This window comes from Epinephelus fuscoguttatus, linkage group LG3 (assembly GCF_011397635.1).
Source record: "Epinephelus fuscoguttatus linkage group LG3, E.fuscoguttatus.final_Chr_v1".
NCBI lineage: Eukaryota > Metazoa > Chordata > Actinopteri > Perciformes > Serranidae > Epinephelus > Epinephelus fuscoguttatus.
This window is the reverse complement of record NC_064754.1, coordinates 20414845-20553942: the sequence shown is the minus strand read 5'-3', so window position 1 is coordinate 20553942 and position 139098 is coordinate 20414845. Positions and strand designations below refer to the sequence as shown.

Genomic DNA, 139098 nt, shown 5'->3' with positions numbered 1-139098 from the left:
ACCTTTTTATGTCCTAAAGTAAAGTGACACATAATGAGTAGTCTTTCATTACTTCATCATCATCTTTACAATTAGTTCCTTAACAAAAAAAAATCAGACAGGATTCTTGAGAAGGGTTTATTCATTATTTTCAGACCACATACACATTAAAATGATCATCCATGTTATTCTGTACGATGATGCCTTAGAAATAAATATGATAGTGTGTCACATTATAGGTAGGCTAAGCTTAAAGAATTTATCATGGGGGCTGCGTACTGTATACTGATCACACCGTTGTTCACAGCCCCCTACAGTTGTTTGAAGTGCACAAAATTTAAAGTAGTTACTATGAAACAAATTTGGAATGAATGAGGAACTAACTATTAGTTAGTGGGCAGTTCTTCAGTAACTCCTGATCAAATTTCAGAGTAGGAGTAGGAACTAATGAGGAACTAACTATTACTTAATCATTACCTACCCTTTTTGTGTACCCTAAAGTAAAGTGAGACATCAAAATGAGTAGGTAATGATTACTGAATCATCACCTACTCATTAGTTACTCTTTTTGTATACCCTACAGTAAAGTGAGACATCAAAATGAGTAGGTAATGAGTACTGAATCATTACCTACTCATTTTGATGTCTCACTTTACTTTAGGGTATACAAAAAAGATAGGTAATGATTAAGTAATAGTTAGTTCCTCATTAGTTCCTCAGTAACTACTCCTCTGAAATTTGATTAGGACTTACTGAAGAACTGGCCATTAACTAATAGTTCATCGTTCATTCCAAATTTTCGGCCGATTTAGCATGTTGAATCGGCAGCGGAGCTTGTCGGTGAGAGAGATCCCTCTGACTGGCTGTTCAGGTGTTATATCCTCTTCCCTGTAGCGAGTGAATCTGCCTGTAGTGAAACCGGGGCTAACCGGTGCTTCCTCTTCAGGTTCCACTTCACTCAGCTGCCCTACAAATCGGCTGCTTCTTCCCACTTTAACCTGAATAACAAACCGAAGCTAACTGGGAGCATGACCGGCGGGAAGCACAGCCAGTTAGCCTCCGCTAGCTTCCCAGCTAACGTTAGCCCCGGCTCTCGGTTTGGATCCAACCGGAGCACCGAGCCCTGGTTTATTATTCAGGTTAAAGTGGGAAGAAGCAGCGGGTTTGTCGGACAGCTGAGTGAAGCTGAGTGAAGGTGAGTGAAGTTGAGTGAAGTGTAGCCTGCGGAGGAAACACCGGGACCGTCTGGATGTGATAGTCCATGGAGGTGCTGTGGTGCTCGGCTGCACAGATAGGAAACCCCTCGCCTGACAAGATGTATCACTCTGTCACTCCGCGCTACTTTGTTGATCTCATGCATAGACATATATACATAGACGCCGCATTGACTGCCGCTGCCTATTGGAGCCGACGTCCTCGCCGGCCGCCATCTTGGATGGGTCTCCCTTCGCCTCCACAGTGCATTCACTTCTACTGAGGAAGGAGCTGTATGCACAAGTAAAATAGAATAACTCGCTGAATTTTCAACTGATTTTCACGCGGTTTGGTTTGTTACAAACGGCACACATGTAGTTATGATACAGGATGCTTTCGTACATTAAAAATGCGGGATTTCATGCTTTAATACTTTCTGCAGATAGCAACAGCATGTTATTTAGGTCACAACACAGTGCTTTTATTCACCTCAACCCCAGAGTGGGATATATATATATATATATATATATATATATATATATATATATATATATATATATATATGTAGCATATTATGTATAGCATAATATGTAGATCTGAGGTTTGCTCAAACTGTCAGCTCCTTTAAATCAGGGTTAAAAACACTATTGTTTACTGAAGCGTACTCTTAGATTAAATACTTACCTGCTGTATTCTACTGCCCGTACTTTTTAACTACACACTGCTGATTTATGCCCTTTATTATTCTACTTCTTTTCTTATCCTGACGGTTCAATGTATTGAGCCTGTTTTTATTTTATGTTACTGTATTTTATTATTATCACTATCATTCTCAATTTCTATTTCCCTTTTCAATCGACTGTTTTTATTGTTTTAAATAGTGTCTTGTTGCTTTTAATGTCTCTGTAAAGCACTTTGAACTACCTTGTGTTGAATTGTGCTATACAAATAAACTTGCCTTGCCTAGCACACCTTTGTGCACATATTCACTTTTCCACCAGCTGTGCTGCAAATATCCCCTGCTGCTCATCCTTCTGTATCTTTTTTCAAATTATCTTGACCACAGTCCCATTTTCATAGTAATAGTATAGTACATAATACCAATACCAAAATTAATTTCAGTGTTTATGTAAATACTGAAAATGTTTTTTACTACTTTTGAGGGATCACAGCAGTCAGTGTAATAAGAATAACTTTACTAATCCCCGAAAAGAAAATTTCAAAGAAGTCTGTAAGATCATCTATTTAACAAAGAATTATTAAGTCTGATGGCTGTGGGTATAAAAGAGAGTGGGTGTGTGTGAGAAATAAACTCAATCAACAATAGAGCTTTTTCTTTATTAAAATATATTAATAAATTTATTAATATGCTATACTGTTTTGTATTGTGTATATTGTGTTTATACAGTGTATATATATATGTGTGTGTATATCTATCTATCTATCTATCTATCTATTCAGCGAGTTATTCTATTTTACTTGTGCATACAGCTCCTTCCTCAATAGAAGTGAATGCACTGTGGAGGCGAAGCGAGACCCATCCAAGATGGCGGCCGGCGAGGACGCGCTCAGGCAGTCGATGCGGTGTCTATGTATATATGTCTATGATCTCATGCATGCAACGGACTTCCGGTTTCGCTTTTTGCGTTATTTCCTTTCACGCAGGCGCAGAACGTACGTGCTACTTGGCCATCGGATGTACTGTAGTCTTTTTTTTTTCACAACTTTATTTAAGACAGGAAGTTTACAGAATGCAGATCTTCAACATTACACATATATGTCATATATCACATATGCCAGGGGGGATATGAGTTTACAAGAAAATATTAAAATGATCACAAATATTAATGGTTTTGATTACCTTTTGATTAAGGGGAAATTTAATGGAATTGATGTAACGAAAGCAACAAAAGAAGGTTTTCTATGTGTAAACTTACATTTGTGAATGTGAAATCTTGCCAAAAGTAAGATGAGATTAATAATAAATCTTTCATTGGGTTTTGCCGTATTTCTGTTAAAGTCAAAAAGTCCAAACAGTACATCCCTCCAAAACAGCTTAAATTCTTTTTCAGTATTGTTCGCAATAAAATTACAAATATCACTCCAGAGTCTTTTGACAATGGGGCAGTGCCAAAATGAATGAGTAACAGTTTCAAGCGTCGGGTGTAGTCTTTGTAGTGTGTTCAACTGCAACTGACACAGGGTGACGTGAGGCGACGTAGACGACGCAACTGTTGGCTTTCGTTGCCGCTAGTTCTTTGATGTCGGTTTGGTGTGTCTCTTCTCAAGAATCCTGCTGTCTGATTATTTTTGTTAAGGAACTAATTGTAAAGATGATGATGAAGTAATGAAAGACTACTCATTATGTGTCACTTTACTTTAGGACATAAAAAGGTTAACTAATGGACAGGTTATTGAGTAATGATTCTGTACTGATGAAGTAACAAATTTACTAATTATTAAGTCTTGATTAACCCCTCTATGAAATTTGATCATGAGTTAATGAAGAACTGACCATTAACTAATAGTTAGTTCATCATTAGTTCCTCAGTAACTACTCTAATTTTATGTACCTTAGTTTCTCAGTAATTACTTGTTCGTTCCCAGTGCTTAATTTGTAAAATTAGAAGTAGGGGAACACTCTGGGCCTCTGAGAGAGCAGTGTTCCCCCACTCCCAAAAGTGGGGGAACACTTTTTTAAGCGGCACCGAGCCGCCTCACTGTGCAACTCCGAATGGAATGGTTGTGACATCTAGTGTCGTCACCGTACCAAAATTGGGACCCACGGTATGATACCAGTGAAAGTATCACGGTTCTGAGTAGTATCACAATACCATGGCAAAAATGAGGCAGATGTGCCTTTTGTCATTTATAAAAAGATAAATCACTTTTCTATAATACATCAGTGATATTTCAATGGAATAAATTACTTATTGACTTATTCATACTTCAAAAACAGCATCAATCAGTGATTAACATGGGGGGGGATCAAAATAAAATGAATAAATAAAATAAAAATCAACCAGCCACCCTCCTCCCCTGACAAGTAAAGAACAGTCCCTTCATAAGCAAAAAACAGTCCCTAAAGTGCGGTGAGGTTTGTGGGCCGTTACCTGCCACAAAGAGAGAAATGTGAACGGCGCATTTCTCCTCTGACATGCCACATACCTGTGTACCGCCAATGCTCAGCTGTCCAGGTACTACTGGGCAGTCATGACACCAAGAAGAGGAAATTACTGGACCTGGAGTCGGACTCGCCGGTAAGCCGTTATGTTGCGGCGCGGAGCACTATGAGCCTCCGCCGTATTTGACCGCCGTATCCTGTCTGTGACCCCCATTCAACCCACAACCGGCAGGATTTGATTTTCCTTTCTGCTGCTGGTTGAAATCTGTACTCACACAGCGAGCTGAATGATTTATTTTGCTGGCAGAAAACTATTTTTAGTCACAAATGCGAGTAAAATGCTCGCACATAGAGCTCTGTGGAAAACAAATCACTGCCGACAAGTAAAAATAAATAAATAATAACTTTCACTGCTCAAAGATACTCACATGTCTGGAAAACAAACCACTACAGCAGCATATTGAGTGCCAGTTGGCCAGCGCGCGCCGGGACGGTGCATGGACACTCACCGTCTTGCGATTGGACTTTGAACTATCATACATAGGCTACTGTGGAGTTTTAGTACCGCGGTCTACCATTACCAGTATACCCTGCAACACTAGTGACATCAGCCAATACTGTATGTAGTTTTTAGATGTGAAAAGTTCTAGACCCATGCAAATTAGTTCCGGGACACACCAGGGCCTTTTCTGAAAAGATCCTGTGTTCCAGTACGTTCCGGCTCAAATTAAGCACTGTTCGTTCTTTGTTAGTTCTTCATTAGTTCCTCATTAGTTTCTCATTAGTTCCCCAGTAACTACTCTAATTTTGTGTAGCTTAGTTCCTCAGTAGGCCCGTTTCCACTGAAGAAGTTCCTGGTACTATTTGGGGAGCAGGAACTACTACAGGAACGTCCTCTCGTTCGGCCCTCTCAACCGCCGTGTCTCCACTGAGTGGAGTACGAGGAAGGTTCCTGTAAAGTTACGGGCTGCCTCTGGATGTGACATAATCGTTGCGCAACCATTTTGACCGGGGCGACGTAGGGACACCGTTAGCCGATAGCGGTGTCTGTTATAACTAACTAAATGGCCTGTGAAAAAAATATTTTTTCCAGCGGATGTCTTAGTTACAACATGATTGAGCTAACTGGAGTAGTTTCATGTCGTATCCGACAACGGGAGGCTTTTAACAGATGACGTCCTGATGTTAGCTTTGCTGCTGCTGTTAGCTGATGCTTTCTAGACATTGTGATTTCCCATAACTGAATAAATACTACACATATCAACACAAAACTGCTTTGCTAGCTCAATCATGTTGTAACTAAGATATCTACTGGAAAGAATAATTTTTTCACGGGCCATTTAGTGAGTTTTTTTTTACATGGCGGCGGAAGCTATATGAACGAGCTAACCCTCGTCTTCTGAGTTTTAAAAATGCCGGCTATTTTGTTGCTTCTGTTGTCGTCACATCCCTCCTTGAGTATATCCAATCAGCACCAAGTAAACCCCAAGCCCCAGCCAGGAGTCTTTCGGGGCCGTTCTGAGTACCTACCCCCGAGGCAGGGACTTGTTTAGCCCCTGTAAAAGTTCCGGAACTCTGTCCTTCGGGGGTGGTTCCTGCGGTGGAGACACGCACCAACGGCCCCGGCCCCATAAAATTACCCTGAAGTTCCTGCGGTGGAAACGGGCCTAGGAACTACTCATTCGTTCCTCATTAGTTCCTCATTAGTTCATCAATAACTACTCTAATTTTGTGTACCTTATCGTAAAGTGTTACCATCATCATGTATGTTTTAGTGACATGTACAGTACAGGCCAAAAGTTTGGACACACCTTCTCATTCAATGCGTTTTCTTTATTTTCATGACTATTTACATTGTAGATTCTCACTGAAGGCATCAAAACTATGAATGAACACATGTGGAGTTATGTACTTAACAAAAAAGGTGAAATAACTGAAAACATGTTTTATATTCTAGTTTCTTCAAAATAGCCACCCTTTGCTCTGATTACTGCTTTGCACACTCTTGGCATTCTCTCCATGAGCTTCAAGAGGTAGTCACCTGAAATGGTTTCCACTTCACAGGTGTGCCTTATCAGGGTTAATTAGTGGAATTTCTTGCTTTATCAATGGGGTTGGGACCATCAGTTGTGTTGTGCAGAAGTCAGGTTAATACACAGCCGACAGCCCTATTGGACAACTGTTAAAATTCATATTATGGCAAGAACCAATCAGCTAACTAAAGAAAAACGAGTGGCCATCATTACTTTAAGAAATGAAGGTCAGTCAGTCCGGAAAATTGCAAAAACTTTAAATGTGTCCCCAAGTGGAGTCGCAAAAACCATCAAGCGCTACAACGAAACTGGCACACATGAGGACCGACCCAGGAAAGGAAGACCAAGAGTCACCTCTGCTTCTGAGGAGTTCAGAAGTTCATCCGAGTCACCAGCCTCAGAAATGGCAAGTTAACAGCAGCTCAGATCAGAGACCAGATGAATGCCACACAGAGTTCTAGCAGCAGACCCATCTCTAGAACAACTGTTAAGAGGAGACTGCGCGAATCAGGCCTTCATGGTCAAATAGCTGCTAGGAAACCACTGCTAAGGAGAGGCAACAAGCAGAAGAGATTTGTTTGGGCCAAGAAACACAAGGAATGGACATTAGACCAGTGGAAATCTGTGCTTTGGTCTGATGAGTCCAAATTTGAGATCTTTGGTTCCAACTGCCGTGTCTTTGTGAGACGCAGAAAAGGTGAACGGATGGATTCCACATGCCTGGTTCCCACTGTGAAGCATGGAGGAGGAGGTGTGATGGTGTGGGGGTGTTTTGCTGGTGACACTGTTGGGGATTTATTCAAAATTGAAGGCACACTGAACCAGCATGGCTACCACAGCATCCTGCAGCGACATGCCATCCCATCCGGTTTGCGTTTAGTTGGACGATCATTTATTTTTCAACAGGACAATGACCCCAAACACACCTCCAGGCTGTGTAAGGGCTATTTGACCAAGAAGGAGAGTGATGGAGTGCTGCGGCAGATGATCTGGCCTCCACAGTCACCGGACCTGAACCCAGTCGAGATGGTTTGGGGTGAGCTGGACCGCAGAGTGAAGGCAAAGGGGCCAACAAGTGCTAAACACCTCTGGGAACTCCTTCAAGACTGTTGGAAAACCATTTCAGGTGACTACCTCTTGAAGCTCATGGAGAGAATGCCAAGAGTGTGCAAAGCAGTAATCGGAGCAAAGGGTGGCTATTTTGAAGAAACTAGAATATAAAACATGTTTTCAGTTATTTCACCTTTTTTTGTTAAGTACATAACTCCACATGTGTTCATTCATAGTTTTGATGCCTTCAGTGAGAATCTACAATGTAAATAGTCATAAAAATAAAGAAAACGCATTGAATGAGAAGGTGTGTCCAAACTTTTGGCCTGTACTGTAGCTGTCATGCTAAACACTGTAAAGACCTACACCATATCAGGGTTAGTTAGAATGCAGTTGGCCTGAAGTACACCAAGGTGGAAAATGACCATCATTTGCACAGTGTGTGTCTCAGATTAGAGTTAGGGTTAGATTTCAGTACAGGATTTGCTTTGAGGGAAAAAAGTCATGAAACACAATTAATGTAGCTGTTTGCTAGAAACCAAGCACCCAACTGAATCACATACAACTAATGATACTAATGAGGACAGGGCAGATCAGCTGGCCAGCACAGAGGCATCAGATCTGTGTTAATGAGAATGCTCCAGCAGGGAGAGGAAGTCTTTACCAAGAAAGCACCCTGAGAATACAAATGTAGGATTAGAGATTTCATTTTATTTAGTTTGTCCCCAAATTGTGCTTCGTGCTCTTGTAAATAATGCCTTGCTGCTGGGCCATCCTATAGAGAGAGCCTAGACTGATTTTGCAACTACTGATCAGGAGATGACTTAAGGCAAGGCAAGGCAAGTTTATTTGTAGAGCACAATTCGTACACAAAGCAATTCAAAGTGCTTTACAGAACAAGAAAATGCATTAAAATCACAATACAAAATAAAAACATAAATAATCATTATAAAATGAACTTTAAAAGAGAAGAGTGCAGATAAGATCCTTTCAGTCATATGCACAGTGAAATAGAGCTGTTTTGAGCCTAGATTTGAACATTGTCAGAGTAGAGGCCTGTCTCACATCTTCAGAAAGACTGTTCCAGATTTTAGCTGCATAAAACTGGAATCCTGATTCCCCATGTTTAGTCCTGACTCTGGGCACCAGCAGGAGGCCGGTCCCTGAGGTCCTCAGAGTCCGAGATGGTTCATATGGCACTAACATGTCAGAGATGTACTTTGGTGCTAGGCCGTGGATAGACTTGTACACAAGCAGAGCTGCTTTAAAGTCTATTCTCTGAGCCACAGGAAGCCAGTGTAGAGACCTGAGCACAGGACTAATGTGCTCATTCCTGGTTCTGGTCAGGACCCGAGCAGCAGCATTCTGGATGTACTGCAGCTGTCTTACGGCCCGTTTGGAGAGGCCAGTGAGCAGGCCGTTACAGTAGTCTAACCTACTAGAGACAAATGCATGGATAAGTCTCTCCAGTCAGGCTTAGACACTATACCTTTGATTTTGGCAATGTTTTTTAGATGGTAAAAAGCTGCTGATGTTATTGATTTGATGTGGCTGTTAAAGTTCAATTCTGAGTCCATTATTACCCCGAGATTTCTAACCTGATTTGTAGGTTTTAGAGAGAGAGACTGGAGGTGACTGCTGACACTTTCTCTTTGTTTCTGTGGACCAAATACGATGACTTAAGTCTTGTCTGAATTTAGCTGGAGAAAGTTGTTTTGCATCTACACACTGACCTGTTGGATGCAGTGACAGAGTGAATCCACTGGTCCATATTCACCTGCTGTCAGTGAGACATAGATCTGAGTGTCGTCTGCATAATTGTGGTAGGACACATTATTACTTTGTATTAACTGGCTTAAAGGCAGCATGTAGAGATTGAACAGAAGGGGTCCCAGGATTGACCCTTGGGGCACCCCACAGGTCAATCCTCAGCCTCAGTCACTTACAGCTGACTGAGGCTGTTTTTTCCAGTATACTGGAAATGCACGTCAAACAATTTACTGTACAGAGCGGCAGTTAGAATTAGGGACACAATACATATTGTTTATGCAAAGACAATTTGCTGTTTGAACAAGTGATCTTACACAACATGGTTTCCAAATATCCTGATATACTTATCCTCCCTAGAGCCCTATGAGCTAGCTTTTGTTCTTACAATTACTAAAGTTTAGAGGTGCTAGTAGGCATCGATTAGAACTCTGAAGCCAGCCAGGCTAATCACTTCCCTCCACTTGCAGTCTTTATACTAAGCTAAGCTAATTGCCACCCAGCTGTAGCTTTATATTTAATGCAGAAATATGAGAGGTGTATCGATCTTATCTAACTCTCAACAAACGTTGTCATATATTGCACCAAATTCTTAAAAAGAACAGAACTGATCATACTAAAGAGATGGACATTAAATAGCCTCACAAAAGAGTTATACTTTACTACTGCAGTATGTATGAAAAAATGCATAAATCAACCACAAATGTATTTTACATTGGTACTTATCCACATATCTCAAAGGTATGTGCAGGGAGTGCTCAGCTTCTACTACAAGAATAATGATGCGGTCAAGGAAGACGACGACCTGCAGAAGTGGATTGGGGACATTTTTGAACATGGATTCCTTTCCCAAGAAGGCACAGGTGGGCTTAAAAGAAAAGCTCAATATTAATGATGAGAGATGTGCACATTTATATTTAATATAACATGTTCATATTGCAAAGATAACTCAAACTTAAATCATCTAGGCAACTTTAATTCATGCAGTTTATTTCGTCTAATTCTCAGGAATTCCACAGAGCTTTACCACCGTGAAAGAGTTGGTCAAGTTTGTCACCATGGTGATCTTCACTTGCTCAGCACAACACTCTGCTGTGAACGCTGGACAGGTGAAACCTTTTAATTTACTGGGATGATCAATTATAATGTTGCCATTATTGTAGAATGGGTTCATGACGTCTGCAGGTTTTTTTCTGGACTGGAAACAGATGGATGACATAAACAAAAGTCGATGCAGCCATGCTAGCAGGTCTGTGAGTCTGCACGTAGGCAGTGGCATCGGCAGGATTATATTTCATAGAAAACACAAGAACTACCCCCTTGTAGGTTCCTGTGGGTGCACAAATGCAATCTACCTGGTGAGCAAGTAAGAGAGAAAAAGAATGATTCTACCGCAATCACTATTGCAGCTCTCTTACAGTAGCTCATAAAAGAGTCATGCCACAGACAGACAGACACAGACACAGACACACACACACATTCCCACATTCCAACACAGTCATAACTGTGGTGGTAGTGTAGTTTGGACTCTGTGATTCATTGATTCACAGTTCTGTATACACATTCACATTGTAATGTTCCACTACAACTTAGAGACAAAAGTCAAGTTCTTGCATTAACTGGGTTATTAAACAATTTAAAACAGTGCTAAGAAAACTTACAGATGTGTCGCAATGTCTCAAAGGAAAGAGCCGCTCACTTAACAGCCCAGTGTTATGTCCAGGCTAGGGGTGTCTGAGACACAACACGAAAGGCCCCATCTTCCCCAAGTCCCAAGTAGCCACAATGAAAAAGACATGTGGAACGATCAATAGTGCGAATTTATTTACAATATTTAAATAACAGAATTAACTGAAATAATGACTTCAGGGTGGACACAGGCCAAAATAACAAACAAAAACAATCCTGCCCAGGGAGTAAGTAAATAGCCTAACCTGTCATGAACGTGGCTCGGAAAGGACACAAAGGCTCGATTCTTTTCCGGTTAGACAAGAACGAGGTTTATTCAAAAAGACAGGCAGGGTTCGGTACACAGAATATCAATCAGGACTGGCAAAGGTATCCAAATCGTGAGGCAAAGACTAGATCAAAAGACAAAACTGTTATTACCGGCAAGACGAGACAAGATAGAGTGCTGGAACAAGGACTGTGAAGTACGACGAACTGGCAACAAGACAGGGGAAGACATGAGGGTTAAATACATGAGGTAATAGGGGTTGATGAGACACAGCTGGGGAGGAACAATCAGGGAGCAGGTGTGACAGCGCCAGACAGGTAGTAAAACGTACGGAGACAAGGAGAGGCAGGTGAACACTTCAAAATAAAACAGGAAGTACAAGACAAGACACAAAACATGAACATGAAATGGGTAACTAAACTTAACAGAAAAACAGGATCATGACATAACCAAATAATAAAAAAACAAATGACAAAAGCTTAGCTCCCTAACGAAATAAAAAGGAGAAAAATGGTTAGTAACAAAACTGGCAGTCCACCCCTATAATTTAACAGTCTTTAACACAATAACGATTTACTACAACAACACAACAATATGTGGCCGTTTGGGAGAAGAGGAAGGTGAGGTGTGCCTGCTAGCTTGAAGCAACTGCCATCTTGGTCCTTTAAAAACCCGAACGCCCTTGGCGGAGGAGCGAGTGCAGATCAAAGTCACCAATCCTCACCGGGCTATGGCACACACCTATTTGCATACAGAAAACACAGAGAACACGCACAGAGAACACATGCAGCAAAACGTACACAAACAAAAGAAATTACGACAACAGTCGTAACACCAGCTATCAACAACAGAGATTACAGTGGGCCAGACCTGCCTCCCCTTCCTCTGTTCCACCAACCTACACTGACCACTGTATGCAGGCACAGTGATGCTTTGAGCTACATCATCAAAGCAACAAACTAGTAGTGGACAGTTCTGTCTGTACATATAATCCACACCGTAACAGCCTAGATCCACCTATTTAAGAAAAAAAATCCCTGAAGGTCCCACCTGCTGTTCCTGTTATAATTTCTGAGAGGTGGCAACATAAACAGAGGTATTTCTAAAGCTAATTTTGATCAACTCATCTCCCCATCACTCAGTCATACTACCTCATACCCAAGGCCCAACTGACATGCTCTTAATTTTACTTTCTTGAAAGTCCATTCCTTGATCAGTTAGTCATGACCCTGACCAATATTGTCAGACACTTATTCAGTGTAATGACTTTGATGTAGTTTTTAACATTATAACATTGCTTAATACAAATTTTTGATACAAAGAAGGTCAGTACAGTACTCATTACAAGAACAGCAGCCACCTGCTGCAGTTTGATAAAGCTGGAAAGATATTCACAGATTCAAACTTCCCGGGTCAATCATTTGGAAGCAGAACGTTGTTAAAACATGAACAACACCTTGTTCCAACCCTAGTTAAGTAGACAACGAGCTACAACCGTTCTTTTTTTCATCAAGAAAAAAACATCATCTGAGCTGGACAAATAATGTTACTCTCTATGTGCAGCTGAAACAAGTGCGCAGAGACTGCCTACAAAGTGCAACACTGAAAAGAGATACTATAAAAATGTTCAATAACTTCTATAAAGAGTAGTATTTCCGAAATCACTTCACGTAACAGTCTCCTGTTGGTTATAATACAATGCCTAGTTTGGAATAAAGGCTTTTGTATAATTTCGGTCAATTCTTATTGGGAAATGTATTCAATAACTTCACTCATACAATCTAGTTTCCATCTCCAAAAGTAGTCTAGTCTCCAAAATCACCTCAAACACCAATCCTGTTGGTTATACTACAAATCTTAGTTTGGAAAAATGTCTTTTTGCCTGACTTAGGGAAATTTTCATTGGAAAAAATATTATAGTAGTAACTGTATTACTTTATGTGGCCAGTGTTCGGAAAATTCAAAGACAAAGATCCGTAAACTGTTCAACCACTAGCAATAGCATGGCTAAAACATGCAGCTTTTAAAGCACATTTTGAACAATAATTGTATCACCATGATACCAGTGCTATGCTGTGAGCTGCCAATCATTCAATCATTGCAGTATGACTATGGAGGCTGGATGCCCAACACTCCCATCTCCCTGCAACTTCCTCCACCAAAAACAAAGGGGACAACAAGCGAGGCCACGATGCTGCAGACATTACCTGACATGGGCACAACGGCTAATGGAATGGCCGTCATGTGGTTACTCAGCAAACCATCCTCTGACTTTGTAAGTGAACAAAACCTCATGAGATTTGAATGATATAAATGCTATTTATGTTCAAGTTTTGTATCGCAGGTTGATACGTCATCAGAGCAAAACACCCTCTTCCAGTCAATGAAAGAAACAGTCCTGCTCACTACTTACAGCTGTGCATTATAGTACCAATACTATATGTTTGTGGAACATTTTAATATTATTGATAAAATGCATTTTTATTCTATTATTTATTTCATCAGGTCGTTCTTGGCAAGTCTCTGGAGTACCATCACAGTGAGGAGATTCCCTCCCACTACATAAAGGCTTTTCAAGGAGAGCTTCAAACGTTAAGCGCACGCATCAAAATCAGAAACATTGGTCTGGAGGTGCCATACACATACCTGGATCCAGCTGTGATAGAAAACAGTGTGGCCATTTGAATATCAGAAGGTGTGACCCTCTCAGCTGTTTCAGCCAAATTCAGCTTCATATTAACAAAAATGAGAGAGGGAAAATCTGCATGCTCTGTTTTAACTGGTACTATGGTGGAAGGAAGCTACTGCATGTGATCATTTTATATTGATCTGTGATTTTTATATAACCTAATTTATTTAACTGTGGGGAAAATCTGGTTTAAATCATAATCTACATCTTAAATCTTCTTAGTATGTCGGTGAATATACAGGGTCTCTTATCAAACTCAGCTACTGTAGGGAAAAATATTATTTTGCATTAAGATTGTAACACTTTAGAAGTAAACTGCGCCTTATGATTCACTGTCATAATAAAGTATAAATAAATGTAGGTACCTATGTTTTGCTTGATTTACTGCATGCTCTGTATCTGTATGTTAGAAAAATAGGCGAGTACTAGAGGACAAAACTTTAAAGTGAACTGTGTCTCTTTCATCTCGTGTGAAAAACAAGTACTTGTCACTCAGAACAAAGTCTGCTCGGTTTCATGGAGGACATGAAGTTCCTGTAACCACAGAAAGAGACAGTGCTTCACTGATCCTGTGTTCCATGAGGGAGGTGCTTCTTTCTGTCCTTGTTTTACACTTTTTTTATTAAAAAAAAAAAAAAAAAAAAAAAACAGAAAAAGAAAAAAAAATAAAAAGAAACATTAAATACAATATGTGAAGCTGCTGTACTGAGAAATTAAACAAATGTATCTTCCACAAATGATACACACAAATGTAACAATTTGCACTGTCTGCATTAACTTCATGTGCTATAGAAGAGTAAACAAACACATATCAATGTAAAAGTAATTTGGCTGATTTGTCATCGGATGTCACTAAGGTCAACTGTACACTGTGACTAAACTTCCTCAACAAAATAAAGTACTGGTTAAGTCTACACATGATGTGTCTGAGTGATCATCATTATCATCATTATCTTCCTACAACATCTTTTAATTAAGTGTTTAAGTGAACAAAATAATCATAGAGATTACCAACAACAAAAGGACACAACTTGAAAATAACTGACAAATAAATGCATAGGTAATTTTACTGTTGTGAATATAACATGATGGATCATCGAATGCCATTTTGTATATACCTCCAAGATATAATGAATATATGAGCTAAACAGTAAAAGATCAGGGTGCAATGTTATAAAGAAGTATGTCACAATCGTACTGCAACCAACAGTATGCACTTTGTACTTTGTAAGGGCAGCTCAAGTAAAAGTAAAAAGGATGAGACTCAGAACACAATGACATGATCTTATGATCTAATAATCTTATCAGGCACGCTAAATAATATGGTAGAATGGCTACTGAAATGCACAGCATTATATTTTCAATGAGTGTGGCAGCATGAGTTGTGTGAGTAAAATCATGTGATACTTTATTCTTGTGGTGTACAAATGAGTTTCATTCAGTAGGTGGCAGCGTCACACATTTTATTTATGGTGCTTGTGGTGAGATGATGTGTCAGGGCATCAGCTTTGGCAGAAATAGCCAATGAAAGAACAGGTGAACCCTCAAAACTAACTTTGAAACACAGAATGTTAAGTAGCAGGAAAGATGGACCCGAGAGAAGACTGATTTAAAATTTCCAAGAAAAGAGGTTGAAATGTTCTGACGAGATAATTATATCTAAGTTGGCTTCACAATAATACATACATACATACATACATACATATATATATATTTACATGCAGATGGAAACGTAGAAGACAATATATACAAAATGACAACTTGACAAACAGATTTGCATTTAAATCGAAATGATGAAACTGAATATCTACATTGCAGAAAGTTTCAGAGACACTGGATTATTTATTACCATAAAACAAACAAGAAATTATACCAATGGTCTACCATAGACCAGATAAAGAATGAACACATCATGGCTAAGTAACAGGCTACAATGGATCTATAAACAGAACAGTGTGTTCTGTCTTATACATCAAGACTGTTTGAGTTAAGCTGAGAATATTTACTCCTCAAATACACATTTTGCTTGACTGTACTCTCTCTCTGTTGTGTTGTTTAATCAATCATATAGTCTGACTGTGTGCTGTTCATTTGGTGTTAGCAGACCTTTAACTGTTTTACTGATGGATGTAATGAATTATCTTTACAAATACAAACAGTCACCCAACTCAAAGCATTTCAGCATAAAAAAATGTCTTTAACACAGGTTTTTGGTCTTTTGTTCATTTAGTTTTTGTGGCGTAACAATGTATTCCTTAAACACCTGAATGCATCGTGTCCAGGAAGCTTACAAAGTCTTTTGTCAGCCCCATCTGCTGTGTGCAGCAGCAGCTGAAGCTCAGTTCTGTTTTAGATTACACACAGCGGCTGTCCAGTGAGATGGATGTGTGTTCACCATTAGGGCTGAGAAACTGCAGACGGAGCCTCCTGCTGTCTTACCAGAGAGAGGGCAGCAATAGACAAGCGTGGAACACAAACATACAGCATATGCATCAGTGCAGTATCAGCCACACCACTTAGACTTTTACTTTAAATGTTTTTGGGAAGACAAGACATAATGAAGAACAAGAGAAATGCTCTGTTTGGTACTATCCCTCTGCATGTCACATGTTGTCAGATGTAACTTCCCATAAACCTTTATTTTCTGTTGCAGCAATCTTCACTGTTAGTCTTGTAGCACTTCACAAACAAACGTTTCACCAAGTAACGCATGGAGAAAAAAAGGGTAAATTCTGAATGAACTGTATGCCTGTAGTTCTACGTGTCTACAGTAACAGTGAGTATTGTGCCACCTGAACTCTGTGCTGGCACAAATTGAAGAATTTTGCAATACAGCACATGTAAAAAGTTAGTCTTTTTATTTTACTTTTTCCTCTTGGAAATTCTTCATCGTAGAACTCTTGTTCTTTTAAAAATCAAGGCTTAAAACTGTTCTGTTTGCCACTCCTTTTTATTAGAATAAATGTGAAAGCATTTCATAATATCTGGCTCTTCACTGTAGCTGCACTATAACATTATGCTACATGTTTTTCTGTTTCATTAAACATTAAAATCATCCTCTTGTCCATGATTGGCAGTGGCTCAGGAGGTGGAGTGGGTCATCCACTAACCAGAAGGGCGGTAGTTCAATTCCTGGCTCATATTGTTGGGCAAGATACTGAACCCAAATTGCTCCTCAGTGTGCAACTGTGTGTGAATGTTTGAAAAACTGAGTAGCAGGTGGAACCTAGCCTGAGTGTCAGACTGAAGCTTCCAGAACCTTCAGCCTGACACTGCCTCCATTGAAGGCGATTTACAAGGGGGAGGGAATTTGATTTTTCCCTAACCAATCAGTAGAGATCAACGACTCACCCAGAATCTGACGTCATTAGTATCCATGCCTTGGGGGTGCCGAAACAAGCGAGCATTGCCCGTTTAAAATGTCTCCGTCGTTGTGCACGCCCAGCTGCATCGCCATTAAATCCAGTTTAGCAGCTTCCTTAATTTGGTCCTCCATTAACGCGAGTAGTGGCGAAATACCTTGATAGCATCGTTAATGTGGTCTGTAGGATCTGTAGCGGTCGCCATTGTTGCTATTCTCACCAGTTACCCACCGGCGGACAGCTTGACATCAGCGTGGTGCTGATTGGTTAATCGCTAGACCCGCCCCCACCCCCGGCGTTCATTGGTCCTTCCAATGAACGCCGGTAAATCGCAAATCCATTGCAGTATGCCAGACCAGAGATGCAAGCCTACTCAGTTGAGTGGGCAGGGTCTACGGTCTGGAACCAGGCTAGGTGGAACCTAGACTTGGCCACCAACGTGTGAATGGGTAATTGTCAAAAGTAGTGTGAAAGCACTCTGAGCGGTTCAGTGACTAGTTAAGCACTACACAAGAACAAAACCATTCACCATTTGCCCTAAGGTGACCTATTTTTAAAGAAATGCCTGTGTAAGTAACAAGGGACATGACCACAGTCCTTGTTCTGTGCAAAAACATATCACAAATTTAAGCTAAAGCCAAAAAATGGCTTCAGCTGTCTGAGTCTGTCAAATTAAGCCAAGCTCTCGTAGTCATCCTTAGTGCAATATTTTCTCTGCGTGGTTCTAATCATCCACATGTCCCATGTCAGATGTGACCTCCCATAAACCTTTATTTTCTGTTGCAACAATCTTCACAGTTACTTTTGTCGCACTTCACACACTTAATAAATCTCACCAGGCTTTAACTGAGAAAGTCCCGCATGGAAAAAACAATCATCAGCAGGTCAAAAAATAATCCGTGTGATGACGTAATGTGCAAAGCAATTTCTAGATGTGGAAAGATCAGTTTTCAAGTCAAACATTCAGCCTGTGTGTGTGTGTGTGTGTGTGTGTGTGTGTGTGTGTGTGTGTGTGTGTGTGTCTGTCTGTCTGTCTGTCTGTCTGTCTGTCAGTGGCGATTGCTCTAAGACTGCAAGGGAAGCTCAGCTTCCCCTAAAATGTAAAAAAATAAGTGGTCAAATATGTACTGTTGTGTTTACATTTCATTGACTAAATATGTGCTTTTGTTCAGAATCAGCTACTTATCACAGGTCACTGACGCGACTTTGTTCTCATTCATTCCCGTAGCGTCACAGTACATTAAACAGTGTTGAAGCTCAGCGTCCAAAGACTTCAATGGGGAAGCATAGAGTGGGTTGTTCCACTGCAGTGAAACTAGACAGTCATTGGATAAATGCTCGGTTTTGTCCCGCCCATCGGACGCTCAGCGTCTCTGGGGGTCTATGGGGCAGTGGGCTGGCCTCGGCTGGCCTGGACGCTGGGCTTCTGCATGATGAGTGGATGATCTGTCTGAGGCTGAATCCTTTTTGATTGACAGCGAAATGAGCGAATCAGCGATCTTGAAATATAAACCACCACCGGAGAATTTTTCAAGTTTCATTCCATTGTTCCGAGTTGATCTGGAGACTTTTCCAATCCTCTTAGTGACTTTTTCTTTGTTAAAAACGACTAGCGACAAATCTAGCATCTTTTTCTGGTGTTATTGGAGACTGTACTCGTGTTTGGAGACTCTGACTTCTGTCGCTCTGCAGTTACTGTCCCCAACGAGCAGCGGGTGGTGTGAGCCCCTCCACTGTCCCAAAGCACTCACAGACGGTCACACTAGCCTCGCACAGCAGCCCCAGAGGGTAGAATTTACGTATAAATAAACGGACACATTTTATGATGTAGACTGAAAATGAGCTTCCCCTCCTTGAAAGACCAGCAGCCGCCACTGGTGTCTGTGTCTGTGTGATATTCTCAGTCTCTACTCCCACCTGGTGATAACAAATTTTTTGCACCATTCCAGCTCTAGTGGAAGTGGTGGTCCAAACAGAGGATTCAGAGAACATGGTTCTCACAAGAACATAATGATGTGTGTGTGTGTGTGTGTGTGTGTGTATGTGTGTGTGTGTGTGTGTGTGTGTGTGGTCAGACTAGCGATGATGAGCATGACAATTCAACAGGGTACACTACTGTCTGAATGTTTTCTGAGTAGCGATGGGCAAATGACTGAACAAATATTTTTGTGTGACTCTTTTTGGTGTCCAGTGTGTACTGGGTCTTTTTGGTGTCCAGTGTGTACTGGGTCGGCCTGCTGCACATCTAAGTTCTTATGAATTCCTAATGTGTTGTAGCATAGGGCAACAACAGCACTAAATGAATGAGCGGGGAACAATTAAATCAGACTCAAGACGAGACCTCTGTCAGCCAAGGTGAATGGTGCTCTTTAAATCTCTTTCCAGTTTCCTATTCTGTCACTGTGTATAGAAGATGCAGCAGAGTGACACTGCAACTTCAGAGATATTCATAAAAATGATTCCTTTATAGAACTGAGACAGATTTTTAATACAATCACAGCTGAAATCAGATACTTATCGGAATAATCAGGCTCTAAAGCAGAGGCAGAAATCCAATTGTCTGAGGAAATATGACAGAGTAAATTTTATAGCTTTACATCACTCCAGTCACAGCCTACGGTCAAAGTTTACAAGGAAATAACGGATTATGACCACACTGAGAATTAGGCCTCAGTAAAACCCTGCAGTCAGAGTGTGTAAGACTGACAGAATGAATCAGACTGACACCAGTATATGATAACTTATTTTGTATTTAAATTAATTTTACGATTTAACTGCAGGGACCAGGGATCAGTCCCCTGCAGCTGTATCTCTATCTTGATGCTTTAATGAACCAATTTAGCAGCGCATGTTAAAACTGGTAATGGACCATGTTCTGGTCACTGCTGCTGGTTGTCTGTGGTGCTTTCTGAGCTGTTATATACTGTTTTTATAGTTTTATGGTATTACATAACCATATTCCCGAGTTAGTGTGACAAACTATTAAAAAGGACACTGTCAAATATTTCATTAATAGAGTGAAGAGTTAACACAGAAGGTAATCAGGCCCGCACTACAATTTTCTGTGTCTTCATCTGACCTCCTGTGACTTCCTTTCATGCCATCTCAGGATCCTCCGGTGCTGTGTGACCTTAAAGCAGAAGTCTCCCCAAGAATCTCTGCGGAGGACTTCATCAACCTCTCAATCAATTTCAATCAATTTTATTTATACAGCCCAATATCACAAATCACAATTTGCCTCACAGAGCTTTACAGCATACGACATCCCTCTGTCCTTTGGACCCTCGCAGCGGATAAGGAAAAACTCCCCAAAAAAAACCCTTTAACGGGGAAAAAAAATGGTAGAAACCTCAGGAAGAGCAACTGAGGAGGGATCCCTCTTCCAGGACGGACAGACATGCAACAGATGTCGTACAGAACAGATCAGCATAATAAATTAACAGTAATCCGTATGACACAATGAGACAGAGAGAGAGAGAGAGAGAGAGAGAGAGAGAGAGAGATGCAGGTAATGACAGTAGCTTACAACAACATTATTGAAAGTAATAATATTATAGTTCTGGCTACTGTGGTACAATATGTTGAAAGTATGTATTAATATCTGGCAGTATACATGTGTGACAATAGTCGTGTATAATAAAAGTAGAAGTATGACTAATGACTAATGATGGCAGCAGCAGCAGGAGGCATCTGGCAGGACCACGGCAGCAGCACAACCACACACGTCACACTATCCAGGCACCGCTGCGATATGAGTTAATCTGAGAGACAGTGGAGCACAAAGGCTCCGGAGAAGAAGCCGAGTTAGTGACATCCAGAATGGCCGAGTTAGCAAGATGCAGTAATAGAATACCAGAGAGAGAGAGAGAGAGAGAAGAAGAAGAAGAGAAGGTGCCCGGTGTATTATAGGGGGGTCCTCCGGCAGACTAGGCCTAAGTCAGCCTAACTAGGGGCTGGTACAGGGCAAGCCTGAGCCAGCCCTAACTATAAGCTTTATCAAAGAGGAAAGTCTTAAGTCTAGTCTTAAATGTGGAGACGGTGTCTGCCTCCCGGACCGTAACAGGAAGATGATTCCACAGGAGAGGAGCCTGATAGCTAAAGGCTCTGGCTCCTGATCTACTTTTGGAGACTTTAGGGACCACGAGTAACTCTAAGATATGACGGAGCTTGACCATTTAGAGCTTTATAAGTTAACAGTAGGATTTTAAATTCAATTCTGGATTTTACAGGGAGCCAGTGCAGAGAAGCTAAAACACGAGAAATATGATCTCGTTTCTTAGTTCCTGCTAGTACACGTGCTGCTGCATTCTGAATTAGCTGGAGAGTTTTTAAGGACTTACTAGAGCTACCTGATAATAGAGAGTTACAGTAATCCAGCCTTGAGGTAACAAAAGCGTGGACCAATTTTTCTGCATCTTTTCGGGTCAGGATAGGCCTAATTTTCGCAATATTACGCAGACGAAAAAATGCAGTCCGTGAGGTTTGTTTTAAATGAGAATTAAAAGACAAATCTTGATCAAATATTACTCCGAGGTTTCTTACGGTAGTGCTAGAGGCCAGAGCAATGCCATCAAGAGAAACTATGTCATCAGATAAAGAGTCTCTGAGTTGTTTAGGGCCAAGAACAATAACTTCAGTTTTGTCTGAATTTAACATCAGGAAATTGGTGCTCATCCAAATTTTTACATCCTTAAGGCAATTATGGAGTTTAGTTAATTGGTTACTTTCTTCTGGCTTCATCGATAAATACAACTGAGTATCATCCGCATAACAATGGAAATTTATAGAGTGATTTCTAATGATGTTACCTAAAGGAAGCATATATAGAGTAAATAGGATTGGTCCGAGCACAGAACCTTGCGGAACTCCAAAACAAACTTTGGTACGTAAGGACGATTCATTATGAACGTGAACAAACTGAAAACAATCAGATAAATAAGATTTAAACCAGCTTAGTGCAGAACCTTTTAGGCCAATTAAGTGATCCAGTCTCTGCAGTAGAATTTGATGGTCAATTGTGTCAAACGCCGCACTAAGATCTAATAAAACAAGTACAGAGACAAGTCCTTTGTCCGAAGCAATGAGAAGGTCATTTGTAATTTTAACTAGTGCTGTCTCAGTGCTATGATGCACTCTAAATCCTGACTGAAATTCCTCAAATAAATTATTATCATGGAGAAAATCACACAGCTGGTCTGCAACTACTTTCTCAAGGATCTTTGACATAAAGGGAAGATTAGATATTGGTCTATAGTTGGCTAACACCTCTGGATCCAGGGTGGGCTTTTTTAGGAGAGGTTTAATTACAGCTACCTTAAAAGACTGTGGTACATAGCCTGTTAATAAGGATATATTGATCATATCTAATATATGAGTGTTAACTAAAGGAAAGACCTCCATAAGTAGCCTAGTTGGGATGGGGTCTAAGAGACACGTTGATGATTTGGATGAAGAAATCACTACAGTCAATTCTTGAAGAGAAATTGGGGAGAAGCAATCTAAATATATATTAGGTTTTACAGCTGTGCTTGAGGTTAGATAGGTACTATCTGAGGACAGGAGGTCATGAATTTTGCCTCTAATAGTTAGAATTTTGTCATTAAAAAAGCTCATAAAATCATTACTGCTAAGGGCTAAAGGAATACAAGGCTCAATAGAGCTTTGACTCTCAGTCAGCCTGGCTACAGTGCTGAAAAGAAACCTGGGGTTGTTCTTATTGTCTTCTATTAATGCTGAGTAATAGTTTGCTCTGGCATTGCGGAGGCCACTCTTATAAGATTAGAGAATGTCTGTCCAGATTAAACGAGATTCTTCCAGTTTGGTTAATCGCCAATTCATTTCAAACATTCTCGATATATGTTTTAACTTACGGGTTTGAGAGTTATACCAAGGAGCGAACTTTCTTTGCTTTTTTAACTTCTTTTTAAGAGGAGCTACAGAGTCAAGTGTTGTTCGCAGCGAGCCTACGGCGCTATCGACAAAATGATCAAAGTCGATGCAGGAAACCTCTGTTACTGAGGACTCGGTATTGAATTTAATGACGGAGTAATCTTTTCCTTAAATTTTGCGACAGCACTATCTGATAAACATCTAGTATAGTAACTGTTGCTGAGTGGCGTGTGATCGAGTAAAAAGAAATCAAAAGTAATCAGATAATGATCCGATAGCGAGGGATTCTGTGGAAAGACTTTTAGGTTATCAATTTCAATTCCATACGTCAGAACTAGATCGAGGGTATGGTTAAAACAATGAGTGGGTTCATGTACACCCTGACTGAAGCCAATGGAGTCTAATAATGAGATAAACGCGGTAGCCAGGGAGTCATTATCAACGTCGACATGAATGTTAAAATCGCCTACAATAATAACTTTATCTGATTTAAGAACTAAACTGGATAAAAACTCTGAGAATTCAGATACAAATTCAGAATACGGGCCAGGAGCACGGTACACTATAACAAATAAAGGCTGCGAGGTTTTCCAGGTCGGATGTAAAAGACTAAGAACAAGGCTTTCAAATGAATTATAATCTAGTTTAGGTTTAGGGCTGATTAACAGACTAGAGTTAAAAATGGCTGCAACTCCCCCTCCTTGGCCGCTGCCTCGAGGAATGTGGGTATTACTATGACTGGGAGGAGTGGATTCATTTAGACTGACATATTCATCTTGACACAGCCAGGTTTCAGTGAGACTGAGTAAATCAATATGATTATCTTATATTAATTCGTTTACTAACACTGCTTTAGACGATAGAGACCTGATATTTAACAGTCCGCATTTAATTCTCCTGTTTTGTCTTTCTGTCACAGAAGAGGTTTTAATCTTTATGAGGTTGTTATGCACAACTCCTCTTTGTTTAATTTTAGATTTAAATAATTTAGGTAGTCGGGGGACAGACACCGTTTGTATAAAACTATGAAAACTATGGCTGGGTAACTGAACTAGAAGCTCAGAGAAGCGTGTAGGACTGCATCTCCGAGTCCTGGTCTCAACTCTGGGTTGTCAGGGATTTAAATTACTAATAAAGTTTGCCAGGTTTCTAGAAATGAGAGCAGCTCCATCCAAGGTGGGATGAATGCCGTCTCTCCTAATAAGACCAGGTTTTCCCCAGAAAGTTTGCCAATTATTAACAAAACCCACATCATTTGCTGGACACCACCTGGACAGCCAGCGATTAAATGATGACATGCGGCTAAACATGTCATCACTGGTCAGATTTGGGAGGGGTCCAGAGAAAACTACGGAGTCCAACATCGTTTTTGCATATTCACACACCGAGGCAATATTAATTTTAGTGACCTCCGATTGGCGTAACCGGGTGTCATTGCCGCCGACGTGAATAACAATCTTACTGAATCTACGTTTAGCTTTAGCCAGCAGTTTTAAATCTGATTCAATGTCACCCACTCTGGCCCCAGGGATACATTTGACTATGGTCGCTGGTGTTGCTAACTTCACGTTCCTCAGAATAGAGCTGCCAATAACCAGAGTTTTGTCCTCAGCGGGTGTGTCGCTGAGTGGGGAAAAGCGGTTGGAAACGTGAACAGGCTGGTGGTGAGGCGTGGGCTTCGGCTTGGAGCTGTGCTTCTGGCGAACTGTAACCGGAGGACAGTTAGCAGAGGCTAAGGCTATGCTATGTGGCTCCGCACCGGCTACAGGGGGCTGGCTAACTACCGCAGCTACTGAATGGTTTTCCATGGTGCGGAGCCGCGCTTCTAATTCACTAAGCCTCGCCTCCAACGCAGCAAATAAGCTACACTTATTACAATTACCACTGTCGCTAAAGGAGGCAGAGGTGTACTGAACATTTGGCACACCGAGCAAGAGAGAGCAGAGGGAGAAGCCATCGCTAACTGTAAAGCTAATGTAGCTACCAAGGCTGGTAACGTGCAAACAACAGCTAAGAGATTAGCGAGAAAGTCGTAGGAAGGAGGAGAGCTATAACGTTAAGTGCTTAAACAGAACGAGTGTGGGTTAAGACTTGAAGTAGACGTTAAAGCAACGTTAAAGCAACTGAAGTGAGAAAGCAGGCTAGTAGAATCCACCAGAGCAGTACAGAGACGCTGTCACAGAAACACCGGAAATGACACAACTCGCTTACCGCAATACGTCAGCACGTACAGCCATTCAACCTCAACCTCTGTAAGCTGTCATTAGCTAGGCCCACCAGGACCAGAGCCAGCAAGCCCAAATTCATTGCTTTAACCATCAACAGGGTGGAGGAGGATCCTTGCCATTTCTGTGTAGCTATAAATTTTAATGAGGCCCTCAACTGTCAACATTTGTCACAAACTCTTACATAACTGAGATATGTAGTATTGGTAATTACAGTTTATTAGGCAATTATATTTAACAACAGGTAGAGAGTGTAAAACTGGGGATTTTGTTCATCTTCTTCTTCACATTTTATTTTTAAAAAGATTTCAGACCAGGGTTGTATGGGGTTGTATGTATAAAGATGTATGTATTTTCCACATTACTGAAAAAGTTTACTTTCATGTTACAGCTGTTAACTTATAAAGCTCTAAATGGTCAAGCTCCGTCATATCTTAGAGAGTTCATAATGCCATATTATCCCACCAGAACACTGCACTCTGAGAATGCAGGGTTACTCGTGGTCCCTAAATTCTCCAAAAGTAGATCTCTCTCTCTCTCTCTCATGTCCTGTTACTACATTTTGCTAACTCGGCCATACTGCATGCCACTAACTCGGCTTCTTCTCCAGAGCCTTTGTGCTCCACTGTCTCGCAGGTTAACTCATATCACAGCGGTGCCTGGACAGTGTGACGTGTGTGGTTGTGCTGCTGCCGTGGTCCTGCCAGATGCCTCCTGCTGCTGCTGTTATCATTAGTCATACTCCTACTGTTATTATACACATATGATTATTGTCACACATGTATACTATCAGATATTAATATTTACTTTCAACATATTGTACCACAATAGCCTGAATTATGATTATAATATTATTACTTTCATTAATGTTGTTGTAAGCTACTGTCATTACCGTCCGTCCTGCATCTCTCTGTCTCTCTCTCTGTCTCTCTTTCTGTCTCATTGTGTCATACAGATTACTGTTATTATTATGCTGATCCGTTCTGTACGACATCTATTGCACGTCTGTCCGTCCTGGAAGAGGGATCCCTCCTCAGTCGCTCTTCCTGAGGTTTCTACCATTTTTTTCCCCCTTTAAACGGTGTTTTTGGGGAGCTTTTTCTTATCCGCTGCGAGGGTCCAAAGGACAGAGGGATGTTGTATGCTGTAAAGCCCTGTGAGGCAAATTGTGATTTGTGATATTGGGCTTTATAGATAAAATTGATTGAAATTGAAATCGATTTCCTGTGACATTCATGAATTCAGTGTAGGTGTGCAAATCTACTCACATATTTACTAATATTTCATGAATGAGACCCAATGTTTTGAAGGTATTTGGTCAAAAAACAAAGAACTGATTTAATGATGCTGCTGGATGAAAAGTCAGATGATCACCAAAGTTATCACAGTTCATCATGTGGTCAACATTAAAGTCTGAAGTAAATTTACTGGCAATCCAGCAGGAAGTTGTCAAGACATTTGCCTCAAAAACACAAATGTTAACCTCATGGTGGCGTTGGGAAAAGTTAGGGGATCACCAAAGTCATTAGGATTCATCCTCTCAGGACCATGGGTGTCTGTACAAATTTTAATTCCAATCCAAATTTCATAGCAAGGTATTCAGGAGCTGTTGAAATACTTCAGAGTAGACCAACATGGTGGACAGACTGAAGAACAGATTGATAAGGCTCTTGCAATGGAGCCACACCACTAGCATGGCTAAAGCTTGCAACTTTGCACTGAAGTACAGTACAGGCCAAAAGTTTGGACACACCTTCTCATTCAATGCGTTTTCTTTATTTTCATGACTATTTACATTGTAGATTCTCACTGAAGGCATCAAAACTATGAATGAACACGTGGAGTTATGTACTTAACAAAAAAAGGTGAAATAACTGAAAACATGTTTTATATTCTAGTTTCTTCAAAATAGCCACCCTTTGCTCTGATTACTGCTTTGCACACTCTTGGCATTCTCTCCATGAGCTTCAAGAGGTAGTCACCTGAAATGGTTTTCCAACAGTCTTGGAGGAGTTCCCAGAGGTGTTTAGCACTTGTTGGCCCCTTTGCCTTCACTCTGCGGTCCAGCTCACCCCAAACCATCTCGATTGGGTTCAGGTCCGGTGACTGTGGAGGCCAGGTCATCTGCCGCAGCACTCCATCACTCTCCTTCTTGGTCAAATAGCCCTTACACAGCCTGGAGGTGTGTTTGGGGTCATTGTCCTGTTGAAAAATAAATGATCATCCAACTAAACGCAAACCGGATGGGATGGCATGTCGCTGCAGGATGCTGTGGTAGCCATGCTGGTTCAGTGTGCCTTCAATTTTGAATAAATCCCAACAGTGTCACCAGCAAAACACCCCCACACCATCACACCTCCTCCTCCATGCTTCACAGTGGGAACCAGGCATGTGGAATCCATCCGTTCACCTTTTCTGCGTCTCACAAAGACACGGTGGTTGGAACCAAAGATCTCAAATTTGGACTCATCAGACCAAAGCACAGATTTCCACTGGTCTAATGTCCATTCCTTGTGTTTCTTGGCCCAAACAAATCTCTTCTGCTTGTTGCCTCTCCTTAGCAGTGGTTTCCTAGCAGCTATTTGACCATGAAGGCCTGATTCGCGCAGTCTCCTCTTAACAGTTGTTCTAGAGATGGGTCTGCTGCTAGAACTCTGTGTGGCATTCATCTGGTCTCTGATCTGAGCTGCTGTTAACTTGCCATTTCTGAGGCTGGTGACTCGGATGAACTTATCCTCAGAAGCAGAGGTGACTCTTGGTCTTCCTTTCCTGGGTCGGTCCTCATGTGTGCCAGTTTCGTTGTAGCGCTTGATGGTTGTTGCGACTCCACTTGGGGACACATTTAAAGTTTTTGCAATTTTCCGGACTGACTGACCTTCATTTCTTAAAGTAATGATGGCCACTCGTTTTTCTTTAGTTAGCTGATTGGTTCTTGCCATAATATGAATTTTAACAGTTGTCCAATAGGGCTGTCGGCTGTGTATTAACCTGACTTCTGCACAACACAACTGATGGTCCCAACCCCATTGATAAAGCAAGAAATTCCACTAATTAACCCTGATAAGGCACACCTGTGAAGTGGAAACCATTTCAGGTGACTACCTCTTGAAGCTCATGGAGAGAATGCCAAGAGTGTGCAAAGCAGTAATCAGAGCAAAGGGTGGCTATTTTGAAGAAACTAGAATATAAAACATGTTTTCAGTTATTTCACCTTTTTTTGTAAAGTACATAACTCCACATGTGTTCATTCATAGTTTTGATGCCTTCAGTGAGAATCTACAATGTAAACAGTCATGAAAATAAAGAAAACGCATTGAATGAGAAGGTGTGTCCAAACTTTTGGCCTGTACTGTACATTTGAACAATAATTGTATCACCATGATAACAGTGCTATGCTGTGAGTGAGTCTTAATCAGTTATCTGCCAATCACTCATTCATTCATCCACTGCAGTATGACTATGGAGGCTGGATGCCCAACTTTCCCAGCAGCCTGCAGCTTCCTCCACCAACCAAAAAGGGAACGACAAGTGAGGCCGCGATGCTGCAGACATTACCTGACATGGGCACGACAGCCAGCGGAATGGCTGCCTTGTGGTTACTCAGCAAACCATCCTATGACTGTGTAAGTGAAGAAACCTCATGAAATTTAAATGATATAATAATATTTATGTTCAAGTTTTGTATCATAGGTTAATATGTCTATCATTTAATCTTTCGTTTATTTCATCAGGTCGGTCTTGGCGAGTCCCTGGAGGGCCATCACAGTGATGAGATCCCTCCAGCGATGTAACAGCTTTTCAAGGAGAGCTTCAAGCGTTAAGTGCACACATCAAAATCAGAAACATGAGTCTGGAGGTGCCATACACATACATGGATCCAGCTGTGATAGAAAATAGTGTGGCCATTTGAATATCAGAAGGCGTGACCTCCTCAGCTGTTGGCCAAGTTCAGCTTCATATTAACAAAAATGAGAAAGGTAAAATCTGCATGCTCTGTTTTAACTGGTACTATGGTGGAAGGAATCTACTGTATGTGATCATTTTATATTGATCTGTGATTTTTATATAACCTAATTGATTTAACTGTGGGGAAAATGTGGTTTAAATCATAATTTATATCTTAAATCTTCTTAGTATGTTGGTGAATATATAGGGTGTCTTATCAAAATCAGATACTGTGGGGAAAAACAGTAAAACAGTAAACTGTGCCTTATGACTCATTGTCATAATGAAGTATAAATAAATGTAGGTACCTATGTTTTGCTTGATTTACTGCATGCTCTGTATCTGTATGTTAGAAAAATAGGCAAGTACTAGAAGACAAAACTTTTAAGTGAACTGTCTCTTTCATCTGTGAAAAACAAGTACTTGTTACTCAGAACAAAGTATGCTCAGTTTCAGAGAACAGGAAGTTCCTGTAACCTCAGAAAGAGGCGTTGCTTCAATGATCCTGTGTTCCATGAGGGAGGTGCTTCTTTCTGTCCTTGTCCTTGTTTTACACTTTATATAAAAAGAATTTCCCTCAGTTACAAAAGTGAAATTCAATATGTGAAGCTTGTGTACTGAGAAATTAAACACATGTATTTTTGTAATTGTCACATGTAATTTGCACTTGTCTACATTACCATCATGTGCTATAGAAGAGTAAACAAACACGTAACAATTTAAAAGTAATTTGGCTGATGTTACTGGATGTCACTAAGGTCAACTGTACACTGTGACCAAACTTCACCACCAAAATAAAGTACTGGTTAAGTCTACACATGGGGTGTCTGAGTGATCATTATTCAATCAATCAATCAATCAATTTTATTTATAAAGCCCAATATCACAAATCACAATTTGCCTCACAGAGCTTTACAGCATACGACATCCCTCTGTCCTTTGGACCCTCGCAGCGGATAAGGAAAAACTCCCCAAAAAAACCCTTTAATGGGGGGAAAAATGGTAGAAACCTCAGGAAGAGCAACTGAGGAGAGATCCCTCTTCCAGGACGGACAGACGTGCAATAGATGTCGTACAGAACAGATCAACATAATAAATTAACAGTAATCCGTATGACACGAGACAGAGCGAGAGAGAGAGAGAGAGAGAGAGAGAGATATGCAGGTAATGACAGTAGCTTACAACAACATTAATGAAAGTAATAATATAATAATTATAGTTCTGGCTATTGTGGTACAATATGTTGCAAGTATATATTAATATCTGAGAGTAGACATATGTGACAATAATCATATGTGTATAATAACAGTAAAAGTATGACTAATGATAACAGCAGCAGCAGGAGGCATCTGGCAGGACGACAGCAGCAGCACAACCACACGTCACGCTATCCAGGCACCGCTGCAATGTAAGTTAACCTGCCAGACAGTGGAGCACAAAGGCTCCGGAGAAGAAGCCGAATTAGTGACATGCAGTACGGCCAAGTTAGCAAGATGTAGTAAGAGAGAGAGAGAGAGAGAGAGAGAGAGAGAGAGAGAGAAGGTGCCTGGTGTATTATAGAAGGTCCCCCGGCAGACTAGGCCTAAGTCAGCCAGGCTAGGCCTAAGTCAGCCTAACTAGGGGCTGGTACAGGGCAAGCCTGAGCCAGCCCTAACTATAAGCTTTATCAAAGAGGAAAGTCTTAAGTCTAGTCTTAAATGTGGAGATGGTGTCTGCCTCCTGGACCGCAACAGGAAGATGATTCCACAGGAGAGGAACCTGATAGCTAAAGGCTCTGGCTCCTGATCTACTTTTGGAGACTTTAGGGACCACGAGTAACCCTGCATTCTCAGTGCGCAGTGTTCTGGTGGGATAATAAGGCACTATGAGCTCTCTAAGATATGACGGAGCTTGACCATTTAGAGCTTTATAAGTTAACAATAGGATTTTAAATTCAAATCTGGATTTTACAGGGAGCCAGTGCAGAGAAGCTAAAACATTAATTTTCGCAATATTACGCAGATGAAAAAATGTAGTCTGTGAGGTTTATTTTAGCCGTCACCCTGTGGGCCCACCAGCCGTAGGGGCAGGATTCAGGGTTAGGTACATTGTGTGCTGGGTGGCAGGCAGGGGCAGAGCACCGGGTGTGATGATCCCTGGTGTTGTAGACCTGAATAATAATAATACTAATAATAATAATTATGAGAAGAAGAAGAAGAAGAAGAAGAATAAACAGCTTTATTTATATAGCACCTTTCAAACACACAGTTACAAAGTGCTGTACAATAAAACTAAACACATCATAACACAAGGAGAAAGAAACAAACCAAAATGTCACCAGAGAAAATCAAGATAATAAATGGGAGTTAAAATCAATAAGAAAAAATGCATTGTGCTCCGAAACTCCCAAACACTGTCTGCGCCTGTGTGCTGTGTGTCCACATGATTGCTAAAACCTTTCTTATTCAGCTGAAGCCGTATGAAAAATGTGTGGATGGAGGCATTCATCCATGGCTGTATCTATCTGCACCACCTCTTCCTCAGAAATCATGATGGCCACAATGATTCTCTTCACAAATTCCTTAAAGCTGATACCTTGATGATAGTAATAGTGATAACAGTTTAGCAAAATGTAGGCCTGGCGCCAGTTTCTCTGTGACACACCATTATAGTACAGCACATTCGCCAGCACATACAGCTTGCACTACAAAACCTCACTTTAATGCATTACCAGTCATTATATATGTGTTTACATTAATAAAGACGAAAAATTCAATAAATGCATTGATTCAGCATCCCACTTGTACGTAGGTAGGCTACGTAAACTAAGCTCTGCTTGTGCTCTCTCATTTTGCTTAATTCAGTTTAGGACTAGATGTTACAATCCCTTGATGCACGTACTTGAGACTGAGTGGGAGTGACAGCGCAATCTGTATGAATCAACTTGCCACCAGTATATGATTTTACTCATTTTATGCTTTTAATATTTTTAGGCCATCTGGGATCATAGAGGTATTACAGTTGTTCCCCACTGCAGAGACAAGGGTCCAGTCCCCTGCATATGTATCTCTGACTCAGTGCTTTGATAAACCCATTTGGCAGTGCACATGGAAACTGGCAAAGGACCATGCTCTGGTCACTGTTGCTGGTCGTCTGTGGTTAACTAATGAGGGTGAAAGATTGTTCGGTTTTTACCTTCACTTGCATTGACTGATTGTTTAATTCATTGAGAGTGGGTCGGATGTCCCCCAGAGGAGGGACGATCTAGTGCAAAAGACCTGACCTGATCTCAACCAAATCTGTGCACGTGTGAAGAGAAAAGAATGTTCCCAGGTTACAAAAAGCACCTCTATTATTTAACATCTACAGTGTGTTGGCTAGTGCAACTGACAGTTGAGTGTCTGAGTCAAGATAACTTAAGCTGAATAACAGGAAGTAGCAGCTTGTGTAATGGAAACCCCCTGTAGGGGAAATATCTTTTTGAGAATGTTTGCACTCGTAATAAAATGTGGGGCACCAGAGAACGAGAAAGTGAGACATCAAAATGAGTAGGTAATGAGTAGGCTACTCATTTTGATGTCTCACTTTAAAATGAGTAGGTAATGAGAACTGAATCATTACCTACTCATTAGTTACTCTTTTTGTGTACCCTAAAGTAAAGTGAGACATCAAAATGAGTAGGTAATGAGTAGGCTACTCATTTTGATGTCTCACTTTAAAATGAGTAGGTAATGAGTACTGAATCATTACCTACTCATTTTGATGTCTCACTTTACTTTAGGGTACACAAAAAAGGTAGGTAATGATTAAGTAGTAGTTAGTTCATCATTAGTTCCTCAGTAACTACTCCTCTGAAATTTGATCAGGACTTACTGAAGAACTGGCCATTAACTAAAAGTTAGTTCATCATTCATTCCAAATTCTCGGCTGATTTAGCATGTTGAATCGGCAGTGGAGCTTGTCGGTGAAAGAGATCACTCTGATTGGCTGTTCAGGTTTTGTATCCTTTTCCCTGTAGCAAGTGAATCTGCCTGTAGTGAAACCGGGGCTAACCGGTGCTTCCTCTTCAGGTTCCACTTCACTCAGCTGTCCGACAGATCCGCTGCTTCTTCCCACTTTAACCTGAATAACAAACCGGAGCTAGCTGGGAGTGGCTAGCGGTGCATTAGCCGCAGCATGACCAGAGAGAAGCACAGCCAGTTAGCCTCAGCTAGCTTCCCAGCTAACGTTAGCCCCGGCTCTCTGTTTGGATCCAACCGGAGCACCGAGCCCTGGTTTGTTATTTAGGTTAAAGTGGGAAGAAGCAGCGGGTTTGTCGGGCAGCTGAGTGAAGTTGAGTGAAGTGGAGCCTGCGGAGGAAACACCGGGACCGTCTGGATGTGATAGTCCGTGGAGGTGCTGCGTAGGGATGGGCGTATCGATCCAGCGGGATCGATACATCGATGCTCACACGCTACTCATTTCGTGTTGATATCTTTGAAAATATATCGATACTGATTAATAAATACGAAAGTGCATGCATCACTTTCACCTGTTTTCTGTAACCTACTCCAATGTTTTGTGCCGAGACACCCCCCTTTATACCTGCAAAATGGACTGGTCCGTGTCACGTGACATGGGGAAGTTGAGACGTTACAGCCGAGCTAGCAGGTTTTAAAACAGGAACAGCGGGACAAGCGATGACCAGCACAGCAGAGTGGAATGACAGACAGAAAAAGGAGCGTGGTGTGGTGTTATTATTCACCACTCGATAAAGTCACGGCAAAATGTACAATATGTGATAAGAAGGTTGCACACAGCAGCAACACCAGCAACCTATTTAAACATTTAAAAAGTACACACCCTGAAAGTCACAATGAGCTTGAAAAACGACAAGAGGAGGCAGAGAAAGACAGGTCTGCTGCTGCTGCTGCCGCTGTCCGGCAAAAGACCCTACATGAGAGTTTCCAGAAAGGAAAAGTACATCCAGGTACAGGTGAATTCCTCAACATCGTGACCATAATCTTATGATGTTAGCAGGTGAAGAGGGTAATTTTAATTGGGAGAAATCGCCATGGAACTCCTCTATTTAACATTGTTTTTGGTAATAATCTTGCAAAACTTTGCATATACATTTAGGAGTCCAAACAATGGATTAAGCCAGGTTGAATTTACTATGAGGATAAATTAGTGGCAAAAGTTTCTGTAGGGAGGATGTGGGTAATTTTGTTTTTTTATGCCACAAAATAAGTGTGCTTCTGAAATTTATGGTCCAGAGTATTAGGGGGAATATATATATATATATGTATGTATGTATGTATGTATAGTACTAGTCCAGGAATTTGCTTTTTATAAAATATCTAATAGGGCTGCATGATCTGATCATAAACTGATTTTGAAGCTTAAAAAAGAGATATTGCAATTGCAATATGACTCATAATTATTGGGAATTGTCATTTTTACATCATAGTTTTATTTTTCACTGAAAAAAAGCCCATTCAAAACATTATGATTAAAACACTGTTTTTAATCTGTGACATGTTTTCTTACATCTGGAGAATATAATTCATATTTTATCACTTCATGATAAAACTGTTTTTCTCCAGGTATACTTACAAATAATTGCAGCTTCTTGCAGGTTTGATATTGCACTTGGCCATATTGTGATTTCAATTATTTCACATTTAATTATGTAGGCCTTGTATCTAATCAAATCCTTAACAAACATCTTGTTTGTTAAAACAAGAAAAAAACAAAAACAATTCATCTTCCCTTTTGTTTTTTGAAAACATTATCTTTTTCAGCTGAGTCCCAAAGAGCCCAAGAGATCACAAGGAGCCTCTCCCAGATGATTGTGAAAGACTTGCAACCAGTTTCAATGGTTGAGGATCAAGGTTTCCGTCATTTTATGAAAGTAGTGGATCCCCGTTACCAGATCCCAAGTCGGAAATCCCTGATGACAGGTGAAATTCCCAAACTATATGAACAAGTTAAAAAAACATTGAAAGACTCCATACAATCAGCAGGCAGCCTGGTTTTAACAAGTGATATGTGGACTGCAAGAACCACTGAAGCTTATTTGACTGTGACAGGACACTTTATTGATAAGGACTGGCAGATGCAGTCCTGCAATCTTGCAACATACCATGTAGCTGTACAGCATACAGCAGACAATATTTGTGAACTCCTCACAAAAATAACTGATGAGTGGAGCATCAGCTGCAAGATCCACGCTGTCGTTACAGACAATGGAGCAAATATGGTTTCAGCTGTGCGGAAAACTTGCTGGAAACACATTCCGTGCTTTTCACACACACTCAACCTCATTGTGAAGGACTCTATTAAGGCTGACACAAGTCTCGAGTCCATCTTGGAGAAATGTGGTGCTATTGTTCGGTTCTTCCATCACAGCACCAAAGCAACTGACAAACTAAAAGAGGTACAAAGTCAGTTGCGATTCCCACAGCACAGACTAATCCAAGCAGTGGATACGCGATGGAATTCAGTATTGTACATGCTAGAACGACTGCATGAACAGCAACAAGCTGTCACAACAGCACTTTGTCTTCTTGGGAGAACCACCCTGTGCCTGAATGAGGGAGAATGGTCCCACATTAGCCAAGCCATTGAAGCCCTTAGGCCTTTTGAAGAGGCCACTAAGGAGGTTTCAGCAGAGCACTACGTAACCATTTCCAAAGTCATTCCTCTGGTTTCTCTTCTCCAACGAGCAACCTCATCTGCTGGGCAGAGGGGTAACTCTCTGGCTTCACAGCTTTCAGCACAATGCAGGCGGCGCTTTCAAAACATTGAGCACAACCACACTCTTGCAGCCAGCACTTTTTTGGACATTCGATTCAAAAACATTGTCTTCTGTGATACTGGAAATGTGGAAATGATCAAATCGAGGATAATCAGTGAGATGCAAGCCCTGGGCAGCTGTGAGTGTCAGGCAACCAGCAGTGAAGCCTCTGCTACAGCATCAACCAACTCCATGACAGCAACCATGTCATTGACACAAGGGTCACCTGCTGCAAACACTGAAAGTAGTGATGCAAAGTGTTCAACATCCAAGGGAGGATTATGGCAGGAGTTTGACACTCGTGTTATGGCTTCTCAGAGCAGTCGCACAGCAAACACAGATGCATACACTGAAATGCGCAGATACATGGAAGAAAAAGTGATACAAAGGAGCGAGGACCCTTTGCTTTGGTGGAAGAAAAATGAGAATGCATTTCCACTGCTGGGCAAAGTAGCAAAAAGATACCTTGGAACTGTTGCAACCTCTGTTCCAGCAGAGAGGCTGTTTTCCAAGGCAGGAGAGACAATTAGCCAGAAGCGTAATTGGCTTAAAGCTGAAAATGTTAACATGTTGCTGTTCCTCAACACCAACCTAAAACTTGAGTAAAATGTAGAGCTATACCTCCTGAGAGGCATGATAGTATAGGAAAGTGTATATTTTTTCCGCTAACTGTGCCATTACTTATTAAATGTGCTTTGCAAAGTGTAAGTTGTTATTTCAAATGATACTTTGCTTTTTCGTGTAAGCTTAAGACAACAAAATGTTTTTTAAGTCTGTCTCTTGTTTCTGCTCCACTTCAGTGAGAAGGTATGGATCACAGTGTTACAGACATGTTTACTTCAACATACAAGTTTTCAACACAGCATTGTTATGATGTAATAAATTTGTTGGTAGTTTTCACCTACCTCACATATAAGTAATTGTTACAGACCTGGTGTTTGGATTTGTGCCAGTGGTCAAAAGGCCAATTTGGTGCTTTAATAATCAAAGTGAAGTAACTTATATGTTAAGGTCTCTCTGTATAGGACGCCCTCTTTTGTTCTTAATAAATGTGTTTAAAAGGCCAGTCATATATGTCATTTTTCATGTGATTTGCCTGTAAGTGTAATTACATTTTGACTTTAAAAAATAACCAATAAGAAATGATCAGTATCGGTATCGATGAAATTGAAAGAAAAAGTATCAGTATCGTATCAAATCTGAAAAGAGTGGTATCGCCCATCCCTAGTGCTGCGGTGCTCGGCTGCACAGATAGGAAACCCCTCGGCTGACAGGATGTATCACTCTGTCACTCTGCGCTACTTTGTTGATCTCATGCATTCAACGGACTTCCGGTTTCCCTTTTTGCGTTATTTCCTTTCACGCAGGCGCAGAACGTACGTGCTACTTGGCCGTCGGATGTTTTTTCCCCACAACTTTATTTAAGATAGGAAGTTTACAGAATGCAGATCTTCAACATTACACATATATGTCATGTATCACATATGCCAGAGGGGATAAGAGTAAGAAAATATTAAAAATATAAAATGTTTTCTATGTGTAAACTTACATTTGTGAATGTGAAATCTTGCCAAAATTAAGATGAGATTAATAATAAATCTTTCAATGGGTGTTGCCATATTTCTTTTAAAGTCAAAAAGTCCAAACAGTACATCCCTCCAAAACAGCTTAAATTATTTTTTAATATTGTTCGCAATAAAATTACAAATATCACTCCAGAGTCTTTTGACAATGGGGCAGTGCCAAAATAAATGAGTAACAGTTTCAAGCATTGGGTGTAGTCTTTGTAGTGTGTTCAAATGCAACTGACGTGAGGCGACGTAGACGATGCAACAGTTGGCTTTCGTTGCCACTAGTTCTTTGATGTCGGTTTGGTGTGTCAGCACCTTGTACAGAATAACATGGATGATCATATTAATGTGTATGTGGTCTGAAAATAATTAATTAAACTCTTCTCAAGAATCCTGCTGTCTGTGATTTTATTTGTTAAGGAACTAATTGTAAAGATGATGATGAAGTAATGAAAGACTACTTATTATGTGTCACTTTACTTTAGGACATAAAAAGGTTAACTAATGGACGGGTTATTGAGTAATGATTCTGTACTGATGAAGTAACTAATTCACTAATTATTAAGTCGTGATTAACCCCTCTATGAAATTTGATCATGAGTTAATGAAGAACTGACCATTAACCAATAGTTAGTTCCTCATTAGTTCCTCAGTAGCTACTCCTCTGAAATTTGATCATGATTTACTGAAGAACTGACCATTAACTAATAGTTAGTTCCTCATTAACTACTCCTCTGAAATTTGATCAGGGCTTACTGAAGAACTGACCATTAACTAATAGTTAGTTCATCATTAGTTCCTCAGTAACTACTCTAATTTTGTGTAGATTAGTTCCTCAGTAACTACTCGTGCGTTCCTCATTAGTTCCTCATTCGTTCCTCATTAGTTCCCCAGTAACTACTCTAATTTTGTGTAGCTTAGTTCCTCAGTAACTACTCGTTCTTTCCTCATTAGTTCCTCATTAGTTCCTCATTAGTTCCCCAGTAACTACTCTAATTTTGTGTAGCTTAGTTCCTCAGTAACTACTCATTTGTTCCTCATTAGTCTCTCATTTGTTCCTCATTAGTTACTCATTCATTCATCATTACTTCCTCATTGGTTCCTCATTAGTTCCTCAGTAACTACTCTAATTTTGTGTACCGTAGTTCCTCAGTAACTACTCATTAGTTCCTCAGTAACTACTCTAATTTTGTGTAGCTTAGTTCCTCAGTAACTACTCGTTCGTTCCTCATTAGTTCCTCATTCGTTCCTCATTAGTTCCCCAGTAACTACTCTAATTTTGTGTACCTTAGTTCCTCAGTAACTACTCATTAGTTCATCATTAGTCTCTCATTCGTTCCTCAGTAACTACTCTTATTTTGTGTAGCTTAGTTCCTCAGTAACTACTCGTTCGTTCCTCATTTGTTCCTCATTAGTTCCCCAGTAACTACTCTAATTTTGTGTAGCTTAGTTCCTCAGTAACTACTCGTTCGTTCCTCATTAGTTCCTCATTCGTTCCTCATTAGTTCCCCAGTAACTACTCTAATTTTGTGTAGCTTAGTTCCTCAGTAACTACTCATTTGTTCCTCATTAGTCTCTCATTCATTTCTCATTAGTTACTCATTCATTCATCATTAGTTACTCATTAGTTCCTCATTAGTTCATCAGTAACTACTCTAATTTTGTGTACCGTAGTTCCTCAGTAACTACTCATTAGTTCCTCATTAGTTCCTCAGTAACTACTCATTAGTTCCTCATTAGTTCCCCAGTAACTACTCTAATTTTGTGTAGCTTAGTTCCTCAGTAACTACTCATTAGTTCATCATTCGTTCCTCATTCGTTCCTCAGTAACTACTCTTATTTTGTGTAGCTTAGTTCCTCAGTAACTACTCGTTCGTTCCTCATTAGTTCCTCATTAGTTCCCCAGTAACTACTCTAATTTTGTGTAGCTTAGTTCCTCAGTAACTACTCATTAGTTCATCATTCGTTCCTCATTCGTTCCTCAGTAACTACTCTAATTTTGTGTAGCTTAGTTCCTCAGTAACTACTCATTAGTTCCTCATTAGTTCCTCATTAGTTCCCCAGTAACAACTCTAATTTTGTGTAGCTTAGTTCCTCAGTAACTACTCGTTCGTTCCTCATTAGTTCCTCATTCGTTCCTCATTAGTTCCCCAGTAACTACTCTAATTTTGTGTAGCTTAGTTCCTCAGTAACTACTCGTTCGTTCCTCATTAGTTCCTCATTCGTTCCTCATTAGTTCCCCAGTAACTACTCTAATTTTGTGTAGCTTAGTTCCTCAGTAACTACTCATTTGTTCCTCATTAGTTCCTCATTAGTTACTCATTCATTCCTCATTAGTTCCTCATTAGTTCATCAGCAACTACTCTAATTTTGTGTACCGTAGTCCCTCAGTAACTACTCATTAGTTCCTCATTAGTTCCCCAGTAACTACTCATTTGTTCCTCATTAGTTCCCCAGTAACTACTCATTTGTTCCTCACTAGTTCCTCATTCGTTCCTCATTAGTTACTCATTCATTCCTCATTAGTTCCTCAGTAATTACTTTAATTTTGTGTACCTTATTGTAAAGTGTTACCAGAACGCCAGGTTTATTGTTGACCAATGAAATGATCCCTGCCTACTTGTGGGCGTGCTCCCTTTAGTTTTAGAGCGTCCCGTCCGGCGGGTAGTCTTTAACCGGGTTCATCCACTCCCACCCTCCAGGGCTTTATTAAATGTTCTTCCCTTGCTTTCTTTACGACTTTTGGAATAAACTGACTGAATAAAGGAACTGTTAATATATATATATATATATATATATATATACAGTACAGGCCAAAAGTTTGGACACACCTTCTCATTCAATGCGTTTTCATTATTTTCATGACTATTTACATTGTAGATTCTCACTGAAGGCATCAAAAACATCAAAACACTCTTGGCATTCTCTCGATGAGCTTCAAGAGGTCACCGGACCTGAACCCAATCGAGATGGTTTGGGGTGAGCTGGACCGCAGAGTGAAGGCAAAGGGGCCAACAAGTGCTAAACACCTCTGGGAACTCCTTCAAGACTGTTGGAAAACCATTTCAGGTGACTACCTCTTGAAGCTCATGGAGAGAATGCCAAGAGTGTGCAAAGCAGTAATCAGAGCAAAGGGTGGCTATTTTGAAGAAACTAGAATATAAAACATGTTTTCAGTTATTTCACCTTTTTTTTTTGTTAAGTACATAACTCCACATGTGTTCATTCATAGTTTTGATGCCTTCAGTGAGAATCTACAATGTAAATAGTCATGAAAATAAAGAAAATGCATTGAATGAGAAGGTGTGTCCAAACTTTTGGCCTGTACTGTATATATATATATATATATATATATATATATATATATATATATATATAACCCCTTGATGCCTGAATGTATTTACAATTATATGAAAAAAAATTATTATATGTGCTTTTGCTTCCAAGCTGATGTAAAATTAAGTGGAGATTGTCAATTAGTCTTTTGCACATAGACTAGATATAAATTTAGGTATGATGCAAATCAGCCACAACAGGCATAAATGGAAAAAAAAGGTAAAAAAAAAAAAAGAAAATCTAATAATAATAAAACACATTTTTTCGACTCAGCTATGTAGATTTTATTGATGCCACACAATTATTTTCAATGTCCTGACTATAACACCAACTAACTCATCACTGCTGCTCTTTTTGTCAGTACTCTTACTACTGCTGCTTTCATCACCTGGTGTAGAAAAAAGAAATCACTATATAAGAGTGCAGACATTTTTATCTATATTATATACACATCATGTACACATGGTTACATTCACAAACATATGACCATGTGTAAACGGCAAAAAGCTGAAACTCTACACAAACTTATAGCATTATTACTGCTGTTTATTTTTTTTAATAAGATTATCTATTTGGCCTGTTGCTTTAGGACAGCATGAAGTTGGGAAAAAGAGAATGGGGGAATGATGGGCCGCAGGCTGGGATCGAGCCAGCGACCGCTGCGGCGAGGCGGCACCTTTGTGCATGGAGTCTGCGCATGCTGCGTACAGACTACACTCCTGACCAGGTGATGAAAACGGCAGTAATAGGGGTGTCGGTAGCTTAGTGGATAGTGCTAACGTGGTGTAGGAGTGTAATCTTCATTACTATCCCCACTGTCAAGACAGCTGTCGTCACTTTCGACTGGCGGAACCCTGGTTTGAAGTCCACCTGGTTGCTTCCCATAGAACATTGATGCATTCATTTTGTTCTGTGTTGTGAAAAACTACAAAAAATGCATTTATATCCCAGCATGCTACTTTTATAATGTTTATAGAAATTAACTAGAGTGGCATTTCCCAAAGAAAACACATGTGAGTGCTGAAATCCATCTAAATACAGCATTATTTCTATGCTGCTGTTATGGCCGAATGTAACGTTAGCGAATTTGTGAAAGACAGAAAACTTCAAATAACGTAAAAATTACTCGCCACATAAAGTCTATTCCAATATGTCAGCTGTAGAAGAAAACAATAGGCTGGTACATATTTTTACCTTAGCACAGCTTACCTCATATTGGACAATTTCTCCAAATTTGCAGCCTCCACACACAGCAGTTGTTAGCCAAAGGCTGCGGTCAGAAAGTCTTTTTTGCTTAGGAAGGTTCCTAGCTGAGTGAAATGACCCGGAAGTATTTTAGTGGTCGCCATGGTAAGTGCTGTTCGAATTCTCTAAACACTAAGGAAAGGAGGTTCAGTGCTTCCTTTCAGATCTCCTTTAGCATAGGATACATTGGACCTTCCTAAGCGATAGGAAAGGAGATAATTCCATCCCACAAGTCATTGCTGTGGCAATATTTACACACCATTCACAAACTCAAATGATTAGGAGAGAAAAAGATCAACATGACCAAGAAAGGAAGGAGATCACCATCTAAGTTACTGCTGTTTATGAAGATTACACATCTCATGCCAAAACTTGTTCATATATATTTTTTCAACTTTCAACATTATGTTAAACTTAGATGCGAACTATGAACGTTTCGCTACTATTGGTGTACCCTCCGTCCACAGCTTTGTTTGACTTGTTTTATAACAGGATAAACAAATATACAAATATACAATGCATCATTTTAATTTTCCGATTTTCGTGTGAATGAGAAAAAACGGAAATCCACGTGCTTTTCCCATTTTCGTCTTCAAATGGCTAATTGATATAGAAATTAAACCAAAACCAGAAACCTACTTGTTTTTCACCTTTATTTTTATATCTATATTATCTGCCCCTACTGCATCTCAAAACATTGGCATCGGCTATGCTTATGGCCTAGATAGATAGATAGATAGATAGATAGATTCAAGAGTATTATCTAGACCTACTCTATGTGTAAAGTGCCCTGAGATGACTTTTGTTGTGATTTGGCACTATATAAATAAAATTGAATCTTAAAAAACATGAGAGGCCCAAGTGGGAGGTGGCATCGGACCTTGGCTGTAATTGGTCCAGCCCAGAATCAATCATGACTAATGGGCCGATCTACCAGTTTTGTGTACCAATAGGTATCATGACGTGACTAAAAAAAAAAAAAAAAAAAAAAAAAAAAGGCCCGGCCCAAAATTACCATCTGCCCACCGGGCAAAAGTATGCCCGGTATGCCCGATGGCCAGTCCAGCCCTGATTGTACCAGCCATTTATCAACGTGTGTGTTTATTTATTTTATTTATGTTGCAAAACATGTTGTACTGTGTGGCACTGTGGCAACTTCAGGTGGAAGTTCATTTATTCAACCAGGGTAATGAGGCCAGGTGTGCGTGTAGAGGCAAACAGTTTTTTGACCGTGGCTGAGGCACGGCTGAGGTGTCTGCAGACAGGAGCAGTATTAGATAATAGGCTACCTAATTGCTACAAAGCAAGGTACTGCACTTTCTTGTGCTTAAATGTGTGGAAGAAATAAATGGAGCAAAGCAATGGGAAACGTCTGGACATTGTGAGAGCCAAGCCTGGCGCGCGTCAAAATTGCACCGACACGCACCTGCAGTAAGTGACAGTGGAAAGACACTTACAATTATTATTGTTTATTATTTATCTGTCTATCTATGCAGTAGTGGCACATAATATTGATTTAACAATAAAGGCCAAACACAAGTTAATTACTGGTTGTGGTCTAATTTCTACTCCAATTGCCCATTTGAAGAAGAAAATGGAAAAATTTCCATTATTTTTTTTATTCACACAGAAAAACAAAATAATGCATTTAATATTTGTTTATTACGACGGAGTATTAGGGCCACATTAATATTACACTAGCCTAAGCAAGGAGATGTTGAAACAGTGATGGGGACAGTCATGAAATGGTGGGTGATCGATGTGCCTGACATCGATTGATTTAGAGTTTCAGCACCACGGTAGTGGCCAGCTCCTGTTAAGATATAAACAGAATGAAAGCGGACAAGGTAAATACAGAACTTGCCTTGAGAAATAGCTTTCAAATTGAATCAGAGATTAAATGCATTTTCAATAGAGGCAACTTTTTAAATTAGACTATTGCTTTCTTTTCACTTTCTGCATCCATTTAAGATTTTACTTGAGATCACTCTTTAAGAAACTCTTAACAGGAGCTGGCCACTACCGCGGTGCTGAAACTAAATCAATCGATGTCAGGCACATCGATCACCCACCCCTTCATCAGCCATAAGTCACACACATACTTATTTTTCGTCTTATTATTATTTTTCTTCCGCCAGATTTTGGTGCGTAACTTGTGCCACAGCTATGAGCGCACACAGGGTCTTCATGAAACATAGATTCAAGATTCAATATGCACAGTAAGGACACGCACGTTTCCCTGCAGAATGAAAGTCGTTCTTTTCTGTCACCAATTAATGCCAAACAATATAAATCTGAAGTATAAAATAGATCAAAATATATACGGTGCACACTGTTTTAACATCTCCTTGCTTAGTGTAATATTAATGTGCCTGCCGCGGCTGGATCTGTGAGCGTTTAGTGGCTAAGAAGAGTGTTAAGAGTGGGTCAGCTCGATATTACAACTCCTTCTTAGTGAAAGATCTTCTTAAGCTAAGAGCGATCTGGGAAACACGGCCATTATCATGTCAACATACAGGGAAAATGTGTCCAGAGTTTATGACATTTACCGGGAGACCTAGAGCCATTTGACTAAAGCTGACGTTATTACTGCTGTAGCATGGTGTTATTAGGCTAAATATTACATTTCTAACAGTGTCTGAGCTGATTTATTGACACAGCATGCTTGTAGGCTGCTGTAACGTTAGGTTTACAGAGGAAATAACAGGATGTGACTTAATGGGGCGAAAATATCGTTAGTGAAACAGAAACAAGCGTTAGTTAGGGGACAAGAGTCAAGAGTCACAAAGACTCACGTATGTTAAAAGTTACTAACAACCGGTGTATTTATCTATGTGTCCGGGATCCTTCGCCTGTGGAACCAGTAACGTGACAACTTGTCCCCAAATGAATGAACGCATGTTTCTGTGAGGCCTATGTGTTTCACTAACGTTCTATATGTATTATGAAGAATGTCAGACTGGCCAATCAGTGGCAGAGCTGGGCCTGGAGTTTCGACTGACACAGAAGGTGCCGGTTCCCAAACCTAATTAAGTAGGCTACTTACAACGACATGAAAGACAATCTGATATTTTATTTGTTGTTAGTTATTTCCTTAAAAACTACGACTTTATTCTTGTAATATTATGACTTTAATCTCGTTAAATTACGATTTTATTCTCGTAGTATTATGACTTTTTCTCAGTTATGACTTTATTCTCGAAATATTACAAGTTTTTTCTCGTAATATTGCGACTTTATTCTCGAAACCTCCGATTTTTTTCTTCTACAATGTGGCCCTAATACTCCGTCGTAGTTTATCCTGTTATAAAACAAACAAGTTGAACACAGCTGTGGACGGAGGGGACACGCACCTGTAAAATATGCTCAGTTTGCATCAGTCGTTTATTCATTTGAGCGTTGTTGTATAGAGTGCGCCAGTAAACCCGGAACTCCGTTAGCGCTTTTAGCACTTCGGGTTCTCTCGTCTAAATACGTTTTTTGAATGGGATTTTGGTAAAATGCCTCAAATAAGGTCTGTGGTTAACAAAAGCTTAAGTGAGTTTCAGGTTTTGTTCTACGACATAAAACACGTCAGTCAATACCCTACTTGTGAATTCTGAAGCTTTTACGTGTCGTAAAAAAGGCGGTTGCTAACAAGTTGCTCAATATGACTACAAACCCTGTCGGGGACAGTAAACGTCATCAACCCCGAACAGGCGAGAGTGCTGGCAGTCCGCCATTACAGCTTCTTATTTAGCTTAAACAGTCCGATTTCCCCATTATACAATGTTTTTAAAATAAAGCGGCCGAAATCAGTTGAAAGCTTAGTGGTGGTGACATCAAGAGTCATGCGACCGTGGAGTGGTCATGTAGTCCGTTAAAGCCTAACGTTAGCTTTTTGGATGATTCTCTGAATTCGGTGCACTTTGTGTCCCACAGGTTTATCTCAAAGATTTTCATATAAAGTAAACTACAAAATGCATTTTAAAGCAAGAAATGTAAAGATCTATGTGTCTTTGCATTATAACACACAAACATATTTTTAAAAATTATGTTTTGAAAAATTTCATGGGTTGCTGAGGAGTAGAGGTCAGCCAAATGTGCATGTTCCCACTGACCAAAGTTACGTTCATTGAATATAAAACAAATAAAAACAGCCAGTAACCCCACGTTTTTTCTGCTAATATAATTAGGCCATTTGCCTGTCTACTTTAACCTAAATAAAAGAAATCTGAGAAAAATAGCCTACATGAATTTTTTTATAAAATAGCACTATTTAATCATGTCCCCCAGTTTTGTTCAACCCCGTAACAGCATACCAAGTCCCCCCTTTTTTAAAAAAAAAAAAAAAAAAAGGTTCAGTACAACTTCCTCAGCACCCAGGAAGTGACATCACTCAAGTCTTTTCCAGCTCACACTGTAAAGAGAGGTAAGTGTGAGCAAACTTTCTTACCTATATTTCATTGTTTTTATCGTCAGATTGACATCGTCAAGCTCAACCTTTCAACACTGTTACATGCATAAATTATATTTACTATTGTTTTCTTGTTTTCCTCATGCCATGTGGTGCTCCATACCCTAGCTAATGTGGACTTATGGCTAGTTTTAGCTAAAATCTTCAACCCAGTAACATTCAACCCTGTAACAAAAAACACTGTTACAGTGTTGAAGGTTGAACTGTTCTTAAGCCAGCCAGCACAGCCAGCCAGCCAGCCAGCCAGCCAGAAATGCACATTTGTAGGAAGGGAGCCATGGTTTACTCAATCAGTCAATCAATCAATCAATCAATTTTATTTATAAAGCCCAATATCACAAATCACAATTTGCCTCACAGAGCTTTACAGCATACGACATCCCTCTGTCCTTTGGACCCTCACAGTAGATAAGGAAAAACTCCCCAAAAAAACCCTTTAACAGGGAAAAAATGGTAGAAACCTCAGGAAGAGCAACTGAGGAGGGATCCCTCTTCCAGGACGGACAGACGTGCAATAGATGTCGTACAAACAGAAGTACTGACTTAGTAGTGAATTCAGACCCCCCCCCCCACACACACACACACACACACACACTCACACACATTCACAAACAAACACATACAAAGCCATGGTGGTCAATTATTGCACCCTAGTGTATATTATGTAATTGCTATGTCACTACTAATGTAACTACTAATCTGTAAAACTAACGATCCCCTTTCCATGCATTGTATGGTTTCATCTTAGTCATTCAGCAGGCAAGAAAGCATCCAGAAAAGCAAGATAGAAGAACTAAAAAGGAAACTCAAACATCAATGTTGTGTCATTCATTCAACCCTGTTACAGTGTGTTCAACCCTGTTACTTGATACATTTTCAGACATTTTTTGATAATAATAACAAATATTAGATAAATGTCTGTTGAACTGTATGCAGAGTTTAGAAGACAAGTAGAAAATATATGAAAGCCTAATCTAATGTTTATGTTAAAGTTTATTTTCATGATTTATGAAGACCACTTGTACATTAAGTTGCCATATCCTACTTGACAGTCAAATTATTATTATTTAGAATCAAATAAAATATACTAATAATAAGTTATTTTACACAAGGGACAGATGATTACCAAGGCACTGCAAGAATTAGTTTGAATATGTTTTAGAATTATATTCACACAGGAATCAAATTGTCCCGTTACGGGGTTTAATTTAAAACAGAGCTTATTTTCTGACATAATCTAAAATGCAATGCAAAAATCACATTCACTTTCTCTTCTGGGAACCAGTGCGATGCTAAACTTCCGGGTTTTGACGTCAGCCCTGGCACACTCTATGCCAGCCTTTAGTAATATCATTAATTAATTTTACTACTTGGGATTCAGATGGGTGAGTGTGAGCAAACATTCTCAATGTGACAATTTCGTTTCAGTTTGTGGCTGGTAGCCTATATTCCTTTTTTTAATTCAATTCCGACCTTAGTAATTAAATAATATCTTTCACCGTGTTGTCCACGTTTATATATCCTGCATGAAACAATACGATGAGAACGTACGCCCCATATGTTCTCATTGTGTGCATTTTGTAGTCCATCTTCAGAACATTGTAGTTTCACCACAGCAGACCCACTCAATAACATCCACCGTCGCATCATTATGTAGCCCAGTGTAAGTGCAGTCGGATTCTCTCAGCACCGCAGTTGTCTTTTACTAAGTCCTTATGAATTCTCCTTCACATCTTCCCTTGACCTCGTGACGTTTTCCATCGAGGTCATGGAAAAGTGGTTAGGAATAGACTATAGGAGGGACTTTTTCGACCGCAACCTCAGCCCAAAGAGCATGGATACCAAGAGGCAAAGCTCCGTCAGTCTGTTGCTATGGGGCGTTCTATTGAGCTTCGCCCCTTGGTATCCATGCTCTTTGCTCAGCCTTAGCTTCCATGAACCGGATGTAGTTCTCACTCCGACTGGTCCTATAAGAAACCAGTGCTTGCAAAAGGTTCCTAGATACGTATTGAATATGTATGAACTGGCAGTGGGGGAATACATATGCTATCTCGGCTGCACTCTGAATGTTAGCGGTATATGCGAATTCACGACAATCGGCCTCATTCCAAAAGTCGTAAAGAAAGCAAGGGAAGAACATTTAATAAAGTCCTGGAGGGTGGGAGTGGATGAACCCGGTTAAAGAGTACCCGCCCGGACGGGATGCTCTAAAACTAAAGGGAGCACGCCCGCAAGGAGGCAGGGATCATTTCATTGGTCAACAGTAAACCTGACGTTCTATTGGTTGGGGGAATTTGACAGGGTTGTTACACCAAAAAATTCAAGAGCAGGGCAGAAATCTGAGAGCAGAAATTCCGTGAGCGCACAGAAACAGTTTGAACACGAGGAGAAGAGCTGAAGCTAAAGCAGGAAATCTGTGTGAGCAACATGGTATCTGAGTGCAAGCACACAGTTTGAGCAGAAACAGAGTAGATTCAAGTGCAAGCAGAGGCTATTTGAGCGTGAGGGCAGGGTTTTTGAATGTGAAATCAGTAGATAATGCTCTCAAACTGATAGACCACTCTCTTGAATAAAGATAGGGAGGGGGGGTGAACTAAGTCCACAGCGCTGTTTGGGTGGGTGCTGCATATCAAGTGGTATCCACATGAATGGCAGGAGCCAAAGGTTTACCAGCAGCACATTGCATTGAAACAAGTTGATCAATGTTACTCACTTCACCGGTGTATTACTATATTACCTGAGTACAAGTATAACCATTAATTGTCTGAATTGAATGTATGGAGGATGCGGTTTTTAACTGTCATCACCTTAGGAGTAGCACTCCTAATTTCGTTGTGCTTTTTAATGATACAATAAAAGACAATGACAATAAAAGGCATTCTGATTCCTATCTATCTGTCTATCCATCCATCCATCCATCCATCCATCTATTATAATATTATGTAATGCATATGTGCATAAAAGGCAGAGAACTCATCATGAAGGAAATGATGATGATAAAATAGATGAAAAATAAAAAAGAGGGAAGCAACCATTTCTTATATGCAGAATAAATAACATAACAAAGCAAGAGGAAAAAGACAACAACAAAATAAATACACCAAATGTAGCTATACATTTTAACAGCGACCTTTCAAAGGTTCCTCAGTATGTTAATGATTATTGCTCAGTGTTTCTCGGGAACTCTAGAACTTGTTTTACATAACTTGAGATTTGCCAATTGCAGTTGGTTACTAAATCAAATTGAACAACTGGCACAAAGTGTAAAACAACTTTCCAGACGAAGGCAAGACAGAGCAAATTCAGGGTGAGTCATCTACTGCAAGTATGTGCCCCCTGATTCTGCAACATTCAGATGTGCACTTCATATCCGCTGAGGCTGTCCCACCACATCCTGCAGTCTGACTGATGGGGACATAAGGTGTTGAAGAAAAGCATTCTTCCGGCCTCTTGGCTACACCACTGCTTCCACTTTTACCCTGTATTTGATATCTTACTTTTTAGAACTGAACACAATAAAAGAATGTCGATGTTATTATTTGTAGGCTGCAAAGGAAACTCTTTTGTTAAACTAAACAATACAATACCTGAGAATATCAAGAGTGGAGTTTCTTTGCAACAGCTGAATTCAAGGATTTACTATGTAAGTACGATTGAGAGTTCTTTTACTTATAGAAAAAGTCTACTTTCATAGTACAATTACGAACAATCAGATAAATTTGGATTAATTGTATGGGTCAACACTTTTTCTGCTGTTGTTTGAACATTTACCTGGAACTAATATTTTTAGTGACTGTGATGTTCTCACATGTAACAAAGACAACTGGGAGAACTGGTTTGTCATCATCGGTGACATCACTCTGTGGTTTTGCAGGTGCAGTAATACTTGTCCAGTTCATCAGAAGAGCTGATTGTTTACTATAACTGACCAGACACTCCCACAAAACCGTGTAGTCTATATAAAAGGAGGAATCAGTGAGGAATATTTTATGAAAACAGCAGTTCATCAAAGGAACTTCTTGGTCTCATTAACAGGTGAGAGAAATGTTATGATTTTTGTAGTTATAATACCTTTTTGCCGAGGCTTTGTTCATTGTGTTACCAGTATTTTACTTTCTTTTCACTTCAACTGGTGACAGTTAACACAACCAGTGCTGCGGCTCGCCCCACTAGGATTCTTCTGTTTTCCAGAGTGAAAATGGTTGATTATCAAGTGACCTTGTTCACTTCCTATCTGGATGATGCCGGCACTTGTGACCATATCTTCATTAAGCTGGTGGGAGAGGATGGTGAGAGCGAACGCACAAGGGTCATGGGCTCCAAGGGAGCGTCATCCTTCATCAGAGGAGCAGTAAGTCTGACATATCCATCTCTGTGTTTAAATGTATAACACGCATCCTCAACTTTTACCTATACAAAATTATTTGCACAATGAATAGCAATTTAGAGAAGGTTATGTAAACTCTTGCCAACTCAGACTTGCTGTGACACGACATTTGTGCTGCTGTGCAACTCTTCATTCTACAGCCACAAAGATGACCGAGGCTCAAAAAATCCCCAAAAAGTGTAATTTATGCAGTGTACATACTGTGCATACTGCACAAGTTGTACTTTGTCCACCCTTCTACATTCAGTAATTGTATGATAAGCATTGGGTTACTGCTCAGTTCTTTGTTACCAGATACACTTTATCTCTCATATAAATGTTTTCAAACCATTTCTGTCTTTACTCCAGGTGTCTACTTTTACTGTGTCCTGCCCTGTCTCCATTGGAAAGCTGGTCCTGATAGAGCTAGACAAACAGCCTTCCCAAAATCCGGACAAGTGGTTTCCCACCAAGGTGGAAGTGAAATCTCCCGAGGGAGACACCTTCAAGTTTCTCATCTGCCGATGGATCACTGACAGCGAGGTGCATTGCTTCGGAGAGGGAATAGGTTTGTGGAAATGTGTTTGTTTGACATCCTGTATGTTGTTCACTGACCACAGAAGAGATAAAAGAAAGACAAGTCCTGCAAGCTGCACCATAAGGAGGCTGGAGTAAATTAATTCCAACTTACCGTAAACAATTTTAAACCTTGTTGTAGTTCTTCCTTCACACTCTGGGAGTGTTTTAAACATAGCATTGTGCTTTTCAGCAGGAGTAGTACTTTTGTTATTTTTTATTTTGTTGTTATTTTGTTCCATGTTGGCAATTTCCCAAAAAGTAATGCACACAAAAAACAATAGATAACAGCAAGGCATTAAAATGAAAAGGAAAACAAAAATTACTGACTGAAAAGGTGTAGGCTGAAATTATTGTACTTACTCTTTTGACATAGTATATTCTATTAAGCAACCCTGTCACTAGTAGATTTTTTAGTAGATCTTTAAAAGTGAATTACACACCTTGCCGCATCCATTCCACAAGTAAGCTCTTTTGACAAATCTAGATTTATTGTTTAGATGTGTCCTTACCCTTGTCTACCTATTTCCCTAAATTCATATTGGCTCTCTCTAATTTCAAACCACCACTAAATACAATTACCAGGAAAATTATTTTGTGCTTTAGACATTAAATTTTGAAGATCAACTCACAAGTGAATAAATAGTGTTGGTCAGAATGTGTTTGTCCATACCTCCACACAGTAGGTAACAAATGAAACTACGAGAGAACAAGACAGTATACATTTTGAGTTCTGGTTCAAGATAAGTTTAGTTTTTAATAATACAGCAATGGTTTTAGATTTTTATTTTATTATTTTTTTTTAAATTTGGTCCATGGCATCAATTCTTAGTTAAAGGTGTATTGTACGCCCGACAACTTTCAGTCGAGTCCCTCCTCCTCCCTCTTCACCTTTTAATGTGGCAGTTACATGCAAATTGTGCTCCCTGCAGAGCAGCATCTGGCCTCCCTCATATGTCGTTGCCCTAAGCATCCACATTGTTTGTAACTGTGGTGAAATTAAACCACCATTCAAACATCTCACTACAGCCAGTCTAATTTAGGCAATAACTCAACAGACAGACATCCTGTACACTGGTCACTGATCACAGAAGACATAAATGAAAGACAAGCTCTGCATTTTCAGCAGGCTGGAGTAGATTAATTCCAACATGTTTTAAACTGTGTAAAGGTTCTTTCTTTAAGCTCTGGGAGTCTCTCAAACACAGCATTGTCTTTTGAGTAGTCGTAGTAATTTATTTTGGTCCCTCTTATAAATTTTCCAAAAAGAATGCACATAGAATGAATGAATAACATTAAGCCATTAAGTTAGAGGGAAAACATGAAATATTGATGGAAAAGGTGTAGGCTCAAGGTCAAGCTTACTGCCCTTGCCCCTTTTAAATAGTAGCAACCCTTTCACTAGTTACCTGGTTTGGGCTTTACAAAAACAAAAGAAACAAAAGTAAAGATCCAAGCATTACATACACAATTATAGTCATACCTCGGTTTTATATATGTTTACCACCTTATTTTTAAACCTTTTCATCTTTAAGTAAAGTACATATTCTTTATACCTTTTCATATCTATTCCACATGTAGACCTTTTTTTTTTTGTAAATATTTGTCCTTACTCTTGTTTCCCTAAATTCAAACGGGCTATCTCTAATTTCAGACCACCTTTGAATACAATTAGGAAGCAAATGATTTTTTGCTTTGTACATTATCAAGTTTTAAGATCAACTGGATCACAAATTTCAAAGCATGTACAACCCCAATTCCAAAAAAGGTGGGACACTGTGTGAGGCAATGATAAAATGATTTGAAAATCCTTTTTGACTATATTTACTTGACAAAGACAAGCTAGTTTTAAAACTGACAAACTCTGGTTATTGGTTTTTGTGACTACAAAAAAGTTGGGACAAGGGCAACAAAAGACTGAGAAAGTTTCTGAATGCTCTCAAAACACCTATTTGGAACATTCCACAGGTAAACAGGTTAACTGATAACAGATTAAAGTATCATTACTGAGTATGAAAGGGGCATCCTCGAAAGGGTTAATTGGTTCATCAGCAAGGATTGTCACTATGTGAAAAACTGTGTGGGCAAACAGCCCAGAGAACAACCTTCCTCAATGCACGATTGCGAAGATTTTATGATTTCATCACCTACAAGCCATACTATCATAAAAAGATTCAGAGAATCCAAAAAATTCTCTGCAGGTAAGTGGCAAGGCTGAAAACCAACACTGAAAACCTGTGACCATCGACCCTGATGGCACTGCTTTGAAAAATGACTCGACTGTATAGAGCATATCACTACATGGGCTCAGGATCACTTTGGAAAACCACCATCAGTAAACACAGTTCGTTGCTGCATCTACAAATACAAGTTAGGACTCTACAATGCAAAATGACAGTGTCTAACGTAATCATCACTTGTTAAGTTCTTGAGTTCTTTTTTTTTTATACTGACAAAAAAAATTCCTACACTCTATTTCAACATCATATAATGATTTTAAAATGTCTTAAATTTATTTGTCAGTGCTTTCAGAAAATGAATAATAATATTTTTTGCTAACAACATATTAACTTCCGTCCAATCAGTGGATGTATTGTTAATTTCTTTACCAATGTCAAGTATGTCCTTTTCACCAACAGCCCTAATGAAGATGGAGTAGGAGTTTTTAATGGGCAGTTTCTCCATCTACATCATCCTTATTTTTGTGATTCACAATCTCATTTGCCAACATTTATGAAATAATATTTGAATTGTCTGCTTTTGCGGTGCCCTTTCTAATTATGCTGTTAAGCACTCTCCATGTTCCTTGAGTGTTACAGTTATACTGCTCCAATGGTTTGTAACAATGCTGCTTCTTATTAGACCTCACAATACTTAATTTATTTTTATATCTCATATTTGTTAACTACTTGTTTTGTTCTGTTTTGAATATCTGTTCCTGATAGAGCCAGGCAAACAGCCGTTCCAAAAGCCAGACATTGGGTTCCCCTTCCCTGCAGGAGACACCTACAACTATTGCCGCAACATTGACAGCGAGGTGCATCGCGTCCTCTTCAGAGAGGGAAGAGGTTTGTGCAAATTTGCTTGTCTGACATCCTGTACACTGTTCACTGACCACAGATGACATTAAAGAAAGACAATTTCAGTAAGCTGAATTACCAGCAGGTTGGAGAAAATTAATTTCAACATGTTTTTAACTTTGTTAACTTCTTTAAGTTCTGGGAGTCTCTCAAACACAGCACTGTTTTTTTTAGCAGTAGTAGTAATTTATATTGGTCCCTGTTGACATAATTTCCAAAAAGAATGCTCATGAAAAAAATAAAAAAAAATAACAATAAGGCATTAAATTAACAGGAAAACAAATACAAATTGAAACAAGAGGTGTAGGATGAAACTTAGGCTTACTGTACTTGCCTAGCCTGAGTGTCAGACTGAAGCTCCCAGAACCTTCAGTCTGACACTGCCTCCATTGAAGGTGATTTACAAGGGGGAGGGAATTTGATTTTCAACGACTCACCCAGAATCTGGCGTCATTAGTATCCATGCCTCGGGGGTGCCGAAAACAAGCGAGCATTGCCCGTTTAAAATGTCTCCGTCGTCGTGCACGCCCAGCTGCATCGCCATTAAACCCAGTTTAGCAGCTTCCTTAATTTGATCCTCCATTAACGCGAGTAGTGGCGAAATACCTCGATAGCATCATTAATGTGGTCTGTAGGATCTGGGGTCCGTTTCACAAAGCAGGTTTAGTGAAAACTCAGAGTCTGTTAACCCTGAAATGAGGTTAACTCTGAGTTTTCCGTTTCAAAAAGGGAGGTAACTCAAACCAGAGAAAGAGGGGTAACTCTAGCCTGTTTCAGAGAGAGTGGTAACTTAAGCTCTCGGTCAGTTACCGTAGTAACAGACTCTATGAACCTAACCTGGTCGGGACCAGGTTTTTGTCAATGAACCTCGAGTTTCTCTCTGTCTCCGCCCTCTTTCAGAGCCACACACTCCATTTGATTTCCTCATTCATTCAGTCAGCAGGCGAGTTTTGGTGAAGCCTAGTTCTGCCGTCTGTCATTTAAAAATATCATTAAAGAAATCAGAGTCAGTATATTAGAAGTCCATTAGGCACAGTATGTGGCGACTTTTTTCGCTAACATGGCATGTCCTTTTGATAACGATCCCGTGGATGAAGGTGCAGCATTACTGCGCAGAGAATTAAATATTCGTCGGGAGATGGTTATCAGACCGCGCATAGATGTTTAAGCATTTCCACACAATTATCTTTCTTTGAGTTTCACGTCACAGTCCATCATCTACATACACAACCTAATCCGTCCTTACATTTGCAGCATTACCAATCGCAGTCATGCTCTCACATCCCAGCAGATATTGTGTGTTGCGCTGCGTTTCTTTGCAAATGGAAGTTTTTTGTACAATGTCGGAGAGGCTGAGCACTTGAGTAAGGCAACTGTATGCAGGGCGGTCAGAAAAGTGTGCTCGTTTTACGGGCATCTGCCTTCTTTCTGTTGGCTGAGTAGAAGTCTGTGTTAGTTTAAACAGGCTTAATTATTTAACAGAACATGATATAGATGAGAAGATATTTATGTGTGTGAAAACAGCATTATGTTGGGGATAAAACAACTGCACAGTCAAACAGCCACTTAATATTTACTTTACAATGTATAGCGTGATCAAAATGAGGTACCCCCATGAGATTATGCCGAGGTCTTACCTGTCTGAACAATGTTTGTATATTTCATCCTAAACTGTTGCCAAGTGCGCTTCTCCCCTGTAATATTATTGTGATTGCAAAGGATTACATTTAAACTTACGCATTGACCCGAGCAGCAATGTTCTCCCACACCGTCTCCCTCTCTTTTGCAGCTGCAGCGGTGTTGCACTTCTTTTTGAAAACGTGTGCAAACTCGCCGTATGAGCACATTAAGATTTCTAATTCTAGTGGGGTGAAAAACACAGCCCTCCCCGTCCCCGTTGCCATGGTGACTCGTCGAATCGGGGCTCCATTGATGCTGGCTTTTTATAGTTGTGGTGCACGCGCTTAACTCCAGGTGAAACTACTCCGAGTTGATTAAACTGATTCAAATCAGCTGTTCTGGAACTGGAAACTCAGAGTTTCCTATCTCAGAGTAGATCAACTCAGAGTTCAGGATTAGACTCAGAGTTTGTTGAACCTGCTTTGTGAAACGGACCCCTGTAGCGGTCGCCATTGTTGCTATCCTCACCAGTTACCCACCGGCGCACAGTTTGACATCAGCTGATTGGCTCATCGCTAGACCCGCCCCCACCCCCGGCGTTCATTGGTCCTTCCATCGCTTGGACGAGATAAATCGCAAATTCATTGCATTACCAGAGATGCAAGCCTACTCAGTTGAGTGGGCGGGGTCTATGGTCTGGAACCAGGCTAGTACTTGCCCCATTTTAATGGTGTATTCTTGTAGAGTCTCTCAATAAAAAACATTAAAGGCCTCTAAGGAGCAAAAGGGGAGTTTCCACTTAATAGTTTCAGAGTCCATCACAGTTAAGTGTCCATTCAACAGTTCTGTATCTTTCATAGGTAACTTTCCATTCATCAGTTTCAGTTTCAACACGCTACAAACTCTACATGCTGCCACACTTAACACGGTCAAAAAACTGTTACTTCCCCCGTCACACACCCGTTGCTCATCACCTGCACCTTACCAGTATTACCTGCGTTTTCCTGTTCTAGTGCGCCACGCTGTGTACAAACAACAAAACTGCATCTATTTACATGTAGTCACCATTATTAAAACATGAATCAAAACAAATACAAAGAATGTTTTTGTGGCTCCAACAATGCTTATAAGCAACCCTTTTACTTGTTACTCGGTTCAGGCTATACAAAAACAAAAGCAATAAAAGCAAAGATCCTAGCATTTCATTCACAATGATAATAAGATTTTTAGACGTTTACCACCTTTTAAAAACTTTTTCATGTTTAAGTTTGCAAAGTTAAGTTCATATTCTTAATTTCCTGTCATATCTATTCCACAAGTTAACCCCTTTAAGAGATGTACATCTGATATTGTTTTTATATTTGTCCTTAATCTTGTTTCCCTAAATTTATACTGGTTCTCTCTAATTTCTATGGAAGCGCATTGCATTTACTGGATAAAAAAAAATTAGATACCTTACCTCGTAATTATGAGAAAAGATCTCGTAATTACGGCTTCTGGTTTGACCGATGAAGGAGTAGGCTGAAAACCGGGAGAGCTCTGCTGAAATCTGGCCAAAATTCGAACCATACGTGTTCCATTATTACAGTTAACCTGCGCAGACCTGTACGAAAGGCTCATAATTATGAGGAAAACTACTAGAAAGCAAACCCAACCTACAGACGAGCAATCTTCCGAAAATAGTCACAACGACGACACACATGCTAGCCAGACAGAGCAGTATGCTACTAACAATGCGCCGCTAACGCTGGCTGACATGGAGAAACTACTAAAGTCAGTGGAGGATCGCATCATTGCCAAACTTTCTGCTCAACTTTCTGCTGACCGCGCAGCTATTGAGCGCCACGACCAGAATATTCAACAACTGGAAACTGTGGTGGCAAAACTACTATTTAATGAACAGTTTAAAGAAAAAGTCTTCACACGTCGGCTGTCTTTCTTGAGTTTAATAAGCATTCATGAATGGAGACACTCAAACATACAACCGCATGAACAGTCAGTCAGTGAGCGAGTGCCTAGCAAGTCTTCTCGCCCTGCTATCTTTATAGTTCCCATAACACATGCACATCAACAGTCAAAATATGTGACACCTTGGCATTCCTAAAACACAACATCTCTTGAGACTAATAAGGACACTTGTTGTCCTCCCTAGCTCATAATCTTGGTGTCTGAGCCTCCCTGGCTCGTGACCTTGGTGTCTCTCACTGCTGTCACAGTAGGGGTAAAATGAGCAACACACATCATACATCATAGCAAAACCAAATACCAGAATTTTCCATCACATTCCTCCCTTTTTAGCATTCTCATGCTAAACCATAAGCATGGAAAATTATCTTGCTACCTTATGTCCTACGAGTTCTACCTGTACCAGCCAAACGCCGGTACCACCAGTTCACTCTGAACATCAGAGGTGTGGAAAAGCAGGCAGAGGTCACAGGTCATAAGCATGGACAAGCCAAACATCCCCCTCCCTTTTGACGCAGGAAAAAGGTAAAAGACTTGACCATCTAGCTACACTATCTAATAAGGGAAAAAACCTCTATACGGTGAGGGCAAAAATCCCTTATACTACATTCCAAGCTAAAGCAAAGTAAGCATAACACACAAAGGCAGTGGAAACAATTAAGGGAAAAAAATGAAAGAGAAAAGTGCGATAAATGAGGTTAATCAATGCGAAAGGTGATTTAAACTATATGAATATGTGGAAATGTGATTGAAAACACACTCCTGGAGAATAAATTTAATGAGTAATACATTTCTAAACTAAACAGTTAACTGCAAATCAGGAAAACTTAAACGAGTGACTCCTGTGAATTATAAGGAGGAATCCACAGATCCATCTGCACGTAGTGCCCCACAGCAGACGTGATCATTGATGTGATCATAGATCTCACACAAGGAATAATGCAACACATAAAGACGCATAGCATCAACAGAACTGGTATGACAGGGGCAAACAGACGCATTAATGACACTTTCCATCCATTAAAAGAAAACCAGGACCACAGGTCCACACCTTCTCCACCTTCAGTGTCACGGCTTTTCTCCAGATGTAACAGGTCATTAAGATGAGCAACCACATGTGTCATGTTGTCAGTAATGTCGGGAATGTATGTGCAGCAATCAGTACCCACAATGTGACACACTCCCCCTTGGCTGGCCAGGATCAAATCCAGAGCCATCCTGTTCTGCAGAGCCACATTCCTGAGGCCCTGTACTGTCGGGGTGAGTGCGCTGAACCCTGTAGTCACGCTGTCTGTGAGATTTTCCAAGTCCACCGCTACAGCATCAATCTTGTGTGCATTGTTTACTGTTCCCCACCATAGCAGGAAACCCCCAAAACCCTTCTCCACAGGGGGCACCCTTACCACAGCTTGCTTCGCTTTGTGCGATGGGTAATAGTGGTCATAGTCTGTGTGAAAATGAGTCAGATCAGGAACAATAGTCACAGCAGGCAGCAACTTAGCCAAGTAGCACCTGCCACACCATCCAGGCGCCTAAAGGGATGCCACAGCTTTGGTGTCTCGATCATCGTTGCGATGTGCCCTCGGATCCGGAACCCGTCTGCAGTGACTGGCGTGTATCCACGTAGCCCTCTCTGCAACCTTCACTGCTGTCTCCGTCACCAAAAGCACCTGGAACGGACCATTCCACCTGCGAGCCTTCCAGTTCTTTCGCCTCAGATCTCTGACCACAACGTAGTCGCCTGGATTGAGATTGTGCAGCTTTCCTTCTGCAGGCTTGGGCAGGGCAGCTTTCACCTGTTGATGGATTTCAGACAAAACAGAGGACAAGGTTGCACAATATCTTAACATTTCATCCTCGCAGTGGCCAGTGTCTGGCAATTGCCTTTTAACGGGCCCAATCCCAGTGTTGAGAGGTCTGCCAAACAAGATCTCGAATGGACTAAATCCATTCTTGTTTCTCCTTCTAGCCCTCATGTACATTAACACAATAGGAAGAGCTTTTGTCCATGACATTTTAGTTTCCTCACACACTTTCGCAAGTTTGTTTTTCAGGGTTGCATTTTCTCTTTCACATGCCCCTCCTGACGCTGGATGATATGCACAATGTTGTCTCAAATCAATCCCCATATACTCACCAACGGTCCTCAGGGCTGCACTTACAAAAGGTGTACCGTTATCTGAGCTGATTTTGGTTGGAATTCCCCACCTGGGAATTATCAGGGTCATCAAAGCTTTCGCCACTACTGCTGTATCCTGTTTAGCTGTGGGAAAAGCTTCAACCCATTTGGAAAACATGCACACAATCACCAAAACAAACTTTTTCCCTTCGCTTGGTGTTAGTTCAATGAAATCCATTTGCAAGTGATCAAAAGGTCTTTCTGGAGGTGGATGTGCAGCCTGTGGTATTTTGATACCCCTCCCCACATTGTTCGTGGAGCATATCACACATCTTTTACAGAATTCTGTGGCATAACTGGAAAACCCTCTTGTAAACCAGTACCTCCGTATCTCATCAACCATCCCCCCTTTTGACACGTGGTCCAACCCATGTGTCAATTTGGCGTAAAAGTGGAAGAGATAGCGAGGGAGACAGGGCAGGCCATCAGGACCTGACCACAGATTATTAAGAACAGTACATCCTGCTTTTTTCCAAATGGCCTTCTCTGCCGGAGAGGCTCTTATCTGCAAGTCTGCTATCTCAGCTGTAGCCACAGCTGAGGGAGTGGAAGCAGGAGTTAGGGAGGCAGCATGCAGGGATGAAGGGGACGAAGACAATGGCAGCCTTGAAGCAGCTTTTGCAGCTGCATCAGCTCGTGCATTCCCCTGAGAGACAGGATCAGTGTTGTTAGTATGAGCTTCACACTTACACACAGCGATTTGTTTAGGCAACAACACAGCATCCAAAAGAGCAGATACTAACACATGGTGAGCAATAGGTTTCCCTGTTGAGGTTAAGAAGTCCCTGTTCTTCCAAATTTGCCCAAAATCATGTACCACTCCCCAAGCATATCTGCTGTCAGTGTAAATGTTAACAGATTTGCCCTCAGCCAATTTACATGCCTCTGTTAGAGCCACCAGTTCAGCTGCCTGGGCTGAATGTGAGGCTGACAAGGGACGAGCAATCATTGTCTCCTGCAGTGTTGTGACGGCAAAACCTGCAACAGTTTTGCCAGTGTCAGGGTCTCTTGAAGCTGAGCCATCAACAAAAAACTCAAAATCAGCGTTATCAATCGGCGTGTCCTTCAAGTCTGGTCTGGGAGAACAGACAGAAGTTATCACAGCAACACAATCATGCGGTTCTCCATCAACAGCCGTTGGGAGAAGCGTAGCAGGATTAATAACAGTGCATCTCTTTACCTTGATGTTTGGTAATTCCAACAGGACAGCATTGTAACGCAACCACCTCGCAGCAGAAAGATGTGAAGTCTTTTGCTCAAGGAGGATGAGAGACACTGCATGTGGGACCAGCAAGGTCAAATCAGCATAACCTACAATGTCACGTGATGCAACAACTGCCCTCTCAGCAGCAGCCACAGCCCTAAGACAATGAGGCAGGCCTGCAGCCACACTGTCGAGTTTTGATGAGAAATAAGCTACAGGTCGCTGTCTCCCCCCGTGTGCTTGCAGCAGCACAGAAGTCATGTACCCACCCTTTTCGTCAACAGTCTGGGTAAATGGTCGTGTGCAGTCAGGCAGTCCAAGAGTCGGAGGTGTTTGCAAAGAAAGTTTCAAATCAACAAAAGATTTCTCTGCTTCAGGGGTCCAAATGACATGATCAGATGCTTTCAGGCCTTTCCCATGAGCAATTGCTGCTAATGGTGCCTCAATTTCAGCATAATTAGGAACCCATTGCCTGCAGTAGCTTGTCATTCCCAAAAAAGACATGAGTTGTTTCTTTGTTTGGGGTTTCGGGATTTTTTGAATATCTTCAATGCGTTTGGGTGTGAGGGTTTTTCCCTCAGGAGAAATCACGTGACCCAAAAATGTGACTTCTTGTGAAACAAACTGTAGCTTTGACAGGCTGGCTTTGTGGCCCTGTTCAGCCAAATGAGTCAGCAAGGCAATGGTGTCTTTAACACAGCCTTCCCTGGTTGCGCTCGCAACCAAAAGGTCATCAACGTACTGCAACAAAGCACTACTTTCGGGCAGTACAAGGGTCTCCAAACTGTCATGCAAAGCAGAATTATAGATTGTTGGGGACTTCGAGAAACCTTGACATAAACGCGAGAAAGTCCACATTTTCCCCTCAAAACAAAATGCAAACCAGAATTGACTGTCCAGGTGCACCGGAACACTGAAGAATGCATTTGACAGATCAACTACTGAGAACCACTTGCTATCAGCTGGAACTTGAGACAGAATTGTGTGTGGATTTGGAACCATGGGCACTCTGGCCTGTACCGCAGCATTTACAGCTTGCAGGTCTTGCACAAATCTCCACTCAGCAGGTTCGCCATCGGGTCGTATTTTACGCACCGGAAAGATAGGCGTCCTCACAGGAGAGTTTGGACACGGAACAATCACGCCTGCCTTCAACAGGGCATCAAACACAGGTTTAATGCCTTCCACTGCTTCACGCCTGAGAGGATATTGATTACGACAGGGTCTGTAGTCAGATTTAGGTGTGATTATCACAGGCTCACAATTTTTTATCAAGCCAACATCATATTTACTTTGAGCCCAGAGATGTGCAGGAACCTGCTGTAGCTCTGGGATGTCAGCAACAGACTTAACCATACACCAGTCAGCTTCGGAAACAGTTTTGTCTGTAACCGTAAGAGAACGAGAAATCTCAATGACACAACCTAGTTTCTTTCTGTGTACTCCCATTGCATCGTTAAAATCAATATGAGGATCGGTGGAAGTTCTCCAGCATGGAGAGGCGTTCAGCTCCCGCACCCACAGACCCAGGTCCGTGTCGCTGGGATTCACCAGTGAGATGTGTGGATCAGAGTTTTGTGCCAAATTTAACTCACGCCATCGATTAGGAAGTTTCACCAAGATAGCACAATTAACGTCATTCCAATACAAACAATCTAGCTGTAACCTGTCCCTTTCCTGTTCTGAGTCACAGAAAGCATTTTCATTATCACAGTCAGCGTGTGAGACAGAGGCCATGTGTGCCGTGCAGTGCAGGCATGTGACGTCAGCATGTGTGTGTGTCTCTGGGAACTGCAGTAAAACAGATGGGGGTAGATTCACCTTCCATTCGCACATGAACTGTCCCTCAGCGTGCTTGAAAAAAGCACAATTTTCCCTCAAGTCATTCACTCTCTTTACCTGAACGCCTTCAGGTGTGCAAATCAATACAATACCCAATCTACACATGAGATCTCGTCCCATCAGATTGACAGGGCATTTGTCAGAATACAAGAATGAGTGTTTGAAAGATTTCCCCATGTCAGAATCAAAACAAGTCAGTGGAGCAGTGTATTTTTCAACAATTGCTACCCCTGCAACCCCAATTGTTTTCTGATATCTCCCACTGAGCTTAGGTGTAACTTCAGGAGGAAATTCACAACGTCTCACGACTGATTCTGCAGCTCCGGAATCCACCAAGAAAGAGAGTTCAACACCCTTAACTGACAGTGTATATCTAGGCATTTTTTATATGCCTTTGCTGAAAAATCAGCCAGCATACTGCTATGCTCACTCTCTCTCTGTTTAGATTCAAGGTGCAGAATCGCATCAGTGACAAGTTCATACTCTACATCAGTCATGACATGTGTGTTGTGTGTTTCTGTGTTTGTGTTAGTGTCAGTGCTCTCACGTGTCTGAAGTGTTGGTTGGTTTCCCGGGTTGGTTTGTCGTCACCAGATTCGGCCGTCCTCGCACTCCCACCACATAGTCAATCTGACTCGCTTGCCCCATCCTTTCTTTTGTTGTTGTCCCCTTTGCGGCAGTTTCGTGCCCAATGTCCACTCTTGCCACAGTTGTAACAACGATCTTTGTCTTTGTCTCTGCGCCCTCCCCGTGACTTTCCTTTCCGGCCCCCCTTCAGCTCCTGCAGCTGAGCCAGCTGTAGTTTGGCAGAGAGGCGATCTTTTTTCTCCAGTTTCTTTGCCGCTTCCTCCTCTTTCTTATGCTGGAGTTCAGCCTTCTGACGCTGAAATTCAGCCTCAGCTGCCACAGCGTGTCTCTCAATGTCCGTGAGATCAGCTGTTGGCCATGTGAGGAAAACACGGCGAACTACGTCTGCAATCTCTGGTTTCACCCCGTTCAGGAAAAGCAGACGCATTTGGGTTGCGTGCCTTTCACCCTCTTTCCCCTCAACTTCAGTTTCAGTCAGTCCACGATATTTCATTGCTGCCTCTCTCAGGCGGAACAGATAAGCAGAGACACTCTCCTCTGCCCCCTGCTTAATTGTCAACACTTTTCCCCAGTCCAGCCGAACAGGAAACTTTGTTTTCAGTTTCAGCATCAGCCGATTGACAATGGCCCTGTAGGCAGCGTTGGTTTCGTGGCCGTAATCACAGTGAACCAGTCTGGCAGATTCATTGTCCTGAAACACATCCGCCACCTTATGCCAGTCATTTGACATGTGACGTGTTAACATACGTCTTAGTTCACCGATGGTGGGTCTGTGCTGCTGAATAAACAACAGCAGTTGCTCTCCATATTTCTCTCCTCCTTCCAGGATGAGTGGCAGGGTCGCCATGGCCTCAATCATGTCGCTCATCAGCCATGGTCTGTACACAAGCTGCGCTTCTCCATTTCCAGCTGCCACTTCCAGCATGGGAGCACTCAGTTCTATCTTTTGCCCCTCCCGCTTCCCCTGCTCAGGCCCGTAGGATTTTCCACTGCGCAGGGATGAGGAGGTGGAAGGATTCGGGTGTGGAGGCACATCGCCCCGTGGGGTTCTGTGTGATGTCTCAGTGGGGGGGGGTGGGCTTCGTGTCTGCCGCCGCTGCAGAGGAGCCGCCTGTCGCAGAGGAGCCGCCTGCTCCCTCCTGATCACGGTGATCGACGTACGGTGGGGGCCGTGTAGGTGGAGCCGAGTTGAGGTCCGAATCCAGTTTCGGACACTGCGCCGGGAGACCTTTGGGGCCCTGCCTATGCTTGGCCTCTTTCATCCAACTATTAAATGCTGACCAATCTGCCTCGAATTTGACCTTACCTCCAAATTTCCCTACTAACCCCCTTCTTTCTAAATCTGTTAACCTCACCTCTAACGCCTCGAGTTGTTTTACACTCAGGCTGCCAGATGGTGGAAAACAACACTCATTTACCCACAGATCTAACTGAGCCACGCTCTCCTTCCCATAATTGATTTTCATGAATCTCACGTTGGGAGCGCCATAATCAGGCTCAATTCTTCTCTCTGAGGTATTGCTCTGTCCAGATCCCATTGTAATCAAATTCTCAGGTCTTTTCCCCTTAGCAGGAAATAAGCCAAATTTGTGGAACGAAATTATCTTACTTTTAAGTGAAAACGAAAAATTTACCACTCTCTCTGTTCCGCTCTGATAGCAGGTGTATATATCCCCCTGGGAATTCCCCCTTTTTTGCTACTCACCTGACAGCTAAAAAGTCAGGTGTTGTGTTAGGTTCCTAACCTACACTATCTTAGGTCCCCGGCCTAAACTGAGCTCACACTTTTCCTGCACTCAGTTTCCCAGAAACGGTGCCTGGCACGTCTGCCAACCTGTCACAATAGGTGGAAAAGACTTTCCCTGCGCAGTCCTCAAAACTCACCAGAACAGACAGTGAGGTGTTGACAGCCACCGAGCTCGTTGGACCTCGACGGTGAAGGGAACCCCGGTCCTCCAGACGTCAGGCCCTCCTCTCAACCTTCCTTTGTGGGGGAGTTTGAGGTGGTAAGAGCCTCAGCTCTTGTTGTGCACAGTCTCCACACCTTCAGTCCAGAATTCCAGAATCCGCTCACAGATGAATCCGCTCACAGATGAATGGGCGCGGAGGACGACCCTCCGCGCCCATTCATTGCACGTAACCATCATTACCAGACCAAGGAGCGCATCCTGAAGCTGGCTAGAGAGGCTGGGTCTCTCTCCTTCCGCGGATCCGACATACACATCTATCCAGACTAAAGTGCGGAGGTCTCCAAAAAAAGATTCTTCATGGTCAAGTCTCAGCTGAGAAACGTTGGATTCGTGTATAGAATGCTCTTCCCTGCCAAACTGCAAGTCACCGACAAGAACGGACAGAAACTGTTTTTTTTCTCTCCTGATGAAGTTTCCACCTTTCTTCAAAAGAGCCGACAAGGTACTTCTCCCACACCTTCCACATCATAAACCATTCTGACTATGTAATGCTTGTATTTTTTTTCATTTTTCTTTTCCTTTTTCATACTCAGGGCTGAATTCACAAAAGGATTGCATGGCTTTTGCGGCCGCTAAACCGGTAAAAATAGAGCAAACAGATACCGTCTAATTCACAAAGCACGCGCAGAGGGTGAAATGCTCCACTAACTATGCTGCCAAGCAGATTGCATCTCGGTGCTCCGGTGTTATTTGCACCTATTTAAATGAGCTAATATGCATATATTTGGCGCAAAAATTGCCCCTTTCTATATGGGGTGCCGTTTGTAAAGTGTCTCACGCTGAAAATAACATCAACATTTTGCCACATTTAGCTTCAAACAATGTTTAAAAAAGTATTGTGATTTTTTTAACGTCACCTTTTACCACATTTACAGCAATATTTGTTAACTTAGAAATATATTAAATAGTTAAATCTAAATATTAAATGTGGCACCTAAATGTTAAATGTTAAATCTAAATATTAAATCTAAATCTAAATGCTAAATCTAAATCTAAATCTAAATGTTAAATCTAAATATTAAATCTAAATCTAAATGCTAAATCTAAATCTAAATATTAAATCTAAATCTAAATCTAAATGTTAAATCTAAATGCTAAATATAAATATAAATATAAATGTTAAATCTAAATGTTCTGGGTGAAACTAAATATTTAGCTAATATGCAAATTCACACTGCCGGTCACCGGAAGTACCAAAATAAAAGCTCGAGATGGTCAGACTGTTTATAGAATCAAATAACGAATTAAAACCAACTTATCGGGGGAAATGGACACTTGAACATACATTAGCGTGATAATAACTACCTAAAATAACAAGAAACGTGTTTGGAGAAATTTTATTTGAAGTGTACTTTGAGCTGTTAGTGTCCCTTCTGAGGGAATCACCTTGTTGTTTACAAATACTTCCGGGTAGAAAACCAGCGGAGTTTAGCAACATATATATATGCACATCTCACGTTTTTCACGTCACTGTATCACCGTTTAGACTAATCTGGTGTTTGTAAAGCCTATAAACACTATGACTGAACAAACATTACTATCACGGTCTGAAATTAATAACATGGTTATCGTAGATTAGCGGGGCTAACCGTTAGCTGTTAGACCAGTTAGCGTGTCTGTAATGACTCACTAACTCTAAACGGTCCGTGAAGAAAATATTTTTTCCAGCGGATGTTTTAGTTACAACATGATTGAGCTAACTGGAGTAGTTTAATGTCGTATCCGACAATGGGAGACTAACAGATGACGTCCTGATAGCTTTGCTGCTGCTGCGGCCACTGGTGCTTTCTAGACATCGTGATTTCCCAAAACTGAATAAATACCACACATCGCAACACAAAACTGCTTTGCTAGTGTAGCACTTGGGAAAAAAATAATTTTTTTTGTATAGTGCATTCCCTATTATTTGAGTTAACATTTCATTCAGCAATAGGCATTTATTTCTAGTTCTTTTGTGTAAGAAGCTATAATTACTTTCGCCAGCAGGGGGCAGAGCTAAATAGTACGTGGTGAATGACTACTAGTGAAGTAGTAGAATAAGCAGAGGTTTTTTTCAGTTGTTAGACGGAGCCCCGATATGTCGGAGTGTATGTGTGTGCCCGGTGCTCGTGACTTGCATGTTTCCTCTGCCCTGCCAGTGAAGAATAAATAGTGAACTCTTTCTACACCTCGTCGTGGTCGTCTGAGTGGTGTAACAATTTGGAGGTTCCACCGAGATAAAGACGGATATTACTTCACGGCAGAGGACTTTTTCAACTCCGGAGAAACAGGGTAAAGTCGGACATGTGCGCGAACAGCCAGTCAACTAAGTGAGCTAAAGCTAGCTACAGGTAACAGTTGAAGTATAGCTAGAGCGACACCGTCTCGTTTTGTTGTTTTTCCAAGTGTTGGCGTGTTAAAACGTTTGATGCAAGATGTCGGAGCACCGAGAAGAGTTTCTGCTGGAAATAGAAACTAAATTGTTTGGACTGAATGTGAAACAGTTGCACCGAGTCTGTGAGTATTGTAAAATTGCTGGAAAAGACTCTGAGGACATTAAAGACAAGACTCGCCGTGCGCTGGTTAAGCACATAGTAAAGTTTTGTGAATGTGAGGAGTTTTTGGAGAGGGAAGACGAGGGCATGTCTGTGCTTCTGGAACTGAACGACGCACTCGACGCTCTGCGGGAGAACCCAGCGGAGACCGACGACGCAGGAGCGGCGCCATTCTTCTCTTCACCTGCTGCCGACGAGGACGAGGAGACGGCGCGCCCAGCTCAACCGGTGTCGGGACGACAGCAGGGAGACATCACACCACCCTCGCCATCGCCGGAGACACAGGACATCCGGGAGACGGCGCGGGATGAGGGAACTCCAAGCAGAGGCAGAGACTCCATTAGCAACAACTGTTGGCCTTCCAGTGGCTTCAGAAAGGACTTCAGGATAAACGGACATATTGGTGAGTCAACCTCAAAAGACACTCTGAGTTTCAGCAGCCTTGAACACCAGATCGAAAGTGGTTTAAGGAAAGGCTATCCAGAAGTGGAAATCATGGAAGCTGTGATACGTGCTGTAAATCCTGGCTTGAAACTGAGGAGCTATTTAGAGGGGAAAATCGAGCTCACCCTGGCCACTCTCAGACAAATCTTAAGAGCCCACTATGCAGAAAAGGATGCAACTGTACTGTACCAACAACTAACAAAAGCTGTACAGGGGCCTGGTGAAAGTGCACTTGACTTTCTAGTGCGAGTCCTTGATCTGCGCCAAAAGGTCCTGTTTGCATCTGAACGTGCCCAGTCTGGCCTGAAGTATAACAAAGAGCTTGTTCATAGCCAATGTTCTCAGTCCATTATGACAGGCTTGTCAAATGATAACATAAGAACAGAGATGAGGATGTATCTTCAGGATGAGAATAGTAGTGATGAGTTGCTTCTGCAAAAAATGCAGATTGCCCAATACAACGAAAATGAAAGGGCTCAAAAGATTAAAGCTACAACTAAAGCAACTCACAGGGCAAGCTTGAGCACAGTTGAGAGAAGTGGTGATGAAAATGACCCTTCAACATCCCAAGTCTCTGCTAAACCTAACAAACCGATTAAAGATAACTCCCTATTTACAAAAATGGAGGAGAGCAACGTTGCAATTAGGGAGCTCACAGGTCAAGTAGCATCCCTTGTGCAAACTGTCCAGCGGGGGAGAAAAACTGTTGATAATGACCAAACCAAAGCACAAGTCAATGCTTTTAAGAGACCAAAGAGACAATGTGTAGCATGTCAGCAAGACAAAAAGGACTGCAACCATTGTTTTAAGTGCGGCAGTGACACACATTGGGCAAGAGGGTGCAGAGCAGGGGGCAGTCAGAAGTCGTCGGGAAACATGAAGAGGTTGTGACAGGGGGACATGCCATGACCTCAGAGTTAAAGTCCCAAAATGACTCAAAGCCAAACCCTCAAACACAGCCTGTAAACTTGTACACAGTGAAGGGGAAGATGAAAAAAACAGCCCATTCATCACTCCTCAACACCTTCAAAGTCAAATGTGAAACTCAAAAGAGACAACCCCTCTCATTCAAACAATCCTGGTCCAAAACACAAGCAAGTGGCACAGCTAGTTGGCAAAAAGTGTCTTGTCTGGTGCAAAATGAACAGTGTTAAGACTCAAGCCTTGTGGGACACGGGAGCCCAAGTGTCCATTATGAGTGAGACATGGAAGTCCCAAAACTTGCCTGATGCAAGAATCCGTCCAATCAGTGACCTGTTAAGTGATGATGAACTGCTGGACTTAAGAGCTGCAAACGGCACAGAAATCCCCTTTCAGGGCTGGGTCCCAGTTAGTTTCAGTCTGTGTGATCCAAAATCCAAACAGGCAAGGTCTGATGAAATACTAGTTCCAATACTAGTGAGCAGGGACATACTGCAGAGGCCCATCATAGGGTTTAATGCCATTGAGGAAATGCTAATAAATGGAGAGAACCAGGTTCAGCTTAGTGAAAGCATAGCCTTGCTCAGAAATTCACTGAAACTAGGATCAGGAAAGGCAGAAGCTTTGCTAAATGTCATTCAGGGGGCTACAAATGAGAATGTTACTTACCCTGTCCGAACAGGACGCACACCCGTTGTAGTTCCAGGGGGACAAATAAAGTGTATTACCTGCCCTGTCCAAACAGACCTCAAAGTGAAAACTGGAATGCTCTTTGAACCAGAGGAGAACTTGTCATTGGACGAAGGACTCAAAATCACCTGTCAACTCATAAATGTTTCTTGCTCCTCGCGTAAAGTTAATATTTATGTGAGAAACATCTTGCAACATGATATCACTATGCCAAGTAAAACTGTGATAGGGAGCATTCAGAGAATAACAGACTGTTACCTGGTGCACCCAGAGGAGCACATGGTTAACTCTGTGGTTGCAGAAAGTTCTCAGACCCCATCATGCTCTACCAAGGGATCGTCTGAAGGTGATCCCCAAGACAAACATTGTGATCCACCTGTCAACCTGGACCACTTGACCATCGAACAACAGGCGGTGGTCAAACAAATGCTCAGGGAAGAATCAGGAGCATTTGCCAGACACAAAGATGATGTTGGCTTCATCAAAAACTTAAAAATGGACATTAAGCTAACTGATGAGGTCCCAGTAGCCAAAACATACAATGCCATACCTCGCCCATTGTATGATGAGGTCAAAAACCACATCCAGGACTTGTTAAACAGAGACTTCATCCGCAAATCCACCTCCCCATATGCAGCTGCAGTGGTTTGCGTGAGAAAGAGAGACGGGAGCCTAAGACTCTGTATTGACTACAGGGGGCTTAACAAAAAGACAGTCCCAGATAGGCACCCCATACGCATACAGGAGATACTTGATGGTCTTGGTGGAAATGCTTGGTTCAGCGTACTGGACCAAGGCAAAGCTTATCACCAAGGGAGTGTTAGTGAGGACTCAAAGAAATTCACAGCCTTCACTACCCCATGGGGGCTGTATGAATGGAACAGAATTCCATTTGGACTCACAAATGCACCATCAGCTTTCCAACGTAATATGGAAGAGAGCCTTGAGGACCTAAGAGACAAAATATGCATTCCATACTTAGACGATGTTTTAGTCTACAGTAAGACATTCACACAGCATGTTGAGGATGTGAGAGCTGTCCTCAAACGACAACAAGATTGGGGAATTAAGCTGAGACCAGACAAATGTGACCTGTTCAAAAATGAGGTACGCTATGTTGGCAAAGTGATCTCAGCAGAAGGTTACAAGATGGACGACAAAGAAATAGCAGCTGTACAAGCACTAAAAACAAAACCCCCCACAAACATTAAAGAGCTGCGTAAACTTCTGGGTTTTCTGGGGTACTATCGAAGCTATGTGCAGGATTTCTCTCGTCATGCAAAATGTCTCTATGACCTGCTCTCAACAGATGTAACCCCAAGTACTGAGTCAAAGCCCACCACCCGGTCAGCTGGGGCAGGACAACTCCCCCCACACCAGAAAATAGTGTGGAATGATACTCATCAGAAAGCTCTGAACTATCTAGTTGATGTCTTGACTAACCCACCTGTGATGGCGTATCCAAGGTTTGAGGATCCCTTCATTCTTCACATTGATGCTTCAGAACAAGGACTGGGAGCAGTCTTGTACCAGAGGCAGGAAGGCAGACTTAGAGTTATTGGGTACGGCTCACGAACATTGACACCAGCAGAAAAAAACTACCGTTTACATTCAGGGAAGCTTGAGTTTCTAGCGCTCAAATGGGCTGTCACAGACAGGTTTAGAGACTATTTGTTTTATGCTCCTTCTGTAACAGTATACAGTGATAACAACCCTGTTACTTATGTCTTGAGCACAGCCAAACTGAATGCGACCGGACATCGCTGGGTGTCTGAGCTTGCTGACTTCAACTTAACACTGAAATACCGTCCAGGAAGAACAAACACAGATGCAGATTTCCTGTCTCGTACACCTGTGAGTATGGACTCTTATATGAGTGAGTGCACAGAGCAGTACACACCTGAAGTTTTGAGTGCAATATTCAGCGCTGTTGAAACACAAAACAAACATGAAGTGGAATGGGTCTCAGCCATTATCTGCAATCCATGTGTTCAGGAGTTAGCTGCACATGATCAGCCAGACATAAAAGTAACACAACAAGAGTTACTACAAGCACAGTTGCAAGATCCTGCCATATCCCAAGTACTTCAGCTGAAAACATCTGGGGAAAAACCAGACAGGAGAGTCATGAACATGGACACAGCAAACACAAAGCAACTGCTACATGAATGGAAAAGACTGTATGTTTCTCAAGATGGTCTGTTGAAGCGCAAAACAGCAACATGTATTCAAATTGTGCTTCCAGAAAAGTACAAAGAGCTTGTGTACAAGTACCTTCATTGTGAAATGGGACATTTAGGGGTAGAGCGTGTTTTACACCTTGCTAGGCAGAGATTTTATTGGCCTGGGATGCAGAAAGATATTGACTTTTTCGTAACCAAAGTTTGTAAATGTAACATTCAGAAGAAACCTACCATGCATAGCAGAGCCCCAATGTGCCATGTACCTGCAACAGCACCATTCGAAATGATTTCTATAGACTATCTTCACTTTGAAAAAAGCAGGGGAGGGTATGAGTATATTTTAGTGATTATTGACAACTTCACTAAGTTTGCTCAAGCCTACCCAACCCGCAACAAATCAGGCAAAACGGCAGCAGAAAAAATCTTTAATGATTTTTCTCTCAAATTTGGTTTTCCTGCTAAAATACACCACGATCAAGGCAAAGAATTTGAGAATCAGTTGTTCAGACGGCTGCAAAAATACACTGGCATGACCAACTCAAAAACAACTCCCTATCATCCACAAGGGAACCCAGCTGAAAGATTTAATCGTACTTTGCTATCCATGCTGCGGACCTTGGATGAAGAGAAAAAGGAAAAGTGGAGTGACTATGTGAGTAAAGTTGTACATGCTTACAACTGCACAACCAGTGAGGCAACAGGATATTCTCCTTTCTACTTGCTTTTTGGTAGAAATCCCGTTTGCCAATTGATTTGATCTTTGGAATAAATGAGGAGAAAGGATGTAACTCACACCAGGAATATGCTCAAAAATGGCAGCAGCAAATGAAGGAAGCATATGACATTGCGTCCAAAACCATCAAAAAGACCACAGCAAGAGGAAAAACATATTATGACCAAAAGAGACAAAGTCCAGTCCTTTCCCCAGGTGACAGAGTCCTTGTAAGAAATATGACAGAGCGCGGGGGACCAGGAAAATTGCGCTCATATTGGGAGGATCAAATACACATTGTCATTTCACAAAAAGGGAAAGACAGCCCAGTGTATGAGGTAAAACCGGAACGTGGCGCAGGGAGAGGCAGAATCCTTCATCGTAACATGTTGATGCCATGTAATGCCTTGCCACTTCAGGAACCACCTCAAAGCACTGTAGGAAGACAAAACCCTGATGTTCAACAAAGAAAGAGACACAATGAGAATAGACATGATGAAACATCAGAGAGTTCAGATGAGGAGGAACATTACTGGGCTCACAGACTGAGGCATCATCACCACCAGCCTAGAGAACAAAATGTTGCACCTCCTGTCACTGCTGAAACAGCACCTCAGCCTGAACGTGAGGCTGAAGTCGAGAGTTCAGGATTGGGACTCCAACTCAAATGCTTTTGGACGATGATGCTACTGGAAATGTCACAGCTGGACATGATGCTCCAGATGTTACACAAACTGTTCAATCTGCAGACCTGCCCAGCAATCGAGAACCAGAGCCTTCTGACACACAGCCACGTAGGTCACAGAGAGAAAGACGACCTAAAGAAACATTGACATATGACTCATTAGGCCAACCTACTCATCGTGTGGTAGGGCTTTACACTAACCCACTGTATGTTAATACGCTGGCGCCAGTATGTGGACAATACAGTGTGCCTTGGCCATCTCCACAGATGTTTGGAACACACCTGGTTTATCCTACCCTTGTTCCCACAGGATACTATTGAAAAACGGTTAAAAGGTCACTACTGTCATAGATTATTCTGGGAAGAATGGACACAGTAACATGGACTGTTTGTGAACTGAGTGGTTACTGTCCATTACGGACATCATGTGACAATAAGGACTGAAAAAAAGAAAAAACTTATGAGTGCAATGTGAATAGCCTACTGTGATTCAATTGTTGTTGTAAACACTCATCTGGGTTAAACAAAGGGAAAAAAAGTGTTGATTATATTTTTTTTCCAGAATGTTATTCATATAGGTTATGTAACAAAAAAAGGTTCCAGTCATAATCCAGACAGTTTGGATTAAGTTATGGCATTGAATTTATGTAAATGGAAATTTGTTATATGTTTGTCGATATAAGTCAGAAGTCTCCATGGAGTTGTATAGCGAAGTGACAAATTTTGTTTCAAAGCATTAAGACAGTACTATACTACTGTGACAACTGTTAAGAGGTTTAGACACTGTAGTGTTATTTAAGAGTAGAGTGTGATGAGATCACATAGTGTACAGTAGTAATGTACTTTGAGGGTAAAACCTGTTAAAATGCACTTACAACCATTTACTTCTTTCTAACTTTCAGAAGAAAGCTATTGCCATTATGTGACATGTTGGACCTAGTTACCATTAATGTTGTAGTTATGATTTGAATACTGGTATTATATTCTATAGGCAGAATTGTACTGTTAATGAATGCTAATGTTGAGGACAACATTTATTTAGCAGGGGAGGATTGTAGCACTTGGGAAAAAAATAATTTTTTTTGTATAGTGCATTCCCTATTATTTGAGTTAACATTTCATTCAGCAATAGGCATTTATTTCTAGTTCTTTTGTGTAAGAAGCTATAATTACTTTCGCCAGCAGGGGGCAGAGCTAAATAGTACGTGGTGAATGACTACTAGTGAAGTAGTAGAATAAGCAGAGTTTTTTTTCAGTTGTTAGACGGAGCCCCGATATGTCGGCGTGTATGTGTGTGCCCGGTGCTCGTGACTTGCATGTTTCCTCTGCCCTGCCAGTGAAGAATAAATAGTGAACTCTTTCTACACCTCGTCGTGGTCGTCTGAGTGGTGTAACACTAGCTCAATCATGTTGTAACTAAGACATCCGCTGGAAAAAAATATTTTTTTCACGGACCGTTTAAGAGTTAATGAGTCATTACAGACACTGCTAACGGGGCTAAGAACTGACGGTTGTTAGCTTAGCTTAGGTTGTTAATCCCTCCGAAGGGACACTAACAACTCAAAGTACACGTCAAATAAAATTTCTCCAAACACGTTTCTTGTTATTTTAGGTAGTTATTATCACGCTAATGTATGTTCAAGTGTCCATTTCCCCCGATAAGTTGGTTTTAATTCATTATTTGATTCTATAAACAGTCTGACCATCTCGAGCTTTTATTTTGGTACTTCCGGTGACCGGCAGTGTGAATTTGCATATTAGCTAAATATTTAGTTTCACCCAAAACATTTAGATTTAACATTTAGATTTAGATTTAGATTTAATATTTAGATTTAACATTTAGATTTAGATTTAGCATTTAGATTTAGATTTAATATTTAGATTTAACATTTAACATTTAGGTGCCACATTTAATATTTAGATTTAACTATTTAATATATTTCTAAGTTAACAAATATTGCTGTAAATGTGGTAAAAGGTGACGTTAAAAAAATCACAATACTTTTTTAAACATTGTTTGAAGCTAAATGTGGCAAAATGTTGATGTTATTTTCAGCGTGAGACACTTTACAAACGGCACCCCATATTTCTATGCAAATGAGCCTCATTGATAAACAACGTCTAATTCACTAACACCAGCGCTAATAGCCACACGCAGTTTGAGTGAAGTAAATAACGTCTTTAGAAAGCTGGTGTAAACTGGGCGCTCCTCTGTGGAAGCCTCTCGCCCAGACTTTCCAGTGATCGTGGCAGCAGTGATCGTCTGTTAAATCAGTCTGTAAATAATATTTTGACATTATTATTATAATCATTATTACTTTAATGGCATCCGAAGATACTGATGCCTTGAACAGGTGACAGTCTGCGGTCGTTCTCAAAACGCATTTCTGTCACGCACTTCAAAAGCAACTTTCAGTTATTTTTTACGTTTTATTTTATGAAACGGGGGAAACAAACGTGAACAAAAACGGTTCCATAATTCATATTAAATTCAAAAGAAAACGAAAAAACAGCTACAAGTGAGAGGGAATAGTGATAAAGTGGTCAAACTTGGTCAAATCCACAGCCTCAACCCATCCAACACTGTTAGACTGACTCACCAGCAGACATCACTACATGAGGGTATACAGTATTCAGTACTCTGCCAAACAAAGTCTGCCATTGTTCTGCCACGGTGTTCTTGGCGCAAAGCCAGCATTTATACTTTGCCATGTGGCTAATTGCAATCAGGGGCAAATCCAACCTGATCTCACAGAAATACGTGAAATGACCACGACCTCTTAACACCGCATTCCGTGGTGGCAGCACGTAATGGGTTGAAATTACGTGCTGCCACCACGAAAACAATGCCAATGTAAAGTCAATTAGGATCCTCTCCCGTGGTGCACACACGGATTCCCTGATTCAATCACATCACGTCAACCTCGTTTTCCTCAATGATATCTTTACCATTCCTGTATACACACAAAAACGCGGAAGTGTTCTTGATAACTCAACAATATGACAGGTTAATGTCAAGGCCATAAAATAAAATAAATGTATTTTGCCAGCTTTTGATAGCGTAGAGCTTTAAGAGCATTGTGCTGTGGGCGGATGGGGCGCGTTCCACTACTGTTTTGTAGCTGCTCTCCGCCGTCTGTGGGCTTCATTCCATTTCAGATTGCCGTCCGTCTGCCGTAACTGAATCCAAACGCCACTAATAAATAAATAAAGAAGATAAAAATAAGGCTGAGCACGGAAGAACCAGAGAGGAAACACCATCACATGGAGCCGTCTGCCCCTGGCAACCCGGCCACCCTCCACTCCACCAGGGGAGAGCGGACCCTAAGCCAGCGCCACAGAACCAGCGGCTGCCCTGCTGGTTATACCTCCGACCGTGGCAGCTGTCACACAAACCGCTGCTGAAAATGATACATTTTGATACAGGTAGGCTATGTACATATTGCAAAACTCTGTAAAAGTACACCAAAGCATATTTTCGTTTCCAAATATTTATTTGAAAACGAAACCATTCATACGGTCAATATAAAACATTTTGTTAGTAATAAAAAAACAAATGTAATCTCAGTGTGACCGCGCCAGCCGGCGGGACTGCGGCTGAACCACTTCTAATGTTCATTCATTAATTCATTCATTCATTCATTCATTCAATCGCGTGTTCAACGTGTGTATAATAATAATATAATATCTATAAAATCTATAATATTGTAGACCAAATGTTAATCTAATTATTATTGTAAAATGTATTTAGCAAATCACAACTCTCAACTGGAGACAGCAGCAAAAAAAAAGGCATTATAAAAAGCCGACAAATAGTGTTAATTAATTGACGTGAGACACTGAAGAGGTTGTCTCCTATAGTCTGTAATTTTTTTATTTTTTTTTTTTATCATAACTTCTCGGAAATTACTCAAAAGTAGAACATGCTAAAAGTAAATACAATAATAGGCTAAATAGTATCTAAGCAATAATAAAGTGTCTAAACAATAATAAATATTATCTATGTTATCGATTAGGCTACCATTCCACTCTGTAAATAGATTTTAAAATTTCAATATGATTTTAATATTATTTTTGCTTATTTCATTATTGTTATTATTGGTTTTATTTTTTAGTAGTATTGTATTGTCTGAGGATGACTCATGTTAGTAACTATCTACAGTAAAAAAGGAAAAAACAAGCAAAGAAACAAACAAAACTCATTTTATACACTGGGCCTTCAAAGTGCTCTCTGAAACTACACCTGGCATGGCTTGTGTCCAAAAAATGAAAAAATCTAAACTTTGTCGTAGAACTAAACCAAATACATCATTGGAAAGGTCTCAACCTGGAGAGTAACATATGTCAGTATGAAGATTCTGCAAGGCTCCGGGTTACAGCCATTGACCTTTGAACCTTGACCTCAGTGCATGTTTGAGGGCTTATAACTCAGCAACTAAAGGGGGTACAGACATGGGACCAACTGTTATAGAGAGCTCTTGACCTCAGCTATCATGTGAGTGTAGTCAACAACTGAGGGTGCTGTCAGATATAGATAAAATATGGATAAAATTAATTTTCACCCATTTAGAAATTAGATATTTAAAATCTGATTTCACAAATGTGTTTACCATCCCCTTAAAGTCCACAGTGTACTCTCAATTCAGTATTTACAACTTCCAAATCTGGGAAAAACACTTAGATTTTTAAAAAACTACAATTCCCTGGGACCGCGCCATGCAGTTTGATACATATCAGCAACATAGTTGTAGTTCTTCTGATTTGCAAAGTAGGACTCTAAATAGGGTTGTAAAAAGATATATCTACTGAATATATCTAATATCAAGTAAAGCCGAATGTAGGAGCCGTATTGTGTCACTGGTGGATTATTCGTCTCTTGATTTGTTTGGTCTGGTTGCCACGGTGATGCACAGGGCTTGGGTCACGTGGGCACTGGGGATGATTGCCGTAGGTGATATAGGGAGCTGGTCTACCTGCACGGGGGAGGTGAGAGAGGAGTGTAGGTAGCCGCAATTTTTGTTGACCGCCTTTGTTCAGTTCATTGCTTTGTTACATATTCGCCGCCAGTGCACGTTTACCATCCTTTAGGCGTGTGTAACCTGAAAGCCGCTGAAGTAGCTGTGATGTTTTTAAGTATTAAATGATTGAAACTTTCCTGGACTCAGCGTGCTTATGAACCAGCAGCAGAGCGTCACACAAACATACAGGACCTCATCCTCTCAAACGACTTTAATGACAGGCAAGTCGTTACATTTGTCAACAAAAAAGGCAACAAGAAAGCGACCGCTCACAGCGCAAAGGCATCAACGGGACGCTCAGTAAGTACAGCGGTGTCAAACAAAGACAAAGCGCCACATCACATCCGTCATGGAGGACAGGTAAGCTTACCTGTGCATGTATGTGGGTGGAGAAGGAATCCGGATTGCATCAATGTCGAAGTGTCTCCATTTGGAACAGTTGAACAAAGGGATGCTGGTCGGATATGCGATGTCTGTGCATATGTTTGCTCCGTGCGCTGAATGACGCCTGTGCTTTGTTGCTTGTGTATGCGAAAGTGTATGATGTTACAAGGAGGAACGCTGATGATGCCTCGTTGAAATGAATTGCTCTGATTGATTGTGCATTGTGGATGGATTTAATTGTCACAGTTCGCTGAAACTGAATGAAAAAAAAAATGAGTCAAACAAATGACGGTGCCTCGTGCTCTGAGATGGAGTCTGGGAAAAGGGAGAGGAGACTCACTGAAAAAGCTCTGTTGAATAAAATTGAAAGCCTGCAAAATGAACGTAAACGTGTTGTGGACAAAATTAAAGGGTTGATACCACAAATGAAAAGGTTCATGAAACAAAGGGAAAATGTGTCTCAAGTGAAACAATGTTTGGGGGATATAAATACACTTTGTGAAAGTGCTACAACCTCACACAATGAACTGTTGCCTCTACTTTCGGAGGATGAACTCAATAAACAAAAGAAATGGTTTTCAAGCATTATGAACTACAGCAATACATTTCAAAAGGACACTGAAAAATGGATTGTTGAAACTGAACAAAGAATTTCTCAGAAACAACAGGATTCACCAGAAATACCATTACTTTCTGTGGAAATGAATGAAGCAAATGAAAATGAGGATGACATTAAACCAAGCGACAGTGTTTCAAATGTTGGAAGCCACAAAACATCTCAGTCACAATGCTCTTCAACCTCTTCTGCACGTTTAATGGCAGAAGCCGAGCTGGCAGCCTTAACCATGAGGCACAAATTATTAAAGGAAAAGCACGCTTTGGAAGAAGAGGACAAAAAGCACAACAAGTGGAAAAGGAACATCAAAAGTTTCGGATGGAATGAAATCATATTTTGAAAAGGCACAAGCTAAACAGTCACTCAATGTCAATGCAGATGAATTTATTCCAAAACAAACTGAAACAAATAAAACCATGAATACAACTTCATATGAACAAAACCAAATGCAACTTCATATGAGCCCATTCAACACACAAGACTTACATGGACAACAAGGAGTGGATCTGGAAACCAGCAATGACGTTCTTGGCATCATGAGGAAACAAAACGATATAACAACATTGCTAATGCAACAGCAATGCCTCTCAGCCCTACCTAAGAGAGAAATCCCAATTTATGATGGTGATCCATTAAAATACCACACGTTCATTAGAGCTTTTGAGAATGGAGTTGAGAGGAATACAACTAACAGCTGTGATCGTTTACATTTTTGGAACAACACACAAAGGGTCATGCCAAAGAACTTGTGAAAAGCTGTCAACATATGAATCCAGAACGAGGATACGCAAAAGCAAAAGCTTTATTAAAGGAGCAGTTCGGAAATGAACAAAAGATCGCCTTTGCTTACATGGACAAAGCCCTCTCATGGCCTCCAATTAAATCAGAGGACACAAAGGCCCTGCAGGACTACAGTCTCTTCCTCAGAGGCTGTTGTAACGCCATGGAGGACGTGCAGTATCTTTTGGATATGGATATGCCTTGAACATGTTGAGCATCATTAAAAAACTGCCCTACAAATTCAGAGACAAATGGAGAAACTGAGCATGTGAGTTGCAAGAACGACACAACCGAAGAGCTAGATTCACAGATATTGCTGATTTTATTGAAAGGCAAGTGAAAATTATGACAGATCCTGTGTTTGGCAACATACAAGACTCTCAATCAATAATGATTAGAGGAACAAACAAACCTAACCCAAACAAGCCACAGTTTCGTCCTGGAAACAAGGGGAGCAGTTTCGCTACCACTGTAGGCCCTCTGGAGAACAAACATCAGTCTGCAAAGAAAGAAAGGGAAATTAAACAAACAGGAAGGAAAGTATGCATCTGCTGTGGAGGAGGACACACATTAGATGTATGTGTACAAATGGGGAAAATGCCTCATGAGAGGAAAATAGGCTAAAAGGAAAATGGCATCTGTTTTGGCTGCTTGTGTACAGGACACATCAGTAAGGATTGCCGTAAAAGGATTTCCTGTTCAAGATGTAGCCTTAAACATCCCACTATACTTCACAAGGAACCCGTTAAAGATTCTGAGCAGATGGAGGAGAGGAGCCCAGAGCTGCATGTTGATAACACACTAATGTCAAGTGGTCTTACAGGGGCTGGAGACCAGGACTGCAAACTGCCTATTGTGCCGGTACAGGTTAAATCTAATAAAGGAACCAAAATTGTCGTCACTTACGCTTTCTTGGACCAGGGGAGCACTGCGGTGTTTTGCACTGAGAGCTTAATGCAAAGCTCCACCTCACAGGGAGGAAGGGCCACATTCTCCTCCGAACCATGGGCCAGGAGAAAGTTGTAAGCAGCAACATTGTGTCAGGACTGGAGGTTGCTGCACTGGAGAGGGACAATTTTCTCGAGCTGCCAAGAGCTTATACGCAAGAGTCCATGCCTGTGAACAGAGGAAATATTCCGATTGAAAGGGATATTAAACAATGGTCATATCTGAAAGACATTCACTTACCTCAGATTGATGCAGGAATAGAGCTTCTTATAGGAACCAATGTTCCTAAAGCACTGGAACCGCTGGAAGTGGTGTGTAGCGTGAATGATGGACCATATGCTGTCCGTACCATGCTGGGCTGGACTGTCAATGGTCCACTGACTGGAAACAGTGGAGATACAGTAAGCTGGGAGCATCCACAAGTATCTGTCAACAGAGTTTCAGTCATGAACCTGGAGGACCTCTGGCAGCAACAGTTTAAGATTGACTTCCCTGAAAGCAGCATTGAAGAACAACCTGCAATGTCAAGAGAGGATCAAAGATTCTTGGAGTTTGTCACCAACTCAGCAAAACAGGTGGAGGGGCATTACCAGATTTCATTACCTCTAAGGAACATTGATGTCAGTATGCCAAATAACAAGAGAGTTGTTGAGCAGCGTTTGTGCTATTTGAAAAGAAGGTTTCAGAAGGACTCAACATTTCACACTGAGTATAGCACCTTTATAAATGACCTGTTGGCTAAAGGCTATGCTGAAAAGGTGCCCATAGAGGAGCTGGACCGTGGTGATGGGAAAGTATGGTACATACCACACCATGGCGTTTACCACCCCACCAAAGGAAAGATCAGAATTGTGTTTGACTGTGGAGCAAGATACCAAGGTACATCATTGAATGCTCAACTTCTACAGGGCCCTGATCTTACCAGCTCTCTGATTGGAGTGGTGACCCGATTTAGGCGAGAACCAGTTGTGATCATGGCCGACATTGAATCCATGTTCCATCAGGTACAGGTGCCTCCTGATGACAGAGATCTCCTCAGGTTTCTCTGGTGGCCAAACGGGGATATGGAGCAACAACCTGCTGAGCATAGGATGAAGGTGCATTTGTTTAGAGCAACATCATCCCCCAGCTGTGCCAACTTCATTCTCAGAAAGTGTGCAGAGGACTATGGACATCACTACAGTGAGGAAACGGTGGAGAAAATATTGCACTGCTTTTATGTTGATGATTGCCTCGTGTCAGTGGCCACGGAGAAGGAAGCAGTGTTGCTTTACAGGAATCTGGTCTCTTTGTGTTCAAAGGGTGGATTTACTCTCACAAAGTGGTTGAGTAACAGGTCTGGAGTGCTGGAAGCCATCCCAGAGAATCACAGAGCAAAAGGCGTTGAAGGGTTGGACATGGAGCTGGACTCATTACCTGTGGAGAGAGTGCTGGGTGTGGAATGGAGCATTAAATCAGACTCCTTTAAGTTCAAGATCGTACTTAAGGATAGACCACTTACCAGAAGAGGAATCCTCTCAACCGTCAGTTCCATTTACGACCCCCTTGGAATGCTGAGCCCTGTGGTTTTAATAGCAAAAAAGATCCGGCTGGAGTGGCTGCAGCAGCTGCATCTGTTGGACAGATTTGAGGTCAGTAGATGCATGAAGCCACCAGGCTTTGGAGAAGTGGCTTCAGCACGGTTACATCATTTCTGTGATGCCAGCGAACACGGGTATGGAACAGTCACTTACCTGCTGTTGGAAACAAAGAACTCGGAAATACACAGTGCTTTTGTGATGGGAAAGGCTCGAGTAGCACCTTTAAAATGTGTCACAATCCCCAGGATGGAGCTTGTCGCTGCAACTATGGCCAGCCGCATTGATACACTCTGGAGGAAAGAGTTACAGATGGATCTGCTGGACTCTGTGTTCTGGACGGACAGCACATCTGTTCTGAAATACATCAGGAATGAGACTTCTCGGTTCAAAGTTTTTGTTGCAAACCGGGTCTCACAAATCCTCAAGGTTTCCTGTCCGGCCCAATGGAGGTACGTGGACACCAGCAGCAATCCAGCGGATATGGCCTCCAGAGGTGTGAGAGTTGATGTGTTTGTTGCTGATGCTACATGGGTGTCGGGGCCTTACTTTCTTTTGCATCCCGAGAGTGAATGGCCTGTTGAGCATGAAGACCTCAATCATCTTTCACCTGGTGACCCTGAGGTCAAAAGTGTTGCTGCAGTGAGTGTTGTCCAGGCCATGGAAGAACCTGTAACTCACCTTATTGAATACTTTTCCTCTTGGACAAGTCTGAGGAAAGCAGTGGCATGGCTCTTGAAGATTAAAACCTTTCTCATGTCCTGTGTGAAGAAGAGAAGAGAGTTACACCTGACCTATGCACAGTCTGACGTCACCAAAGAAAAACAGACATCCTCTGTGGAAGAGCAGATGAACAATTTTAAGAGGACAGTGGCACAGAGGAGTCTTACAGTGGAAGACTTGGACCGGGCTGAGCTTGCCATCATCAAGTTCTGCCAAGGGAAAAGATTTCCTGAGGAGGTAAACAGCCTGCAGAAAGGGCAGCCTGTTAGGAAGTCCAGTCACCTCCTTAAGCTCTGTCCACAGCTGCAAGATGGAGTCCTGAGAGTTGGTGGTCGGCTCAGTAGATTGTCCATGCCTATGGAGGAGAAACATCCAATAATCCTGGCAAAAGACCTCCATATCTCAGAGCTTCTACTTAGACATGTACACCAACAAGTTGGACATGGAGGCCGTAACCATATGCTTTCTAAGTTGAGAGAAAGGTATTGGATTGCTGGTGTGAGTTCAGCCATCAGGAGAGTTTTGTCCAGGTGCATCACCTGTCGTCGCCTGAATGCTCTGCCAGTTCACCAGCAGATGGCAGACTTGCCCCACGAAAGGATTGTCCCAGATGAACCACCATTCACTCGTGTGGGTGTAGACTGCTTTGGACCTTTCGAGGTTAAGAGCCGAAGGAGCATGGTAAAGAGGTACGGTGTTATTTTTACTTGCCTTGCCATCAGAGCGGTGCACATTGAGGTTGCATCATCGCTGGACACCGACTCCTTTATTAATGCACTTAGGCGTTTCACTGCCAGGAGAGGTCAAGTGCGAGAGCTGCGCTCTGACAATGGAACGAACTTTGTAGGAGCAGAGCGGGAGCTGAGGAGGGCCATCGAGCAGTGGAATCAGGTGCAGATCCATGATGTCCTGCTTCAGAGGGGAATCCAATGGAGCTTTAATCCACCTGCGGGCTCACATCATGGAGGAGCTTGGGAGCGACTGATAAGATCTATTCGAAAGGTTCTCAACTCGACCTTTAAAGTACAAAACTTGGATGAGGAAAGCCTTCATACAGTGCTTTGTGAGATTGAAGCCATAATCAACAGCAGGCCAATCACCAAAGCTTCCATGGATCCGAATGACCTGGAAGCATTGACACCAAACCACCTGCTACTGTTGAAGACCTCACCAATGTTACCACCAGGGGTATTCGAACCCTCAGACATATATACACACAGGAGGTGGAAACAGGTTCAATACATGTCTGATTTGTTTTGGAGGAGATGGGTGAAAGAATACTTACCTCTACTGCAGGAGCGTCAGAGGTGGACCGGAGTGAAGAGGAATCTCGTCGTGGGAGATCTTGTTATCATCATGGACAGCACGGCACCTCGAAACTCTTGGCCTGTGGGACGAGTCATACAAACCTTCCCGGATCGGAAAGGATTGGTTCGTCAGGTGCGGATTAAAACCCGGAGCAGCTGCCTGGAGCGGCCCATCACGAAGGTTTGCCTGCTGCAGGAGGCTGAAGCCACTTGAGGCTTTAGTTGTGACTTTGACTTTTGGACTATTATGAGATTCACTTTGGTTTTTGACTTTGACTGGTGAAACTTTGGACTTTTGAGTCATATTGATTCAAGAAGAAAGAAGATTTCCCTGTGGATTATTGATGGACATTAATTGTTGATCTTTGTTGTGGTTGAAAGTGGTTTTTTTGCATGTGCACGTCTCCTACTTGGTACTGTATGTGAGTAATTATGATTAACTCCATAATTAGGGGCTGGGTTGTAGGAGCCGTATTGTGTCACTGGTGGATTATTCGTCTCTTGATTTGTTTGGTCTGGTTGCCACGGTGATGCACAGGGCTTGGGTCACGTGGGCACTGGGGATGATTGCCGTAGGTGATATAGGGAGCTGGTCTACCTGCACGGGGGAGGTGAGAGAGGAGTGTAGGTAGCCGCAATTTTTGTTGACCGCCTTTGTTCAGTTCATTGCTTTGTTACATATTCGCCGCCAGTGCACGTTTACCATCCTTTAGGCGTGTGTAACCTGAAAGCCGCTGAAGTAGCTGTGATGTTTTTAAGTATTAAATGATTGAAACTTTCCTGGACTCAGCGTGCTTATGAACCAGCAGCAGCGCATCACACAAACATACAGGACCTCATCCTCTCAAACGACTTTAATGACAGGCAAGTCGTTACACCGAACTAGTTATTACACTCCACCTAGATGAACTATGCTAAGAAAAAGTAAAGATGTCGGCTAATTTTCGATATTTTAGCTAAAAAGCGGCGTTTTCAGGACAGTAGGTTCGTTCGCGGCTTTAAATTAGGGTTGTAAAAAGGTAGATCTACTGAATAAATCTAATATCTAGTAAAGCCGAAGTAGTTATTACACTGCATCTAGATGAACTATGTTAAGAAAAAAAGCAAGGATGTTGGCTAATCGTAGTTATTTTAGATAGTACTCTAAAAACGGCGTTTTTGGGACAGTTGTTTTTTTGCAGCTTGTTGTAAAACAGGGTCGTAAAAAGATACATCTACTGAATATATCAAATGTCTAGTAAAGCTGAACTAATAATGACACTGCACCTAGATGAAATATGTTAAGAAAAAGCAGGCATGATGGTTCATTTCAGATATTTTAGCAAGTTCTCTAGAAACGGTGTTTTTGGGATTGAATTGTTAGGTTGTGTGTTCTCATATATTTGTGTTCTGTGCTTTTATTTTGAAGCTGTTTGTTCAGTGGAGGTCATATGAGCCACGTACGCCAATGAAAGTTAAGAGCGCGTTCTTGTGTTGTTGTTGTGAACTCCCTCTTCCGCCTTGTGTGTAACAGACTATAGCTGATATGAAGAGATGCAAATAAAAGAACGAAAGAAGAGATGGTGTTGATTATTTCCCTCCTAAAATGACAGAAGAAGCAGAAAACGTAACAGGTTATGGGCCCAGGCGCAGTACAGGAGGATGGCAACAGAGACTAGTTTTCGACGGAGACGAAGACAAATACGAACTTTGGGAGGTAAAGTTCCTCGGCCACATGAGAATACTAGGCCTGAAAAACGTGATTGTTGGCACTGATAACGTCGACGCAGAGATTAATGCAGAATGCTACGCAGAGCTAATACAGTTCCTCGACGACCGCAGCCTGTCGTTGGTGATGAGAGAAGCCTCAGATGACGGCAGAAAAGCACTACAAATATTACGGAACCACTACGCCAGTCAAGGTAAACCAAGGATTATCGCCTTGTACACAGAATTAACGTCGCTGAAAAAGGAACCAGAAGAAACTGTGACAGACTATATTATCCGGACTGAAAAGATAGTAACATCACTTCGAAGTGCAAAAGAAATAATTAGTGACGGGCTTATAATCGCCATGATATTGAAAGGACTACCAGAGTCATATAAGCCATTCGTTGTACACACAACACAAAGCAGTCAAGAGATGACTTTTATTGAGTTCAAAAGTAAACTAAGAAGCTATGAAGAAACAGAGAAGTTTGAAACAAAGATAAAGTCCGATAATGTAATGAAAGTGGACGTGTCGTCCGTGACGTGCTATGGATGTGGAAAACGCGGCCACTTTGCACGAGACTGCCGTCAAAAAGCAGCCGCGAAGTGGTGCAGCTACCACAAAAGCTCAACACACAGCGATGAGATGTGCAGGAGGAAAAATATGCACAAAGATGATGCAAAACAATCCACAGAGAAACAAGAAGGGCATGACGAAGAACAAACCTACGTATTCAAGATTAGTAATGAGCTCCTCCCAGATAACATCAAGGAAAATGGACTGATGGTGGACTGTAGGGCAACATCTCACATCATAACAGAGGAAAGTAAATTTACAAGATTTGACAAGACTTTCAATCCACAACAACATTTTATGGAGCTTGCAGATGGCACCAGAGAGAACAACATGGCTCTCAAGCAAGGAGATGCAGAGGTGATGCTACGGGACCAAAAGGGGAGAAACGTCATGGTAACACTGAAGAGGGCCCTGTTCATACCATCGTATCCTCAGAACATCCTCTCAGTGGAGGCAGTAACAACTGATGGAGCCAAAGTGGTTTTCCAAAAAGGGAAGAGTGAACTGACAACCAAAGATGGGACTATCTTCTGCATCAAGGAACTGGAAAGACTGTACTACATTGAAATGGTAAATAACAATGAAAAATGGGTTGATAACTCAGTCAATGACATAATGTCTAAGGACAAAGTAAATCTAACGTGTGATGCCAAAACATGGCATGAAATACTGGGACATTGTAACATTGATGATGTGATGAAACTACCTAATGTAGTACTAGGCATGAAAATCACAGGTGAGACTAAGATAGACTGTAATGTTTGCACTGAAGGAAAATTCACCAACAGTAGAAGTAGGAAGGCTGACACAAAAGCTTGTGCGCCCCTTGAGTTAGTACATACTGACTTAGCAGGTCCAATAGAGCCAACTGGTCAAGATGGGCACAAATATGCCATCTCATTCACAGATGATTTTTCAGGGGCAGTGGCTGTTTACTTCCTTAAAAATAAGAGTGATACAACATTGGCCACAAAGAAGTACCTTGCAGACAGTGCACCTTATGGTAGTGTCAAGTGTATCAGATCAGATAATGGTACAGAGTACACAAGTGAGGCTTTTCAGACCCTTTTAAGAGAAAAAGGTATAAGACACGAGACATCATCCCCTTACTCTCCACATCAGAACGGAACAGCTGAAAGACAGTGGAGGACCTTGTTTGAAATGGGAAGATGCATGTTAATAGAAAAGGGGTTACCAAAAGCATTGTGGCCTTATGCTATTCAAAGTGCAGCCCATATCCGTAACAGATGTTACAATGAGAGAACTAAAAACACCCCATACTTTATGCTAACAGGAAGAAAGCCAAACCTATCAAAAATGTGGGTTTTTGGATCAGAGTGTTATGCATATAGTCATAATCAAAAGAAACTTGATCCCAAGTGTAAAAAGGGAATATTTGTGGGGTACAGTAAGAACAGTCCAGCCTATCTGGTTTACAACCCTCAAACAAGAAAGGTGTCCAAACACAGACTGGTGAAATTCATCAAAATGAACAGTGTTGATCAACAAACCCAGACTGATGAATATGAACCAGAAAACAACAGCTTCAGAGACAGAGAGTCAGAAACTGAAAAGAGTGACTCTGAACCGCTACAGAAAGAAAATAGCAAAGAGAATCAGATCTTAAACAATAATGATGATGACACAGACAAGAATGAAAATGTACAAAATGATGAAACTACAGACAAGGAAGTTGTTTTGAGTGAAAACAAAAACAGCTTAGGTTCAGAGCCTAGTTGTGACCAAAACCCCCGCTACCCAAGAAGAAATAGAAAAGCTCCAAAATATCTAGAGGATTACATACCAGACATTAAAGATAAAGATATGACCCATGCCAGTGTTGATTATTGTTTCAGGGCAGTGTGCGGAGTCCCCCAAACCTATAGAGAAGCCCAGATGTCACCGGAGGCACCAGCATGGCAACAAGCCATGAAGGAAGAAATGGACTCGCTTAAAGACAACGAAACATTTGAACTGACTACATTACCTGAGGGTAGGACTACAGTGGGGGGGAAATGGGTCTATGCCTTAAAAGAAAACACAGAAAAGGGAAATGTTTTCAAAGCTAGGTATGTTGCTAAAGGCTACAACCAGACAGAAGGAATAGACTATAATGAAACATTTGCTCCAACAGCAAACATTTGTTCAGTGCGAGCTCTCATGCAAATTGCTGTTCAGAATGATCTCATTGTACATCAAATGGATGTGAAAACAGCATACTTACATGCTCCAATAGAGGAAGAGATCTACTTAGAACAACCTGAGGGTTTTGAAAACACATCAGAAACGGGAGAAAAACTTGTATGTAAGTTAAAGAAATCCCTTTATGGTCTAAAACAATCTGGAAGGAACTGGTATAAACTTCTAAATGACCATCTAGAACAAGACAACTTTGAGAGAAACCTATCTGACCACTGTGTGTACAAGAAACAGATAGGAAGTGAGACAATCATTGTGATCATATGGGTAGATGATCTAATCATTGCAGCCAGCAATAGTGACCTACTCAACAGCTTCAAAAACACTATGAAATCACAATTCAACATGAAGGATCTGGGAAAAATTTCATATTTCTTGGGCATACAGTTTGACCAGAAGATAGACAAAATCACAATGAATCAAAGACAGTACATACTAAAAATGCTTGAAAAGTACAAGTACAAGACCAGATATTAGCTGGATTGTGAGTAAGCTCTCTCAAACTTTAGCAAATCCAAAAGCCCAGGACTTAGTGGCTGCTAAACATGTTCTAAGGTATCTTAAGGGCACTGTTGACTATGAGCTATGTTACCAAAAAAATGAGGAAGATTTGAATCTCATAGGATTCAGTGATGCTGACTGGGCATCCTCTGTGGAAGACAGACGGAGCACTACAGGGTACTGTTTCAGCCTGACAAAACAGGGTCCCGCCATCTCATGGAAAACAAAGAAACAGCCCACAGTAGCATTGTCGACATGTGAGGCTGAGTACATAGGTCTAGCTGCCACCACTCAGGAGAGCATATACCTTACTCAGCTGTTAAATGGCATGGACAATAGAATACACAGTTGTGCTGAGATTCATGGTGACAACCAGGGTGCCATAGCACTGTGTAAGAACCCAGTCAACAGACAGAGGTCTAAACACATTGATGTGAAATACCACTTCATACGTGACACACTCAGTGAAGGAAAAATAAGTATTGTCTATTGCCCATCAGAAGAAATGGTTGCAGACATACTGACAAAGCCAGTAGCAAAATCAAAAATGATCAAGTTCAAAACATGGTTCTTTGGAAACTAAATGTATTGAAATGATAACATATGAGTTTATGATGATGAGAACAAGTGGGGGTGTTAGGTTATGTGTTCTCATATATTTGTGTTCTGTGCTTTTATTTTGAAGCTGTTTGTTCAGTGGAGGTCATATGAGCCACGTACGCCAATGAAAGTTAAGAGCGCGTTCTTGTGTTGTTGTTGTGAACTCCCTCTTCCGCCTTGTGTGTAACAGACTGTAGCTGATATGAAGAGATGCAAATAAAAGAACGAAAGAAGAGATGGTGTTGATTATTTCCCTCCTAAAATGACAGAAGAAGCAGAAAACGTAACATGAATATTTGAATAGGCTATAACAAATATCTAGAACAGCCGAATTATCACGTTATTATCAATATTATTATTATTGGTGGGAAATTATAACAGAGGAATATATTTGCCGTTTTAATATCAAGAACACTTCCGCGTTTTTGTGTGTATAGGCCTACAGGAATGTTAAAGATATCATTGAGGAAAACGAGGTTGACGTGACGTGATTGAATCAGGGAATCCGTGTGTGCACCACGGGAGAGGATCCTAATTGACTTTACATTGGCATTGTTTTCGTGGTGGCAGCACGTAATTTCAACCCATTACGTGCTGCCACCACGGAATGCGGTGTTAAGAGGTCGTGGTCATTTCACGTATTTCTGTGAGATCAGGTTGGGCAAATCAGGGGCAAACTGCACTCAGCTGCCAAACTTTGTGGGCGTGTTTGCGCTGGTATATCATTAGCGCAATATCCTTTGTGAATAGGACATTAAGACGGAGCAAATTGCGGGTGCAAGTGAAGTGCAATTCAAGGTGCTATCAGCAGCCGCAGTTCATTCTTTGTGAATTCGGCCCTGAGTGTATTACAACCTCTTGGATAAGGTACTGGTGTCGACACATTGTGAAGTGTTTATCAGGAATCATAATGCTTTTTGTTTGTTCCTTTTTCGTTATCAGAGTTGTATATAATCTAGTCTAGTAGGTGCTTTGGGTGTAATGCTGGGCTCAGGTTTTTTTGTTTTTTTTTCTCGGCCACAGCGCTCCGTTGGACCTTGGTTGAGTCACATGTCTCAGGCTACTATTTACATGATAGACGCACTCTCTATAACATACAGGCCCACGTACATACATACACGCATACACACAGACACCATACGCACACGCGCACACACATGCACATAGGCTATATACATGCACATATAAACACGCACATATGCACATGCCCTAAGCGCTACACTGATAGACGAAACTAAGGAAATCTTAACTGTACTCTATACATGTACAACTCCCCTCTGCTATTTCTGTTGCTGTTTTGTTCACTGTCCATGTGGACATATATAAATAGATGTCTATAACTGTTAGCGATAGTAGTTTATAGCTGTTCCAGTTGCCTATAGAGCCTGTAGTGTTTCTGCGCAGAGTTCTGTGCTAAAAATCTGTAATCCCTTTAATGTACTTTTTGTTCATTATAACAGAGTTCAAGTGCAAGTTAGCTGTTGTTCTTAAGCTGCTAGTTAAAAGCGCTGACCAAGCCCCCTGTTCCTTTCCAGATGCCTTCTTTTACCTTATCATTAGAAGCTTGTGCGTCACCTTTTTACATATTCAGTTTTTCATTTATACATATTTTATTTCCCCTATTTTTGTCCTTACTCTCTCTCTCTCTTTATTGTTTTGTTTTGCTCTTTTTTTCTTTCCCCTCCTCCCCCTCCCCTCTGCAACTGCCTCCTCTACCCATATCATTTACCCTCATAACCTTACAAGATATGATAGGGCTGGGTGGTATACCGGTTTGTACCGAAAACCGGTATTCATTTTCGTTATGATATGAATTTTTCATATACCGCAATACCGGTGAATAGCCCAAGCAACATCCGGAATGTGTGCGACCAGAAAGTGTTTCAGCGGGGACCCATTTCACTGCTGCACAACACAGGCACGCTTGAGCGGGTGAGAGTGAGAGCATAGAAAAGTTTAGAGGCGAGAATGGCTGCCGGAGAGAGTCCTGAAAGCAAAGCAACTGTACTTGATGACCCAGAAGAACTCATACCAAAAAGAGCAGTTGTTAGAAAGCCCATGTTGTCTATGTGTTATTAACTTGTTTATTGAACTAAAATCCCGTTCAGTTGCATTGTGTTTATCGGTTAGTTTCCATATGTCCTACGCGCTTGAACGCGCCATAGTCGTTCCGACGCTATTGAAAGCACCACACCTGTGTGAGAGATGCTGGGCTGTGAAAGTTTAGTTTTCTCCTGATACAGCGGCGAATAGCCTGTTATTTTCCTTGTACCTTTTCCCAACATTCATCATCACGCCATAGTTTATTGCCGTGTGTAACTGCCAGAAGGTGAGTTTAATGACGTTTCACTGTCTAAGTTGATTGTTAATATTGTGTTAATGTGTATTATTTATCTGTGTATAAGCTAATGCTATCTCATGCTACTGTGATGTGAAGCTAATAAGCTAAGTCCCACAGTATGCTCTCATCTCACGAGTGCCTCGTGTGAATTTATTTGTTTACATTGCATGATTCATATAATATCATTTATTACGGCATACAGTGCTTTGTAGCCTCAGCTATCTTATTATGTTTGCGTATTATGTATGGTGTGTGCTATGCTGATTGTTACTTTGTGTTGCTCAAATCAACCTCCAACTGGATATCTGTATCCGTGTTCTTTAACGGGGACACACACCCTACACCTTGCCGCTTTAAACCAGTTAATTGTCCGGAGATATGGATCCTACAGATGCCCAGACTGAGCCTGCACCCCAACGCGCTTCACAGAGAGTGCAACACCCCCCGGCTTACCTGAGCGATTATGTGGTTGCAACTCTCCCTTCAGAGGGACAAACCCACACCACACAACAGGCTCCCTCCGCCCAGAGTTCGCAGAGCCGGAAAGCATGCTCATCTCGGAGGAGCTCCCACTCCAGGTCTGCACGCTCATCTCGCTCGTCCACCAGCAGATTCCCCTCTCACATCTTCTCAGAGCTAGAAACAGCCCAGCTCGAGGAGCGAATGAAGGAAATGGAGCTCGAGGAATTACAGCAGCACATAGAGGAGGATCAACAAATCGACTACGAGTGTCAGCGACTTCAAGCTCAAGCCAGAGAAGCCCAACAGCTACAAGAGGAAGCCATTAAAGCACAAGAATCGCTAACCAGACAAATAGACGACAGCTAAAGAAGAGAGTGAATGAGCTGGAGATAGCCAGGCTGGTTACGTCTCTCCTCAAAGAGAAATCACAGGACCCTGATGACACCACATCTGCACCATCTCCATCAGCTCATAGCAAGGCAAGTAACCCCCTGCTTCTACTTCCAGTGCTCCCTGCCGCTCCGCCTCTCGCGGCTACGGCTCCGCCTCCAGTGAGTGTGGCTTCGCCTCCACTACGCCAGGCTCCATCTCCTGCAGCTCCGGCTCCGCCTCCAGTGAGTGTGGCTTCGCCTCCACTACGCCAGGCTCCACCTCCAGCAGCTCCGGCTCCGCCTCCAGCAATTGCGGTTCCGCCTCCTGCGCCCCACACGGCTCTGCCTTCCGCACCTTTGGCTCCACCTGCAGTGCAGTATTACCCAACTCAGTCAGCCTTCACCTACCCCGTGCAAGCAGCCTTGTCCTCCACTTCAGCTTTGCCTCAATCCAGTCCACAACAACCACAAGCAGCTATGTGTCTCCGTTCTTCGCCTCATCCTACAGCATCCCCAAACCTATGATTCCTTGCTTTGAAAGCGGCAAAGAGAGTGACTTCGCCTTATTGAAGATGGCGCTTGACAACCTGCTGAACAGTCACCTGCACCTGAATGAACAGTACAAATATCAAGTGCTCCTTGGACACCTGAAGTTACAAAGTGCGCTCCAACTAGCCAAAGCCTACATGCACGATCCAAGGCCATATACCACAGCCATGCAAGCTTTACAGGACAAGTATGGTCAGCCTCGTCGGCTTGTTCAAAGTGAACTGGGAGCCATCCTAAACACTCCAGCCCTCAAGTTTGGTGACTCTGAAGCCTTTGATGCCTTTGCTTTATCCATCCAATCACTGGTAGGCATGCTTAGGACCCTGGAAGGACAGAACGGCTATGAACTAAGATGTGGATCTCATGTTGACCGACTACTGAGCAAGATGCCACCAAGCTATCGTGATGGGTTTGTGGAACATTGCCTGAACCAAGGTATTCTTCGGACAGGTACCGACCAAACATACACCCTACCTGATCTGAGTTCCTGGCTACAGATGAAATTCCAAGCTAAGCGCATAGCAGGTCGAGCAGCTTCACTTTATAACTACGAAGCACCCAAGCCACTGAAGAAGGACCAACGTCCCTTCAACAGATCGAAGGAGAAGTCGGCAACATTCCTCCTCACTGCCAGTGGCGATCAAAGCTCCAAAGGACGGTCTGCACAACCGAAATCCTCATCCAAACCCAAACCATATTGTCCCCACTGTGACAGTAAAGAACATTTCCTGAATGCTTGTACAGAGTTCAAGAAACTGAGCACAAGCCAGATCGTGAGATGGATAATGGATGGACATCGGTGTTGGAAGTGCGGACGAGCCCACAAGCCTGAGGTCTGCACCCTCAAGCGGCCATGCAATACCTGCAAAGAGCAACATCTCACAGTATTACACAATGCAGTCCAGCAAACCCAGAAGATTGTGCTCCTGGTGACCGCTCCGACTGCAAAGGTGTACCTGGACAGACCAAACAGATCCCCCAAGGTGATGTTGAAGGTTGTGAAGGTCTTACTTCATAATCAAGACAGAGTACTGGAGACCTATGCAGTACTAGACGACGGTTCGGAGCGAAGCATCATCTTGCCACACGCTGTGCAACACCTGAACCTCACCATGCAGCCCGAGACACTTACCCTTCAAACTGTTCACCAAGATGTAGTGCAGCTTCACGGTGCATCAGTCACCTTCTACGTGTCTTCACTGCCCAAGCCTAATGGGAAGTATCACATACGTCAGGTATTCACAGCTGAAAACCTGGGACTCTCAGAACATTCTTATCCAGTGAGAACCCTCCAACGGAGATATCAGCACCTCCGCCACCTACCTTTGCCTCCTGTTGATCACGCTCAACCCCTGCTGCTCATTGGATCCGACATGGCTCATCTCCTGACTCCCATAGAGCTGGTGCAGTTGGGCCCCCCAGGAGGACCCATCACAGTCCACACCAGGCTTGGCTGGTCACTTCAAGGTCCCACCAGTATCGATCAAGTTCCCGCTTTCAAGCAGCAGTGTTTGTTCACAGCAACAGTTTCACCTACCTCTGAACTCCTCAAGAACGTTGAACGTCTCTGGCAGATCGACACACTGCCTTATTCAAGTGAGAAGCAGGTGACCAGATCGAAGCAAGATCAGCAAGCCTTAAACCTGCTTCAGACATCAACTGTCAGAGTCAATGTTGATGGGGTCCGAAGATACGCTACACCGCTGCTTCGCCAAGTCAACTCTACCACCCTTCAAGCTCCTATGGAAGCAGTGTTGCCAAGTCTTCGTAGCACTGAGCAGAGACTCGCCAAAGACCCACAGCGCGCCGAGGTCTATTGTCAGGAGATCCAGAAACTTGAGGAGAGGGGCTACGTAGCAGTGGTACCACCAGAGACAGCGACATCATCTCCAGAATCCTGGTTTATACTTCACCATATGGTGCGACACAACAACAAAGACAGGATCGTCTTTAACTGCTCCTTTCAGTACGAAGGAAGGTCTCTCAACGACCTTCTCCTCCCTGGACCTGCCCTAGGCCCATCACTGCTAGGAGTCCTCATTCGGTTTCGGCAGTACCCACTTGCAGTGAGTGGTGATATCAAAAGTATGTTCCACCATATACGCCTTCTGCCAGCCGACAAACCAGTTCTGCGCTTCATTTGGCGGGATATGAAGAGGACCGAAGAGCCAAAGATCTATGAATGGCAAGTCCTACCATTTGGTACGACGTGCAGCCCCTGCTGTGCCATCTACGCCCTGCAGCAGCACGTCCAGGACATGAGTGAGTCCAACAGCCCTCTCCTTGATTGTGTCGAGCAGTCGTTCTACGTGGATAACTGTCTCTGCAGCACCCACTCTAAGGAGGAAGCGAAGGATCTGGTCGATGGTCTACGCCAGCTACTCCACACCGGGGGCTTCGAAATTCGCCAGTGGGCTAGCAACGTCCCGGAGGTTGTCGAGCATCTTCCATCCGACGTGAGATCTGAGAGCAGCGAGCTATGGCTTTCCCAATCCAGCACAGACCTTCAGGAGCCAACTCTTGGGCTACGATGGGATTGCCTCCGTGACTTACTTAAGTTCAAGCATAGACCAGTGGAGCGAACTGAACCTACGTTGAGGAATGTCTACAAGGTACTCGCCTGTCAATATGACCCATTAGGTTATATTGTACCTTTTACGACCAGAGCCAAGATTCTAATTCAGGACCTTTGGAAGGAACAAATCGGCTGGGACGAGCCGATACAGCCACAGAGCCTCCGTGACAGATGGCTTGCCTGGGAACGGGAGATTCCAGACCTCATCCAGCTGGAAATCCCCAGATGTTATGAGCTTATGGGTCTGTTGCTTACCTACAAACAGAAGACTCTCAGAATGTAGTCCTCGCCTCTTTTGTCCTGGCCAGGTTCCGTGTGGCGCCGAAGAAGCAGCTGTCCATGCCACGGCTTGAGCTGAGCGCTGCACTTACCGGTGCTCAACTGGCCAGCTAAGCTAAGCCCCTTGGCTACGTCTCGCCAGACATAGCTGATCCGGATCCCATTACGCCTAGCATCCTACTGATGGGACGCTATGATGCATCACTTCCTCAAGCCGTTTATGACCCCAGTAACACCCTTGGGAATCGTCGTTGGCGGCACAGCCAAGTCCCCGTCGATCACTTCTGGTCCCGATTCATCAGTCACTACCTGCCCAGTCTACAGGAGAGACAGAAGTGGTTGAAAGATAGGAAGCGCCTCGAACCAAACCAAGTGGTGCTCATTGTGGATCCACAGCTCCCACGAGCTTTATGGCCTGTTGGAAAGGTAACAGCTACTTATCCTGGAGCTGATGGACGCATCTGGACTGCTGCCGTCAAGGTCAAAGATCAGACATATGTTCGACCAGTAGCTCACCTGGTCCAGCTTCCTAAGCTGGAAGAAGACGCCGAAGATTCACCTACCTGAGTGGCCTTTCTACCTTGGATTCGACTGTCCGTGCAGACAGTCGGGGGCGGCTGTGTTAGAAAGCCCATGTTGTTTATGTGTTATTAACTTGTTTATTGAGCTAAAATCCTGTTCAGTTGCGTTGTGTTTATCGGTTAGTTTCCATATGTCCTACGTGCTTGAACGCACCATAGTCGTTCCGACGCTATTGAAAGCTTCACAGTGCAGCATCTCTCACACAGCAGTGTTTCCCGTATATGCAACTAGCAGCGGTGCACCGCCGTTTACAATTCTCCTCTGCCCTCTGTATTGCACACGGCGGAGTTTCGCCCCGATGCACACACATTTTCCACCACATTTTCCTGACCGAAGACGACCCGTCCCGAGTCCGAGACAGTTACGGCCGGGTTCCGCTGGGCACGTCAGCGGCACAACACGTCTGCAGCGCGAGTCCCGTAGCAACTCACCCCCTGTTAATCAATTACAGCGGCTCCAGCGGCGTGACAACTCTATTTTAGGCAGCTCTTCTATTTTTGTCACGCTACGCTCCCCTACGCAACCCTCCAGCAGATAAAAATAGTGTGCTAAACGAGCACAATGTGTTTTTAAATGAATAAACCATTGTCAGAGGTGATATGTGATGATTTTTTTCATGCATTTACCCATGTTTATCCGTGACGTTGTGTAAATGTCCGTGGCGGACATTTGAAAGTGAGTAGATGACAAACAGTACAGTAAACTTGTAGATAACTCAAATATATGTAATAACAAATGCTTTAACATTTCATGCAGCCTCTCGGCTCGGCAAATGGTAAACAACCCCGCTGGCTTCTCTACGTGTCGCTTCAGTACGCAGTCAGTGGAGCCAAAGGGAATGGAGCGGAGCGTGTGTTGTGTTCAGGCGTTGTCAGGTAAATAACAAATTCCGGCACTTGAATAGGCCATAGCACAACACAGCAGCATGTCAAGTTGGCCGAACCTGAGCAAAATACCGTGAAACCGATATGATTTTTTCTTAAAACCGTGATATGAAATTTTTGTCATACCGCCCAGCCCTAAGATATGACAGCTATATCTAATCCCAATCAAAGCCGGCCCATTCATTTTGTTTCTTTAAATGCTAAAGGTATGAATACCTGGGTGTTACACGTAAAAAAGAGAGTTCACACGCACATCCGGACCAAAGCTGGGCAGGTGCTGAGCTGAAAAAAGCACACGAGATGAAAGAACAAACCGCTCGCACACTGCAGGGCTCCAAAGTGACGTTTCGAGCGTTATGCTCTTCATCAGACTAACCAAACAGAAGGTGCTGCCATCTTAAATATACACATGATGTGGTCATGGTCACTTTATGAATACCTGGGTGAAAAGACAGAAAATAGCATCCTACCTACAACAATTAAACTCAGACATAGCCTCTTTACAGGAAACCCCCCTTAAGAATGACCATGTCAGATATCTTAAAAAAGGCTGGGTTGGTCAGGTGTTTCACTCACGGCTCAACGCCAAAGCCAGAGGGACAGCAATCCTTGTACACAAAAATACCCCGTTGGAAGCTGAGGAAGTGATTGCTGATACAAATGGGAGATTCATCATTGTTTATTCGCCAGTCTTGTCATTCTGGTCAACGTCTATGCTCCAAACTATGATGATTGTAACTTCTTTAAAAAGCTGTTCTCTATAATTCCCAGTGATAACCATTACAACTTGATTATAGGGGCGATTTCATTTGCATACTCAACACAGTATTAGACAGATCATCTAGCAGGGCCCAACACCTTACCAAATCTGCCAAAGTTGTTAATGATTTCATAACTCAGAATGGCGTTTCGGATATTTGGAGATTTAAATTTAATAACAAAAAAGTTTTTTCCTTTTTCTCCAGTGTTCATCACACATATACTCGGATCGGCTACTTTCTGATAGACAATAGACTACTGGGGAACATTAGTTCATGTACGTATCATAGTATTACAATCTCGGATCACGGTGCTGTCTCATCTCACATAGCTTTACCCAACTGCCCCAGGTGCTCTCGCAGCTGGAAACTTAACCCTCTCCTCCTGGCCGATGAACAATTTATAAATCATGCTTCTTCAGAAATTAACTTCTCCATTGAAACCAACACCTCCCCAGAAGTTTCCCATTCTACCCTATGGGAGACCTTCAAGGCTTATCTTCGAGGGGAAATAATTGAATACTCTTCCAGGGCAAAAAAGAAAGAAACTCTAAGTTAAATGACATTTCACGATCCATTACAGAGATCAATAGCTAGTACTCATCCTCCCCTTCTCCAACACTTCTTAAAGAAAGACTGCAACTACAGACAGAATACGACTTGGTCTCCACAGATAAAGCCACGTATTTGGTCATAAAAGCTCGATCTAATATTTTTGATTCAGGTGATAAGGCTGGCAAGCTACTAGCCCAGCAAGCTCAGTCCAGTCCTCTCGTCTTATTCCAAAAATTTACAAGCAAACAGGCGAAATAGTAACAGATCATTTAGAAATTAACCTTCAATACCTTCAAACAATACTATAGCGACCTATACAGCTCTGAATATGACAATGACTTTTCGCAGCTCAACTACTTCTTCGATAACCTTAATTTCCCCTCTGTTCCAGCTGAACAAAATTCCCTACTGGGAGGTGAGCTATCCAATGCAGAGATTCTAGAAGCCATAAAATCCTTAAAATGCAACAAAACACCAGGGCCAGATGGTTACACCTCCGAGTTCTATAATAAATTTGCACCTAAACTGTGTCCTCTCCTCCGAGCCATGTTTAATGAGTCTCTGTCATCTGGTTGTCTTCCACCAACCCTTCAACAAGCAGCAATAACACTTTTACCAAAAGGAGGTAAAGACCCACTCCATTGCTCCTCCTACCGTCCAATCTCTCTCCTGAATGTGGATTATAAAATTTTATCCAAGGTTCTAGCAGCTCGAATAGAGAAGATTGTTCCACATATAATTTCTTCAGACCAAACAGTTTCATCCTAAATAGACACTCTAGCTCAAACATTAGATGGCTTTTTAATATTGTCTACTCTCCTACATCCCGCTCCCCCGAAATGGATATATCGCTTGATGCTGAGAAGGCGTTTGACCGAGTCGAATGGCAATATTCGTTCACAGCCCTAAGAAAATTTGTTTTTGATGATTCTTTCATCTCTTGACTAAAACTCCTTTATTCCCATCCTCTAGCCTTGGTGATTACCAATGGACAGCAATCAGAGCTTTTCTCTCTTGGTAGAGGTACACGCCAAGGCTGCAGTCTATCCCCCTTGCTCTTTGCCATAGCCACTGAACCTCTGGCTATTGCTCTTAGGCAATCCGAGGGCTTCCGGGGTATAGAGCGAGGGGGCTTTATACACAAATTATCCTTATATGCGGATGACATCCTATTGTATTTTACAGACCCATTAAAATCCGTACCTGCCATCCTCAATATTCTAACTCAATTCGGAAAACTCTCAGGCTATAAAATCAATTTTGAAAAAACTGAAATGTTCCCCTTAATCAGGCAGCCACCCTAATCCCTGCATCCCATTTTCCATTTAGAATCCTCAGTAAGGGCTTTAAATATCTTGGAGTCGAGATCACATCTGTTTTTTCATCCCTCTTTACTAAGAATTTTGGTGTTTTGTTTGAAAAAAGTAAAAAAGAATATGGCTAGATGGTCAAACCTCCCACTGTCCATAGCTGGCCGTATTAATCTTAAATTAAAATGATTATATTACCGGAGAGAGGCATATCTTCGTTTATCTGGAAGGGCAAACCACAATGAATTAAAACAAGTGTCCTCCAGCGACCTAAAAAGCTTGCTGGCCTGGCTTTACCCAATTTTATCTATTACCATTGGTCTTGCAATATTAAGGCAATGCTGCATTGGATCGAGAGAGACCAGCCCGCTGGGTGCGAAACCTGGGTGCAAATGGAATATGCCTGTTGCCCACTTGATTTATGCTCGTACTATGTGCCCCATCTCCCCCCACCCCAAACCAATTTGGTGCTAATCCAGTGATGTCACTCGATCAGAATCTGGTCACAATTCAGAAGGCACTTTAAATTGCAGACAACATCGGTACACTCTCCCATTAGGAATAATTACAATTTCACATCTTCTCTCTCTGACTCAACCTTTGGAATTTGGTCCTCAAAGGGCATTAAATCAATCTTTAACTTATACGTGGATGGCAAGTTGGGATCATTTGCACAACTTTCTCAACTATTCGACTTACCAAAATCTCACTTCTTTAGATTCCTTCAAATTAAACATTTTGCCCAGAAAAGTATGGCCTCCTTTCCAGACTTTACAGCTAGCAACACAGTTGATTATATCCTGTCATTATCCCCTTATCGTAAAGCTTTAATCTCTGTTCTCTATAACAATATATGCAATATCATCCCTCACTCTCTGCAAGATGTTAGGAGACTTTGGGAGAACGACCTCAGTGAGGAGATGACAGACAATCAATGAGAGGCAGTGCTTGACTCGGTACATAACTCTTCTCTTTGCAAAAGGCACAGTGTGATACAGCTTAAAATTGTTATGAGAGCACACTTGATCAACGCAAGACTGGCGAGAATCTTCCCTAATGTTGACCCTTCATGCCCTCGCTGTAAGGGTCAACCAGTGGACTATATACATATGTTTTGGTCCTGCCCCAGGCTTAGCACATTTTGGCCCAATATCTTTAGCGCCTATACTAAGATGCTTCAAAGAGTCATCAATCCCAACCCTATATGTGCCCTATTTGGATTCACCCCTGAAACTCGCTCCCTTAGAAGCAAAGCTCATGCAATTATAGCTTTCACCTCGTTGATTGCTAGACGTCTCATTCTCCTCTCCTGGAAAGAACAAGCTCCTCCTGACTTCACAAGATGGATTAGAGACGTCATGTATTTTCTGAAATTAGAGAAAATTAGGCACACCTTCCAAGGCTCAGTGAAAAAAATTAGGAGGGATAAGTGGGTGAGGTATCTTACATACTTGTAAGTATTTGAGTGTTACAGCTACTATGCTATTATTGTCCTATATGCAATGACGTGTATGTATGCTGTAAATGAATGTATACTGTTTAATGTAAAATCAATAAAAATTGTTAAAGAAAAAAGATCTCGTAATTATGACATCAGGATCTCGTAATTATGAGAAAAGATCGGAACCACATACTGCACATCCACGAAGAGGTAAATTCATATATGTCTATGGATAAATTAACAACTTGGTTTGTAACCATAAAGCATCCCATGTTAGTTCAACTACTCCTGCAGAAAGAGGGCGACATCCAGCATGTCAGACTGGGCTTTCTGCCTGAACAATCCCAACGACTTGAGATGCCTGCGTCAACATACTAATATTAATACCATCCTCATTTTTAAGAAACATCAGTATTTCAAGACATGAGACCTGGTCTCATGTGGTCTGGATGGAAAAAAAAGGCAGTGCAATCACCCTTTTTTGCAGTTTCACAAATAGAATAAAGGTTTCACAAATCAGAAACTGTGTTTTAATGAGTCTCTGGATTCTCCATGTTAATCTGGTCCAGATTTGACAGGTCTAAGTATAGTGGTCTGTGATCTGGACGTGGTCTCATGTGGTCTGGATGGGGAAAAAAGCAGTGAAATCACCCTTTTTTGCATAAACAAATAGAGTAAAGGTTTCACAAATCAGAAACTGCATTTTTAAGACACCTTAGCCTCTCTGAGATAATTAAGTCCAGATTTGACAGGTCTAAGTATAGTGGTTTGTGATCTGGACTATTTCTTAATTGAGATAATTTCTTAATGATCTCAGTTAACATTGAGTAGAGAGGAAGAGCCTCTGCTTCTAACATTGAGATCATTAAGAAAAAATAGTACAGTAAAATGAATAAAACTCAGGATTATGACACCCTTTGACATCTCCTGCCATACTGGAGTATTAGTTTCTTAAGACTTTTTAATACAGAGCAAACAAGACCAAATAGACAGAAATAGCAAGACTGAAAAGCAGTTCACCATGAGTAAAGACAATAAGAAAAATATGCTACAGTTAAAATGCTCAGAATTTAGGACAATTGCACTCTACTGATCATTCTCATTTCATATTCCCTGTATTTGTTCAATTTTTCAGTTCATGAATTGGTTGAAAATGACTGAATACCGCCATCTACAGGCGTTATGCAACATTTAAGGTGGGCCGAGAAATTCCAATCGGAAGCTGTGAATCGGAAGCCAACTTCAGCCTCGTAGTACAGTATTTCCCAGTGTCTCAGACCAAGAAGGTAGTAATAGCAGATTAACTGCGATAGCGCCATCATTGCCCACTGCTTAGCGAGGATTTACAGGCAACAAGAACTTTTTCTTTTTCTTTATCTTATCTCGTAATTACGAGATCAGGATCTCGTAATTACGAGATATGGTGTCTAATTTTTTTTATCCAGTGAATGCGATGCACTTCTGTAAATTTCAGACCACCTTTGAATACAGTTAGGAAGCAAATGATTTGTGCTTGTACAATATCCGTCAAGTTTTAAGATTAACTAAACCTCAAAATTTTAAAGCATGTACAACCCTGATTCTGAAAAAGATGGAACACTGTGTAAGACGTAAATGAAAGCAGAATGCAAAGATCCGAAAATCTTATTTGACTATGTATAAATTTGAATACAGTACAAAGACAAGATTCTCTGCGGAGACTGAGAGGGTCACCTTTATACAACTGTGGGTCTCTGACTGTTTGTGCGTATGCACTGAACAACAGTACAGAGTACATGGCCTTCCTGGAGTGTCTTGGCGGAGGAGGCTGAAGTAAATTAATTCCAACATACTGTATAAAGAACTATAAAACTTGTTTTGTTTTTTTCTTGCTACAGTACCTGCTAGAATGCTGTGTCTTCTTGGCTATTATTTTGGATTGGACCCGGACAGGAATCTGCGACATCGGTGAGAGCTGAGAGCTTATTCACATTTTAACTTTATGCAACCCAAAACTAAAGTGCATCCAAACCGCTTCCACCTTAAGTCATCCAAGTAAACTTACTTTTTGCTTTTATTTTCTAGCCTGGCTAGCCTGTACCTGGCACGTCTACCTGGTTACAGGGAGAACTGGCTTGATATTGATGACATCAGGAGGATATTTTGGTGGCAAAGCTTATCAGGTACTGTACTATCATTGTAATGTTATATTTGATAATGTATGTATACTACTACTAATAATAAAAATAATAATAATAATAATATTAATAATGATGATAATGATGATGATGACACACTGGGGCGCCGAAAAGGGGGGAAAAAGGAGAAGGATTCTATGGGCCCATGATTAAGAGGGGCCCAGAGAGGCCCCCAATAAAATTATAATACTGACAAAAAATAATATGACACTAAGTTATTAACTAACTTATAATCACAAATATATTTTATTTGCAATGTACTGGTAACAATAACTTTATTTGTTTTGGAAACATTAATGCCCCCCCTCTCTATTTACATAAAATGGTTCAGTCCGACTGGATCAGCTGCAGTGGGCCGTAATTTGTCACAGACAACGGGTAAGGAGGCGGAGACGGCAATATGCCTCAAAAATCAGGTAGCCAAAAACGGAAAGAAAGGAAGCTAAGAGAGGAGAAAGAAGCAAAGGGTCGACAGTATGTCACCCAGTATTTCAAAAAGCAAGGTGAGTTTGTTAGTGGTTCATGTGGCGGAAAGTTATGGAATATTAACTTTGTCCCTGGTATATAAGCAGCTTATAGACCAGGCCAGCTGTGTATAGGGCCTAGTGAAAATTCTTTTCATGGGGCCCAAAATCCCTGGCGGCGCCCCTGGGGACACAAGAGCAGGGGGCATATCCAAGTGTAACAAAGAGGGACCTTTTTGACAGATAAGAGATGAACCAATCCATCATTGATGTCAACATAGTTTTTCAAACAGCTAATAAAGGTTGAACAGGTTTCTACATTTCAATATATATTTATATCTCCATACGTAGATCCTGCTGTATCCTGGAGTGCAGATTATATTAGGTACAAAAATGTGTTTACTTCCTTAGGACACTGAGGTCATTTGGAGCAAACAAACAATTAAATATTCTTAACACTAACAAGTTCCTCTATGCGTGTGCCCCTGTATCTAAAAGCTTGGCAGAAAAGTGGAACAGAGAGTGAATTTAGGAGGCAGGAGCAAATCAGTGTGGTGGGTATGGGGTCAGGCAAGAGGAGTGGAACTTGGAAGAGCACTGTCCTATGATCAGAAACCACAACATTAACCAAATTCAAATCTTCCTCACAGAAACCATAGGAAAGCACCAGTTCAAAAAGTTTTCTAAAATCAGGTAAACAAGGAGAAGAATACAACAGCACATTTGGGCCATAAGGTGAAAAAAATGGAGGGAATGACCTGGTTAAGTACAGAACTTTCACACAGGAGACTGGGGTTTGTGTCCCGTGTAAGGTAATGTTGGCTTGTGGCCCTAATATACTGGAAATACAAATACTGCAAATATATTGTTGTAAGGTTAACAAACATCCTCATATTGTAACTTACAGAGCCCCTAAGGTGAGATGGGAGAGAAAAAAATAGATGGGTAAAAAAAAAAGATGGGGGAGGAAAAAAGGATGATTGTTAAAAAAAAAAGATGGAAGAGAAAATATAGATGGGTGAAAAAAGATAAATACTGTGGTATTCTCCAGAGAGACTTTTGTGTTCTTTCCTAAAACTTTTGCATTCTCCTGAAAAATATTTTGAGTCTCTATGAACATCTCGTGCTGTGACTCAATATGTAAAGGGCTTGGTGAAGGTGAATTTAGTCTAGATCAGTGGGTGTAGTGATTATTACAGTAAATACTCTCTCAGCCAATCACATCACTGATCTCATTGCTCATCGTTAAACGTGATAACAGGTTCTACAAACTGATGATAAAGATGAGCCGGTTGTAGGCAGGCATATATGAGGGGGCAGTCATAAATGTGAAGGGGGCATCACGCTCCAGCACATTTTTGCCATAGGTAGAGCTGACAAATACAGGTCGGTCACTCACTCACTCACTCACTCGCAGGATGTGGGGACGCTGTGTGAGTGCCCTATAGAGGGTCAAAGCACCATGGTCTCAAATGTACTCGCCGCTTGTTTTGTTGTTGATAACAGTGTTTTCTACATGGAATTGGGTTGTTGTTAGCTGTGTGTCCAACCCCCAACCTAAAGAAATGGATTGCACTTTGTCAGGCCTCTTCCCTAAGACCTGTCCAACTTGGGTGTCCCACCTGAAGACTAAGCTCCTGCTGGTATAGCTGTTAGGGTCACTGAGGCACGCAAACCCCCTGACCACAATAAGGTGGCAATCTCCAGGGAGGAAAACTGAAAAATAAAATAAACAAAAATAAAATAAAAATTAAGGAAAAATAAAATAAAAATATTCTTCATCCAGGCACAACCAACATCTTAACATTTATCTTATTGGATGGCCATTAGGCATCTAGACATATGAAATAAATTTGAACCTAATAATTACAATAACCTCACTATAGCCAGTATTTACCAAAGCTAGTCTTATAAAAAAAAACTTCTCAAACTAACAGAACTAATAAACACAACAAATATAGGCTAGAGCCTTTTTTTTTTTTTTTGTTAGCAATTTAACAGATTTCTCTTCACTCCACTCTCCTTTGAGCTGCTGAAAGCTGCAGGAGTGAAAAGTTAATAAAAGCTTTGTAAAAATCGCTGTGATTATCAAAAAACAGCGCACAGGGGCTGGGCAGGGCTTTATGTGGGGGTCTGGCACACACAGGGCATTTGTCCTCAGTATGTGACATGCGGCAGGCACTCAGCTCTCGCTGTGCTTGTGTGATTGAAGAAACGTTTGCACTGACAGGCTCACACTCTTTGCTCACACTACTATATTTACTTTTGTTTTTTGTTGTTAACTATATATAAAGTATCACACGACACGAGACGCTACGACGAGTTTAACAGAGCTTCACTTTATTGCTTCATTCTGCCTCACTGAAACTGAGAAACCTGATGCCGATGCATCTTGGCTCATTTGCATAATAAATAGTGATTGGGTGTTTACTGGGGGGAGGGTCTCTGCCGACTGCAGACAGTAGATCAAGGCACACACAGCACAGAGTGGAGTGGAGACAGATGAGAAAACTTTTCTGTTTTGTGCCTTTTTGGCAGATTTGATTTGAGGGGGCAAGACATTTGTTTAAGGGGGCATTGCCCCCTCTTGCCCCTGCGTAGAACCGGCAACCGAACATCTCAGTCGTAGAAAAGCAGAATATCAAGTTACGACCTGCCAGTCTGATGTGTGTAGAGGTCTGTATTGTAGCTGCCTGGTGTCGTTTTTAGGGTGATTCAATGAAGGTCAACGGCAAATAGTTGTGTGTGTAGTGTGTAACAGCCATGCATCAGTAAGAACAGTACCCTCTGTCTGTGGTACAATAACTTATTTGTATATGAATGATTCAACTTTTTTCCTGAGGGTTACACAGAATATAGATACAATTGGCTAGTTTATCTGGTGCCTTGTTTTCCAATGAAATACTTACTGAAGATGTACAGCAGCAACACATAAATGATTAAATAAATAATTTACAGGCAACAAGAACTTTTTCTTTTTCTTTATCTTATCTCGTAATTACGACATCAGAATCTCGTAATTACGAGATGATGGGCTCTAGTTTCGCAGACTGGGCGAGGCAGGGGGCAAAGCGCCAACTGGGTGTGGCCAGGCGGATTTTGCAAGTTTGGCACAGCTGGCGCAGCTACTTGTCTGTCCCACCTCCGTCCCTCCTACCTACGCAAGTCGGAAAGAGGGAGGAGAGAAGGCCTGGAGCGGGTTTTACACACATCACACCAATCAAACGAGCCCCTCTCCTCGCCCTTAAATGCGCCGCGCGAAGGTGTAATGAGAGTTTACTCAATTCACCATGGCAGAAGAGAGCAGCAGCGTCAGACGGCCAAACTTCTCCCAGGAGGAAACTGATGTTTTGGTCCGGGAGGTCTGCTCACAGTGTCTGAATATACAGAACTGCGAGCAGACCTCCACGGGCTGATGATGCAAAGGTAGCCTGGGAGGAGGTCACCACAATTGTAAATCAATGTTGTGTTTCTCTGTTGTGCGCACTCTCTCTTTCTCTCTCGCAGTCTCACTCTGTTTCTTATCTTTTGACTTTTCTAAGATGACAGATGCTGAATATATATACTCCATATCTGATGCTGTGGCTGTTTGTGGTTGGCTGAGAGGGATGTGAACTCATTAGTTTGCAGCTGTGTTAATCAAATCAGGTTGGGTTTCCATTACGTGTGCCAAACGTGCCAAAAGGTGCCAATCCCCTTTGATCTGACATCAGATGTGACGAGACAGTTGGTATAGAGATACATTTATGTGCTGATTGCAGATAGTTGCATTAAATAGTGGTTTTGTGGCTATTTATTGCATCATTAATGTGCCTGATATTCTGGAAACCTGCCTGTGAGGTTTTGGTGACGTGTGCGCACTGTCCACCGGTCAGCCAAACTTCAGCTTACACCGGCTGCGCTCCCCTTGCACTGACAGTCGACCTGGTTTCAGATGGCGAGCTTCGGCGAGGCTTTTTGGTACGAAACTGTCACTGCACCAAGCTGGATCTGTCGACACCTCCCCCTGCTGCGCTGCCACACCCATCTCAGTGCACCTCGGTCTGCCAAACTACCAAACTGAGCGTGCCTCGGGTTGCGCTGCTCGAAACTAGCTCTGCACGGGGTTCGCCACCCTGCGCTGCGCCGTGCCGGGAAACTAGAGCCCATGGTGTCAAAATTTTTTTTATCCAGTGAATGCGATGCACTTCCGTAAATTTCAGACCACCTTTGAATACAGTTAGGAAGCAAATGATTTTGTGCTTGTACAATATCCGTCAAGTTTTAAGATTAACTAAACCTCAAAATTTTAAAGCATGTACAACCCTGATTCTGAAAAAGATGGAACACTGTGTAAGACGTAAATGAAAGCAGAATGCAAAGATCCGAAAATCTTATTTGACTATGTATAAATTTGAATACAGTACAAAGACAAGATTCTCTGTGGAGACTGAGAGGGTCGCCTTTATACAACTGTGGGTCTCTGACTGTGCGTATGCACTGAACAACAGTACAGAGTACATGGCCTTCCTGGAGTGTCTTGGCGGTGTCCTGGAAGCGGTGCCGGTTGGAGATTCCATAGTTCTTCTGGGAGACTTCAACGTCATGTGGGCAATGACGGAGAAACCTGGAGGGGGATGATTGGGAGGAATGGCCTGCCTGACCGAAACCCGAGCTGTGTTTTGTTATTGGACTTCTGTACTAGTCATGGAATGGCCATAACAAACACCATGTTCAAGCACAGGGAGGTTCATGAGTGTACCTAGTACCAGAACACCCCAGGCCAAAGATCGATGATCAACTTTGTGGTCATATCAGCAGAGCTGCGGCCGTGTGATATGGACACTCAGGTGAAGAGAGGAACAGAGCTGTCAACTGATCACCACCTGGTGGTGAGTTAGATAAGATGGCAGGGAGGGTGAGGGTGAACTGGGAACATCTGGCTGAGGCCCCTGTCCGTGAGGTCTTCAGTTGCCATCTTGGGGGCATGGAATCACAGTGGTCCATGTTCAAAGCCTCCATCATGGGGGCGGCTGCTAAGAGCTGTGGTCAGAAGGTTGTCAGGGCCTGTTGTGGCGGCAACCTAAGAACCCACTGGTGGACACCGACGGTGAGGGAGGCCATCAGGCTGAAGAAGGAGGCCTTTTGGGTCTAGTTGGCCCAGGGATCACTTGAACCAGCACACAGCTACTGGTTGGCCAGAAGGGCTGCAGCTGTGGTGGTCGCTAAAGCAAAAATTTGGGTATGGGAGGAGTTCGGGGAAGCTATGGAGAAGGACTTTCGGTTGGCCTCAAGGAAGTTTTGGCAAACCGTTAGACACCACAGTTTGACGCTGCATCTACAAATAAAAGTTAGGACTCTACAATCAAAGTGATAGTTTCTAACATAGCTTATGATTACTTGTCATACCCAGAAATAATACATTTTCATACACTCTTTCTATTTTAACATCTTTTGATGATTTTTAAATTTGTGAAATTTATTTGCCAGTGCTTTCACAATATACTCACTAATATTTTTTTTTACCAACGACATATCAATGTCAGTCAAATCAGTGGACTTTTATTGTTACTTTTTTTCAAAACAATATCGAGTATTTCCTTTTTTTTTTTTTTTGTAATTTTCTTTTCATTGGCAACCAATAATATACATAATGTCACAAAAACATTTTACATCATGTCTGTTTTTCCATTTCCATCTTCAGATTATCACTAAGTCAAGTACTGTATTTACAGCAAGGAAGACTAGAACATAACTAAAACCTCTTCTACATGATGAAGTGAAACAATACTGAAAAGATAGAGAGATGAGTTCAAATTATGATGTATATCCAAGACCCAATCATATCAAAGTCATTCTCCATTAACTCACAGACATGTATAAGCTTTGGTGCCACATGATTGACAGAAAGACAAAACAAAACAATTTATAAAAGAACTGTGGGGACTGGTCATAATTCGCTCATATATTTACAATTTAATCAAATTCACATCTACTGGGTTTAATATAATCTATCCAGCTTCACCATGTATTAGTAAATTTGTCATATTGCAATCTTAGGGAATATGTTAGTTTTTCCATCTTATATATTTGGTAAATTATATCTACCCACTCTTTAGTCGAGGGTGCTTGAGGCTTCAGCCACCTTTGAGTTATGGCTTTTTTACCTGCGGTCAGCTGTATCTTGACAAGGGTTCTATTGGAGTGTATTTCATCTGGAATGTTGCAAAGATATAAAACATCAAATCTGAAAGGAATAGTGGTTCTGATCACTGTTTGATCAGAACAGCTTGATGAATATTTTTCCAGTACTCTGCCAGTACGGGGCATGACCAAAATACAGTACAGGCCAAAAGTTTGGACACACCTTCTCATTCAATGCGTTTTCTTTATTTTCATGACTATTTACATTGTAGATTCTCACTGAAGGCATCAAAACTGAATGAACACATGTGGAGTTATGTTATGTAATAACTGAAAACATGTTTTATATTCTAGTTTCTTCAAAATAGCCACCCTTTGCTCTGATTACTGCTTTGCACACTCTTGGCATTCTCTCCATGAGCTTCAAGAGGTAGTCACCTGAAATAGTTTTCCAACAGTCTTGAAGGAGTTCCCAGAGGTGTTTAGCACTTGTTGGCCCCTTTGCCTTCACTCTACGGTCCAGCTCACCCCAAACCATCTCGATTGGGTTCAGGTCCGGTGACTGTGGAGGCCAGGTCATCTGCCGCAGCACTCCATCACTCTCCTTCTTGGTCAAATAGCCCTTACACAGCCTGGAGGTGTGTTTGGGGTCATTGTCCTGTTGAAAAATAAATGATCGTCCAACTAAACGCAAACCGGATGGGATGGCATGTCGCTGCAGGATGCTGTGGTAGCCATGCTGGTTCAGTGTGCCTTCAGTTTTGAATAAATCCCCAACAGTGTCACCAGCAAAACACCCCCACACCATCACACCTCCTCCTTCATGCTTCACAGTGGGAACCAGGCGTGTGGAATCCATCCGTTCACCTTTTCTGCGTCTCACAAAGACACGGCGGTTGGAACCAAAGATCTCAAATTTGGACTCATCAGACCAAAGCACAGATTTCCACTGGTCTAATGTCCATTCCTTGTGTTTCTTGGCCCAAACAAATCTCTTCTGCTTGTTGCCTCTCCTTAGCAGTGGTTTCCTAGCAGCTATTTGACCATGAAGGCCTGATTCATGCAGTCTCCTCTTAACAGTTGTTCTAGAGATGGGTCTGCTGCTAGAACTCTGTGTGGCATTCATCTGGTCTCTGATCTGAGCTGCTGTTAACTTGCCATTTCTGAGGCTGGTGACTCGGATGAACTTATCCTCAGAAGCAGAGGTGACTCTTGGTCTTCCTTTCCTGGGTCGGTCCTCATGTGTGCCAGTTTCGTTGTAGCGCTTGATGGTTTTTGTGACTCCACTTGGGGACACATTTAAAGTTTTTGCAATTTTCCGGACTGACTGACCTTCATTTCTTAAAGTAATGATGGCCACTCGTTTTTCTTTAGTTAGCTGATTGGTTCTTGCCATAATATGAATTTTAACAGTTGTCCAATAGGGCTGTCGGCTGTGTATTAACCTGACTTCTGCACAACACAACTGATGGTCCCAACCCCATTGATAAAGCAAGAAATTCCACTAATTAACCCTGATAAGGCACACCTGTGAAGTGGAAACCATTTCAGGTGACTACCTCTTGAAGCTCATGGAGAGAATGCCAAGAGTGTGCAAAGCAGTAATCAGAGCAAAGGGTGGCTATTTTGAAGAAACTAGAATATAAAACATGTTTTCAGTTATTTCACCTTTTTTTGTTAAGTACATAACTCCACATGTGTTCATTCATAGTTTTGATGCCTTCAGTGAGAATCTACAATGTAAATAGTCATGAAAATAAAGAAAATGCATTGAATGAGAAGGTGTGTCCAAACTTTTGGCCTGTACTGTACATGGAAATGATCTGCCTCCTTGGTCTGACATTGCCTCCAACACTCTGTGGTAGCCATCATATGCTGCAACAACACTCGAGTATTTCCTTTTCATCAACACCCCTAATAAGGATCTACACCATCCTTATTTCTTGAATCCACAATCTCATTTGCTAAATTCTTTCCAGTGTTTACAAAATATACATCACATTTATTGGCAATTTCTTTTGCTTTATTTATAATTACATTGTTTTCTTTTACAGAGTAATTTGGATTGTCTGGTTTTCCAGTACCATTTTTAATAATGCTGTTACATACTGTCTGTGTGCTCAATACATTCTCAGTCTGACCTCGTCACATACCAATGTTTGGTCCCGCTTCAGTGAGAGAAGAGGTTTGTGCAAATTTGCTTGTCTGACATCCTGTACGCTATTCACTGACCACAGAAGACATTAAAAACAGACAAGTGTTGAAAGCTGGATTGTAAGGAGGCTGGAGTAAATTAATTCCAACATACTGTATAAAGAACTATAAAACTTGTTTTGGTTCTTTCTTGCTACAGATCTAATAGTTAATTTTTGGACCTATATTTCTGGAAGCCAACCGGACAGGAATCAGCGAGAGAAGGACTATCGGTGAGAGCTGAGAGCTTATTCACATTTTAACTTTATGCACCCCAAAACTAACATGCATACAAACCGCTTTATAAAGTGTTGTTACACCTGCCAGGGTATATTCAACTCTGTTATACTGTAAGCAGAATTGCAATGTTAATTACATGAATATGTGTCAAGTACTGCTTGCATACCTTTAAATACTTTAATATTTTTTTCCAGCTGGTATGAGCATACAAAGGGAATACCCCACTGCATGAAGGCAGAAAACCTCTCTGATCTGCCTTCTGAGGTCCAGTTCTCCTTCACCAAGAAGGCAGGGTTTAAGCTCACTGCAGCTGTTGGGTAAAGTCCCCAAATTCTGTCATACATCTATATATCTATGTGACTGTGCATGTCCTATTAAACAAACTGAAGTCATCCAAGAAAACTTACTTTTTGCTTTTTTTTTCTAGGCTGGCTGAGCTGAAAGTGAAGGGACTGGCTGATTCCAGGAAGAACTGGACTTGTATTGATGACATCGAGGGGGTGTTCTGGTTCAACCGGACTGACATATCAGGTACTGTGCTATCATCGTAATGTAATACTTGATAATGTATGTATACTAATAATAATAATAATAATAATGATAATAATAATAATGATGATGATGATGATGATGAAGATGATGATAATTTAAAATTATTAGATAAGGCACCCAGAATAGATTGTTGGTAATCCATCTAGTTCTTGGGCCAAATGTAATTATTATAATTATTTCTGATTTTAAGTCACTCAACTGTGGAAAGGTTTTGGACATCCAACTCTTAATTTCAGTAAGGCATAATAGGATAAACATCAGATTCTCCCAAGAGGTAGTGTTACGGCCGGCTTGTAGGCCGCAACAAATGAGGGAGATGTAGACCGGGCGGTTCCAAAAGTTAACAAAAGTTTATTAAACAATGTAAACAATAAATACTGCGATGGGGTGTGGAAGTCAGTATCAGTGGTGTGTGAGGGTGTATGGATGTGTTGGCTAATGTAAGGTGCATGTTGTCAGTGCAAAACAACAGACGGCAACTCAAAAGCAAAAGGCAGCATGGCTGGAAGAGGGGACCGACAGGAGCGTGGCAGCAGCCACGTCTGCACCAACTGCAATTGCTGAACACGAACACGAGAGCGGGCAAGGAGCACATAGGGACTGGGAAGGCGGGGTTAAGTAGCCTGGGAACACTGGCCAGGTGTTCCCAGTTACTTCATGGCATCTCAGCTCCACCCAGCTGAGGACCTGCAAGACACAAAGCACACACACAGGACCATCGAAGGACCAAGGCACTGGGGCCGTCACAGTAGCATGAACACAATTAATAAGAGGGGACCTAAAACAGACTCCTGGGGGACCCCACAAATGAGAGGGACACAAAAGCAGGGGGCATATCCAAGTGTAACAAAGAGGGACCTTTTTGACAGATAAGAGATGAACCAATCCATCATTGATGTCAACATAGTTTTTCAAACAGCTAATAAAGGTTGAACAGGTTTCTACATTTCAATATATATTTATATCTCCATACGTAGATCCTGCTTTATCCTGGAGTGCAGATTATATCAGGTGCAAAAATGTGTTTACTTCCTTAGGACACTGAGGTCATTTGGAGCAAACAAACAATTAAATATTCTTAACACTAACAAGGTCCTCTATGCTTATGCCCCTGTATCTAAAAGCTTGGCAGAAAAGCGGAACAGAGAGTGAATTTAGGAGGCAGGAGCAAATCAGTGTGGTGGGTATGGGGTCAGGGAAGAGGAGTGGAACTTGGAAGAGCACTGTCCTATGATCAGAAACCGCAACATTAACCAAATTCAAATCTTCCTCACAGAAACCATAGGAAAGCACCAGTTCAAAAAGTTTTCTAAAATCAGTTGGGTGAAAAAAGATAAATACTCTGGTATTCTCCCGAGAGACTTTTGTGTTCTTTCCTAAAACTTTTGCGTTCTCCTGAAAAATATTTTGAGTCTCTATGAACATCTCGTGCTGTGACTCAACATGCAGAGGGCTTGGTGAAGGTGAATTTAGTCTAGATCAGTGGGTGTAGTGATTATTACAGTAAATACTCTCTCAGCCAATCACATCACTGATCTCATTGCTCATCGTTAAACGTGATAACAGGTTCTACAAACTGATGATAAAGATGAGCCCGGGTAACCGAACATCTGTCGTAGAAAAGCTGTGTAGTGTGTAACGGCCATGCATCAGTAAGAACAGTACCCTGAAACACTGTCTGTGGTACAATAACTTATTTGTATATGAATGATTCAACTTTCTTTTTTCTGAGGGTTACATAGAATATAGATACAATTAGCTAGTTTATCTGGTGCCTTGTTTTCCAATGAAATACTTACTGAAGATGTGCAGCAACAACAAATAAATGCTTAAAGTTTTAAAGCAAAGTATTTCACTACCGGAAAGATGGTCTTTGGGCTGTCTATGCAGATCATGGCAAAATGTGATTCTAGTGACACCTATTGTCATGGAAACTACTACAGAAGCAGTTTTGAGTACCATGTGTTTCTACATCTGTTTGTCTGTCTATGGACAGATTTTGTAACATGATAGTGTCACAACCATGTAAGATGAATTTTTGAAACTGTACAGGTGTGTAGTTTAAATCAAAATGAAGGTCGATTTTTAAGAATGGTTTTTTTTTTTTAAGAAAATTTCAAACAAGAAAATGTATTTGTGACATGGAATTATACAAGGTACAACTCCAGTGAAATGTGGTCCCATCAGCTCCTTGAACTTGTGGCAAGGCAAGGCAAGGCAAGGCAAATTTATTTGTAGAGCACAATTCGTACACAAAGTAATTCAAAGTGCTTTACAGAACAAGAAAATGCATTAAAATCACAATACAAAATAAAAACACAAATAATCATTATAAAATGAACTTTAAAAGAGAAGAGTGCAGATAAGATAAGATCCTTTCAGTCATATGCACAGTGAAATAGAGCTGTTTTGAGCCTAGATTTGAACATTGTCAGAGTAGAAAATGGCCTGTCTCACATCTTCAGAAAGACTGTTCCAGATTTTAGCTGCATTAAACTTGGAATCCTGATTCCCCATGTTTAGTCCTGACTCTGGGCACCAGCAGGAGGCTGGTCCCTGAGGTCCTCAGAGTCCGAGATGGTTCATATGGCACTAACATGTCAGAGATGTACTTTGGTGCTAGGCCGTGGAGAGACTTGTACACAAGCAGAGCTGCTTTAAAGTCTATTCTCTAGCCACAGGAAGCCAGTGTAGAGACCTGAGCACAGGACTAATGTGCTCGTACTTCCTGGTTTTGGTCAGGACCCGAGCAGCAGCATTCTGGATGTACTGCAACTGTCTTATGGCCCATTTGGAGAGGCCAGTGAGCAGGCCGTAACAGTAGTCTAACCTACTAGAGACAAATGCATGGATAAGTCTCTCCAAGTCAGGCTTAGACACTATACCTTTGATTTTGGCAATGTTTTTTAGATGGTAAAAAGCTGCTGATGTTATTGATTTGATGTGGCTGTTAAAGTTCAAGTCTGAGTCCATTATTACCCCGAGATTTCTAACCTGATTTGTAGGTTTTAGAGAGAGAGAGACTGGAGGTGACTGCTGACACTTTCTCTTTGTTTCTGTGGACCAAATACGATGTGATTGTAATGCAGTCCTTGTTTGCGTCTTTTTCCATTGTTGGCTGCTTCTTTATAATTGTCTATGTCTCTGGATGATTTTGGTAATCCATGGTTGTGGAATGATTAAACTGTCCACACATCCTGACCCCGACAACATAGCCGGGATGTGTTGTTGCTCCACCCGAACTCAGACAGTGGTGATCCTCAGCAGGACTGGGACAGCAGCTCAGAGTCCCACTGACACATTGATCATAGTCATTCATCATAAAGCATGGTAACAATTAAATGGCGCTGTCCAGGATTACCCAAGTTTCTGTGAATCAAAGGATATTAGAGTTGCTGATATCATGTTGGAAACTGGTGTGGCACGGAGGTCATTCAGTTTATTCCCAACGTCTGTCCAGCTAGCAGGATGCGATTTCAGCTGGTGCTCATTCTTCTTAATTTTTCTTATGTTTATTGATGTTTACATTTGAAAACCAGGCTAGCTAGAAGCTGGCTAGCAGAAGTCGGCAGGTGGAGAATGTACATACTGGTGAATTGATTTCCTCGTCCTGATGAGTGACTTGCAGCCACATGCTGCCACCATCCAAAGCCAACCACAAGTAGCACCATCAAGACTTGCAAAGTGGAAAAAGCTCAAATTTAGCACAATTTTGACACAAATTTAGTGGAGCTGACAGAGAGGCAACTGTAAGCGTCCGTTCCTTTTGTATTTTACTATTATTTTTTCAGTTTTTTATTGATGAGTAATTGTATTGAATTGGATATAATCAAGATCATGTCTGATTCACTTTAACTTTCACATGTAGTGTACAGGTACAGTTAAAGGACAACTTCTGTATTTTTCAACCTCAATCATCAATCAATCAATTTTATTTATAAAGCCCAATATCACAAATCACAATTTTCCTCACAGGGCTTTACAGCATACGACATCCCTCTGTCCTTAGGACCCTCACAACGGATAAGGAAAAACTCCCAAAAAAAAACCTTTAACGGGGGGAAAAAAAAACAGTAGAAACCTCAGGAAGAGCAACTGAGGAGGGATCCCTCTTCCAGGACGGACAGATGTGCAATAGATGTCCTACAGAACAGATCAGCATAATAAATTAACAGTAATCCACATGACACAATGAGAGAGAGAGAGAGAGAGAGAGAGAGAGATATGCAGGTAATGACAGTAGCTTACAACAACATTAAAGAAAGTAATAATATTATAATTATAGTTCTGGCTACTGCGGTACAATATGTTGAAAGTATATATTAATATCTGACAGTATTCATATGTGTATTATAACAGTAGAAGTATGACTAATGATGACAGCAGCAGCCTGGGCCCTATTTCCCCATGTGTATGTGTGTGTGTGTGATTCATGGGTACAACTCGTTCTAAAGTTAGTTCAGTATTTGAGGGAGGCGGATGCAACCGGGAGCCGTCAAACTAGCTAAAATGGTAACGGGGGCAAATGCGTCCCGTATAAGTTTGCTCATTAAAAGTGCTTTTTTTTTTTTGCCACTGACCAGTTCAGATCGCCAGTGCGATCTCTGTAAATAGCATACTAGCCTTTCCCTTACCTCTGGGCTGTGTGACGTCACGATCTTTGCTCCACTGTGTCTGTAGCTCTCTCTACTCGTGGGACAGCCATTTTCTTGAGGAAGAGGTGTTTTGGGATTGGATGTCTTCTCTTCTTCGGGTAGCAGTAGTCATCTTGGGAGAAGTGAGCACTGCAGACCCGATGGTCTGCAAGGCGCAATGTCTGGACAGGAGTGTTAGCATCCATTTGTAGCCAGCGGGGTAGCCCTCCCCCTCTCTGCTCCAACACTGACTGACAGCTGACTCCACTCATATCACACTCACCACTGCCCCAGGATCACTACAATATGCTATTTACAGAGATAACACTGGCGATCTGAACCGGTCAGTGGCGAAAAAAAAGCACTTTTAATGCGCAAACTTATACGGGACGCATTTGCCCCTGTTAATGTTTTAGCTTGTGTCGCTGAACAAATTTTAGAACGAGTCGTACCCATGAATCATAAGCACACATACACATGGGGAAATAGAGCCCAGGTTGAAAAATACCTAAGTTGTCCTTTATGCTGATAACAGTACGATTTTCTAGCTTGAAACTCAATGAAGTTCAACTCTGTTCTTTTTCCAGACTATGTCCAGAAACATTGGAAGGAGGATGCTCTTTTTGCCTACCAGTTTCTAAATGGCGTCAACCCCATCTTGATCCGACGCTGTTCAGCTCTGCCTCATAACTTTCCTGTCACTGACGACATGGTCTTCCCCAGTGGTCAGTTCAGCTTGGCAGATGAAATGGAGGTGATTGTCATGACGTTGATAGATCTTAGCAATAGAAAAGATCATGTTTTGCCCCATGATGCTTTAAATTTGGGATTGCATGTTGCACTACATGTTTAGTCAGTATATGTAACGTTCACACTGTATGTGTGTGAGTAAAATGATTTCCTCACCACAACAGAAAGGCAACATATTCCTGTGTGACTACAAGCGTTTGGATGGACTGAAAGCAAACACCATCCATGGGAAGCAGCAGTACTTGATGGCTCCCCTCGTCCTGCTTCACAAAACACCTGATAACAAGCTGATGCCAGTTGCTATTCAGGTGAGACTTTCCCTAATACAGGAAGTGTCCACCTCACTGAAAGTGTTCTTTAAGCAAGATACAGTGATCTATGCAAGTATCAGCTCCCATGGCTAGTATCTAGATGGCAGCTATGAATTCTCTCCACAGGGAAATGCTGTTCATTTTTTCCAGCCTGAGCTTTAGTCATTAAATAATTCTCCCCATTGTTGTATCTAAGTTTGAAAGGCTGATAATAGAGCCTGATGCAAACAAGTTAAATCAATTTTACTTTCATATGTAGAGCTCACATGTAGAGCTCATCTTCTCAAGCTGACCCTGTGCTCTGACCTGGTATTTAATGAAAATACACAATTTCCCCACAAAGGATCAACAGAATATCTGACTGAGAAGCAGTCCTGTAGTAAACCTGTACCTGTAGTAAATAGGCAAAAATGCAATTATAGAAAATTCGTAAACATTATTGACCAGTACTGGTATTGGATATACTGGATTGAATGAACCACACCTCCTTCCTTCTCCTGCAGCTGAAGCAGACTCCAGCAGAAGACAACCCCATCTTCCTTCCTACTGATTCTGAGTACGACTGGTTGACGGCCAAGATCTTTGTGAGAAGTGCAGATTTCAACGAGCATCAACTCAACGCTCACCTGCTGCGCACTCATCTGCTGGCTGAAGTGTTTGCAGTGTCACTGCTGCGCAACGTGCCCAGGACACATTCACTGTTCAAGGTACACTACTGTAGTAGTTTTTCCTGCTTGCTGATTTTTGTATCATCCAAAGTTGATGAATCATAGTGTTTTAGTGTGAATATATTCTATTATTTCTCACTGTTAAATGGTATAGAAGCATCAAGATTACTGACTTGGTTAACATGTAATAGTGTTACTAACAGAGTTCCCTCATTCTCTCAGGTCCTTGCAGCTCACACTCGCTACACTCTGCATATCAACTTCTTGGCGAGAGATAGTTTGATATCCGAGACTGGAGTTTTCACAAAGGTACAAAAAGACCAACACAGTAGACCATCACCTAAACAATGTTTGTTTTCAATATCATGCACAGTATTTGTCTCTAACTATACTCCTGACATATCTGACTGTAGTATCTGACTCTAGTTTGCAGCCACTGGTGGAGAGGGTTTGGTGACACTCCTGCAGAGATCACTGTCCTCAGTGACCTACACCTCCCTCTGCATACCAGACGACATCGCTGAGCGTGGGCTGGAGGACGTGCCGAACTTCTACTACAGGGATGATGGACTCAAGCTTTGGGATATCATCCACAGGTATTACAGTCACTTTCGATTCTGCATTCTGTTAATAAATATAATGTTGGTACAAATCATGTATGTTTTAGTGACATGTAGCTGCCATGCTAAACACTGTAAAGACCTACACCATATCAGGGTTAGTTAGAATGCAGTTAGAGGCCATGAAGTACACCAGGGTGGAAAATGACCATGATTTGCACAGTGTGTGTCTCAGATTAGAGTTAGGGTTAGATTTCAGTACAGGATTTGCTTTGAGGGAAAAAAGTCATGAAACACAACTAATGTAGCTGTTTGCTAGAAACCAAGCACCCAACTGAATCACATACAACTAATGATACTAATGAAGACAGGACAGATCAGCTGGCCAGCACAGAGGCATCAGATCTGTGTTAAAGAGAATGCTCCAGCAGGGAGAGGAAGTCTGTACCAGGAAAGCACCCTGAGAATACAAATGTAGGATTAGAGATTTTATTTTATTCCACTGAGTTCTTCCCCAAATTGTGCTTTGTGCTCTTGTAAATAATGCCTTGCTGCTAGGCCATCCTATAGAGAGAGCCTAGACTGATCTTGCAACTACTGATCAGGAGATGACTTACAGTTGACTGAGGCTGTTTTTTTTCCAGTATACTGGAAATGCACGTCAACCAATTTACCGTACAGAGCGGCTGTTAGAATTAGGGACACAATACATATTGTTTATGCAAAGACAATTTGCTGTTTGAGCAAGTGATCATACACAACATGGTTTCCTGATATAGGAATATAAGAAAGCCCTTATCCCCCCTAGAGCCCTATGAGCTAGCTTTTGTTCTTACAATTACTAAAATTTAGAGGTGCTAGTAGGCATCTATTTGAACTTTGAAGCCAGCCAGGCTAATCACTTCCCTCCACTTGCAGTCTTTATGCTAAGCTAAGCTAATTGCCACCCAGCTGTAGCTTTATATTTAATGCACAAATATGAGAGGTGTATCGATCTTCTTATCTAACTCTCAACAAACGTTGTCATATATTGCACCAAATTCTTAAAAAGAACAGAACTGATCGTACTAAAGAGATGGACATCAAATTGCCTCACAAAAGAGTTATGCTTTAATACTGCAGTATGTATGAAAAAATGCATAAATCAACCACAGATGTATTTTACATTGGTACTTATCCACACATCTCAAAGGTATGTGCAGGGAGTGCTCAGCTTCTACTACAAGAATAATGATGAGGTCCAGAAAGACGACGACCTGCAGAGGTGGATTGGGGACATTTTTGAACACGGATTCCTTTCCCAAGAAGGCACAGGTGGGCTTAAAAGAAAAGCTCAATATTAATGATGAGAGATGTGCACATTTATATTTAATATAACATGTTCATATTGCAAAGATAAATCAAACTTAAATCATCTAGGCAGCTTTAATTCATGCAGTTTATTTCGTCTAATTCTCAGGAATTCCACAGAGCTTTACCACCGTGAAAGGGTTGGCCAAGTTTGTCACCATGGTGATCTTCAGTTGCTCAGCACAACACTCTGCTGTGAACGCTGGACAGGTGAAGCCTTTTAATTTACTGGGATGATCAATTATAATGTTGCCATTATTGTAGAATGGGTTCATGACGTCTGCAGGTTTTTTTCTGGACCGGAAACAGATGGGTGACATAAACATGAGTCTATGCAGCCATAATAGCAGGTCTGTGAGTCTGCACGTAGGCAGTGGCATTGGCAGGATTATATTCAGTAGAAAACACAAGAACCACCCACTTGTAGGTTCCTGTGGGTGCACAAATGCAATCTACCTGGTGAGCAAGTAAGAGAGAAAAAGAATGATTCTACCGCAATCACTATTGCAGCTCTCTCACAGTAGCTCATAAAAGAGTCATTTCACAGACACACACACACACACACGCACGCATGCACGCACGCACTCACTCATGCACACACGCACACACACACACACACACACACACACACATTCCCACATTCCAACACAGTCATAACTGTGGTGGTAGTGTAGTTTGGAGTCTGTGATTCATTGATTCACAGTTCTGTATACACATTCACATTGTAATGTTCCACTACAACTTAGAGACAAAAGTCAAGTTCTTGCATTAACTATTTAAAACAGTGCTAAGAAAACTTACAGATGTGTCGCAATGTCTCAAAGGAAACAGACACTCACTCAACAGCCCAGGTATCAACAACAGAGATTACAGTGGGCCAGACCTGCCTCCCCTTCCTCTGTTCCACCAACCTACACTGACCACTGTATGCAGGCACAGTGATGCTTTGAGCTACATCACCAAAGCAACAAACTAGTAGTGGACAGTTCTGTCTGTACATATAATCCACACCGTAACAGCCTAGATCCACCTATTTAAGAAAAAAAATCCCTGAAGGTCCCACCTGCTGTTCCTATTACAATTTCTGAGAGGTGAGGCAACATAAACAGAGGTATTTCTAAAGCTAATTTTGATCAACTCATCTCCCCATCACTCAGTCATACTACCTCATACCCAAGGCCCAACTGACATGCTCTTAATTTTACTTTCTTGAAAGTCCATTCCTTGATCAGTTAGTCATGACCCTGACCAATATTGTCAGACACTTATTCAGTGTAATGACTTTGATGTAGTTTTTAACACTGAAACATTGCTTAATACAAATTTTTGATACAAAGAAGGTCAGTACAGTACTCATTACAAGAACAGCAGCCACCTGCTGCAGTTTGATAAAGCTGGAAAGATATTCACAGATTCAAACTTCCCGGGTCAATCATTTGGAAGCAGAACGTTGTTAAAACATGAACAACACCTTGTTCCAACCCTAGTTAAGTAGACAACGAGCTACAACCTAATTTTCATCAAGAAAAAAACATCATCTGAGCTGGACAAATAATGTTACTCTCTATGTGTAGCTGACACAAGTGTGCAGAGACCGTCTACAAAGTGCAGCACTGAAAAGAGATACTATAAAAATGTTCATTAACATCTATAAAGAGTAGTATTTCCAAAATCACTTCACGTAACAGTCTCCTGTTGGTTATACTACAATGCCTAGTTTGGAATAAAGGCTTTTGTATAATTTTGGTAAATTTTCATTGGGAAATGTATTCAATAACTTCACTCGTACAATCTAGTTTCCATCTCCAAAAGTAGTCTAGTCTCCAAAATCACCTCAAACACCAATCCTGTTGATTATACTACAAATCTTAGTTTGGAAAAATGTCTTTTTGCCTGACTTAGGGAAATTTTCATTGGAAAAAATATTATAGTAGTAATTGTATTACTTTATGTGGCCAGTGTTCGGAAAATTCAAAGACAAAGATCCGTAAACTGTTCAACCACTAGCAATAGCATGGCTAAAACATGCAGCTTTTAAAGCACATTTTGAACAATAATTGTAGGGAGACTGGGGTAAGTTGAGCCAAAGGGTAAGTTGAGCCACCCCTTGTTGCTAGGAAACCGTAAATAAAATTGAGCATGTGACCAAATATTTAGGAGGAAGGCATCATTTTATGGAGTCTGTGAAGGTAAGAACCACATGGGTTAAGTGGTTAGAGATTTATGTCCAAAAAAGCATTTTTCACCCATGAAAGTGAATTTTGTCTATCGTAAGTTTCATGGGGATTGTGTTTAGACCAAAATAGATAATTTTTAATTTGTTTTATACATCAGTTGTGGTATCAACTACAAAATGAGGTAGTACAGCTAGCATGAAAGTGCACCATTTTAGCTGTGAGGGCTAATAAAGTCAATATGGTAGCTATGGGGTAAGTTGAGCAATTTGAACAGGGGTAAGTTGAGCCCTAAGTTTCTGAGAAGAGGCAAAGCTGGATATGGTAAACCAAGCTTTACTTTCAAGGAGATAGATGAGGGATTGTTCCCAAGAAGCGATGTAATCGCAAAACTCCCCAAACCTCAGAGTCCCAGCAGTTTGTATTCCCCTGCAACCTGGACAGGTTGGATATTGAGTAAAGGGGCATGTGGTATATGGATGGAAGGAGGGAGGGGGGTGGATGGAACGAGAGTAAGATGGAGGGAGGAGTTTAGAGAGGATGAAGGAGGACATATAGAGGAAGGATGATGAGAGAATGAGAGTTTCGGTTCAGAATGCTGAAATGTGTTAATAAACAAGTTCAAATTATTATAATACCTTCATTTCCATAATTGGACCTCCTGTTAGCAAGGACACCAAACTAGGATTCACATCTACGGATTTAGTTTAGTATTTTCTTTCCAAAAACACAGCTGTTAAGGTTCTCTTGCTAAGCGTACTTTAAGGCATTCTCAGGCCTATGTTAAAATGTTTTGAAGTTGTTATATGCAGTAACAATTTAAAAAAAAATTGTACCTGTTGTACCTGTGTTATAAATAAAAATACGCATGGATTTGAAGAAGTGTCTTATTTAATTCAGTACAGACATGTATGTATAACTGGAATATCTTAACCCAGGGAGGGAGGGAGAGAGAGGGGGAGGAGAGAAGGTGAGGTGGGGCGAAGGGGGGTAGGAGGGATGGCGGGGGGAGGTAAGGAGGGAGATGGCTCAACTTACCTCACTCCTATGCTGAACTTACCCCAGACACGGGGTAAGTTATGCCACGAGACCACTTTTTTTGGACATGCTATATTATCAAAACAGTTATGTTTACACTCATTCTGTTTGTTTGTAGGGATGCACAACACCCTGAAATATATGCACATATATTAGTTAGCAACAAAACTATAATAGCCTTGATGTAGTGATCCTGAATATGAAAAGTGGCTCATCTTACCCCGGTCTCCCCTATCACCATGATACCAGTGCTATGCTGTGAGTGAGTTTTAATCAGTTATCTGCCAATCATTCAATCATTGCAGTATGACTATGGAGGCTGGATGCCCAACACTCCCATCTCCCTGCAGCGTCCTCCACCAAAAACAAAGGGGACAACAAGCGAGGCCACGATGCTGCAGACATTACCTGACATGGGCACAACGGCTAATGGAATGGCCATCATGTGGTTACTCAGCAAATCATCCTATGACTTTGTAAGTGAACAAAACCTCATGAGATTTGAATGATATAAATCCTATTTATGTTCAAGTTTTGTATAGCAGGTTGATACGTCATCAGAGGAAAACACCCTCTTCCAGTCAATGAAAGAAACAGTCCTGCTCACTTCTTACAGCTGTGCATTATAGTGCCAATAGTATATGTTTGTGGAACATTTTAATGTTATTGATAAAATGCATTTTTATTCTATTATTTATTTCATCAGGTCGGTCTTGGCAAGTCTCTGGAGGGCCATCACAGTGAGGAGATTCCCTCCCAATATGTAAAGGCTTTTCAAGGAGAGCTTCAAACATTAAGCGCACGCATCAAAATCAGAAACATTGGTCTGGAGGTGCCATACACATACCTGGATCCAGCTGTGATAGAAAACAGTGTGGCCATTTGAATATCAGAAGGTGTGACCCTCTCAGCTGTTTCAGCCAAATACAGCTTCATATTAACAAAAATGAGAAAGGTAAAATCTGCATGCTCTGTTTTAACTGGTACTATGGTGGAAGGAAGCTACTGCATGTGATCATTTTATAGTGATCTGTGATTTCTGTACAGCCTGATTGATTTTAATGTGGTGAAAATCTGGTTTAAATCATAATCTACATCTTAAATCTTCTTAGTATGTCGGTGAATATGCAGGGTCTCTTATCAAACTCAGTTACTGTGGGGAAAAATATTATTTTGCATTAAGACTGTAACACTTTAGAAGCAAACTGTGCCTTATGACTTACTGTCATAATGAAGTATAAATAAATGTAGGTACCTATGTTTTGCTTGATTTACTGCATGCTCTGTATCTGTATGTTAGAAAAATAGGTGAGTATTAGAGGACAAAACTTTAAAGTGAACTGTGTCTCTTTCATCTCGTGTGAAAAACAAGTATTTGTCACTCAGAACAAAGTATGCTCAGTTTCATGGAGGACAGGAGGTTCCTGTAACCACAGAAAGAGACAGTGCTTCATTGACCCTGTGTTCCATGAGGGAGGTGCTTCTTTCTGTCCTTGTCCTTGTTTTACACTTTTTATAAAAACAATTTCCCTCAGTTGCAAAAGTTGAATACAATAAGTGAAGCTGCTGCATTGACAAGTTACAGTATAAACACATGTATCATCCACAAACAAAATGTGACAATCTGCATGTGCTGTAGAAGGGAAAACAAACATGGTGCATATTAATGTAAAAGTAATTTGGCTGATTTGTCATTGGATAATCACAGCAAAGCCCGAATTAAACACAGGGCCAAACACATTTGACTTAGCACATTTAGATGTCAGTTCTTAATTAATCGTACCTATATTCAGCACATCTTCATATTATAGAAATTTGCTCTTATTTTGTTATGACGTGGCATGAAATGTTAATCTGTGTGTGTGAATTAATCCATTTAATACTTTCTCTGGGTGGTGATTTTTGATCAATACTTTCTACTGTCACTAAGGTCTACTGTAAACTTAAATAAAGTACTGGTTAAGTCTACACATGAGGCGTCTGAGAGATCATTTATCATTTACTGGAGGGGGCACTCAAAAACAAAACTGAATTTATGAATATATGGACCAAGAAAGATTCTGAGTCTCACAAGGAGAGAATTGAATAGTGGGAAGAAGAGAGTCAGTGAGTAATAAACTGACACTATTTTGCTTCATGGTTGTTATTAGCATGACTGGGCTGATACACTGATAATTTGCTGACCAAACTGTAAATGGTAAAGGCTGGTGCTTTTATTTGAAGGAGTAACGTTGGTAAAGAGGGTGGTGCACTTTTTATTTGTTTAGTACATGGTTGACACATTGTTCATCAATATTTCATTAAAATAATAATAATATAATTCCTATTATGATTGAAAATAAGTGACGTAATCAGGGGCGCCACCAGGGATTCTGGGCCCCATGTAAAGATATAACATTAGGCCCCACCACCACAGGCTATGTAAAGCCTGTGCAAATACGGTGACCACACCTCCAGAACCAGTGTTGTAGTTAAGGATATATGCAAGTATACAGGGTATACCCACTTCTTTTTCTCTGTTCACAGTATACCCATCTGTCAGTCAAAAAGTTGATGGAATATGTAGGACAGTCTACCCTCCTCCTCTTTGGTAACCTACCCATCTACCCCGTAGTGCACACCTCATCAACCACTATGCCACTGTCCAGAATCCTATCGACCCATTCGAAGCTTCAAACAGCTCTACCTTTGCCATACTGTATTTTTTACTCCATTACATGTACTACTATTTAATTTACTACTTCACTACTTATCTACCCAGTTGTACACAAAGTATCTAAAATTGGCTCCACACTGAAAAATTACGACATTAAAATACTTTTACATGCAAACAGAATCACATATTACGATAGCCTAAGAAACCCGTGTTTATAGAAATAATCTTCCTGTGGTTATGATACTTTGAAAGGTGCCATTCTGCAAGAGTACTTTTTACTTTTTATACTTTAAGTACATTTTGCTGATAATACTTCTAAACTTTTAATCACGTAATATTTTGAATGCAGGACCTATTCTTGTAATCAAGTATTTTTAGACTGATAAATTTACTTTTACGAAGGGTTCTTTCAGACCTACAGTTCGCTTGCTTGGTCCGAATCAGGGACTAATTTTGTTCAACAGTTGCATAATTGCCTAGAGCTGGTTTGCCTTCTAACGGCAGCATTTAAACCAGATAGTCAGACCAGATAAAATGCCTTTATGGGTCAAATTTCCATGTGGGAAAAATCCAGGAAATAAACAAAACGTTGAAGAAGAGTACACTTGCAAGATAAATGTGACACTTTCTAATGTCACAATGGACGAACAACTACACAAATTGATTTTAGCGCTGATGGTGGACTATATTACTGTCATTGTTCATTTTAGTCAAACCATACAGTCTGAAAACGAAGCGCGGCTCCAACTAGAAAACAATGTTTTGATGCATTGGATGTGCTGAATGTGCATATTAAGGCAGTACAGGAGGAGGCGCACATTAGTAATCCTCCAGGACTGTAACATGCTCATGCTTAACCCAAACAATGTGTCATGTGACTGCAGTTGGTTCAGATCGAGGTTAGAACACGTTCTCACTACGAACGAACTGCACCAGAGTTCGTTTGTATCCGGACCAAGACCACCTCTTTAAGAAGGCCTCAGTCTAGTTGTTTTGGTGCGCACCCAAGTGCGACTACTGTGTTGACACCTGCCCAAATGAACTGCACTTAGGGGCCAAACAAACTTGAGTTCAATTGAACCGAACAGGGCAGGTGTGAGAGCACCCTTAAGTAAAAAAAGAAAAAGAAAAAGTATGAGACTCAGAACACAATGACAGTCTTATCTGGCATACTAAATCATATGGTAACATGTTTTATTCAGTAGGTGGCAGTGTTGCACATTTCATTCATAGTGGTTGAGGTGAGCTGATGTTTCAGGGCATCAGTTTTGGCAGAAATGAAGCTCTGGCAAAAGTTCAGTCAGGGAGATAATACTTTTTCATGCTCAGGCTGTAACTTTCTTTCTTATCCTGCCATTCACTCCTTGCACGCATGCACTGTCAATCTCTGGCTGTCAGTATTTGGGGCTGTCAATCGATCTCTCCGTCAGCATATCATCTTACTGCTCCACATTTAAAATATGGTTCTTTATCCACTACCACCTCCTCCACCAGTGTCTAGACTGCATAGGGGGGTTTATCTTACTGCCGCTCAGATCACAAATAATCTCCCTCTGGTGTTTCAGTGCAAAAGACTTTTGTTAAATCTTAACAGCACCAATCATCTGTAAATCTATACACTTATATTCCACATTAAACTTAATCTTTATTTCATTCTTCTGTGTCTCCTGGTTGAAATTGTAGTCAATGGAGGAACAGATGAACCCTCAGAACAAACTTTGAAACACACAATGTTACACAATGCCCCATCTGCTATGTGCCCAAGTGATTGCTGTATGAGAAAGGGGTGGGTGGTGGTATTGATCCATGGCTGCACCTATGTGAACCCCCTCTTCCTCAGAAAACACTGAGTGCACTTTGATGAAATGTCACTCCCTTCACTGGTCTGACCACACACACACACACACACACACACGGTTGTACTTTTTTTTTTTTGACAACTGTCATTGACATAATGCATTCCCTTGCCCCTCACCCTAACTTAACCATCACCCCTGCCCTAAAGCTAATTCTAACATGAACTCTAAAACCAAGTTTTAACCCTCAAACAGGCTTTTGAAAAAGTGAGGACCAGCTCAGATGTCCTCACCAGGGCCGCCCCTCCCTTAACGCAGAACACGTGCTGTGCGTAGGGCCTTATCTTCCATGGGGGGCCACATTTTGTGTGAGGGGACGCATTTGTGCATATGCACAATGGATGCGCATATGCGTTACCGTGAGGTGCGCATAGAATCAGCTCGAGGAAGGAGAGAAGAGACCTGTAATCTGACCGCGCATCCGTCGCTGCAATGATTGACAGCACTCACATCTGACCAATCAGAGCGATGCGCCGGCAGGCACTTGCAGAGCTGCAGCAGGTGAAGAGTTGTCTACATGTCGTCCAAAAGACATCACGAGTCAGGAGCGAGCAAGAGGAGAAAAAAAAGGCAAAACAAGAGGAAGCTCGTGCTTCACTTGAAGGTGGGTATGTTGTTGAAATAAAACTTTGTGGCACAAACACCTAAAGCCTGGCTCACACTACAGGACTCTCAGGCTGATTTGACCGAGATTCGGCCCTCCCGACAATCGGCGGAGAAATCGGGTCTCGGACCTTAACTGGCCCCGATGTTCAGCCCAGATTATCTTCTAGTGTGAGCGGGTGAAAGATGAATCTTAAACTCCACAATCACCTCACAGACACATCAAGGCCGACCCGATAATTTTCAGACATGTTTGATTTTTATCGGGATGACACCGGAAGTGGATGCCAACTGCATCCACTTCCGAAGAAGCAGACGAAGAAGAAGAGGCCGGACGTAACGTTACCTCGAGACGGAAATGGCGACCGCGAAGGAGCAACAGAGCAGCAGGGTGCATTGGACAGCGCATAGACATAATAAACTAAATAAAAATAGACTCTTTATTATGTCTATGGGACACTGGAGATGGCGTTTCTTCCTCTTGCCTTTTTCGTTGCACAGAATGGCATGTACTGTTGACTTCCGCTTCCTTGTGAGATGACGTACATTACGTGGTGCACCGCTCTCTGGTCCGATAATCTTGATGAAATCCTGTAGTGTGTGCTGGTGATTATTTTCAAATCTTGTAGTGAGTGCGCAATGAAGATTTTAGATAAGATAATCTGTGAAGATTCTCGTTGTGTGTGTGATACAACCTGATTTAAATCTCTTTTAAGCTTTTTAAAATCCTGTAGTGTGAGCCAGGCTTAAGCTGCTACTCATTAGATAGGAATCTCTGTCTCCAGTCTCTGTCTAGACTGGAGAATTTTTTTTTTTCCAGCGGCCCTGATTAACATTTATTGAATGTCTTGTTAACGCCCTATGCATTCACCTCTAATGAAAAGGAGCGGTAAAATGACCAGTTGGTGGTCATATATATTGATAGGCTATAAACTTTAGCCAATATATAATATATTGGCTAAAGTTTATAGCCCATCAATTTATGTTGTTAATATAAGTTTTCGACTATTTTTATGGAGGTAAATGTCACCATCTGTTGGTGAATTTAAATCATATCAGTCAGCTTTTGAGGAGACAGAGAAATACTGATTGAAATGAGTGCGTAACTGATGCATTTGTTGACAGGGGGAACAAAACTTGAATGTAAAGTTTGAAATATCAGTCTGTTTGATCCTGAATTAGTATGAATTAGTAGGTTTTCTTAGGACTGTAGTCTGTACATAATAATAATAATAATAATAATAATAATAATAATGTAATAATAGATAACAATAGTAGTAGTTTTTTGTTAATATATTGTAGCCAGGGCGGCACGGTGGTGTGGTGATTAGCACTCTCGCCTCACAGCAAGAGGGTTGCCGGTTCGATCCCGGGCGTGGGAGCCCTTCTGTGCGGAGTTTGCATGTTCTCCCCGTGTCAGCGTGGGTTCTCTCCGGGCACTCCGGCTTCCTCCCACAGTCCAAAGACATGCAGATTGGGGACTAGGTTAATTGGTAACTCTAAATTGTCCATAGGTGTGAATGTGAGCGTGAACGGTTGTTTGTCTCTATGTGTCAGCCCTGCGATAGTCTGGCGACCTGTCCAGGGTGTACCCTGCCTCTCGCCCGATGTAGCTGGGATAGGCTCCAGCCCCCCCGCGACCCTCAAGAGGATGAAGCGGTTAGAAGATGAATGAATAAATGAATATTGTAGCCAAACTACTGTATCTACAGTACATTTGTTATTGCTAATAAGGGTTGTCAAGTTAAATGGCATGTTGTTGTACGGTCATTTTGTACCTATGATACGTTTGGGATTGGGAGAGGTGGGTGGGTGGTGGGGCTCCAAATAGAATTTCGCTTAGGGCCCCAATTTCAGGGGCAGCCCTGGTCCTCACTTTGCAAAAATGTCCTCACTCTGTTGCTAAAATATGTTTTGTGGTCCCCACTGTGTAGCATGTATAAGTACACACACACAAACAAAACTAATTGTAGCTACAGTATGACTACAGCGATGAAACCTGAAAAAGAAAGTTATCTGAATGCTGACACAAAAATTGCTTTGCACATTATATTGTCACAGATTATCCTTTGACCTGTTGATTTTTTTCACACATTTGACTTCCTTCCTTGAAGCCTGGTAATGTTTAAATAGCGTGTCAAGCACTACATGAGTAAAAGTAAAGAATGTCTAAACAGAAAATAGTGGGGGTTTTTGGAAACAACTAACAGCATGTGACATGTTGAGGATCAGTACCACAGACTTGGGAGAATTGGGACGGAAATTATTTTTAAACTTTAGTTTGGAACCCGAACAGTTTCTACCACATCATGTTGCTCATCACAGCCACACATAAGTGAGTCGGTGCTGTCAAGCTACAAGTACACCTGACAGATCCACTGTGTACATTAAGTGCAACCAGCATCAGACTGTTGTAACATAACCACATATCACCCCGTGCCTATGCGTACACCAAATGTATTGTTCTGATTATTTATTCTACACATTTTCTTTTCATTTTCTGCACTTCAACAGGCTTGTCGGAGACTGACTGCTCACCCAGCTCAACTGTGAATCAGTTTAAACCTCTCATTTAGATTAGGCTATGGCTCATGCAGGACCATCTGTTTTTTCCAGTCTTTCACCTGGTTACTCCAACCTGAACACTAGGTAACCAGGGTAATGGCTGCTTGTGTCATCTTTTTCAACACCAAGCTCGCCAAAGTGTCTCCTGTGGCTCTCATCATGTGATAAACAACATGATGTGGCAGAGATTGTCCAGGTTCCAATCTAAAGTTTAAAATTAATTTCCAGTCTGAGTTACAGACAACAATAAGTTTCCTCTGAGAAAAATAGTTAGTGTGTCACCATGATGGGGACAGCCCCATGAATAAAGGGAGTGAAAGTAGTGATTGTGATAGGCCATGATTGTCACAGCCTCTAAAACACCCACATCATAAGTTCTTTCTGATCCCACCCCGTGCCCAAGTGCAACAGAGGTGGTCAAGGGAGCCTAGCCAAAAAATCATCAAAACTTTGTGATTTTTTGCACCTGACGCACTTGGCAGGGACTGCAATCTAGCCGCTATGTACTTACGAGAGGACACCACCTCACCACTTTATTACATTTACAATCTGATGCAAGCAGTACTATCACTGACAGGTACTCCTTGATCTGACATCTTCAGATTAAATCAGTTGCTACAGGTGTTGCTAGAGTGCTGGCTTTACATGGCAACTCGTGCGAAACTAGCTGATGGCTCGCGGTGGTGCCAGTTCTCAAGTCTTGCGTGAGTTGCCATGTAAACACAGCATTCCTGCAGGGCACTTGGATTACGACGGATGAGCTGTTCTGACGTTTTTTTGAAATGCATTAGTGGAGTTTTATTACATTTTCAAAATGTGGGTTCCATGCACTTCAAGTATAGCTATTATTCCAGCTAGCTGTTATCCTCCGAATACCCCGAACAAGTTTTGTGGAAAAACTACACTGGACTTCTTGTCGGCATGAGGGTCAGTAAGAACTGTCTGTATTTTCATTCTAAAGTGGCCATTTCCTTTAAAGTCAGCTGGTCATCAAGACTAATTTCAGTCTAACAAACACTGACCTTCACCCAAGAGAGCAGTGTTTGCGTCCCGTAAGAATCTGAAGCCAAAAACTCAGAAACACTGTCTGTGCCTGTCCGCTGTGTGTCCACATGATTGCTAAAACCTTTCTTATTCAGCTGAAGCCGCATGAGAAATGTGTGGGTGGAGGCATTCATCCATGGCTGTATCTATCTGCACCACCTCTTCCTCAGAAATCATGATGGCCACAATGATTCTCTTCACAAATTCCTTAAAGCTGATACCTTGACAATAGTAATAGTGATAACAGTTTAGCAAAATGTAGGCCTGGCGCCAGTTTCTCTGTGACACACCATTATAGTACAGCACATTCGCCAGCACATGCAGCCTGCACTACAAAACTTCACTTCAATGCATTACCAGTCATTATATATGTGTTTACATTAATAAAGACTAAATATTCAATAAATGCATTGATTCAGCATCCCACTTGTACGTAGGTAGGCTACGTAAACTAAGCTCTGCTTGGGCTCTCTCATTTTGCTTAATTCAGTTTAGGACTAGATGTTACAATCCCTTGATGCATGTACTCGAGACTATGAGTGGGAGTGATAGTGCAGTCTGGGGGTTTCTGAGTAGGAGCCAAAGGTTTAAGGCTAGATGGACAGAAAAATAGGAAGGAGCATAGGGAAGGCATAGTCAAGGAGAGACGTCTGTGCCAAGTGGACTCTCCCCTGGGCCGTACACTCTACCTCCTTCTACTCCCTTAACTTTGATGAGGTGGGACAAGAGAAGAAACAAACAGGAGCAAAACATACCTAACTTTAATCCAGGTGGAGTTTAACTGGCCAGTTCCTTTGCTGTTGCACATACTTATGATTATGAGTCATGTTCGGGAGGGGGGTTTCAGGGAGGGTAAACGCTTCACTCGAGTCATCAGGTGGGTACCCTCCTTCACTGGTGCTTAAATGATAGGCCCACAACACAAAGCCTCGGTAGCCCACATCAACTGGGCAAACCTTCACTTTCCAGCCATGCTGCTCAGCGTCGACTGCCAGCTCAGCGTACTTAATGCTCTTGTGTTCGTAGGCCTCCTCCACAGCACCCTCCCAGGACACAGTGTGTCACGAGGTGTGATTGTACCCAAATGCAGCACACTGAGGCAGGCAGACAGTTGGCAATGACATTTATTATACACAAGGTGACATGAGGCTCAGAGCCCCTACACAGTCTCTGAGTTCAGAGTCCAGGAAATGAGCCGACAGGTCGGTAAGAGAAGGACACACACACGAGGCAATGTGTGGTGTCTCACAGCAGGCGACTGACAGCAGGTGGGAACACTCACTTTGAAATGTCATGGCAGGAAAACACCACACAGCTACAGGCAGACAGAAGACACGCTGAAACCGCCAGGGACAGAAGGCTGGTGAGTCTACTGGGAAACAGATGACGTAGACAGGTCGGGAACAAGCAGGGTCGGTACTGGGGAATCAAGCCAAGAGTGAGTGCTGGAATGTCTTGCATGAGGTTGAAGAACAATCTGGCAGAGATTATGTGTGCTGGAGAGGCTTATACGAGGCAGATTGGCTGATGAGTTGCAGCTGTGGAGGCAAGTGAGAGGAGTTTTCTTGATGAGGGGACGTGGCTGGCTAGCAGGTTGTAGGTGAGGGGAAATTTACCAGGAGCAGGTGAGGGAGAGAAGCAGATTGTGACACAGTGGCTACGGTTACATGATGGCTTCTTATTCGGAATGAAATGAATCTGAATGAAATCATTCGGAATTAAAGTCTTTCCAGGTAGTTTACATGGGAAATATTAATTCCGAATGAGGGTTTACATCCGAGATCCGTTCAATCGCCTTTATTCAGGTCTGCGCAAGGTTTGGGACAGGGAAGGTTTCTGATTGGATATGGCCGTTCTTTCCGATTAAAAGTGGAATTAAACTGTCCATGTAAACGTACTGATGGACAGTTTAATTCCACTTTTAATCGGAATGAACGGTCATTCCGATTGAAAATTAAATCCGATTAAAGGGGGTGGTTTATTCCATTTGCCATTCCGAATGAAAGAGTTTTGTGTGCATGTATACACTCATTCCTCTTTAAATTCATTCCGGTCTTTCTGCGCATGCTCGTTTCCTTGCCCTTCTGGTGCGATGACGTATATAGCGCGCATAGCAACGGGCTGCATAGCAACGGGCTGAGCTAAAGCAGTCGGACTCGTTGCACTCACCGGTTTCCATTCGCCACAGCACGGTCTTCTGCCTCCCTTCTCCTGCTCAACAGATGAAGAATTAGCAGAACGAGGTTGTTGCCGTACTGCTGCCTCAAGAATATAAGCAAAACACGCCCGAAAAAGGCACTAAGAACGGCGTCGTCAAGCATCTTGTTATCCGGAGCGAGGACTACAGTGTTTTTTTCCGGTAAACGTAAACACGTAACATCCACCCCGCCCCATATCCAATCAGAAACCTTCCCTGTCCCAAACCTTGCGCAGACCTGAATAAAGGCGATTGAACGGATCTCCCATGTAAACCCTCATTCGGAATTAATATTTCCCATGTAAACTACCTGGAAAGACTTTAATTCCGAATGATTTCATTCAGATTCATTTCATTCCGAATGAGAAGCCATCATGTAACCGTAGCCCATGTAAACGTACTGAGTGAGCTCAGTGATGTATAAGAGGTGCAGTGAGAAGGACCAAAGCACAAGGTCTGGTCTGATGTTAGTAGAGGCGATCTCAGATGGGAAGCATAGCCTCAGATTCTGATCTGCCAGTAGCATCCAGCTAGCTGGTGTCTCTCTGTACAGGCCTTGGATTGCTTCACACCTTCAGGGACAAACTCTCATGCAATTGTGGGATGGAATGATGGAGGAGGTAAGGATAGCTATGAGCTCTCTGCTGATAACTCAAGAGAGCAGAACCAAGGTATTTGTTGAAAGCAGTGTGCCACTCCTCAAACCTCTTCCCTCTTCCTGTTCTGTCACTGTGTAGATGCAGCAGAGTGGCACTTGGCCCTTTAGACATATCCACACAAACAATCACTTTACAGAGCTGAGACAAATTTTACTACAATCACAGCTGAAATCAGATACTTACTGAAATAATCCGGCTATGAAGCAGAAACAGTTGTTTGACTGTTGAAATAGTGTTGAAAGAGGAAATGTAACAGCTTTACATGATTCCAGTCAAACTTTACAAGGAAATAATACTCAGAATGAGGCCTAAGTAAAACCCTGCAGTCAGAGTATGTAAGACTGACTGTACAAATCAACTTGCCACCAGTATATGACTTTACTCATTTTATGCTTTTAATATTTTTAGGCCATCTGGGATCATAAAGGTATTACAGTTGTTCCCCACTGCAGAGACAAGGGTTCAGTCCCCTGCAGATGTATCTCTGACTCAGTGCTTTAATGAACCCATTTGGCAGTGCACATGGAAACTGGCAAAGGACCATGTTCTGGTCACTGTTGCTGGTCATCTGTGGTTATCTAATGAGGGTGAAGGATTGTTGCATTGATTGATTAGCTGTTTGACTGACTGATTGTATAATTGATTGAGTGTGGGTCAGAGGAGGGACTATCTATTGCGAAAGACCTGACCTGATCTCAACCAAATCTGTGCACGTGTGAAGAGAAGAGAAGGGAATGTTCCCAGGTTACAAAAAGCACATCTGTTATCTAATATCAACAGCATGTTTTGGTCAGTGCAACTGACAGTTGAGTGTCTGAGTCAAGATAACTTAAGCTAGGGGATCACAGTATGGTGGACTGAGTCGTTTGGCGTCCATATACCAGAGAAATTAATTCATATACCTCTGATCTCTTAAAAGTTTAGCATGCAAACTAAGGGAATTCATTTTTAAACCCACATTGATTTTATGTCAAGTGAAACATGCACCCGCGAGACAAGACAGACGGAGAAACAACGCAAGGCTCTGTGGCATTCAATTAAGCAAAGTGTGGGGGACAACGAGACCGTGGAACCACCTGCCTGGGCCAAATAACTCCTGGCACAAGTTACCAACATTAGA

The 139098-nt window shown here is 41.7% G+C and overlaps 4 protein-coding genes across 5 annotated transcripts in view; 3 read left to right on the top strand and 1 right to left on the bottom strand.

The window, feature by feature from the left end:
- Positions 1-14707, top strand: part of LOC125884274 (hydroperoxide isomerase ALOXE3-like) — an 89609-nt gene extending 74902 nt beyond the window's left edge. Inside the window, exons 18-21 of the mRNA XM_049569183.1 lie at positions 9889-10010; positions 10156-10256; positions 13209-13379; positions 13610-14707. Of these exons, the coding sequence (XP_049425140.1) occupies positions 9889-10010; positions 10156-10256; positions 13209-13379; positions 13610-13789 (574 nt within the window). The 3' untranslated portion in view covers positions 13790-14707. The remainder of the gene's footprint in view (positions 1-9888; positions 10011-10155; positions 10257-13208; positions 13380-13609) is intronic.
- A 19430-nt stretch (positions 14708-34137) lies between these two features.
- On the top strand, positions 34138-37863 carry LOC125884382 (E3 SUMO-protein ligase ZBED1-like). Its single transcript, XM_049569300.1, has 2 exons — positions 34138-34162; positions 34977-37863. The coding sequence occupies exon 2, from the start codon at positions 35021-35023 to the stop codon at positions 36575-36577; it is 1557 nt and encodes a 518-aa protein (XP_049425257.1). The 5' UTR covers positions 34138-34162; positions 34977-35020; the 3' UTR covers positions 36578-37863.
- Positions 37864-50034: 12171 nt separating this feature from the next.
- On the top strand, positions 50035-128366 carry LOC125884311 (polyunsaturated fatty acid 5-lipoxygenase-like). 2 transcript variants are annotated; one of them, XM_049569220.1, is made up of 19 exons: positions 50035-50222; positions 50454-50614; positions 50753-50930; positions 51315-51513; positions 54467-54589; positions 105042-105111; positions 105229-105326; positions 114282-114354; positions 114556-114678; positions 114789-114892; positions 120135-120301; positions 120462-120605; positions 121112-121315; positions 121499-121585; positions 121703-121872; positions 123029-123150; positions 123296-123396; positions 126704-126874; positions 127105-128366. In XM_049569220.1, exons 3-19 carry the CDS (start codon positions 50778-50780, stop codon positions 127282-127284), a joined length of 2289 nt encoding a protein of 762 aa, XP_049425177.1. In that variant the 5' UTR covers positions 50035-50222; positions 50454-50614; positions 50753-50777; the 3' UTR covers positions 127285-128366. The 2 variants fall into 2 exon arrangements, with proteins under 2 accessions (XP_049425177.1, XP_049425169.1); XM_049569212.1 differs by having other exon boundaries at positions 50719-50930.
- LOC125884304 (uncharacterized) lies at positions 58164-64294 on the bottom strand. Its single transcript, XM_049569205.1, has 2 exons — positions 61546-64294; positions 58164-59982 (listed from the first exon to the last, which is right to left on the bottom strand). Exons 1-2 carry the CDS (start codon positions 63790-63792, stop codon positions 59719-59721), a joined length of 2511 nt encoding a protein of 836 aa, XP_049425162.1. The 5' UTR covers positions 63793-64294; the 3' UTR covers positions 58164-59718.
- Positions 128367-139098: the final 10732 nt, after the last annotated feature.

Excerpts from the sequence above, each read along its gene's own strand:
- LOC125884382 (XM_049569300.1), top strand. The coding sequence starts at position 35,021 with ATGATTGTGAAAGACTTGCAACCAGTTTCAATGGTTGAGGATCAAGGT.
- LOC125884311 (XM_049569212.1), top strand. The coding sequence starts at position 50,569 with ATGAAAACAGCAGTTCATCAAAGGAACTTCTTGGTCTCATTAACAG. Across the intron at positions 114,355-114,555 it reads CAGCGAGAGAAGGACTATCG|CTGGTATGAGCATACAAAGG; the intron begins GTGAGAGCTGAG and ends ATTTTTTTCCAG. Across the intron at positions 121,316-121,498 it reads GGACACATTCACTGTTCAAG|GTCCTTGCAGCTCACACTCG; the intron begins GTACACTACTGT and ends TCATTCTCTCAG.
- LOC125884304 (XM_049569205.1), bottom strand. The coding sequence starts at position 63,792 with ATGCCTAGATATACACTGTCAGTTAAGGGTGTTGAACTCTCTTTCTTG. Across the intron at positions 59,983-61,545 it reads TGGAATTACCAAACATCAAG|GTGAAAGCTGCCCTGCCCAA; the intron begins GTAAAGAGATGC and ends ATCCATCAACAG.